This window comes from Calonectris borealis, chromosome W, assembly GCF_964195595.1.
Source record: "Calonectris borealis chromosome W, bCalBor7.hap1.2, whole genome shotgun sequence".
NCBI lineage: Eukaryota > Metazoa > Chordata > Aves > Procellariiformes > Procellariidae > Calonectris > Calonectris borealis.
The window spans coordinates 18,098,457-18,242,635 of NC_134351.1; positions in this window are offsets into that span (position 1 = coordinate 18,098,457).

Here is a 144,179-nt window from a genome sequence, read left to right on the forward strand (position 1 = left end):
AATTAAAGGAAGACATTTATAGTCTCCTGTTTACAGTGGACCCTGTAAATTCAGTGTTATCTCCATATTTTTCTAAAATGTTCATGTGCAAATGATTTTCACTCCAGTATCTTCATCATGCATGAATAAAATATATGCTTAGCTATCAAAAGATAATTAGGTGAGACATGTATGTTTTGTCATAATTAATATTCTGTCAATAGGCTAGATAAGAAAGCTCCAAGGGTTAATGCTTTCCTGCTCTGTATCTACCATTGCCAGTGAATTTCTCTAGCTCACTCAATTAATCCAGTCAGCACAATGGATCAGGTTAGAGATGTGTCTCAATAAACCACTCTCAAGTGCTGGGAGTAGGAGTACCTAATTAATCACCACTGTAGCTGCCTTACTGTGTATGGGATGAGGATTCAGTGTATTTAACCCGCACACACTCTTAAACAGATCTCCAGTAGTGATGTAAATTTTAACCCTTGTATGGAAGAAGCCACCCCATGTTTCTATAGATGGCAGACAAAATGTTTCTTATCAATAAACTAATCCACAGGCATTTATTCTTTCCCGCCCCAGGGGCCATTAACATCCTGCAGCATTTTATCTCCTCTAACGCCAAACTTCTGAAATTAAATTCACCATTAGAGTTCATCACAGTCCCCAGCTGTACCTGTTAGCTTTCCCCCTCCCACTTCCCCATCCATCCCCTCTCCCCTCATTCATGCTGCCCCTTGTTCTCAGGCCATTACTCCCTAGTGGAGGACTTTCGGCCTAGCCCTCACTTACTCTCACTCTGGCCAGACTCTCCTCCCCTTAGTTACAAGAGGCCTGTTGCACCAGTTGCACTGGTAGCTGTCAGCCTCTTTCTCTCCACTCTCCCACCTTAGCTTCTTTATTCCACAGGCATGCCCAGAAGCTAAACACACCTTTCCTGGCTCGCTCTTTCCACTCTCCTCCAGCTCTAGGCAGCACCTTGCTACCATAAGACAGACTTTTTACTCTACTTCTTCAACTTCTGAACTGCAGTTTAGCGTTATCTTCTGTATTGGGTTTGCATGTCAAGGTTTTGGTAGTGGGGGGGGCTACAGGGGTGGCTTCTGTGAGAAGATGCCAGAAGCTTCCCCTATGTCAGATAGAGCCAATGCCAGACGGCTCCAAGATGGACCCACCGCTGGCCAAGGCTGAGCCAATCAGCGACAGTGGTAGTGCCTCTGTGATAACATATTTAAGAAGGGGAAAAAAACCTGCTGCAGAACAGCAGCCAGGAGAGAGGAGTGAGAATATGTGAGAGAAACAACTCTGCAGACACCAAGGTCATTGAAGAAGGAGGGGGAGGAGGTGCTCCAGGCGCCAGAGCAGAGATTCCCCTGCAGCCTGTGGTGAAGACTATGGTGAGGCAGGCTGTCCCCCTGCAGCCCATGGAGGTTAACGGTGGAGCAGATATCCACCTGCAGCCCATGGAGGACCCCATGCCGGAGCAGGTGGATATGCCTGAAGGAGGCTGTGACCCCATGGAGAGTCCGTGCTGGAGCAAGTTCCTGGCAGGACCTGTGACCCCGTGGAGAGGAGCCCACGCTGGAGCAGGTTTTCTGGCAGGACCTGTGACCCCGTGGGGGACCCACGCTGGAGCAGTCTGTTCCTGAAGGACTGCACCCCATGGAAAGGACCCATGCTGGAGCAGTTCATGAAGAACTGCAGCCCCTGGGAAGGACTCACGTTGGAGAAGTTCATGGAGGACTGTCTCCCGTGGGAGGGACCCCATGCTGGAGCAGGGGAAGAGTGTGAGGAGGAAGGAGTGGCAGAGACAACGTGTGATGAACTGACCGCAAACCCCATTGCCCATCCCCCTGTGCCGCTCGGGGGGAGGAGGTAGAGAAATCGTGAGTGAAGTTGAGCCCGGGAAGAAGGGAGGGGTGGGGGGAAGGTGTTTTAAGATTTGGTTTTATTTCTCATTATCCTACTCTGATTTGATTGGCAATAAATTAAATTAATTTCCCCAAGTTGAGTCTGTTTTGCCCATGATGGTAATTGCTGAGTGATCTCCCTGTCCTTATCTCAACCCATGAGCTTTTTGTCTTATTTTCTCCACCTTATCCAGTTGAGGAGGGGGAGTGATAGAGCAGCTTGGTGGGCACCTGGCGTCCAGCCAGGGTCAATCCACCACATCTTCCTAACTGAAAACAATGATATATTCCCTATAAAAATAATTGTTCTGCTATGACTCTTTACCTTGTGAATATTTTGATCTTGACCTCTGCTTTGGTTCAGAATTCAATGAATTTGCACTGATCAGTTTTGCGTTATTTTAAGGTCCAGGCAGCAGCTGCCTAGCTCAGCCGAATTGGCAAGGTGATCTCTAGAGATACTAGTTTAGCCTGTCTGGAATAAACATTAGGAGTGATGTGGTGCTGAGCTCATGGTAAATTCCTGTCCATGTGCTTTCTGCTCTCCACTGACATTCAAGCCACAGCATGGAGAGTACAAGGGCATGAGAGAGTGTAAGGAAGACAGCAGAGCAAATGTTGTTTCTGCTGATGGCAGGGCTGGCCCCTGGCAGCCTGGAGGAGGAAGGCACCGTGAATACAATTAGTCTGTGGTAATGAGGAAACTGAGAATATGGTCCCTCAAGTATAAGCCATACACTAAGGCATAAAGAGGTGTAATAAGAAAGCACACACTTGTATCAGCATCTCCAACCTCATCTAAATGTGCACTGAGCCAGTCACAAGCAGGTCCATGAATTTACCACTGCTTGCAACATAGACAGTATCTTGGTTATTTTAACTCTGGTGTAAGGAGGCAATTCTTGTGGACTTCAGCGTGAGGAACTTCATGTGTTCAGGCCAGCCTGAATCTTTATCCTTTTTCTATGGCATAAAGCAAAATAGTATCCACTTTGAAAACACCTACACTTAGCAATAATATTTTTGAAGGTGGTTTTTTTTTTCATATATGTGGCTATCCTGCCACCTACTTCTGATGTGATGATGAACTGTATTAACTATGTGTTTGTCCTGGTTCTAGCTGGGACAGGGTTAACTTTCTTCCCAGTAGCTTGGGGGGTGTGCTGTGTTTTGGGTTCGGTGTGAAAGGAGCGTTGATGGCCCATTGATGCTTTGGCTGTTGCTGGGTGATGCTTGCACCGGGAGTGGGGAGCACAGCTGGGGTGGTGGACCCAGCTGGCCAATGGGGTATTCTATACCATGTGACATCATGCTCAGTTTAAAAACCAGGTGTGTGGGGGGGCTCGCCCTCCGTTCGTGACACGTGGTCGGCGGTCGGTGAGCGGTTGCGTTGTGCATTGCGTGTTTTGTGTATTCTGTTATTGTTGTTGTTCTCATTGTTATTATTACTGTTCTACTTAGTTTTATTTCAATTATTAAACTGTTTTTATCTCAACCCGGGAGCTTTCCTACTTGTGCCCTCCCGATTCTCTCCCCCATCCCACCGGAAGTGGGGGGTGATCGAGCGGCTGCGTGGCGTTTATTTTTGCTGGCTGGGGTTAAACCACGACAGTCCTTTTTGGCGCCCAACGTGGGGCACGAAGGGTTGAGATAACGACAGATTAATTAGAGCATATTAAGGAATTTATATCTGGTAACATATTAATTTGTTCTGCACCATGCTCTTGTTTTTACTGTACCTGTTAAAGATTGGAGTTGGGTTTTGTAGTCTGCTGTGCTCTGCCATGATTAATGATGTTTTGCCTGGGAGATTCGTTACTAAAACGCTGGCATTGGGGGTTATTTGGTATTTGGGATTCGTAATGAAGCCGTTTCTGCATTTCGGGTACCACCTCATGGAGACCATTAGCAATTATACCTTTTCCTCCGAGAGATTTTTTATGGAGGAAATAGAGAATGGCACTCTCGCTACCTTCCTCTATGGTGTCATCTCCTTTGTTACAATAACTTGCCAGTACCTTGAACATCCCTGGGTAGTTAAGATACATCTCTTGGTACTCCTTGGGAATATTGTTGCGGTTTTATCCAAGGTTAGTAAGCAATTTAAGAATGTCATCCAGAGATCTGCCCCAAGGCTGGATAGTTATGAGTGGCAGGGCGAGTGGGATAGCATGGGCAAATGCCTAGGGCGATGGGCACCCCCAGTGTTCTGGAACTTCACCCCTGAACAAGTGCAGAACCCTGAAAAATTAGTAGAATATTTGGAAGAAGTATGCTGTCACCCTGGCCATTCTAGGGAGACACAAATCACTGCAATGTGCTGGGGCCTGGCCCACGCCTACCGAGCCCTATTTAACACCACTAAGAACCCCCAAGGGGAAGGAAACGTCTCTGCAGCTGATGACAAAGCAACAGGCCCTGCGGCTACCCCACCCCCCACGGCAAGCACAGCGGCTACCTCACCCCCCAGGGCAGGCACGGCAGCTACTCCGCCCCCTGCGACAGAGAACCAACCCATGCCGGTATCAGTTGCCCCTATACAAAAAAGAAAATACACAAGAAAATCAGCTCGTCTAGTAAGGGATGAAGATGAACCAGGGCCGTCAGGAGAACAGGAGGAGGAGGAGGCAGAACCCGTAAATGAGATGGTGACCACCCGATCCCTATCCCTGGGTGAGCTGCGAGATATGCGAAAAGACTTCAGCCGTCGTCCAGGCGAGCACATTGTGACCTGGCTGCTCCGATGCTGGGATAACGGGGCCAGTAGCCTGGAATTAGAGGGTAGGGAAGCCAAGCAGCTGGGATCCCTTCCTAGGGAAGGGGGCATTGACAAAGCAATTGGACAAGGGGCACAAGTCCTCAGCCTCTGGAGGCGACTCCTGTCAGGTATGAAGGAAAGGTATCCCTTCAAGGAAGATGTTATATGCCACCCAGGCAAGTGGACCACCATGGAGAGAGGTATCCAGTACCTGAGAGAATTATCTGTGCTGGAAGTGATTTATGATGACCTGAAAAACGAGCAGTTATCCAAAGACCCAGATGAAGTCAAATGCACCCGACCCATGTGGCGGAAGTTTGTACGGAGCGCACCAGCGTCACATGCAAACTCATTGGCAATAATGACCTGGAGAGATGGAGAGGAGCAAACAGTGGATGAACTGGCTGGCCAACTCTGGCAATATGAAGAAAGTCTCTCTTCCTCCCTATGGGCCTGTGTCTCTGCTGTGGAGAAACTGTCTCGGGAGGTCCAGCAACTCAAAGAGGATATGTCCTGCTCCCCACCTGCACGGGCCAGTGTCTCAGCCATTAGGAGCAAGCGTCCCTCTGCTCAAGAGAGGAGACATTGTGGGTACACGCCCCGGGGCACCCTGTGGTTTTCCCTGCGTGACCACAGAGAGGACATGAGGAAGTGGGATGGAAAATCTACCTCGACCCTAGAGGCACGGGTACATGAGTTGCAAGGGAAAACAACCACAAAAGGGGGTTCTTCCAGGAAAACTGCTGCTCCAGTCTCCAGTGAGTTCCCCAGACAGAGTAGAAGGGCTGATTCCACTTCCGACCTTAACAAAGGGACTTCTGACTCATACTTACAAGAAGTGGATAGCGAATATGATGACCAGGACTAGAGGGGCCCTGCCTCCAGCCAGGAGGAGGAAAGGGAAGACCGGGTTTACTGGACTGTGTGGATTCGATGGCCTGGCACATCAGATCCACAAGAATATATGGCTCTCGTAGACACCGGTGCGCAGTGTACCCTGATGCCATCAGGCTATAAAGGGGCAGAACCCATTTGTATTTCTGGAGTGACAGGGGGATCCCAAGAGTTAACTGTGTTGGAGGCCGAAGTAAGTCTAACCGGGAATGAGTGGCAGAAGCACCCCATTGTGACTGGCCCAGAGGCTCCGTGCATCCTTGGCATAGACTACCTCAGGAGAGGGTATTTCAAGGACCCAAAAGGGTACCGGTGGGCTTTTGGTATAGCTGCCCTGGAGACAGAGGAAATTAAACAGCTGTCCACCTTGCCCGGTCTCTCAGAGGATCCTTCTGTTGTGGGGTTGTTGAAGGTCCAAGAACAACAGGTACCAATTGCTACCACAACAGTGCACCGGCGGCAATACCGCACCAACCGAGACTCCCTGATCCCTATCCATGAGCTGATTCGTCGACTGGAGAGCCAAGGAGTGATCAGCAAGACTCGCTCACCCTTCAACAGTCCCATATGGCCAGTGTGAAAGTCTAATGGAGAGTGGAGACTAACAGTAGACTATCATGGCCTGAACGAAGTCACGCCACCACTGAGTGATACCGTGCCGGACATGCTAGAACTTCAATACGAACTGGAGTCAAAGGCAGCCAAGTGGTACGCCACAATTGACATTGCTAATGCCTTCTTCTCCATCCCTTTGGCAGCAGAGTGCAGGCCACAGTTTGCTTTCACTTGGAGGGGCGTCCAGTACACCTGGAACCGACTGCCCCAGGGGTGGAAACACAGCCCTACCATTTGCCATGGACAGATCCACACCGCACTGGAACAGGGTGAGGCTCCGGAACACCTGCAATACATTGATGACATCATCGTGTGGGGCAACACAGCAGAAGAAGTTTTTGAGAAAGGGGAGAGAATAATTCAAATCCTTCTGAAGGCCGGTTTTGCCATAAAACAAAGTAAGGTCAAGGGACCTGCACAGGAGATCCAGTTTTTAGGAATAAAATGGCAAGACGGACGTCGTCAGATTCCAATGGATGTGATTAACAAAATAATAGCCATGTCCCCACCAACTAGCAAAAGGGAAACACAAGCTTTCTTAGGCGTTGTGGGCTTTTGGAGAATGCATATTCCAGATTACAGCCTGATTGTAAGCCCTCTCTATCAAGTGACCAGGAAGAAGAACGACTTCAGATGGGGCCCTGAGCAACAAAAAGCCTTTGAACAAATTAAACAGGAGATAGTTCATGCAGTAGCCCTTGGGCCAGTCCGGGCAGGACAAGATGTGAAGAATGTGCTCTACACCGCAGCCGGGGAGAATGGCCCTACCTGGAGCCTCTGGCAGAAAGCACCAGGGGAGACTCGAGGTCGACCCTTAGGGTTCTGGAGTCGGGGATACAGAGGATCCGAGGCCCGCTACACTCCAACTGAGAAGGAGATATTGGCAGCATATGAAGGGGTTCAAGCTGCTTCGGAAGTGGTTGGTACTGAAGCACAGCTCCTCCTGGCACCCCGACTGCCGGTGCTGGGCTGGATGTTCAAAGGGAGGGTCCCCTCTACACATCATGCAACCGATGCTACGTGGAGTAAGTGGGTCGCACTGATCACACAACGGGCCCGAATAGGAAACCCCAGTCGCCCAGGAATCTTGGAGGTGATCACGAACTGGCCAGAAGGCAAAGATTTTGGAATATCCCCAGAGGAGGAGGTTACACGTGCTGAAGAGGCCCCACTGTATAATAAACTACCAGAAAACGAGAAGCAATATGCCCTGTTCACTGATGGGTCTTGTAATCTTGTGGGGAAGCATCGGAGGTGGAAAGCTGCTGTATGGAGTCCTATACGCCAAGTTGCAGAAACTGCTGAAGGAGAAGGTGAATCGAGCCAGTTTGCAGAGGTGAAAGCCATCCAGCTGGCCTTGGACATTGCTGAACGAGAAAAATGGCCAGTACTCTATCTCTATACTGACTCATGGATGGTGGCAAATGCCCTGTGGGGGTGGTTGCAGCAGTGGAAGCAGAACAACTGGCAGCACAGAGGTAAACCCATCTGGGCTGCCGCATTGTGGCAAGATATTGCTGCCCGAGTAGAGAACCTGGTTGTAAAAGTACGTCACGTAGGTGCTCACGTACCCAAGAGTCGGGCCACTGAAGAACATCAAAACAACCAGCAGGTGGACCAGGCTGCTAAGATTGAAGTGGCCCAGGTGGATTTGGACTGGCAACATAAGGGTGAATTATTTATAGCTCGGTGGGCCCATGATGCCTCAGGCCATCAAGGAAGAGACGCAACATATAGATGGGCTCGTGATCGAGGGGTGGACTTAACCATGGACACTATTGCACAGGTTATCCATGAATGTGAAACGTGCGCTGCAATCAAACAAGCCAAGCGAGTAAAGCCTCTTTGGTATGGGGGACGATGGTTGAAATATAAATATGGGGAGGCCTGGCAGATTGATTATATCACACTCCCACGAACCCGGCACAGCAAACGCTATGTGCTCACCATGGTGGAAGCAACCACCGGCTGGCTAGAAACATACCCTGTGCCCCATGCCACTGCCCGGAACACCATCCTGGGCCTTGAAAAGCAAGTCCTATGGCGACATGGCACCCCAGAAAGAATTGAGTCAGACAACGGGACTCATTTCCAAAACACTCTCATAGACACCTGGGCCAAAGAGCATGGCATTGAGTGGGTCTATCACATCCCCTACCACGCACCAGCCTCCGGGAAAATCAAACGATACAATGGGCTGCTAAAGACAACACTGAGGGCAATGGGTGGTGGGACATTCAAGCATTGGGATACACATTTAGCAAAGGCCACCTGGTTAGTCAACACTAGGGGATCTGTCACTCGAGCTGGCCCTGCCCAATCCAAACCCTTACGTACTGTAGAGGGGGATAAAGTCCCTGTTGTGTATATGAGAAATATGCTGGGGAAGACAGTCTGGGTTACTCCTGCCTCTGGCAAGGGAAAACCCATCCGTGGGATTGCTTTTGCTCAGGGACCTGGGTGCACTTGGTGGGTGATGAGAAAGGATGGGGAAGTCCGGTGTGTACCTCAAGGGGATTTAATTTTGGGTGAAAATAGCCAATGAACTGAATTGTACGATGTTAGTTATTACATAGTACTGTATGTCATCACTTCTATGGTTACCATATGCCATATTAACAGTATTATAGTAAGAATCACCCAGATTAATGTAGGATGAACTCCGATGAAACTGAGCAAGGTGCAACAATGATAGAACCGGACGAGCGCCCAGAACTGGCCTCCGCATGCAAGAGCCCAACACCACTCACCATCTCTCCTGCCCTGCAAGACTGTTATGACAGGTGGATCCCGAAGTCATGGACTAAATGAACTCAACGGACGTTTTAGAGGGATGGCCCATGGACTAAGGGAATGATATCTCTGTGTGTGTATATATCAAAAGGCAGGGAAAAGTAGTGGTGACTAATTGGAATGTATGGGAAAATGTGAGACCTGGGCATGATGTAGATGGTATAGAATAAGGGGTGGATATTGTCCTGGTTCCAGCTGGGACAGAGTTAACTTTCTTCCCAGTAGCTTGGGGGGTGTGCTGTGTTTTGGGTTCGGTGTGAAAGGAGCGTTGATGGCCCATTGATGCTTTGGCTGTTGCTGGGTGATGCTTGCACCGGGAGTGGGGAGCACAGCTGGGGTGGTGGACCCAGCTGGCCAATGGGGTATTCTATACCATGTGACATCATGCTCAGTATAAAAACCAGGTGTGGGGGGGGCTCGCCCCCCGTTCGTGACACGTGGTCGGCGGTCGGTGAGCGGTTGCGTTGTGCATTGCCTGTTTTGTGTATTCTGTTATTGTTGTTGTTCTCATTGTTATTATTGCTGTTCTACTTAGTTTTATTTCAATTATTAAACTGTTTTTATCTCAACCCGGGAGCTTTCCTACTTGTGCCCTCCCGATTCTCTCCCCCATCCCACCGGGGCGGGTGGTGATCGAGCGGCTGCGTGGCGTTTATTTTTGCTGGCTGGGGTTAAACCACGACAGTGTTGTACTAACTCAGTGCTTATAATTTTGTGGCTGTCCAGATGGAAACACCTATGTGACAAAAAATACAAAATATTCATTTTCATGCAGGCCCTAATTTTTCAAACTAGATACAACAAAATTATATGATGTGACACTAATATTTTTGTGCCTCAGTTTCCCTCTTATTTGAGAATAAATATGTCATCATTTCACTTTAAAGTGATATTGAACAATTATTCATTAATGTCTGTGGACACTTCCTGCTAAAGTCTGATCATTGAAGAGAAATCTAAGAGGGAATTAGCCATCCTGTGTTCTGAAGTAGTTTGTTTTAATCTGTTTTCAGTGGAGCTGCGGTTATTATGGACTAGCTTTAGCCTTCCTGTGGTGTGAAACTGCTTGAGTAACTTTTTGCCAGTAGGGCTCGGAAAAAACAATTTTTTGCTTTGTGTGTTTTTCAGAGTAGAATTGAATGCATATGCGGGTAGCTCATTAAGCCTATTTTTTGTGTGATACTTTTTATAAAAAAATTCCATTTCATACAAAATGTCATTGCTAAACTGTGGTAAATTGAATGTGTCAATTAAAACAAAAAATGGTTTAATTCCTAACCTTCTTCAAGCACAAAAATGATCAACAAGCTGAAAAGCAAACCTACCTGTTGGCCCATTGTAAGGATGTCACCTCCATAAAACAATACTTGATTTTATTTTCCTTTTTTCAATGAGTAGTTACATTAATTACTTAACGTGATATAGAGGTATTTTTTTATCCAGTAGTCTGTAAAAATTCTCATTCTCTTGTACTTCAGTTTTTTATAATATCACCATGAGCCAGCAGTTCCTGTTTTAACGCCCATGTAGATTTCTCCAGAAAAAAAGTAATGCATGTTGTTCATTGAAGATCATGTTTATATATACATTACCTATTGCATGCATGCATACATGTGATGCTGTGTACAGAGCTCATGCCACATATTTTTCCATATGGATGATGTTAACTTTAATTAGTTTTCAGCAGGAGATCTCCTCCCAGTATTATTTCCCCCTAACACTCAACAGCCAGGACCAGAACCCGGGAGTAACATTTTCTTTGAATTATTGCCTACACTACAGACTTTGTTTATAGTTGGGACTCAAACCTTATTCGTTGTTTTTAACTGCATTGTTCATACGAGTTGAAATAATGTACACAATTTGCTGAACTGGATCCTGCTAGGAAAGACTGATCAAGCTTTCCTGCACATCGACACCTCAGCTTATACTCCCAATGATGATTCTTGTTTCCCAGAATAAAATCCTGATCATCCCTTTTCCTGATGACTTCGCATGCTTATAGTCCCTTCTTTCTTTGCTTCAGATGATCTGTTATTCATTCTTAACACCCAGCTGAGGTCATTCGGTTCCCATACGTTCTCTTTACCTTTGCACCAACAAATATAAGCAGGTTCTTGCATATTTTAGGAAAAAACCTCAATCACTGTTTCAGATCCCAATATTTTTCCTGTGGAATCTTCATGGCAGACAGGACAAGTTCATTTTTGTTGGTCTGTACATGGGTCTGACACTAATCTATAAATGAGTCTTAACTGGATAATCAGTTGGTATGTGACTGTAACATGGATTATTCTAAAATATATTTGAATCACTAGATTGCAGAAGTTTTACAAATCTCATTTTCACAGACTGTGTAGCGCTTTCCAGTTCATTAGCTAAATGCGAGTTTGAGAGGTTATCTGTCATCACCTCCACTGTACAGTGTCCAGTATCACTGGAGAATTCACTTACTTACTAATTCACTTAGATTAGACAGCATTTGAATTGTGGGTTTATCAGAGGGAGCAGGCCAAAACTGTGTTCCTTAGAGGCAAATACCTACAACTTGAACATAACTGATTTTCTGAAGATCGTTGTATGCTAAGGGATCATTATATCTTCTAATAAAAGATCAGCACCAGAAGAGCAAACAGAAAAGGCACTTTCTAACAGGGTAAGGTAAATTCCTTCCTTGCAATACTGTAAATCTCAAAACCCCATTGGAATTAATTACTCTAGATTTACACTACCCTTTTTTAGTCCTTTCCTAGTGCTAGATCCTATATCTATCCTAAAACCATTTTTCTTCCCTTCTACTCATCTTCCACTTTGAGTCCAACAACCAAAGAAGAAAGAGAAAACTTGTGTAAACTGTTCTATTATATTTCTTATCACCATAGGAAAGGAAGGGAAAATTTACCTATTTGAGCTAAATACTCCACTGATTTTTAATACTGAAAAATTGATGCCCTGTCATGGTTTAACCTGGCAGGCAGCCAAATACCATGCAGCCGCTCGCTCACTCTCCCCCCGCCACCAGTGGGACGGGGAGAGAATCGGAAGGGTAAGAGTGAGAAAAACTCATGGGTTGAGATAAAGACAGTTTAATAGAACAGAAAAGGGAAAATAATAATAATAATGATAGAATATACAAAATGAGTGATGCACAATGCAATTGCTCACCACCCGCGCTGACCGATAACCAAGTAGCGATTGGTACTTCCTGGATCACGCCTACCATTCATATACTGAGCATGACGTCACATGGTATGAAATACCCCGTTGGCCAGCTGGGCCAGCTGTCCTGGCTGTGCTCCCTCCCAGTCCCTTGTGCACCTGGCAGAGCATGGGAGCTGTCCTTGATTAGGAGGGCACTTAGCAACAACTGAAAACATCAGTGTGTTATCAACATTCTCCTCATAATAAATCCAAAACACAGCACTAGGAAGAAATTTAACTCTATCCCAGCCAAAACCAGGACATGCCCAAAGAAATGCTGGAGCATTATTATGTTCCAAATGGCAATGTTATCATAATGTAGCAAGGTGCTAGTCTAAAGACCAGAAAGATGTATGAGCATTTTCTTACTTGTGTAACTACTAATCACAACAGGAGAGTGGGTACAAGACTTTTAAATCTTTGATATATAATACAAAGCAAAATTGCCAAAGTCTCTTGAAAGCTCATATTTAGTTCAGTTGCAGTTTTGGGCAACCAGAGGTATATCTGCATTAGCAGTTCAGTGAATAGGAGGTGTTTTTTTTTTTCTGGTGCAAACACTGGATCTGTACTTGGTGTTGTGAGGTATCTACCTGAGCACTTCAAAGCAGTTTCCGTCTGCTGGACCCAAAGTCAAAGTCACTCACCCAGGACCCTCTTAGCATGTGCCACTTGTCACGCAGACACAGGTTTCTCCGGCAGCCACCTCTGTACCCATGAACACGCAGGGCCATCAACTTCATTGCTCATAAAGGTGTGATGTGGATATTTGATCCTACCACCAGAACAGCTGCAAATCAAACCCTGGTCCTTCACTTTGTGGGTACCTGTACATTACAGACTGGTACAGCACAATGTGACAGTTGGATACTAATCCTTCTCCTGTCTTAACAAAAGTGACTTCTATTGATTTCTGTCAATGATAAGAGAAATGCAAGAGAAAACCCCTGCTTTGACCATCTCTGACTGTGAGTTAAAGGATATCATAGGACAGCTTTATGGATATATTAACTGGCTATGAACAATGCAAATTTTTCCTTAGAGATATATGGGCATCAGTTTTCTTCTTTCTTTCCTTCCTTCCTAACACCAAGAATTTGGTTGTTGATATTAGATAACTGACATATTGGAGTCCCAACTACACATAGGAAACACACAATCATATTCTAACAAAAATCCTGTTTAGCCCACTGAAATATTACAGCTCAGTAATAAGAAAGGGAGCTTGGTTTTTTTATACTCTTTACAGCTGTTCCACATATAAACAAGAACTTCAGCGCATAAACAGAGACTAAGCGTAATAGAACAACAAATTAGATCCCTCAGAACTGATGACGTTTAGATTTCTTATTCATTTTTATTAGTGTTGCATATTGCATGTCTAATCCCTACTGAAACAACTATGTAAAGTGGCTAACAATACTGGCCTCAACTATTTATCTGGCACAAATAGTTCAACATATAGACCCCACAGAAAACCTTAATTTGCTAATAATTCTCAGTGAAAAGGGGAGGGATAGAGGAGAAGCAAGTCCAGCAATGACTTATTGAATTACAGCTGGAACAAAACTGTTTCATATTCAAGCAGCTAATTACAGTGAAAACAGTACATTTCAGTCTTTAAACTCTGATGTCTTGGTTTTCCAAATATTTATTTGTCCTGCACATGAGAGGCTTTATGAAGGAAAGTGTTCTAAAAGCTGGAGGAGACATTTGGGCTGAACAGTAGTTTACTTATAATTTACAGACTTGTAGTACTTAATATATAATGCAATAATCTACGCTGTGCCATTTGTCATTTGGACTAGGCCACAGATTATAGCTTAGGGCAGTGCATCTGTGCACAGATCAGGCAGGAAATGGCCTAAAATCTTGAACAGCTGAGCTTGATGTCTCAGTGTAGTTGCAAAATTCAACCTCTGCTCCAGAGGTCACCGCATGCTTCAGTCATGACAGCCCAAATTGTTAAGCATGTGACTAATATACATACAGAACACAGGCTGCCTGATGTATGCTGCAAGCTTGATGGCTGGTTAGTGGCTAGTCTTAATTTTATGTGACAATCCTATGTAGGAAGTGCCGGGTGGGTGACTAAATGGAACATATTGATGTCCCACTGGGTGTAGCCCCTGTTGTTTTGACAAATTCTCCTTAGCATTTATCAATCAGGCCTACAATGGGGAGTGTGCTGAATATCTAATTCAGACATGCTAGTCAGGACTAATAGAGCAAGATAGCATGTTATTCAATTTGTACTGTCACTGGGCAATTTACCTTCACAATTCACAAATGAAAAGAAAAATTTGTTGGACTTCAAACACTTACATGAGTTACAAGTAAAATTTTAATTAGCGTGTCATTACAGCAATAATTTATTGCTTCTTTCTAGTTGTCCTAGCATCCAGATTGCACTTTTCCTTTTTTTCCTTTAAGGAGAGATGTGCTTTAATATTTATGGGCCAGGTACTTAAAAATAAAAAAACCCACCCTGCAGCAATTGAAAAACTGCATAATAAGATACATATCAATACGCTTTATTTTACAAAGCCTAAAACAGATTTATATGTTTACCACTTAAAGGAACCTTTTGAGTTCTCCCCTTACCAAGTATTAATGGATTCAGTAAGCAACATCATAATTTAAAAGTCTGTTTACTTTAATCAACTTTTAAACTGTGATAACATTTTTAAGTGCAATTTTCAGCTGTTGCCAAAGGAAATATAAAGAAAGTGGGGGAAGAGAAGAAAGGAGATGTGTCTTCTAGAGAACAGTAAAGCAAAACCACATTTTTGTTACACCTAGGTAAACATTAGTAGTGAATTTTCAGCTGGCAGCCTCCATGTTATCAATCGAAGAAAGGCTAGTTTTGGTAAATAGTGGAGAGATTGATCCTTCAGTTGAAGTCAATGAAAAGACTGAATGGACTAGACTTTAAAGGTGTTTGGGAAGCTCGGAGCATCCTATATTGCCATTGAAGCTGAAAAGGGGCTGCTCAGCACTTTGCAGAGTTGGTTCCTGTGGCCTTTGGACATTATTGTATTTATCTGTATATATTGGTTCACATATGTATTTTTCTATATTGCAAACCACAACAGAACATAAAGATATCCAGTGCTTTAAAAGAACTAGAGGAGGAACTGCAAGCAATCTGTATGAAGCAGAGGGGAGCTCAGAGACGCCTTAATTCCCCCAGCCAAAAAGCAGCATAAACTAGCCAGTGTGACTGCCACGCTTTGTGTTCCAGGACACAGGGCAGCTCTTTGAAGGCCAGCTCACTGTCTCTGTGGCACATTACTCAGAAACGCGGGCATGCTCTCACGAGCTATCTAGTAGTACGTTCTCTAATAAACTGATGAATAAGCAATTAAAAGAAATGTGAGCAAACAGATCACCTTGGGTGATTTGTAGAGATGGCTGCACATGATAAGACACGCTTTCAGATTCTCAGAGAAGCAAAATTAATTTGGTTCCAGGAACATTTTTTTCATCAGTGAGAGTACATGATAAAAGGGATTTTCTTATTACTTATTGTTTTTATACAAACATTCCATGGAAATCAATATGAAAACAGAATATTGACCTGAAAATGGGCCTGCAAGATCAGGCCCACTGTTTGATATGTGGAAGTTTAAATATACCAGGAAATGTTCGTTTCTGCTGCTAAACATTATGGTATTTCATCACTTTCAACGCTCTGAAAGAAAACAGTGTGATTTCACAGAGAGCCCATAAAATTTAAGGGAAACTTTTGCTTTGAGTAATTTTTGTCAGTAACAATTCTTTTCCCCTGTGACTGGTCCTTTCAGAGTAACAGTATATTTTGGCCTCGGTTTTGGTCTCATTTAAATTGGTTCAAATGCAAAATTGCCCTATGGAGTCTGACTTTAAACCTATGTGGGAAACAGTGGAATTTGACCCACAGATACTACTCATGGGTCAAAATTCCCCTGCTCCAGGGTGACCAGTGTGGTGCAGAAGATGGCAGAGATATCAAACCATTGGCCATGGCTGCTTGAGCATGAGGCGACTCCTACCAGCACCAGCTGGAGTCCTGCAGCACCAACAAAGTGCCAGTAAAGACTTTGCAAAGCAGGGCAAAGCTTGGCTATTTTATTTCCTTACCCATAGTGTTCATTCTGCGCTAGGCTGAGAGGGAAACAGAGGCACATAGACCGTGAAGTGGCATATCGATACCATCAAATGATTCCTCTTAGCAGGGGGAACTCTGAAGGCCGCAAGGACCCACTAGAAAACTGTATAACAGTGGCCACAACATAAAATGGGGTGGCAGTTGCCACCAGTCTTGGATAACTCTTCCCTGATTGTGACTGGGAACACTACACTTCTAGGATTTTCTCCCATCTCTTGGCATATCCAGCTTGCTGATGACTGTTGTGGTTTAACCCGGCAGGCAGTTAAGCACCACACAGCTGCTCGCTCACTCCCCCCCTGCCCAGTGGGATGGGGGAGAGAATAGGAAGAGTAAAAATGAGAACACTTATGGGTTGAGATAAGAACAGTTTAATAACTGAAATAAAATATAAAGAAATAAACTGCTATAAGCAACTTATATGCAGATCTGGTAAAAAATGCAGGTAATTTTGGTCACTTTTTTCCTGTTTTTTCAAAATTCTACTTACCACTTAACTTGCAAAAAAGGAAAACGGTTTATATGCTTATAATCTTATTTTCTATTGTCTTTTCTCTATGTGTCCCTATTCCCATTCCCAGTGTGTCCCTTGTCCATAGAGTGCTCTGCTTCTCTGGACATTCACATCTCTCCCAAAGATTTACTGCTTTAGAAGGCTCACAGACACAACTCTTGCCAAGGTGATATTTATTATTATTAACTCTTTTAATATATTTCCTTTTATTTTTGTAGGGGAACACCAAGCCCTAATCTAAGCATTTAATCATATATTTAATCTTAAACATGTTCTCTCTTTCCTAAGTATGCATTTAGTTCTCATCTCATAATCCTAAGTTTGCAACATTTGCACAATACAAATATTTTTTGTTGTTCTTCATTTTCTTGAAGACCTGTCATTTAAATCTGCATACAGGTAGCTCACAATTTTCCCTGATAGTAGTTGAGAGGAGGTAGATTTTCTTTATCTAGGCTACCAAGCATCTGACAATTATTTCCAGTTCCCATATATAACCAGAGATCTCGCTGAAGGAGAGCTACTTTCTTTTGAAAGAATTCTTCCACTAAAAGGAATACTAAGTGCTCTGTTTAAGGGAGAGTAACACAGCTGAGAGCTCAAATACGCAAAATGCAGTACTGTGTTTGGATTCTGGTGTTGTACATTTGGAGAGATCGTATTCAGGGACATTCATCACAGAACAACCCACATCCATACTATTAAATCTCTTCCTCTACAGAAAAACATAGCTTAAACCTCACTGCCAGCTGGGGCTGGTGCCTGGACTATGCTACATTCTGCCCCTCTGCATTGTTTTGGAGAGGGCTAGTTGCCAAACAAGGCCAGGGACTTCTCCAATGATTTAAGTGTAAGAGATCATTTTCTAGCACTTGCAAACATTTCCTGGGACTGTTTAATTTACTAAAATAGCTACAGTCTTCCTCTCCTGGATACTTTATACTGTTCTGGCAGCATTCAAAACCAGAAGAAAACAGACACAAAACATTTTGCTTTGCCATGTAAGTCAAGATCAAAGATTTTGCTGAAGGTTATGAAGTCACTCAAAAGAAGTTATGGGCTAGAAGAAGGAAAGAACGAGTAAAATTCTATTGCCCATGTTATTCATGAAGGCAAAGTCAATCATTATGAATCTCTTTCTTGACTTAATACCTCTGAGTCTATGCAATGTTTCTTTTGTTGGATTCTATATTATATGAATAACATCCATCTTCAGCCAGCATTTCTTAAGAAACTTAGTCTAATCCCTTTAATGTCATACTGCAATAGCAATGTGAATGGTCATCTAGTTGTTTTAGAAGAAATTGTATTCAGCTTGCTAAATAAATTAAATCCATATCCAGAAATTGGGAAATTAGAAAAGATCAGTGTAGATTTTTCCTCATCATCGTTAGGGGTTCTTATACTCTACATTAGATTTTCATCTGAATTAACTACTATCCAAAGCAACCAAGCAATGTACTTGGTGCTACACATTGAGAACTTTCAGACTTGCTGTTTTTTTCAACTTGAGGTATATGTTACCAACATAGCAGGTTATGCATGCCACCCAGGTATCTTGCATTGAAGGACATCTGCGTGCTGCAAGTGTCTGTAAAATATAAGAATACAAAGGTCAAAATATGTAACTACACAGCAGACTTTTGGGGACATTTTTATGAGATATGTTGATGACAACATTAGGCAATCCCTCTTTTTTTTTCTATATAATTTTTTTATAGGAAAACCTTCATTTCAAACTGAAAGACATTATTACAAAATCAAACACCAAAACTCTTTGTGCTCTAACAGAATACACAGAAACAATGAGATATATAGAAATAATAATTTTTTAATCTCCATAAAAATATGCAGAAGTCTGCTATCATTTCACTAGGTTTTTACATGTTCTTGACAATTCTCTGTCTTTTTCTAGAAGTTTTGATTTAGCTTAACTACTAAGTGAGCTAAAAATGTGAAAGGATTCACCAAGACAAGGATCCATCAAACCAAGCAGAAATTACATTCAATTCAGTGGGCACTATGTAATGTCAAAAAGGCCCCACTCAAGTCAATGAAGAAACTATTGACTCACTTTTTCTCTCTCTTCTCTTGTATGTTTTTCCCTCTACCCAGATGAAAATGTTTACATTTTAGCTGCAGGTCAAATCTAACTCTGTAACAAACTGCTTTCTTTATGACTTCTCAATTTTTCCCTGTGACATCCTAACATCTCAACACATCTCAGACTAAAAGCATTTCTTTACACAGGGCTTACATCTTCAAATCTAAACATTTCTACTGCCAAAAAGCATCTGAAAAAAACACAATAAGCTGGAGAAATTGAGTTATTCTGACAATTCCTAAACTGACAAGTCTAGTCACTGAAAATAAAAAACAATTTTCTCCGTATTAAACTGAGGAGATATCCCCCAGTCTAGAAAGAAGAACTCAGACAAAACACTCCTGCACAGAACCATGTGGAAAAGAGCTATCAGCAACCTTACTCCTTATCTCCCATGTTACATGGTCATAGGAGCAGCTGCCTCACATACCTGCCTTTTAAAATCTGAAGAGAGTCATACAGGTAAAGGTCAGAATCACTCCAGATTCCCTAGGAACAGCCACCAAACCGATACCCACTTCACACAGCCCTGGCACTATCATCAGGTTAATTCACCAGCTATAAGTTTTTAGAAAAAAGACACATAATTACTTCCAAGACTGTAAAAACAAGACTCAAGCTGAACTCTCACTTCAAATATTGTGGAAAGAAAAATCCACCACGTGGCTGTGCTGCAGCAAGAAGGAAATGCTGTACTCTGTACATTGAGTAACCCACTTGCTGGACTGCTGGAGGAGCTCAGAAATTCTCATTGAGGTTCGGGGTGCATTTCTCCCTCCCCATCTGAGGCCTCACCAGGTCAGGGACCTCCTCATTGGTCTCCTTATGGTCATCCATAGCACCAGGAGAAGGAAGCTTGATGAGGGAGACCCAGTTAATGGTGGGGCCTATTTCCATCTTCATGTTCTGTGATGACTTCAGACTGCACAGTGTTTTCATGGTCTGCTTACACGTATCAGGGAGTGGTGGGTGCTCTCAGGGTTGGTCTGCTCAGTGTCCTCCTGCAGTTACCTGTTCTTATGTTTAACCCTTTGACCCTTTCCTCTTCCTTTTCTTTCTTTAGTCCTAACCACATAACTGCTCAGAGAGGGCTTATAGATACTGCTGCTGCTCTCCCTAGCAGAAGAACAAGTAAGCAGCAGCCAACAAGGGCAATAAGAACCTCCAATAAGAAAATACCACCAAGCATATATCTTGGTATTTACATAGAATGCTCTTCCAAAGACTTGTCTCAAGGACTTCCTGAGCCACTGGTAGTGTCTCTGTATTTAATAACCATTATTGATTTATTTTTTTATAAATTTGCCCAAGAGCTTCATGCCTTATTCAACTTTTAACATCCTTCCTCTCACCCCAGCATCATAACTCCTTGGCTCCATAAAGATGAAGGTGACATAAAGGCTTCAAAAGAGTAAATAAGGTGTGGGGGATTAAAAGCGCGTTCATATAACATGTTTTTTTACCTTTCTATATTTATCCCAACCCCACTCGAAGGTGTGCCTTATCATGCACTTTGGATTTTTATTTTTGATGGAAGAAGTTTTCATTTCTTTGTGGGGTTGCAACAACAATAACAAATTTTCTGTGGAAAACTTTGCACTTTAAAAACCACCACTCCCTTACAAGAGAAGAAGGAAAAGATGATGGAGGAAAAGAGATTCACAGCCTCTTTCATCTGCTTATCTTTTCAACAGAGAGGAGAGAAAAGGTTTCTGTTGATGCCAAGAGGGGAAGACCCCTTTCTAAACTCACTTTCAGGGGTTTCATTTAAGTACAACTTCCCCCAAATGCAAAAGATAAAGGGTTGGTTTCTTGCATGGGACTGAACATGGCCTTCCTTTCTTGGTATTTCTGGACTCTCATATTTTTTTCCTTCATTATTTGATGACTTTTCCCACTGAGTTTTCCTATGATGTGTGAAAATGGGGCTTCCTAGTACTAGTCCCCTATGATGCAAGGGCAGCATATCTCAGATAGCACACAATTTCCATGTACCACAATGGTGGAAGTCCCAGATGCCACATGATTTAGAGGTTTTCACCAACACTATGTGCTTTATGAAGGCACTTCTAGGCAAACCAAAGGTCATAAGAAACTAAACTGACATAATCAAAAAGAAAAAAAGAAGGAAGTGGATGTCAGGATAGATGTAGAAGTAAGAGGTTGCACTGGAAGATTTTGCATTTTAAAGTGGACTGAGTTATGCTGGGAGACTAGATAAGGTTCTAGTATAAGTCTTATTTTAATTAAATCAGTTGGCACATACTTACATCTAAGTAAAAAATCGAGTGATTGCTGTGAGTCTTTAGGGACTGGGAAGATGATAAGGAAGCTTTTTGCATTAGTCCATCCTTTATAACTATCTGAGATTTTTGACATAAGGTGTATTGTTGCTCACTGTGATCAAGAACATGTTTTTATCTGCAAAATATTTACTCATATACATGATCTGTCTGGTTCAGAGGTATTGCTGGGAATTATATGCATAAATGTGACATAATCAGTAGTCCATAATTAGAGAAGTAATATGGTAAAATGGAAACAAGGTGGGAAGCTATCAGCACAGTCCTTGTTTTTCATTGACTTCCCTGAGGACCTGGGTTAAAGCTTCTAGTATCAGTATTTGCATATTAATAAGCAGATTTCTGTACAATGTTTACATATATATATGTATATATTTACTTAGTGGGGAGGGGATTAGGCTGAAATCAGAATCTGACAGTTTCATTTCAGTCACTTTTGAAAGAAAGGATTCTCTTCCTAACTTCCTCTTCCTAACTCAGATAAGATTTTTGGAAATCCTTCAAAAATCTTTCTCAAATCTTTTATACTAGTGGGGGAAAATGACCAAAAAAACAAACAATTTCTGTAAAATGTTATCCAGAAAAGTATCAAATGCAAGACTGTCCTGGTTTCGGCTGGGATAGAGTTAAATTACTTCCTAGTGCTGTGTTTTGCATTTAATATGAGAAGAATGTTGATAACACACTGATGTTTTCAGTTGTTGCTATAGCCTGCTAGTCAAGGACATTCAGTTCAAGAAAAAAAAAAAAAAAAACAAACCAAAACAAGCATTGGGAGGGAGCACAGCCAGGACAGCTAGCTCAGCTGGCCAACGGGGTATTCCATACCATGTGACGTCATGCTCAGTATATGAATGATAGGCGTGATCGAGGAAGTAGCGATCACTACTTGGTTATCGGTCAGTGCGGGTGGTGAGCAATTGCATTGTGCATCACTCATTTTGTATATTCTATCATTATCATTATTATTTTCCCTTCTCTGTTCTATTAAACTGTCTTTATCTCAACCCATGAGTTTTTCTCACTCTTACCCTTCCAATTCTCTCCCCGTCCCACTGGGGGTGGGGGGGAGTGAGTAAGTGGCTGCGTGCTTATTGGCTGCCTGCCAGGTTAAATCATGACAGTCCTTTTTTTTTGGCGCCCAACGTGGAGCTCGAAGGGTTGAGATAACAACACATCTGACCCGAACGGGTTAAAACAAATTTGTTATAAGCATTCATTATATCAGTTTAGTAGTCACTGGTCACAATGTTGGTTTATTTGCTCTCAGAGTTGTTGGATCTGTTCTTGGAATTTTGGTCTGTAGCACCTTCCTGGCTGTCTATACTGCTGTTTATCAGTTTTTATGTGGGGTTTATCACCTCTGGGAAATGGATTAAGGTCATCGCCTTGCTATACTGTGTGACACTGGTTTATGTTATGATAAAATTATTGGTCACGAGCCTATACTCAGCACTGCCGTCATCCCTGTTCTTCGGGAGGTATCTTTTGGAAACTATTAATAATTACACTTTTTACCTCTTCACCTCGGAGGATGAATTTAGGGGGGAGACAGGATGGGACACATCCTCCCACTTATTCATCTTCTCTTCCATATCTCCAGAAACTCCTTTTTCTTCTATCCTCTTCATGAAGACGTCCACAATATTCCCTGAGAATTTTGAATAACCTTGGGATGTTCAAACAAGCATGTTCATAGTGCTATGTCTCCTGAATGTGGTTCAGGTCTTGTTTAGGGTTAAACAACTATTCAGGAATACTGTCCAGAGATCAAACCCAGCAACAAACATGGTGACTACTCAAACCCCCACGACAGTCACTTTAGCTACTACAACCCCCGCGACAACCACTGTGGCTACTCAAACCCCCATGACAGGCACTGTAGCTTCTCCAACCCCTGCGACAGGCACTGTGGCTACTCAAACCCCAGCAACAGTCACTGCAGTTACTCCAAACCTTGCGACAGGCACTGTGGCTACTCAAACCCCGGCGACAGACTCCACGGGTACTCCAACCCCCATGACAGGCACTGCAGCAACCCAAACCCCAGCAACAGGTACTACATCTGAACCAGAGGACCAACCCTTGCTGGTATACGTCGCCCCTGTACAGAGAAAGAAATCTTTGAGGCGGAAGTGAGGTCGTTTAGAAAGGGATGATGGAAAAGCAGGGCCATCACGAGGAGGGGAGGAGGAAGAGGAAGAACTCATAAACGAGACGGAAACCACCCGATCGCTATCCCTGAATGAGTTGCGATATATGCGGAAAGATTTCAGCCGTCGTCCAGGCGAGCATATTGTTACCTGGCTGCTCCGATGCTGGGATAATGGGGCCAGTAGCCTGGAATTAGAGGGTAGGGAAGCCAAGCAGCTGGGATCCCTTTCTAGAGAAGGGGGCATTGACAAAGCAGTTGGAAAAGGGACACAGGTCCTCAGCCTCTGGAGGCGACTGCTGTCAGGCATGAAGGAAAGGTATCCCTTCAAGGAAGATGTTATATATCACCTAGGCAAATGGACCACTATGGAGAGAGGTATCCAGTACCTGAGAGAATTAGGCGTGCTGGAGGTGGTTTATAGTGACCTGGACAATGACCAAACGCCCAAAGATCCAGATGAAGTCCAGTGCACGCAACCCATGTGGAGGAAGTTGGTACGGAGCGCACCAGCGTCGTATGCCAGTTCGTTGGCAGTACTGTGCTGGAAAGAGGAAGAAGCACCAATGGTGGATGACGTTGTTAGCAGACTCCGGGAATACGAAGAAACTGTCTCCTCCTCCCTTGTCTCAGCTGTGGAGAAAATGGCCCGGGAGGTATAGCAACTTGAAGAGGATATGGCCTATTCTCCACCTGTACGGACCAGTATCTCAGCCATTCGGAATCAGCGTTCTTCTGCTCAAGAGAGAGGATATAGAAAGTACACACCACGGGGCACCCTGTGGTTTTACCTGCGTGACCACGGAGAGGACATGAGGCAGTGGGATGGAAAACCTGCCTTGACCCTAGAGGCACGGGTACGTGAGTTGCAAGGAAAAACAATCACACAAGGGGGTTCTCGCAGGAAAAATGCTGCTCCAGTTTTCAGGAAAACCCTGTCTCACGACGGTCCAGTTTCCAGTGAACAGTTCCCCAGACAGAGTAGAAGGGCTGATCTTACTTTGGATTGTAATTGTAATGAAGGAATTCTTGACTCACGTTTGCAAGAAGTTAGAAACAGATATTATGACCAGAACTAGAGGGGCCCTGCCTCCGGCCAGGTGGAGGGAAGGGACAACCGGGTTTCCTGGACTGTGTGGATTCAATGGCCTGGCACATCAGAGCCACAGGAGTATAAGGCTCTCGTAGACACTGGTGCACAGCGTACCCTGATGCCATCACGCTATAAAGGGGCAGAACCCATTTGTATTTCTGCAGTGACAGGGGGATCCCAAGACTTAACTGTATTGGAGGCCGAAGTGAGCCTAACCGGGAACGAGTGGCAGAAGCACCCCATTGTGACTGGCCCAGAGGCTCCGTGCATCCTTGGCATAGACTACCTCAGGAGAGGGTATTTCAAGGACCCAAAAGGGTACCGGTGGGCTTTTGGTATAGCTGCCTTGGAAACGGAGGAAATTAAACAGCTCTTGACCTTGCCCAGTCTCTCAGAGGACCCTTCTGTTATGGGATTGCTGAGGGTTGAAGAACAGCAGGTACCAATCACTACCACAACAGTGCACTGGCGGCAATATCGCACCAACCGAGACTCCCTGCTTCCCATCCATAAGCTGATTCGTCGACAGGAGAGCCAAGGAGTGATCAGCAAGACTCGCTCACCCTTTCACAGTCCCATATGGCCAGTGCAAAAGTCCAATGAAGAGTGGTGACTAACAGTAGACTATCGTGGCCTGAACGAAGTCACGCCACCACTGAGTGCTGCTGCCGTGCCGGACATGCTAGAACTCCAATACGAACTGGAGTCAAAGGCAGTCAAATGGTATGCCACAAATGATATCGCTAATGCATTTTCTCAATCCCTTTTGCGGCAGAGTGCAGGCCACAGTTTGCTTTCACGTGGAGGGGCGTCCAGTACACCTGGAATCGACTGCCCCAGGGGTGGAAACACAGCCTTACGATTTGCCATGGACTGATCCACACCGCACTGGAACAGGGTGAGGCTCCAGAACACCTGCAATACATTGATGACATCATTGTATGGGGCAACACAGCAGAAGAAGTTTTTGAGAAAGGGAAGAAAAAAGTCCAAATCCTTCTGAAGGCCGGTTTTGCCATAAAACAAAGTAAGGTTAAGGGACCTGCACAGGAGATCCAGTTTTTAGGAATAAAATGGCAAGATGGACGTCATCAGATCCCAATGGATGAGATCAACAAAATAACAGCCATGTCCCCACCAACTAGCAAAAAGGAAACACAAGCTTTCTTAGGCGTTGTGGGCTTTTGGAGAATGCATATTCCAAATTACAGTCAGATCGTAAGCCCTCTCTATCACGTGACCAGGAAGAAGAACGACTTCAAATGGGGCCCTGAGCAACGACAAGGCTTTGAACAAATTAAACAGGAGATAGTTCATGCAGTAGCCCTTGGGCCAGTCCGGGCAGGACAAGATGTGAAGAATGTGCTCTACACCGCAGCCGGGGAGAATGGCCCTACCTGGAGCCTCTGGCAGAAAGCACCAGGGGAGACTCGAGGTCGACCCTTAGGGTTCTGGAGTCGGGGATACAGAGGATCCGAGGCCCGCTACACTCCAACTGAGAAAGAGATATTGGCAGCATAGGAAGGGGTTTGAGCTGCTTCGGAAGTGGTTGGTACTGAAGCACAGCTCCTCCTGGCACCCCGACTGCCGGTGCTGGGCTGGATGTTCAAAGGGAGGGTCCCCTCTACACATCATGCAACCGATGCTACGTGGAGTAAGTGGGTCGCACTGATCACACAATGGGCCCGAATAGGAAATCCCATTCACCCAGGAATCTTGGAAGTGATCGTGAACTGGCCAGAAGGCAAAGATTTTGGAATATCCCCAGAGGAGGTGACGCGTGCTGAAGAGGCCCCACTGTACAACAAACTACCAGAAAATGAGAAGCAATATGCCCTGTTCACTGATGGGTCCTGTTGTCTTGTGGGAAAGCATCGGAGGTGGAAAGCTGCTGTATGGATTCCAGTACGACAAGTCGCAGAAACTGCTGAAGGAGAAGGTGAATCGAGCCAGTTCGCAGAGGTGAAAGCCATCCAGCTGGCCTTGGATATTGCTGAATGAGAAAAATGGCCAGTACTTTTTCTCTATACTGACTCATGGGTGGTGGCAAATGCCCTGTGGGGGTGGTTGCAGCAGTGGAAGCAGAACAACTGGCAGCGCAGAGGTAAACCCATCTGGGCTGCCGCGTTGTGGCACAATATTGCTGCCCAGGTAGAGAACCTGGTTGTAAAAGTACGTCACGTAGATGCTCACGTACCCAAGAGTCGGGCCAATGAAGAACATCAAAACAACCAGTAGGTGGACCAGGCTGCTAAGATTGAAGTGGCCCAGGTGGATCTGGACTGGCTACATAAGGGTGAATTATTTATAGCTCGGTGGGCCCATGATGCCTCAGGCCATGAAGGAAGAGATGCAACATACAGATGGGCTCGTGATCGAGGGGTGGACTTGACCATGGACGCTATTGCACAGGTTATCCATGAATGTGAAACATGCGCTGCAATCAAGCAAGCCAAGCGAGTAAAGCCTCTTTGGTATGGAGGACGATGGTTGAAATATAAATATGGGGAGGCCTGGCAGATTGATTATATTACACTCCCACAGAGCCGATAAGGCAAGCGCTATGTGCTCACCATGGTGGAAGCAACCACCAGATGGCTGGAAGCATATCCCATGCCCCATGCCACCGCCCGGAACACCATCCTGGGCCTTGAAAAACAAGTCTTATGGCGACATGGCACCCCAGAAAGAATTGAGTCAGACAACAGGACTCATTTCCGAAACACCCTCCTAGACACCGGGGCCAAAGAGCATGGCATTGAGTGGGTATATCACATCCCCTACCATGCACCAGCCTCTGGGAAAATCGAACGATACAATGGACTGCTAAAGACTACGCTGAGAGCAATGGGTGGTGGGACATTCAAGCATTGGGATATACATTTAGCAAAGGCCACCTGGTTAGTCAACACTAGGGGGTCTGTTAATCGAGCTGGCCCTGCCCAATCAAGACTTTTACGTACTGTAGATGGAGATAAAGTCCCTGTCGTGCACATAAGAAATATGCTGGGGAAGACAGTCTGGGTTACTCCTGCCTCTGGCAAGGGAAAACCCATCCGTGGGATTGCTTTTGCTCAGGGATCTGGGTGCCCTTGGTGGGTAATGCGAAAGGATGGGGAAGTCCGGTGTGTACCTCAAGGGGATTTGATTTTGGGTGAAAATAGCCAATGAACTGAATTTTATGATGTCAGTTGTTATATGATATTGTATATCATTATTTCTATGGTTGCTATCCATGGTATAGCAGTAAAAATCACCCAGATTAATGAAGAATGAACTAACTCTGATGAAACCGAGCAAAGTGCAACGATGATAGAACCGGATGAGCGCAGCGATAATGGAACCAGAACTGGCTTCAGCATGCAACAATCCAACACCACACACCGTCTCTCCTGCCCTGAAAGACTGTTATGACAGATGGAGCTCTAAGTTGTGGACTAAATGAACTCAATGGACATTTTAGAGGGATGGTCCATAGACTAAGGGAATGATATCTGTGTGTGTGTATATATATATATATAAAAAAAGACAAGAAAGGTGGTGATGACTAGTTGGAATGTATTGGAAAATGTGAGACCTAGACATGACACAAATGGTATAGAATAAGGGGTGGATACTGTCCTGGTTTCGGCTGGGATAGGGTTAAATTTCTTCCTAGTGCTGTGTTTTGGATTTAGTATGAGGAGAATGTTGATAACACACTGATGTTTTCAGTTGTTGCTAAGTACCCTGCTAGTCAAGGACTTTCTGTTTAAGAAAATAAAAAAAACACCAAACCAAAACAAGCATTGGGAGGGAGCACAGCCAGGACATCTGGCCCAGCTGGCCAACGGGGTATTCCATACCATGTGACGTCATGTTCATTATATGAATGGTAGGCGTGTTCCAGGAAGTAGCGATCGCTACTTGGTTATCGGTCAGCGCAGGTGGTGAGCAATTGCATTGTGCATCACTCATTTTGTATATTCTATCATTATCATTATTATTTTCCCTTTTCTGTTCTATTAAACTGTCTTTATCTCAACCCACAAGTTTTTCTCACTCTTACCCTTCCAATTCTCTCCCCGTCCCACTGGGGGGGGGGCGGGGGGAGTGAGTAAGCAGCTGCGTGGTATTTGGCTGCCTGCCAGGTTAAGCCACGACAAAGATATAAACTGTTCACAGTTATGACAAGCTGTTTTAGCCACTCTGAGTGAAGATTTTATGAAGGCAGAAAATGAAAGGTCTTTCATGGTCAGGGTATTTCAGTACTGAGGGTGATATATCAGCAACTGATACCTATTTGCCATGCAGACTAGTGAGTAACTTTCCACTACTGCTCTTTCTCTGACTTGTGCTTTGTGGAAAAAGGAGAGGGAAGAGATATCAATGAATATTTATCCCAGTCGAACAAAGATGTGTTTATCTATTACTATGATGGAATCCACACACGCACCTTGAACACAGATAAGATTTTATAACTGTGATTTGACTCCATCAATGTTTGATGTAAAAGGCATTAGAATAGGTAAAATGTACATTTCACCATAGCACATTTTTTTTATTGATTTCATCTTCCATCATAAACTAATTTAGTCTTTAAATCAAGTTTAAAAAACAGCTTGATCTTCCTTCTGCCTGTTCCACTCTTATTGGAACTGTATTCATAGTGTGATTTCAGCTTGCATTTGCGGTCTCTGTATGCATCAAGCTTCCTCCTTTATGGCTTTTTCTGTGAGAGACAAATTATTATGCATTTGTGTGGAGAAGAATTAAGAGGTGGCCTAATGAGTACCAGCTGATTCAAGAACAGAAACAGGTGAAGGGAATTGTGAGCATGTGATCGTTGCCTGAAGGAAGATATAAGAGAGGCAATGGAGAGAGATGTGCAATGGAGAGACGTGGTAGGGCTGTCCTCTTATGATAAAGGCTGTGCATGTATGCTGGAACACGTTTGAAGCTATTTTAAATGATCATAAGGACATGCTTGGTGGCTTGTTAAAATGATGGGATTGGTACTTCCTTAAATGTTTGGTTAGATGAAATCTTGGAACAGTGACTGAAAGTAAAATAGATGATAACATAATTTTGAACTTCAGGACTGTCTCACTTGGGTAACTCAAGGTCAAAAGGCATCTTGCTTTCTCATTTGTAGCATTCATACAGATTTACTAAGTAGTACCAATATCTTGCAGGGCTGCATTTTTCAATAAAAACACAGTATTTGAAAAATTTGCAATTTACTTGCACTTTGATCATGTATTCAGGGGCTATATATGAATATATCCAAGGCCCAAATATTTTCAAGCTTACTCCTGTTGAGAAGTTGCTTGCTGTACAGTTTCTTTAAAACAAATGAACTACTACTAAAGAAAGGATAGCAATATCCAGTCCTTCATGGTTTGTAATTTTCAAACTATTAAATACATTTGCTTATTTTTCTCTCTTTACTTATCTGTTTGTTTCTTATTTGAAATATGTCTGGGCTGTCCACCTGGCCTTCTTTCAAAATGAAATGCATGGTTATATCTTTGATTTTAAAATTGTAGAGGACTTCTGGTTTTGTTTTGCCACTTTTGTATTAATAAAAATACTTTTTTGGTTTTATTTTTAAAGTGTAGCCTGTACATCTGCAGTGCAAATCTGAATGACAAAATAAAGGCAATTTTCTTCTAGTGCATGCCTTTTCCTCCAAAAAAAAAGAAATGCAACTCTTTACAAGATACAAGGCAAATGACACAAAAGTGAACTGGCACTGATATAAACTGGATAGGCTTACAACATAATTGAATTGTCTTGTGTGCCACATGATCACAAAGCAGGGCCATGTCTTGAGCACTCTGAATGTAGGGAGGCTGCCAGTCAATAAAAAGACCCTTTAAACTGGTTAAATGCATCATGAGTGTGTGCAGAACCCTCCTAGCTAACAGGTGGCTGAATAAAACTCAGCTGGTGTTGCACAGGGCTATAGCATTGACCTTCTTTAGCATAATTTCAGCCCTCTGAAAAAAAAATAATTGTTACTGTACTTGGTGTAGTAGAAACAATTTAAGGATGAATAATTTCTTTTAGTCCCTTGAGGCACCGGTGGCTCCCTCTCTGCTCTCTCTTTCTGTGTCTCTCAACTGAATTAACATAAAGACGACTGACAACAGCAAGCTGAAAAGTGTAGCTGGTGGGAGGATTAAGTATATCATTGAAAGGAATTATGTTGTAAATGACTGGGAGGGGTAGGGGCTTCTGTTCCTCGGTCCCATCTGGTCTTTAAAGAATACCTTGTTGTAATTACCTCCAGATGGCTTTGTGCTACACTCGGTCTGGACAGCCAGGTGCCACTGTATCCTGCTGGGTGTGATATTCATTGCTACATGCAGTGACAAAAATGGACTTTATTGCAACCTAATTTCTTCCAGGGTATTACACAAATATGAAATGAACATAGCTTATCAAACAAGAGCTTAGTGTGCCAGGAGCTGAAATTGTCACACCTAAGACAAGACTGCCTTGTTATTTCACTTTTAACAATTGTCTTGAAAGGTGGAATATTAACAATTTACAGTGTTTGTCTGCTAATAAATATATATTATATCATGTTAGCTATTTTTCCAGGAGCTGAAATGTTCAAAATACCCTAAAGCAATTGCTGGAAATGGTAGAGTAACAAAAGCCTGTTACAAAGTCAGTTTTACAACAAGATTTGCTGTAGGCTAAGTTTGGGTTCGATCCTGGAAGACTTTGGCACATAAAACTCTCCCTCCTCTGCCCCAGCCTCAGGCACGTGCTTCTGCCGCAGACACAAATTTTGCTGCTTCTTTTCTCTTTTTATTGATATTGCTGTATTTATTTTATGTAGTTCCAAAACTTCAAAAGTTACACCAGTCTTACATTTTCATATTTTCTCTCAAAAAGCAGTTGCTGAAGCTATTCTAAAAGAATCATTATTACTATTCTGCCATTTGCCAGAAAGGAAAAAAGAAAAACTTCAGGAAAAAATATAAACACAGAATTCAAAAACCTGACTTGCTCTGAAGCAACTAGCTGTATTTCCAAAAGCGGGGGGGGAAGCCAGGGGTTCCCACTGAAGTCTGATACCAAAATCCAGAGAAAATTTTAGGACTTTTAGAAGCCATGCATATTCAGTGGAAGCAAAAGTGCTTCACCACTTTTCTCTCTCCTTTCCTTCACTCTGTACCCAGGCAAATCCCCTAAGAGTTTATTTTCCCAGAATTATATTTGGTGAGGTGAGCTGAAATCGCATGAATGGGTAGGGGGAGAAATGCCACATAGAGTATACCCCTGCCCACCTTTCCTACTCCCCTGCCCTGCCACACACTTGCCCCCATCCTGCTTAGGAGCCTGGAGTTTCCTTGGAGCAGATTTTCATGGACACATGCAGAGAGCCTGGTGTTCGCTGCTGTCCTCTGAGCCAGCTTCTGGGAGTCACGCAGCTCTGTGGGCTGGGTGCTGTGCTGGAGCAAATGCGACTTCTATCTTGAACACTAAAATTTATTCTGGTATTTCTAAGTTAACTATAAACTAACTAACCTGGGGATTGCTAGCAGTAGGAGCTTAGAATGGGCAAGCCGCCAAGTATGTACACAGCTTCTCCAGCATGTTTTATACAGCTCATGCACAGTTCCCTTATTCCCCAGCTACATTGCCAGAGGCTGAGTGACCGAGGTGCTGGTCCACACACAGAAATGGCTATCCTAGCAATTCCTGGTCACCACAACCCTAAGAAGAGCACGTGGTTCTTTTCTGAGGTCTGAAAGGGAATGAAATGCTGATTTCCAGCTTCTTGCAGTCTTGAAGATGCCAAGATTCCCCAGCCTTTGCATACTTTCCACCATGTAGCATAGTCAAGGTGAGAGAAGATGTAACTGTGCTATTTTTCTACTGCTAGTTACAAACATGCTCAACAGATGTTAGTAACTCATGGAAAAGGAAAAGATGCTTTTTACATCTTCTAATCTACCTGTGAAAATGTGTAAGTAGACTCACAGCTGAGTTCCTAGCCTCCTTCATTACTATCATCATGTTGGTAATGTACTTCAGAGATAATAGCCCGGTTTACTTTTGTTCTAAGGCTCTGTCGTGGTTTAACCCTAGTCAGCAACTAAACACCACGCAGCCGCTTGCTCACCCCCCTCCTCCGGTAGGATGGGGGAGAGAATCGGGAGGGCACAAGAAGGAAAACTCATGGGTTGAGATAAAAACAGTTTAATAACTGAAATAAAACAAAGTAGAACAGTAATAATAATGAGAACAACAACAATATCAGACTATACAAAACAGTCAATGCACAATGAAACTGCTCACCACCCGTAGACCGACGCCCTGCACGTCGCGAGTGCAAGAGCCCTCGCGCCCAGTTTTTATACTGAGCATGATGTCACATGGTATGGAATACCCCATTGGCCAGCTGGGTCAACCGCCCTGGCTATGCTCCCCGCCCCCAGCTTCCCATGTACCTGGCAGAGCATGGGAGGCTGCAAAGTCCCCGGTGGAAGCACCACCCAGCAAGGACCAAAACATCAATGGGCCATCAACATTCCTCTCATACCAAACCCAAACCACAGAACTACCCCAGCTACTGGGAAGAAAGTTAACTCTGTCCCAGCCGGAGCCAGGACAGTATCCACCCCATATTCTATACCATCTACGTCATGCCCAGGTCTCACATTTTCCAATACATTCCAATTAATCATCAACACATTTCTTGTCTTTTGGTATATACACACAGATATCATTCCCTTAGTCCATGGGCCATCCCTCTAAAATGTCCATTGTGTTCATTTAGTCCATGACTTCGGGTTCCATCTGTCATAACACTCTTTCAGGGCAGGAGAGATGGTGTGTGGTGTTGGATTGTTGCATGCTGAAGCCAGTTCTGATTCCATTATTGCTGCGCTCATCCGGTTCTCTCATCGTTGCACTTTGCTTAGTTTCACGGAGTGAGTTCATTCTTCATTAATCTGAGTGATTCTTACTGCAATTCCATTGATATGACATATAGCAACCATAGAAGTGATGACATACAGAATTATAGAGCAGTTCACATCATACAATTCAGTTCATTGGCTATTTTCACCCAAAATCAAATCCCCTTGAGGTACACACCGGACCTCCCCATCCTTTCGCATTACCCACTAAGGGCACCCAGGTCCTTGAGCAAAAGCAATCCCACGAATGGGTTTCCCTTGCCAGAGGCAGGAGTAACCCAGACTGTCTTCCCCAGCATATTTTTTATGTGCACGACAGGGACTTTATCCCCCTCTACAGTACGTAAGGGTTTTGACTGGGCGGGGCCAGCTCGAGTGACAGATCCCCTGGTGTTGACTAACCAGGTGGCTTTTGCTAAATGTCTATCCCAATGCTTGAATGTCCCACCACCCATTGCCCTCAGTGTTGTCTTTAACAGCCCGTTGTATCGTTCGATTTTCCCAGAGGCTGGTGCATGGTAGGGGATGTGATAGACCCACTCAATGCCATGCTCTTTGGCCCAGGTGTCTATGAGGGTGTTTCGGAAATGAGTCCCGTTGTCTGACTCAATTCTTTCTGGGGTGCCATGTCGCCATAGGACTTGTTTTTCAAGGCCCAGGATGGTGTTCCTGGCGGTGGCATAGGGCACGGGATATGTTTCCAGCCATCCGGTGGTTGCTTCCACCATGCTGAGCACATAGCGCTTGCCTTGGCAGGTTTGTGGGAGTGTGATATAATCAATCTGCCAGGCCTCCCCATATTTATATTTCAACCATCGCCCTCCATACCAAAGAGGCTTTACTCGCTTGGCTTGTTTGATTGCAGCGCACGTTTCACATTCGTGGAAAACCTGTGCAATAGCGTCCATGGTCAAGTCCACCCCTCGATCACGAGCCCATCTGAATGTTGCATCTCTTCCTTGATGGCCTGAGGCGTCATGGGCCCACTGAGCTATAAATAATTCACCCTTATGTTGCCAGTCCAGATCCACCTGAGCTACTTGGATCTTAGCAGCCTGGTCCACCTGCTGGTTGTTTTGATGTTCTTCAGTGGCTCGACTCTTGGGTACGTGAGCATCTACGTGACGTACTTTTACAACCAGGTTCTCTACCCGGGCAGCAATATTGTGCCACAATGCGGCAGCCCAGATGGGTTTACCTCTGCGCTGCCAGTTGTTCTGCTTCCGCTGCTGCAACCACCCCCACAGGGCAGTATAGAGATACAGTACTGGCCATTTTTCTCGTTCAGCAATATCCAAGGCCAGCTGGATGGCTTTCACCTCTGCAAACTGACTCGACTCACCTTCTCCTTCAGCAGTTTCTGCGACTTGTCGTATAGGACTCCATACAGCAGCCTTCCTCCGATGCTTTCCCACAAGGCGACAGGACCCATCAGTGAACAGGGCATATTGCTTCTCATTTTCTGGTAGTTTGTTATACAGTGGGGCCTCTTCAGAACGTGTCACCTCCTCCTCTGGGGATATTCCGAAATCTTTGCCTTCTGGCCAGTTCGTGATCACTTCCAAGATTCCTGGGCGACTGGGGTTTCCTATTCGGGCCCGTTGTGTGATCAGGGCGACCCACTTACTCCATGTAGCATCGGTTGCCTGATGCGTAGAGGGGACCCTCCCTTTGAACATCCAGCCCAGCACCGGCAGTTGGGGTGCCAGGAGGAGCTGTGCTTCAGTACCAACCACTTCCGAAGCAGCTCGAACCCCTTCATATGCTGCCAATATCTCTTTCTCAGTTGGAGTGTAGCGGGCCTCGGATTCTCTGTATCCCCGATATTCTCCAAAAGCCCACAACGCCTAAGAAAGCTTGTGTTTCCTTTTTGCTAGTTGGTGGAGACATGGCTGTTATTTTGTTGATCACATCCATTGGGATCTGATGACATCCATCTTGCCTTTTTATTCCTAAAAACTGGATCTCCTGTGCAGTTCCCTTGACCTTACTTTGTTTTATGGCAAAACCGGCCTTCAGAAGGTTTTAAATTATTTTCTTCCCTTTCTCATAGAATCATAGAATCATTAAGGTTGGAAAAGACCTCTAAGATCGAGTCCAACTGTCAACCCAACACGACCATGCCCACTAAACCATGTCCCTAAGCGCCACATCTACACGTCTTTTAAATACTTCCAGGGTTGGTGACTCAACCACTTCCCTGGGCAGCCTGTTCCAAGGCCTGACCACTCTTTCAGTAAAGAAATTTTTCCTAATGTCCAATCTAAACCTCCCTTGGTGCAACTTGAGGCCATTTCCTCTCGTCCTATCGCTAGTTACTTGGGAGAAGAGACCAACACCCACCTCGCTACAACCTCCTTTCAGGTAGTTGTAGAGCGCAATGAGGTCTCCCCTCAGCCTCCTCTTCTCCAGGCTAAACAACTCCAGTTCCCTCAGCCGCTCCTCATAAGGCTTGTGCTCCAGGCCCTTCACCAGCTTCGCTGCCCTTCTCTGGACGCGCTCCAGCACCTCAATGTCCTTCTTGTAGTGAGGGGCCCAAAACGGAACACAGTATTCGAGGTGCGGCTTCACCAGTGCCGAGTACAGGGGCACGATCACTTCCCTAGTCCTGCTGGCCACACTATTTCTGATACAGGCCAGGATGCCGTTGGCCTTCTTGGCCACCTGGACACACTGCTGGCTCATGTTCAGCCGGCTGTCAATCAGCACCCCCAGGTCCTTTTCCTCTGGGCAGTTTTCCAGCCACTCTTCCCCAAGCCTGTAGCGTTGCCTGGGGTTGTTGCGGCCCAAGTGCAGGACCTGGCACTTGGCCTTCTTGAACCTCATACAATTGGCCTCAGCCCATCGATCCAGCCTGTCCAGGTCCCTCTGCAGAGCCTTCCTACCCTCGAGCAGATCAACACTCCCGCCCAGCTTGGTGTCATCTGCAAACTTACTGAGGGAGCACTCGATCCCCTCATCCAGATCATTGATAAAGATATTGAACAGGACCGGCCCCAGTACTGAGCCCTGGGGAACACCGCTCGTGACCGGCCGCCAACTGGATTTAACTCCGTTGACCACAACTCTCTGGGCTTGGCCGTCCAGCCAGTTTTTTACCCAGTGAAGAGTACACCTGTCTAAGCTGTGAGCCGCCAGCTTCTCTAGGAGAATGCTGTGGGAGACAGTGTCAAAGGCTTTACTGAAGTCCAGGTAGACCACATCCACAGCCTTTCCCTCATCCACCAGGCGGGTCAACTGGTCATAGAAGGAGATCAGGTTGGTCAAGCAGGACCTGCCTTCCAGGAACCCGTGCTGGCTGGGCCTGATCCCCTGGTTGTCCCGGACATGCCTTGTGAGCGCCCTCAAGACGAACCGCTCCATAATCTTCCCCGGCACTGAGGTCAGGCTGACAGGCCTGTAGTTCCCCGGATCCTCCTTCCGGCCCTTCTTGTAGATGGGTGTCACATTTGCAAGCCTCCAGTCGTCCGGGACCTCCCCTGTTAACCAGGACTGCTGGTAAATGATGGAGAGTGGCTTGGCAAGCTCCTCCACCAGCTCCCTCAGTACCCTCGGGTGGATCCCATCCGGCCCCATAGAATTGTGAGAGTCCAGGTGGTGTAGCAGGTTGTTAACTGCTTCCTCTTGGATTATGGGGGATTTATCCTGCTCTCCGTCCCTGTCTTCCAGCTCAGGGGGCTGAGTACCCTGAGGATAACTGGTCTGACTATTAAAGACTGAGGCAAAGAAGGCATTATGTACCTCAGCCTTATCCTTGTCCTTTGTCACTATGTTTCCCCCCGCATCCAATAAAGGGTGGAGATTCTCCTTGGCTCTATTTTTGTCATTAATATATTTGTAAAAACATTTTTTGTTGTCTCACACGACAGTGGCCAGGTTGAGTTCTAGCTGGGCTTTTGCCTTTCTAATTTCCTCTCTGCACGACCTAACGTGATCCCCGTACTCTTCTTGAGTTGCCAAAAACTTCTCAAAAACTTCTTTTCCTGTGTTGCCCCATACGATGATGTCATCAATGTATTGCAGGTGTTCTGGAGCCTCACCCTGTTCCAGTGCAGTGAGGATCAGTCCATGGCAAATGGTAGGGCTGTGTTTCCACCCCTGGGGCAGTCGGTTCCAGGTGTACTGGACGCCCCTCCACGTGAAAGCAAACTGTGGCCTGCACTCAGCCGCCAAAGGGATGGAGAAGAACGCATTAGCGATATCATTTGTGGCGTACCACTTGGCTGCCTTTGACTCCAGTTCGTATTGGAGTTCTAGCATGTCCGGCACGGCAGCACTCAGTGGTGGCGTGACTTCGTTCAGGCCACGGTAGTCTACTGTTAGTCTCCACTCTCCATTGGACTTTCGCACTGGCCATATGGGACTGTGAAAGGGTGAGCAAGTCTTGCTGATCACTCCTTGGCTCTCCAGTCAACGAATCAGCTCATGGATGGGAAGCAGGGAGTCTTGGTCGGTGCGATATTGCCACCGGTGCACTGTTGTGGTAGCGATTGGCACCTGTTATTTGAACCTCAGCAACCCCACAACAGAAGGGTCCTCCAAGAGACCAGGCAAGGTGGACAGGTGTTTAATTTCCTCCGTCTCCAGGGCAGCTATACCAAAAGCCCACTGGTACCCTTTTGGGTCCTTGAAATACCCTCTCCTGAGGTAGTCTATGCCAAGGATGCACGGAGCCTCTGGGCCAGTCACAATGGGGTGCTTCTGCCACTCATTCCCGGTTAGGCTCACTTCGGCCTCCAATACAGTTAACTCTTGGGATCCCCCTGTCACTCCAGAAATACAAATGGGTTCTGCCCCTTTATAGCTTGATGGCATCAGGGTACACTGTGCACCGGTGTCTACGAGAGCCTTATACTCCTGTGGGTCTGATGTGCCAGGCCATCGAATCCACACAGTCCAGTAAACCCGGTTGTCCCTTTCCTCCACCTGGCTGGAGGCAGGGCCCCTCTAGTTCTGGTCATTGTATTCACTACCCACTTCTTGTAAATGCGAATCACAAGTCCCTTTATTAAGGTTGGAAGTGGAATCAGCCCTTCTCTCTGTCTGGGGAACTGCTCGCTGGAGACTGGAGCAGCAGTTTTCCTGGAAGAACCCCCTTTTGTGGTTGTTTTTCCTTGCAACTCATGTACCCGTGCCTCTAGGGTCGAGGTAGATTTTCCATCCCACTGCCTCATGTCCTCTCTGTGGTCACGTAGGTAAAACCACAGGGTGCCCCGGGGTGTGTACCCACGATGTCTCCTCTCTTGAGCAGAGGGACGCTTACTCCTAATGGCTGAGACACTGGCCCGTGCAGGTGGGGAGCAGGACATATCCTCTTTGAGTTGCTGGACCTCCCAAGACAGTTTCTCCACAGCAGAGACACAGGCCCATAGGGAGGATGAGAGACTTTCTTCATATTGCCAGAGTTGGCCAGCCAATTCATCCACCGTTTGTTCCTCTCCATCTTTCCAGGTCATTATTGCCAATGAGTTTGCATGTGACGCTGGTGCGCTCCGTACAAATTTCCGCCACATGGGTCGGGTGCATTTGACTTCATCTGGGTCTTTGGATAACTGCTCGTTGTTCAGGTCATCATAAATCACTTCCAGCACGGCTAATTCCCTCAGGTACTGGATACCTCTCTCCATGGTGGTCCACATGCCTGGTTGGCATATAACATCTTCCTTGAAGGGATACCTTTCCTTCACGCCTGACAGCAGTCGCCTCCAGAGGCTGAGGGCTTGTGCCCCTTGTCCAATCGCTTTGTCAATGCCCCCTTCCCTAGAAAGGGATCCCAGCTGCTTGGCTTCCCTACCCTCTAATTCCAGGCTACTGGCCCCGTTATCCCAGCATCGGAGCAGCCAGGTCACAATGTGCTCGCCTGGACAACGGCTGAAATCTTTTCGCATATCTCGCAGCTCACCCAGGGATAGGGATCGGGTGGTCACCATCTCATTTATGGGTTCTGCCTCTTCCTCCTCCTGTTTTCCTGATGGCCCTGGTTCATTTTCATCCCTTACTAATCGAGCTGATTTTCTTTTGTACTTTTTTGTATAGGGGTGACTGATACAAGCACGGGTTGGTTCTCTGTCACAGGGGGCTGAGTAGCCGCCCTGCCTGTCATGGGGGTTGGGGTAGCTGCAGTGCCTGCCGTGGGGGGTGGAGTAGTCGCAGGGTCTGTTGTTTTGTCATCAGATCCAGAGACTTTTTCTTCCCCTTGAGGGTTCTGAATAGTGTTGAACAGGGCTTGGTATGCATGGGCCAGGCCCCAGCACATTGCAGTGATTTGTGTCTCCCTAGAATGGCTAGATTGACAGCATCCTTTTTCCAAATATTCTACTAATTTTTCAGGGTTCTGCACTTGTTCAGGGGTGAAGTTCCAGAACACTGGGGGTGCCCATCGCCCTAGGCATTTTCCCATGCTATCCCACTCGCCCTGCCACTCATAACTATCCAGCCTTGGGGTGGATCTCTGGATGATATTCTTAAATTGCTTATTAACCTTAGACAAAACCAAGAAATACCAATAGATGTATTTTAAGCACCCAGGGATGTTCAAGGTACTGGCAAGTTATTGTAACAAAGGAGACGACATCATAGAGGAAGGTAGTGAGGGTGCCATTCTCTATTTCCTCCATAAAAAACCTCTCAGAGGAAGAGGTATAATTGCTAATTGTCTCCATGAGGTGGTACCCGAAATACAGTAACGGCTTCATTACGAATCCCAAATACCAAATAAACCCCAATGCCAGCGTTTTAATAACAAATCTCCCAGGCAAAACATCACTAATCACTGCAGAGCACAGCAGACTGCAAAACCCAACACCAATCTTTAACAGGTACAGTAAAAACAAGAGCATGGTGCAGATCAGAGAAATTAATATCAAGAACAGATGATTCAATATTGTGACCAGCAACTGTTAACAGATATAGATTCCTTAATACGCTCTAGTTAATCTGTTGTTATCTCAACCCTTCGTGCCCCACATTGGGGGCCAAAAAGGCCTGTTGTGGTTTAACCCCAGCCAGCAACTAAACACCACGCAGCCGCTTGCTCACCCCCCTCCTCTAGTAGGATGGGCAGAGAATCGGGAGGGCACAAGTAGGAAAACTCCCGGGTTGAGATAAAAACAGTTTAATAATTGAAATAAAACAAAATAGAACAGTAATAACAACAATGATAACAACAACAATATCAGAATATACAAATCAGGCAATGCAAAATGAAACTGCTCACCACCCACCGACCAACGCCCCGAGCGCAAGAGTCCCCCCGCCCAGTTTTTATACTGAGCATGATGTCACATGGTATGGAATACCCCATTGGCCAGCTGGGTCAACCGCCCTGGCTATGCTCCCCGCCCCCAGCTTCCCATGTACCTGGCAGAGCATGGGAGGCTGCAAAGTCCCCGGTGGAAGCACCACCCAGCAAGGACCAAAACATCAATGGGCCATCAACATTCCTCTCATACCAAACCCAAACCACAGAACTACCCCAGCTACTGGGAAGTTAACTCTGTCCCAGCCAGAACCAGGACAGGCTCTTTTATTCTGTCCTGACAATGCAAATTTTAAGACTGAGATATTTTATGAGAAGGGAAAGGAGTCTTAGCATATAGAAAAATCAAACTTCCAAAAGGTAATGACGTTGTGGGTTTTTTTTTTTTAATTGCCCCCAATCGAAAAATATATCAAAATGTGACTAGCCCTACCTGAAATCACCAGCTACATTTTTTAACTTGGGAATTATCAGCAGATGATTACAGCCTCCCATTTTCATAATTCAGCCTTCTTTCTTTACAAGGAACCTTTGATTTTGGTATTCATTTGTTACTCAGACTTCAAATCAGTTATATAAAAATAGAATATCCCTGCAAGGTAAAATAGATTTTTCACCCATTCTCTCTGACTTGGGCAACATATTTTTATGGGATGTCTCTTATCAGCTCTTATTCATCCATTCCAGGAAGTTCAAATTCATCTAATAAAGCTTCAGTGTCATCTTCCATCACCATTACGAATACTTGCAAAGGAAATATAAGTGTTGTCCCAGAGACTTGGCAAAGTGCATTAGTCAATCAGATCCTTGGCTATGAAATATGAATATAATTTTGGCATTAGAGACAAGGTCAGACTTATGATGACTTAGTACTGTGTAGTGGCAAGTTTCTACATGTTGACCAAGACAGTAAGAGATGTTTTATCTCTTTCTCTCTCTCCCCTTCTCTCTTTGCTTCTCCTTCTCTGGTGTGTGTGTATACATATATATAACTCAGGGAGAAAATCTGAGACAGTAGATATCTATAATTATATGTATCTGTCCTGTTAAAATTAGCAAAATTATATTTTATGTGTGTTTTTCAAAAGCTAAACCATATCTGAGATACTTATCAAAGTCAGTTTATTTTTGTATGAGAAAGGGATACATACATATGCCTAACATTAATGAAAATGGTGTACGTATAAGTCAGACATGCTTGGGAAAATTAATTTTAGTCCATGTAAACTTCTCTACATGCATAATTTTCAATACATGAATACAAGTTAGCTACATAGAAATGAGGAAGATAGTTCTGGCTTTCAGTGTGAGTTATATTGTTATAATAATTGGAGTTACATTATTATACTAATCGGAAAAACTAAGTTCCCAGATCCTTCATTCTGACATTAATAAGACCTAACCAACAATAAGAATTATCTGAAGTGTACATATGAAATATATGGTCCAGTTTGGACTTAATTCTGGACCTTTGCTCTGTCAGTGATGCCAGCTACGTATTTCACGTGCCACCTATAAAAACAGTACCTTTGACAAGCCTCCATCAGACTGCTAACCTCTCATTACTCAGCTTCTTCCTCCAAACCTACTTCTGATGGCAAAGAAATTTGATGGATAACAGATGCTACATGTCCTGCTGCAGAACTTGTATGCAACAGAAGAAAAAACTCCCGCTCCGTTATTACTTTAACAAGTATATTGCCCTTCCACCTTGTCCACATTTGGGTTTTTTTTCAGACTGGGAAGATCTGGTAAAAGAACTGGCTTCTCCTCTATATGGAAGATGGCTAGCATTTGTTGGTATTAATGATAACTGAAGAAACTAAAGAAATAATAACTATAGAATTTTAATATGTATGACTTGATGACATCAGTTAATCTAACTTTTAAGCTTCACTTCAGTATTAGTCTTGAGAGATTAAGCATTTCTAAGCAATTTTTACAACCCATGATTAATGATTACCTTCTGAATGTAGAACATTAATACAGTCCCTCAGTAGGTATGTTCAGCCAAGAGACTGAATGTTTACAGGCAAAGCAGAATCACAGAACACAGGAGATGACATATTTATTGTTGAAAGCACTGTTTTGTCAATACCACTGAAGTGAAGCTGTGTCACATTGAACCATTTTTTTCAGGAAGATCTTGCGTGGTGAGCTTGCACGATTAGGCTTGTTTTGTTTTGTGGTGTTTCATATTTGAAAAAATAAAAATTCTTCTAAGAAGTGTTATATAGGCAGCAGTGACATTTTTTGTTGAGCATTTCTCAACCTTCTGGGTGTTCCAGTTAACAAGGTTATGGTCCTGGTTTAGGATGTACCATGTCAGGATGCATATTCAGAGTTAGTGTGGGTTTAGTGTTGCATGTTACCTTTCACTTTGCATGGAGGTTCTGCACATACTTGAGTAGGAACTACACAAGATAATAAATTGAACAAACTTACCGTAAACAAACAAACAAAACATTCTGTCACCCTTCTGCATTTTGGGCAAGACTGCAGTTCCTGAGACACCTCTCTGTTTCAGTGCTGGATGGAGAAATTGAAGCTGCTTAGATGAAAATACATGAGCATAGACATGAAAATGCAGAAGAGAAAGTGTGGAACACCCCAAACTATACATATACATAGCTAAGAACTATGACACAATTTATCTAGTACAAGGCACATGAGAGTGCAATGGCACAAACTTGTCTGGAAAATAGTATCTATAGTCTCTGAATTCACTGACATAGCGTGGAAGAAGCTGTACCACCTATCCCACTTTACTGAGTTATTTGGCTTCTGATAAACCTCTTTCTCTCTCTTATTTTGAAAGTTATAGGGTAAATCAATGTATTTACTGAAAAAAATTTTTTTAAAAAGGTCTGCTCTTACTTATTTCTCAGGTCAGTAATCTTGAGGCATGGTGTAGCATTGCACTGCAGTTTTAAAAGTGGCAGCAGAAATGGAAAAGCTCCTCTGACAAAACAGCATGGCCTTAATGAGAAAAATATGATGCATTTTCAAGCTGGTGAGTTGAGTGTAAATTTTCAGTATTTGCTCAGCTGAAAGCCTTATTGTTTCATAGCTGGAATTTACAGGTAATCAAAAATTACTACAACCTAGTGTTGGGGATCTTCAACTCAAATTTCACTCAATAAGATTTCAAACAGTCTTAAAGTCAAGCCAGACCTCAAACCATACTCTAAAAAGCCATGAATCCTCTTCTACACATGGACATATCTTTTTAATTATTATTAATCTATATCACTTGACTTTACGGTGATTTATGAACCTTTATGAGATGGAGCCTTGCAGCACAGCGTGGTCACCACGGGCAGAGTACGAGTCACAGCAGGGAACATGCAGGTGGTGTAAAGCTCTGCTGAGCCCTGCCTTGAAAACAGCAGGGTTCTGTATTTGTCAACGTTATGGTGCTTTAAATGGGGCAATATAGTTGTGGCATAGGGATGTTCTCGCCAATTCTCTGTTTGTAGACTACTCCCAAATTAGTAATAACCAGCCCTTGACTGGGGTAGTGAATATGGGAGCTGAGCTGAGATTGCGGTCTAAGACAGAAGGTAAGGATGTGAGCTGGAGGGGGTGGCGAGATGTGAAATAGGAAGTGTGCAAGTGTTGTGGTTTAACCCGGCAGGCAGCCAAACACCACACAGCCACTTGCTAACTCCCGACCCACAGTAGGAAGGGGGGGAGAATCAGAAAAAAAAAAGTAAAATTTGTGGATTGAGATAAAGAGAGTTTAATAGAACAGAAAAGGAAGAGAAAATTATAATAATAATAATGATAGAATATACAAAATGAGTGATGCACAATGTAATTGCTCACCACTCGCTGAACAATGCCCAAAACACCAATCGCTACTTCATGGACCACGCCTACCATTCATATACTGAGCATGATGTAATATGGTATGGAATACCCCGTTGGCCAGCTGGGCCATCTGTCCCAGCTATGCTCCCTCCCAGCTTCTTGTGTACTTGGCGAGGCCTGGGAAGCTGAAAAGTCCTTGACTAGGAGGGTACTTAGCAAAAACTGAAAACATCAGTGTGTTATCAACATTCTCCTCATACTAAATCCAAAACACAGCACTAGGAAGAAATTTAACTCTATCCCAGCCGAAACCAGGATAGTATCCACCCCTTATTCTATACCATTTACGTCATGCCCAGGTCTCACATTTTCCAATACATTCCAACTAGTCATCACCACCTTTCTTGTCTTTTGATATATACACACAGATATCATTCCCTTAGTCTATGGGCCATCCCTCTAAAATGTCCATTGAGTTCATTTAGTCCACGACTTTGGCCTCCATCTCTCATAACAGTCCTTCAGGGCAGGAGAGATGGTGTGTGGTGTTGGACTGTAGCATCCTGAAGCCAGTTCTGGTTCCATTATTGCTGCGCTTGTCAGGTTCTATCATGGTTGCACTTTGCTCGGTTTCATCGGAGTTAGTTCATTCTTCATTAATCTGGGTGATTTTTACTGCAATACTGTTGAGAGCAACAATAGAAGTGATGACATACAGTATTATATAGTAATTAACATCATAAAATTCAGTTCATTGGCTATTTTCACCCAAAAACAAAACCCCTTGAGGTACACACCGGACTTCCCCATCCTTTCGCATTACCCACCAAGGGCACCCAGGTCCTTGAGCAAAAGCAATTCCACGGATGGGTTTTCCCATGCCAGAGGCAGGAGTAACCCAGACTGTCTTCCCCAGCATATCTCTCATGTGCACGACAGGGACTTTATCCCCCTCTACAGTACGTAAGGGTTTGGATTGGGCAGGGCCAGCTCGAGTGACAGATCCCCTAGTGTTGACTAACCAGGTGGCATTTGCTAAATGTGTGTCCCAATGCTTGAATGTCCCACCACCCATTGCTCTCAGCATAGTCTTTAGCAGCCCATTGTATCGTTCAATTTTCCCAGAGGCTGGTGCATGATAGGGGATGTGATATACCCACTTTTCAGGGCCCAGGATGGTGTTCTGGGCAGTGGCATTGGGCACAGGGTATGTTTCCACCCATCCAGAGGTTACTTCCACAATGGTGAGCACATAGCGCTTGCCTTAGCAGGTTTGTGGGAGTGTGATATAATCAATCTGCCAGGCCTCCCCATATTTATATTTCAACCATCGTCCTCCATACCAAAGAGGCTTTACTCGCTTGGCTTGCTTGATTGCAGCGCATGTTTCACATTCATGGATAACCTGTGCAATAGCGTCCATGGTCAAGTCCACCCCTCGATCATGAGCCCATCTGTATGTTGCATCTCTTCCTTGATGGCCCGAGGCGTCATGGGCCCACTGAGCTATAAATAATTCACCCTTATGTTGCCAGTCCAGATCCACCTGAGCCACTCCAATTTTAGCAGCCTGATCCACCTGCTGGTTGTTTTGATGTTCTTCAGTGGCCCGACTCTTGGGCATGTGAGCATCTACGTGACGTACTTTTACAGTCAGGTTCTCTACCCGGGCAGCAATATCTTGCCACAACGCGGCAGCCCAGATGGATTTACCTCTGTGCTGCCAGTTGTTCTGCTTCCACTGCTGCAACCACCCCCACAGGGCATTTGCCACCATCCATGAGACAGTATAGAGATAAAGTACTGGCCATTTTTCTCATTTCAGGAGTGTCCAAGGCCAGCTGGATGGCTTTCACCTCTGCAAACTGGCTCCATTCACCTTCTCCTTCAGCAGATTTTGCGACTTGTCCTATAGGACTCCATACAATAGCTTTCTATCTCCGATGCTTTCCCACAAGGCGACAGGACCCATCAGTGAACAGGGCATATTGCTTCTTATTTTCTGGTAGTTTATTATACAGTGGGGACTCTTCAGCACGTGTCACCTCCTCCTCTGGGGATCTTCCAAAATCTTTGCCTTCTGCCCAGGTCGTGATCACCTCCAAGATTCCTGGGCGACTGGGGTTTCCTATTCGGGCCCGTTGTGTGATCAGCGCGACCCACTTACTCCACGTAGCATCGGTTGCATGATGTGTAGAGGGGACCCTCCCTTTGAACATCCAGCCCAGCACCGGCAGTCGGGGTGCCAGGAGGAGCTGTGCTTCAGTACCAACCACTTCCGAAGCAGCTCGAACCCCTTCATATGCTGCCAATATCTCCTTCTCAGTTGGAGTGTAGTGGGCCTCGGATCCTCTGTATCCCCGACTCCAGAACCCTAAGGGTCAACCTCGAGTCTCCCCTGGTGCTTTCTGCCAGAGGCTCCAGGTAGGGCCATTCTCCCCGGCTGCGGTGTAGAGCACATTCTTCACATCTTGTCCTGCTCGGACTGGCCCAAGGGCTACTGCCTGAACTATCTCCTGTTTAATTTGTTCAAAGCCTTGTCGTTGCTCAGGATTTGAAATCGTTCTTCTTCCTGGTCACTTGATAGAGGGGGCTTACAATCAGGCTGTAATCTGGAATATGCATTCTCCAAAAGCCCACAACGCCTAAGAAAGCTTGCGTTTCCTTTTTGCTAGTTGGTGGGGACATGGCTGTTATTTAGTTGATCACGTCCATTGGGATCTGATGACGTCCATCTTGCCATATTATTCCTAAAAACTGGATCTCCTGTGCAGGTCCCTTGGCCTTATTTTGTTTTATGGCAAAACCGGCCTTCAGAAGGATTTGGACTTTTTTCTTCCCTTTCTCAAAAACTGCTGTGTTGCCCCATACAATGATGTCATCAATGTATTGCAGGTGTTCTGGAGCCTCACCCTGTTCCAGTGCAGTGTGGATCAGTCCATGGCAAATGGTAGGGCTCTGCCGCCAAAGGGATTGAGAAGAACGCATTAGCGATATCATTTGTGGCGTACCACTTGACTGCCTTTGACTCCAGTTCATATTGGAGTTCTAGCATGTCCGGCACGGCAGCACTCAGTGGCGGCGTGACTTTGTTCAGGGCACGATAGTCTACTGTTAGTCTCCACTCTCCATTGGACTTTCGCACTGGCCACATGGGACTGTGAAAGGGTGAGCGAGTCTTACTGATCACTCCTTGGCTCTCCTGTCAACGAATCAGCTCATGGATGGGGATCAGGGAGTCTCGGTTGGTGCGATATTGCCGCCGGTGCACCGTTGTGGTAGCGATCGGCACCTGTTGTTCTTTGACCCTCAGCAACCCCACAATAGAAGGATCCTCCGAGAGACCAGGCAAGGTGGACAGCTGTTTAATTTCCTCCATCTCCAAGGCAGCTATACCAAAAGCCCACCGGTACCCTTTTGGGTCCTTAAAATACCCTCTCCTGAGGTAGTCTATGCCAAGGATGCACGGAGCCTCTGGGCCAGTCACAATGGGGTGCTTCTGCCACTCGTTCCCGGTCAGGCTCACTTCGGCCTCCAATACAGTTAACTCTTGGGATCCCCCTGTCACTCCAGAAATACAAATGGGTTCTGCCCCTTTATAGCTTGATAGCATCAGGGTACACTGTGCACCGGTGTCTACGAGAGCCTTATACTCCTGTGGGTCTGATGTGCCAGGCCATTGAATCCACACAGTCCAGGAAACCCGGTTGTCCCTTCCCTCCACCTGGCCGGAGGCAGGGCCCCTCTAGTTCTGGTCATAGTATTCGTTTCTCACTTCTTGCAAACGCAAGTCAAGAATTCCTTCATTACAATCCAAAGTAAGATCAGCCCTTCTACTCTGTCTGGGGAACTGTTCACTGGAAACTGGACCGTCGTGAGACAGGTTTTTTCTGAAAACTGGAGCAGCATTTTTCCTGGGAGAACCCCCTTGTGTGGTTGTTTTTCCTTGCAACTCACATAACCGTCCCTCTAGGGTTATCCTGGTTTTGGCTGGGATAGGGTTGAATTTCTTCCTAGTGCTGTGTTTTGGATTTAGTATGAGGAGAATGTTGATAACACACTGATGTTTTCAGTTTTTGCTAGGTACCCTCCTAGTCCAAGGACAGCTCCCATGCCTACTACTGAACTAGGTACACAGGATAGGAGGGAACATAATCAGGACAGCCAGCACAGCTGGCTAATGGGGTATTCCATACCATGTGACGTCATGCTCAGTATATGAATGGTAGGTGTGATGCAGGAAGTACCAATTTTGAGTGGCTGCAGTGCCTGTCGCAGGGGTTGGAGAAACTACGGTGACTGTTGCCGGGGTTTGAGTAGCCACAGGGAAAAAAACAAGAAAAGAGGGAGGGCAAACGGCAGTGCCTCGTCGGGGCGGGCGGAGCGGCGGGTCCCGGGGGTGGCTACAGACACGGTGGCTACTCAAACCAGGAACTAAAAGTTCCCTTTTCTGTTCTATTAAACTATCTTTATCTCAATCCACGAGTTTTTCTCACTCTTGCCCTTCCGATTCTCTCCCCGTCCCACTGGGGGGAGCGGGGGGAGTGAGTGAGCGGCTGCGTGGTATTTGGCTGCCTGCCAGGTTAAAACACGACAGTCCTTTTGGGCGCCCAACGTGGGGCTCGAAGGGTTGAGATAACGATAGATCTGACCAAAGTGTGTTAAGGAAAAATTGATATAAGCATTCGTTATATTGATTGGTCACAATGTTGATGTATTGGCTGTCAAAGTTGTGGGGCTGGCTCTCAATGTTGGGTCATGTAATACCTTGCTTGCAGTATATGTTCCCTTTTGTGCTGTTTATCATTATTCGGAACTGGGCCAAGATTGTCATTTTGCTGCTGTTTTATGAGGTCATAAAATCATTGGTCGCAAGTCTAATCTGGTATCTGTACTCGGCACTGCCATCATTTCTGTACCTCGGGAACCACCTCTTAGAAACTATTAGTAATTACACATTTTTCTCCTCGGAGGATGAATTTAAGGGGGACACAGGATGAGACACTTTCCCCCACTTGTGCATCTTCCCTTCCATATTGTCAGGAACTCCTTTTTCTTCTATCCTCTTCACAAAGATGTCCACAATATTCCCTGAGAATTTTGAATATCCTTGGGATGTTCAAACAAGCATGATCATATTGCTACTATGTCTCCTGAATGTGGTTCAGGCCTTGTTTAGGGTTAAACAACTATTCAGGAATACTGTCCAGAGATCAACCCTCAGGAACAAGAAAAGAGGGAGGGCAAACAGCGGTGCCTCGTCGGGGCGGGCGGAGCGGCGGGTCCCGGGGGCGGCTACAGACACGGTGGCTACTCAAAACACCACGACAGGCACTGCGGCTACTTCAACCCCCACGACAACCCCTGTGGCTACTCAAACCCCGGCAACAGTCACAGTAGCTTCTCCAACCCCTGCGACAGGCACTGCAGCCACTCAAACTCCGGCAACAGGCACTACAGTTACTCCAACCCCCATGAGAAGCACTGCAGCTACCCAAACCACAGCAACAGGCACTACAGTTACTCCAACCCCCACGACAAGCACTGCAGCTACCCAAACCTCAGCAACAGGCACTACAGCTGAACCAGAGGACCAACCCTTGCTGGTATCCGTTGCCCCTGTACAGAAGAGGAAATCTTGGAAGCGGAGATCAGGTCGTTTAGAAAGGGATGATGGAAGAGCAGGGCCATCACGAGGAGGGGAGGAGGAAGAGGAAGAACTCATAAACGAGACGGAAACCACCTGATCCCTATCCCTGAGTGAGCTGCGAGATATGCGGAAAGATTTCAGCCGTTGTCCAGGTGAGCATATTGTTACCTGGCTGCTCCGATGCTGGGATAATGGGGCCAGTAGCCTGGAATTAGAGGGGAAGGAAGCCAAACAGCTGGGATCCCTTGCTAGGGAAGGGGGCATTGACAAAGCAATTGGAAAAGGGACACAGGCCCTCAGGCTCCGGAGGTGATTGCTGTCAGGCGTGAAGGAAATTTATCCCTTCAAGGAAGATGTTATATGTCACCTAGGCAAATGGGCCACTATGGAGAGAGGTGTCCAGTACCTGAGAGAATTAGGCGTGCTGGAGGTAGTTTATAGTGACCTGGACCATGACCAAGCACCCAAAGATCCAGATGAAGTCCAGTGCACGCGACCCATGTGGCTGAAATTAGTACGGAGCGCACCAGGGTCATATGCCAGTTCGTTGGCAGTACTGTGCTGGAAAGAGGAAGAAGCACCAACGGTGGATGACGTGATTGGCAGACTCCGAGATTTCGAAGAAACTGTCTCCTCCTCCCTTGTCTCGGCTGTGGAGAAACTGTCCCGGGCGGTCCAGCAATTCAAAGATGATATGTCCTATTCTCCACCTGTACGGACCAGCATCTCAGCCATTCGGAGTCAGCGTTCTTCTGCTCAAGAGAGAGGATATAGAAAGTAAACAGCATGGGGCACCCTGTGGTTTTACCTGCATGACCATGGAGAGGACATGAGGCAGTGGGATGGAAAACCTACCTTGACCCTAGAGGCACGGGTACGTGAGTTGCAAGGCAAAACAATGACACAAGGGGGTTCTAACAGGAAAAATGCTGCTCCAGTTTTCAGGAAAAACCTGTCTCACGACGGTCCAGTTTCCAGTGAACAGTTCCCCAGACAGAGTAGAAGGGTTGATCTTACTTTGGATTGTAACGAAGGAATTCTTGACTCGCATTTGCAAGAAGTGAGAAACGGATACTATAATCAGAATTAGAGGGGCCCTGCCTCCGACCAGGTGGAGGAAAGGGACAACCGGGTTTACTGGACTGTGTGGATTCGATGGCCTGGCACATCAGAGCCACAGGAGTATAAGGCTCTCGTAGACACCGGTGCACAGTGTACCCTGATGCCATCAGGCTATGAAGGGGCAGAACCCATTTGTATTTCTGGAGTGACAGGGGGATCCCAAGAGTTAACTGTATTGGAGGCCGAAGTGAACCTAACCAGGAATGAGTGGCAGAAGCACCCCATTGTGACTGGCCCAGAGGCTCCGTGCATCCTTGGCAGAGACTACCTCAGGAGAGGATATTTCAAGGACCCAAAAGGGTACCGGTGGGCTTTTGGTATAGCTACCCTGGAGATGGAGGAAACTAAACATCTGTCCACCTTGCCTGGTCTCTCAGAGGACCCTTCTGTTGTGGGGTTGCTGAGGGTTGAAGAACAGCAGGTACCAATCGCTACCACAACAGTGCACCGGCGACAATATCGCACCAACCGAGACTCCCTAATCCTCATCCATGAGCTGATTCGTTGACTGGAGAGCCAAGGAGTGATCAGCAAGACTCGCTCACCCTTTCACAGTCCCATGTGGCCAGTGTGAAAGTCCAATGGAGAGTGGAGACTAACAGTAGACTACCGTGGCCTGAACGATGTCACGCCACCACTGAGTGCTGCTGCCGTGCCGGACATGCTAGAACTCCAATATGAACTGGAGTCAAAGGCAGCCAAGTGGTACGCCACAAATGATATCGCTAATGCGTTCTTCTCAATCCCTTTGGCAGCAGAGTGCAGACCATAGTTTGCTTTCACCTGGAGGGGCGTCCAGTACACCTGGAACCGACTGCCCCAGGGGTGGAAACACAGCCCTACCATTTGCCATGGACTGATCCACACCGCACTGGAACAGGGTGAAGCACCAGAACACCTGCAATACATTGATGACATAATCGTGTGGGGCAGCACAGCAGAGGAAGTTTTTGAGAAAGGGGAGAGAATAGTCCAAATCCTTCTGAAGGCTGGTTTTGCCGTAAAACAATGTAAGGTCAAGGGACCTGCACAGGAGATCCAGTTTTTAGGAATAATATGGCAAGATGGACGTCATCACATCCCAATGGATGTGATCAACAAAATAACAGCCATGTCCCCACCAACTAGCAAAAAGGAAACACAAGCTATCTTAAGCGTTGTGGGCTTTTGGAGAATGCATATTCCAGATTACAGCCTGATTGTAAGCCCCCTCTATCAAGTGACCAGGAAGAAGAACGATTTCAAATGGGGCCCTGAGCAACAAAAAGCCTTTGAACAAATTAAACAGGAGATAGTTCATGCAGTAGCCCTTGGGCCAGTCCGGGCAGGACAAGATGTGAAGAATGTGCTCTACACCGCAGCCGGGGAGAATGGCCCTACCTGGAGCCTCTGGCAGAAAGCACCAGGGGAGACTCGAGGTTGACCCTTAGGGTTCTGGAGTCGGGGATACAGAGGATCCGAGGCCCACTACACTCCAACTGAGAAGGAGATATTGGCAGCATATGAAGGGGTTCGAGCTGCTTCAGAAGTGGTTGGTACTGAAGCACAGCTCCTCCTGGCACCCCGACTGCCGGTGCTGGGCTGGATGTTCAAAGGGAGGGTCCCCTCTACACATCATGCAACTGATGCTACATGGAGTAAGTGGGTCGCACTGATCACACAACGGGCCCGAATAGGAAACCCCAGTCGCCCAGGAATCTTGGAGGTGATCACGACCTGGGCAGAAGGCAAAGATTTTGGAATATCCCCAGAGGAGGAGGTGACACGTGCTGAAGAGTCCCCACTGTATAATAAACTACCAGAAAATGAGAAGCAATATGCCCTGTTCACTGATGGGTCCTGTCGCCTTGTGGCAAAGCATCGGAGGTGGAAAGCTGCTGTATGGAGTCCTATACGCCAGGTCGCAGAGACTGCTGAAGGAGAAGGTGAGTCAAGTCAGTTTGCAGAGTTGAAAGCCATCCAGCTGGCCTTGGACATTGCTGAATGAGAAAAATGGCCAGTACTTTATCTCTTTATTGGCTCATGGATGGTGGCAAATGCCCTGTGGGGGTGGTTGCAGCAGTGGAAGCAGAACAACTGGCAGCGCAGAGGTAAACCCATCTGGGCTGCCGCATTGTGGCACAATATTGCTGCCCATGTAGAGAACCTGGTTGTAAAAGTACGCCACGTAGATGCTCACGTACCCAAGAGTCGGGCCCCTGAAGAACATCAAAACAACCAGCAGGTGGACCAGGCTGCTAAGATTGAAGTGGCTCAGGTGGATCTGGACTGGCAACATAAGGGTGAATTATTTATAGCTCAGTGGGCCCATGACGCCTCGGGCCATCAAGGAAGAGATGCAACATACAGATGGGCTTGTGATCGAGGGGTGGACTTGACCATGGATGCTATTGCACAGGTTATCCATGAATGCGAAACGTGCGCTGCAATCAAGCAATCCAAGCGAGTAAAGCCTCTTTGGTATGGAGGGCGATGGTTGAAATATAAATATGGGGAGGCCTGGCAGATTGATTATATCACACTCCCACAAACCCACCATGGCAAGTGCTATGTGCTCAGCATGGTGGAAGCAACCACAGGATGGCTGGAAACATATCCTGTGCTCCATGCCACCTCCCGGAACACCATCCTGGGCCTTGAAAAGCAAGTCCTATGGCAACATGGCACCCCAGAAAGAATTGAGTCATACAATGGGACTTATTTCCGAAACACCCTCCTAGACACCTGGGCCAAAGAACATGGCATTGAATGGGTATATCACATCCCCTCTCATGCACCAGCCTCTGGGAAAATCAAACGATACAATGGACTGCTAAAGACTACGCTGAGAGCAATGGGTGGTGGGACATTCAAGCATTGGGACACACATTTAGCAAAAGCCACCTGGTTAGTCAACACTAGGGGGTCTGTTAATCGAGCTTGCCCTGCCCAATCCAAACCCTTACGTACTGTAGAGGGGGATAAAGTCCCTGTCGTGCACATGAGAGATATGCTGGGGAAGACAGTCTGGGTTACTCCTGCCGCTGGCAAGGGAAAAACCATCCGTGGAATTGCTTTTGCACAAGGACCTGGGTGCCCTTGGTGGGTAATGCGAAAGGATGGGGAAGTCCGGTGTGTACCTCAAGGGGATTTGATTTTGGGTGAAAATAGCCAATGAACTGAATTTTATGATGTCAATTGTTATATGATATCGTATATCATTATTTCTATGGTTGCTATCCATTGTATAGCAGTAAAAATCACCCAGATTAATGAAGAATGAACTAACTCCGATGAAACCGATCAACGTGCAACGATGATAGAACCGGACGAGCGCAGCAGTACCGAAATGGGAACTGGCTTCAGGATGCAACAGCCCAACACCACACACCATCTCTCCTGCCCTGAAAGACTGTTATGACAGATGGAGCCCAAAGTCGTGGACTAAATGAACTCAATGGACTTTTTAGAGGGATAGTCCATGGACCAAGGGAATGATATCTGTGCGTCCATATATATATATGTATATATATAAAAAGAAAGATAGTGGTGATTAATTGAAATGTATCGAAAAATGTGAGACCTAAGCATAACGTAAATGGTATGGAATAAGGGGTGGATACTGTCCTGGTTTCGGCTGGGATAGGGTTAAATTTCTTCCTAGTGCTGTATTTTGGATTTAGTATGAGGAGAATGTTGATAACACACTGATGTTTTCAGTTGTTGCGAAGTACCCTCCTAGTCCAAGGACAGCTCCCGTGCCTACTACTGAGCTAGGTACACAAGATGGGAGGGAACATAATCAGGACAGCCAGCCCAGCTGGCTAATGGGGTATTCCATACCATGTGACGTCATGCTCAGTATATGAATGGTAGGTGTGATCCAGGAAGTACCGATCGCTACTTGGTTATCGGTCAGCGCGGGTGGTGAGCAATTGCATTGTGCATCACTCATTTTGTATATTCTATCATTATTATCATTATTTTCCCTTTTCTGTTCTATTAAACTGTCTTTATCTCAGCCCACGAGTTTTTCTCACTCTTACCCTTCCGATTCTCTCCCCGTCCCACTGGGGGGGCGGGGGGAGTGAGTGAGCGGCTGCATGGTATTTGGCTGCCTACCAGATTAAACCACGACAAGGGTCAAGGTGGGTTTTCCATCCCACTGCCTTTTGTCCTCTCCATGGTCACGCAGGTAAAACCACACGGTGCCCCGTTGTGTGTACCTTCTATATTCTCTCTTTTGAGCAGAGGAACTCTGAGTCCTAATGGCTGAGATACTGGTCCGTACAGTTGGAGAATAGGATATATCCTCTTCGAGTTGCTGGACCTCCCGGGACAGTTTCTCCTCAGCCGAGACAAGGGAGGAGGAGACACTGTCTTCGTATTCCTGGAGTCTGCCAACTGCATCATCTACCGTTGGTGCTTCTTCCTCTTTCCAGCACAGTACTGCCAACGAACTGGCATATGACGCTGGTGCGCTCCGTACTAATTTCAGCCACATGGGTCGCGTGCACTGGACTTCATCTGGATCTTTGGGCATTTGGTCGTTGTCCAGGTCACTATAAACCACCTCCGGCATGCCTAATTCTCTCAGGTACTGGATACCTCTCTCCATAGTGGTCCATTTGCCTAGGCAGTATATAACATCTTCCTTGAAGGGATACCTTTCCTTCACGCCTGACAGCAGTCGCCTCCAGAGCCTGAGGGCCTGTGTCCCTTTTCCAATTGCTTTGTCAATGCCCCCTTCCCTAGAAAGGGATCCCAGCTGTTTGGCTTCCCTACCCTCTAATTCCAGGCTACTGGCCCCGTTATCCCAGCATCGGAGCAGCCAGGTAACAGGTAAATCTTTCCGCATATCTCGCAGCTCACTCAGGGACAGGGATCGAGTGGCTTCCGTCTCATTTACGAGTTCTTCCTCTTCCTCCTCCCCTCCTTGTGATGGCCCTGCTTTTCCATCATCCCTTTCTAAACGACCTGACTTCCGCTTACAAGATTTCTTCTTCTGTACAGGGGGTACAGATACCGGCAAGGATTGGTCCTCTGGTTCAGCTGCAGTGCCCGTCGCGGGGGTTGGAGTAGCTGCAGTGCTCGTCGCGGGGATTGGAGTAGCTGCAGTGCCCATCGTTTTGTCATCAGATCCGGAGACTTTTTTTTCCCCTTGAGGGTTCTGAATAGTGTTGAACAGGGCTCAGTAGGCATGGGCCAGGCCCCAGCACATTGCAGTAATCTGGGTCTCTCTGGAATTGCCAGGGTGACAGCATATGTTTTCCAAATATTTTACTAGTTTTTCAGGATTCTGCGCTAGTTCAGGGGTGAAGCTCCAAAACATTGGAGGTGCCCACTGTCCTAGGCACTTGCCCATACTATCCCCCACACCCTGCCACTCATAACTATCCAGCCTCGGGGCAGATCCCTGGGTGGTATTCTTAAATAGTTGTTTAACCTTAATCAAGGCCTGAACCACATTCAGGAGACATAGCAATAGGAACATGCTGGTTTGAACATCCCAAGGATATTCAAAATCCTCAAGAGCTATTGTAATCAGCCTGGAGGAGAAGGGGAAGGTGAAGGAAGCTGTCTCCCCCGTAAATTGGCTCTCCAAGGAGAAGGGGTAAAAAGTGTAATTATTAATAGTTTCCAAAAGATAGCTCCCAAAGAACAGGGATGACAGCAGTGGTGAATACAGGCTCGTGACCAATAATTTTATCATACCGTAAGCTAGTGTCACACAGTGTAGCAAAGCGATGACCTTAATCCATTTCCCAGAGGTGATAAGCCCCACATAAAAACTGATAATCAGCAGTATAGACAGCCAGGAAGGTGCTACATACCAAAATTCCAAGAACAGATCCAACAACTCTGAGAGCAAATAAACCAACGTTGTGACCAGCGACTACTAAACTGATATAATGAATGCTTATAACAAATTTGTTTTAACCTGTTCGGGTCAGATGTGTCGTTCTCTCAACCCTTCGAGCCCCACGTTGGGCGCCAGAAAGGACTGTCGTGGTTTAACCTGGCAGGCAGCCAAATACCATGCAGCCGCTTGCTCATCCCCCCCCCCCCTGCAGTGGGACGGGGAGAGAATTGGAAGGGTAAGAGTGAGAAAAACTCATGGGTTGAGATAAAGACAGTTTAATTGAACAGAAAAGGGAAAATAACAATAACAATAACAATAACAATAACAATAGGAATAATAATAATAATAATGATAGAATATACAAAATGAGTGATACACAATGTAATTGCTCACCACCCGCGCTGACCGATAACCAAGTAGCGATTGCTACTTCCTGGAACACGCCTACCATTCATATACTGAGCATGACGTCATATGGTATGGAATACCCCGTTGGCCAGTTGGGCCAGCTGTCCCAGCTATGCTCCCTCCCAACACTTGTTTTGTTTTGGTCTTTTTTTTTTTTTTTTCCTTAAGCTGATAAGTCCTTGACTAGCAGGGTACTTAGCAACAACTGAAAACATCAGTCTGTTATCAACATTCTTTTTCTCATACCAAATCCAAAACACAGCACTAGGAAGAAATTTAACTCTATCCCAGCCGAAACCAGGACACTATCTCACCATGTACACTCTGATTAGTCCTTTAGGACATACACACCTCAGTCTCATAAGAATGTAAACTCCAATATGTGTGGACAAATATTCAGTTTAGGGCTTGAAGGTAGAGCAGACAAGGTATGGCTAAAATTATGTAAATTAATTTTCAGTAATTTATCCTCAAGTAATCCCGTTGAGGAATTTGTATGGACTTATGCAAGTGCAGAGCACAGACATAAACAAGATCTTGTAAATAAATGGCAGTTCCAATCTAGTTATGAAAATCATCAGGACATGTCTTCACTCAAAACCTCTTCTCATCAAATGATTGACCCTACAGTACTCTACCATTTTGATGATAAGAGGATATTATTCTCTGGCATTTCATTCTTCTTCTTCTCTAATTTTTTATTTTATTTCACCTCATACTTTATCCTCCAAATGCAAAACTAATAACTTGTCAGTCACATCTTACAGTGTAACAAAATTGCAAATTAAATTGGGAAGGGATGGCAAAGCATGTTGCCCATCTATTCTGTAATCAAGTATCTCTCTAGGTCTAATCAGTAAGAGGACAAGCCAGCTGAAATGCTTGTGCACATCTTTACATGTTATTCTCAGTGTCAGCTGAACCAAGCAAAAGATTGTGTGGAATTTCACTCCTCTGAGGCCTGCTGCAGTATGATTCTTTATTAAGGTACTCAGTAGCAAAAAGAAATTCTGCATGATTGTTCAAACATGCTCCTTAAAACATTATGAAATATCCTTTGCTTGACAATATCTTCTCAGAAAAATTTTAATGCACACTTTAGAAAATAGTCCAGTAATAATTTTGAATCAGACAATTGACTTAAGAGTCAAAAAAGTCATATCCCTGTCAAAGAGCAGTACAAATTATTGAAAATTTCTTATTCTGCTTCTCCTTGGATATTGATTCATTTCTATCTAACAGGAAAGAAAGAAAACTGCAATTACAGCAGTACTGTTCATGCTACTATACTTACAGGTCTATCTGGTTTTCCAGCATTAACCTCTATTGTTACAGGTTTCTAAACTCAGCAGTAGTCTGGCACCCATAAGCTCAGCTGTTCTTCAATGTCTGAATCCTAAAAAGGATTGTATATTTAAAACACTTTGGGCCATATTCTGTTCTTAATTATCCTGCTATAAATCTGGACTCATACCATAGTACCCAAGCACAATCTTTCCATTCCACTTTTTGATGTCTTCTAGGAATAATTCTGTTCAAAAATAATACACAAAATCAACTAGTCTCCTAATACAGATTTAGTAATCTGGAGATTTCAGAGAGAAAGTATTACAATGCCCCTTATTATAGTAAGGATTTGATTATGTTTAAACCTGATAGGGTGAACATATTGCACTTGAAAAATTTTTTGATCGTTATCATGTCTGTAAGTGCATCAGAGGAGTTTTTATAACTCTTAAAAAAATTGCTAGGCATTTTATACTGCATCATCATATAGAAGATAACTAAGTTCTCTAGATCAGCATTTCTTTATCTGCCAGATAGTTTGTTCAAATGGCAGTGAAGAGCTAGCTCTTGTGGAGAGGCACTGATGATGTATGAAGTGGATGTAGCTTTAGCAACATATGGTGCGGTTTCAGAGGGATGGGAGGAGGTGTATTTGGTTTCATTTTTCTAATTAGGAAATCATCTTTCAAAGTCTAGAAACCACCATTTTAGATAATGTTATAGTTCTAAGTCAGTCAGCCCAGAGAAAGTATTTTCAATATTAAGGGTGATAAATCTGAACTGACTGTTGAATCCCATATTCAGTTATTTGACTTTTTTTCTGTCCAGTATGAAAAGAAAATGTAAATCTTTACGTTTACCTAGTGCTACCTTAAAAAAAGAGGATCAAGGTACACCTATTTATTTCAATGTACTTTGAATCAGGATCTAAACCTGGAGGATGACACTTTAACAGTTATTTAATTTTGTTCTCATGAAATTGATGGTAAATAACTTCTTCCTAACTATGATTTAAGTGCACACAAAATTAATCTGACTTTGATGAAATTTTAACAGGTTCATTATTTAGCAGTTTTTAGTCCTTTGAAAGGGCAAGCAGTGGCAAAAAAATGAATATTCTGTCATACCATATCATCAGACACCATATTTTAGGTTTTCCTATCCTGCCTCTATTAAATACTAGAAATAATGAGAGCGCAATCCTAATAACAGGTTGGCTATTTTGAGGCTTTAAAAAATGGGTTTGTGTCTTATTTTTAGATTCTTTTCTGGAAAATTATCTTGGAAACTTTCTGAGGATTAGCCATGATTACAAAAAAACTAGAGGTAGGCCTGAAATAAAGAGCATATGTAAGAGTAATTAGCTTGGAAAAACCTGGGTGCACACTTCAGAAATGGCACCTCTGCTGAAAACAGTCCTACAATACATCATTGCACCACAAACTGAAAAAGAAAAGCAACTCTCAAATAACTTCCAAGAGCTAATGCAGCCAGATGTTTCAGTCTAATTTTGTTGAATTAAGGAAAGAAAAAGCAGACTTCATCACAGCCATTAAAAAAATCTATTGCCATAGAAATGAATCACAAGTGAGATTTGAAATATCGTCTATTTGCAAATTACATGTGTATTTTGCAAAGCATTTAAAGCATATTAAGTGACCTATAAGGACCTATTTTTCCTTCCTTTCTTCTCAGGTACAGCTCTGAAATTAGCATCAGAGGACTTGCTTGTTTTAAAGCAACACACATGATAACGCTTCTTTCACTAATATTAACCCCTCTGTGAAAAGGATTCAGTTAAGAGTGGGTTAACCACAGTTAGTGGGTTAAAGTGTACAGAGAACAGGTTAAAGTGTACTGAACCAAGTTTATTGAGAGAGACATGACAGTGCTGTGTCTTGTGGAGCACTGTGTTGTGGATGGATGTTGCTGTCTCTCTAGGTGATAGAGTTGGTGACAAAATGAGGTAGTGACCCACTCAGAGATGTCTAACATATGCTGGCACAGATGCTACCAGACATCTCCCACAGGGAAGGAGATAGGGAGTGATTATTGAATATTAGGGAAATTTGTACCAGAGAGAATTAAAGCTTCTTTCTTTTCCTGTTTTGGGGGAGGGGAGGAGAAAGGAGAGGGATCATGTCATCGCTCTGCTGTAGTGAAGAACAAAAGATAAGCAACTGAAGTTCAACTTAATGAGCTGCTCCTTCTTGATATATGTAAAGCCACATGTTTGAGCAACAGTAAATTAATGTGGAGATCTTTCATCTCTGGAGATAAGAGTTTAAATCTAGGTCAGATCCCTATGGTAGCATTTTGAGATGAAATATAAAAATGTCCATGCTATTTTTGCTTCTAGAAGAGAATAGAATAGTTCACTGCCACATTTTGCATTCTATTTTTTAAATTAGTTGATTTCAGCAGTTTTAAAATTCACGTACATGTTAAATGAGTATGCTATTAGCAAATTTGTTTGTTGGACATTTGCTTTCCTCTGTTGCTCCTATAAATGAGATGCATAAAGCAAGCTCAGCATAGAGATGCACAAACACAGACCACTAAAAGAACAAAGGAACAAAAGGCCAAATTTTGACAGGAGGAATGCCGATAGTTCAAACAGAACCAAATATACATATAAATAATGAATAAAAAATAGTAAGTATGAATTTTGTGATACGTTGCAGAGTTCATATACCAAGTTTCATACAATGCATGTCTGAATTTATTAGAGTGTGCCAGAATATAATGCAACTGTCTGTATCAAAAGTTTACATTGGTTCAAATTATTGACACCGGAAAAATGCCTGGGTAATAAAAATGCTGTTCTGTCTACTCAGGTACAAGTTTGACCAAACTTGTCAGAAGCAAATTTTGAAGTATTTCTTATTACTGATGTATCTTTCTTATTATGATATTTCCTAGTAATATGTCTGTGCATACAAATGAAGATTTTAGAAATACAATAATAAATTGAATATTTAGTTGAACCTTCCTTTCCCTTGTAGTTTGTGGCCTTTAGGAGATATGAAAGTAGTAAGAGGCAAGAGAATCCAGGCCTGAAGCTCTCCATCTGCCTGATGTACCCAGATGACAGATACATGCTCATGTACAGAGCTTTGCCGACAGTACTTTCCCCGTTCAGTTTTTGAAAACATCTTTCTTAATGGAGCAAGGGGTGATCAAGTCTCTTCAGTGAGATTTCATTTTAAGAGCTATAATTTCAAAACTGAACTTGAAGAAAGAGTTTGCCTACAGAAATTGTATCTACAAGTTGTACGTCAGGTTTTGGATTTCTAATCTGTATTCACAAATCCAGTTCCTACGTTGTAACAAGTGATCCTGATTTTACCAACAACAGCCACAGTACTGAGAACCACTTGGCAGGCAGGCAATGTTCTCAAAGAAAATAATTTTAAAAAGAGAAATTGTTACCAGAGGACCCAACTGAAGTATGTTAACGAGCTCACAAACTCAACTCCCATTATGCTTAATCTTTCACACCATGGTTTCTCTTCTGCATTCCTTTTTCAAGTGTTGATTGCCATGAAGACATATTTTTCTGAAGAGAAACTTCAGGATTGGGACCAACAGACATGTTTTTCTTATCCAATCCACGACCCTCATCTACATATCATGTTCTGTCTGTGTATGGTCTACAGGATTAGCTGCCTTTCCTGTTGTTTATAGTTCCTAAAACTAGATTTTTAAAGTTTTTTTTAAAGGGAGGAAAGTTGTGCCACCTTTTATCCCCCAAAATCTTTGTCTTGGTAGGGAACAAACTCTGGCATCAGATACATAAAAAACTGGCTGGACGGCCGAGCCCAGAGAGTTGTGGTGAACGGAGTTAAATCCAGTTGGCGGCCGGTCACGAGCGGTGTTCCCCAGGGCTCAGTACTGGGGCCGGTCCTGTTCAATATCTTTATCAACAATCTGGACGAGGGGATCGAGTGCTCCCTCAGTAAGTTTGCAGACGACACCAAGTTGGGTGGGAGTATTGATCTGCTCGAGGGTAGGAAGGCCCTGCAGAGGGACCTGGACAGGCTGGATCGATGGGCCGAGGCCAACTGTATGAGATTCAACAAGGCCAAGTGCCGGGTCCTGCACTTCAGCCACAACAACCCCAGGCAACGCTACAGGCTTGGGGAAGAGTGGCTGGAAAGCTGCCCGGAGGAAAAGGACCTGGGGGTGCTGGTTGACAGCCGGCTGAACATGAGCCGGCAGCGTGCTCAGGTGGCCAAGAAGGCCAACGGCATCCTGGCCTGTATCAGAAATAGTGTGGCCAGCAGGACTAGGGAGGTGATCGTGCCCCTGTACTCGGCACTGGTGAGGCCGCACCTCGAATACTGTGTTCCGTTTTGGGCCCCTCACTACAAGAAGGACATGGAGGTGCTGGAGCGTGTCCAGAGGAGGGCAACGAAGCTGGTGAAGGGCCTGGAGCACAAGCCTTATGAGGAGCGGCTGAGGGAACTGGGGTTGTTTAGCCTGGAGAAGAGGAGGCTGAGGGGAGACCTCATCGCGCTCTACAACTACCTGAAAGGAGGTTGTAGCGAGGTGGGTGTTGGTCTCTTCTGCCAAGTAACTAGCGATAGGACAAGAGGAAATGGCCTCAAGTTGCACCAAGGGAGGTTTAGATTGAACATTAGGAGAAATTTCTTTACTGAAAGAGTGGTCAGGCCTTGGAACAGGCTGCCCAGGGAAGTGGTGGAGTCACCATCCCTGGAGGTATTTAAAAGACGTGTAGATGAGGCCCTTAGGGACATGGTGTAGTGGGCATGGTGTGTTGGGTTGACGGTTGGACACGATGATCTTAGAGGTCTTTTCCAACCTCTATGATTCTATGATTCTATGATTCTACATAAGCACAATGTAAGCCTGTAAAAATTTATTTTAGGGCCTACTCATAAGACTACCCTATGTCTATGTGCATGCATGTCTCACAAGCATGGCAGCAATGAAAAAAATCTTTGGACAAACTAACAGATTTCCAACCTTTTTTTTTCTCTTTAGGAGTGTTACCTTCCATCCCAAGCGTTCTTCAAGTGCCCCAGGTGTAGCAGCCTGCACTGTGTGGCTGCTCTTATTCTGCATCTTTGCCCAAACTTTTTGATGGTGTCTCCAGTCAGCAAATAGATCACAGGCATAAAGACATTTCCAAAGCAAATTGTTTCAGAACAGAATTCAGACAAACTCTGGCCCTAACAGTATTTACATCCTTTCTGAAAGATTCTGAGGGAAAACAAGAAGATTTTTTTTAGGTTCTGTGCAAGATAAAGTGGATTTTAGTTAAACTTTCAATGCCATCTATTAGTTTCTGTGAAGATTATTGTCAATTATTAATATTCTCCTGGGGGTATTCATGATACTTCATAGAATCATAGAATCATTCAGGTTGGAAAAGACCCTTAAGATCATCGAGTCCAACCGTAAACCTAACACTGCCAAGTCCACCACTAAACCATGCCCCTAAGCACCACGTCTACATGTCTTTTAAATACCTCCAGGGATGGTGACTCAACCACTTCCCTGGGCAGCCTGTTCCAATGCTTGATAACCCTTTCGGTGAAGAAATTTTTCCTAATATCCAATCTAAACCTCCCCTGGCGCAACTTATAGTTATCAAAAAATAGTTTTGCTCTGAGAACCTTAAAAAATGAGGACTAGACTTTGTGTACCTTAGTTCAGCAATCTGGATGGATATATCATTTTTGCATGACTAAAGCAAGCAAGATTGGCTGCTTAATTATACATCAAAGTAGACAATATTTGAACAAAAGAGCTGGGGGTCTGTGTGAAGACAATGGCTAAAAATTAGAAGTACACATATTCATTTTTAAAAATGAGTCTTTCTACTTTGTTCTCCCTGGTTTTATTTATATCCTTCTAGGTTTAATAACATTTTCTTCAGAAGTAGGGAATAGAATAATGCAAGACTAATTCAAAGAAAGAGATACATTGAAGGGAGTATAAAAATGGATGTGAGAAAATATCATGTAGCTAAATCAGTGCCAGAAAATGATGCCATCTAAGGATTGAAAGCAACATAGTCAGCTACATAACAGTATGACTTTGATATAACCCTACAGGCAGTTCTATACCCGCAAGCAGTCAGCACTGAACACAGCCACGTTGCTGGCATTGAATCCATACAAAGGACTAGCCACAGGCCATGATGCCACTGCAGGAAGAAGAAAAGAAGCAATATAAGCAAGTGATAGTCAGAGATTTAAAGATCAGAAGCATCTGTGTAGATACATGAACAGACACTGTCCATAGCCACTAAAGGGCCTCTTTTGTGAAATAAAAGCTGTATAATTATAAAACAATTACAACCATGTTTGAAGAGATTTAACACAGTGGAGATGAATGAAAAAAATTTACTATTTTTGGAAAGTACCCTTGGTTAAAATCTGCAGGGTTTCACTGCAGGGTTTCACTGCTGCATGCTTAAGAATATTCAGTATCTCAAGTGATTCTGAATTAGAATAATTTCCAAAGAGCAAAATCATGTCCAGATAACTGATGAGAAGTTTTGGACCAAAACCATTGCATTGTCAAAGTCTGATCAGTTTTAATGGGAAGCAAAAGAATTAAGAGCTGTTAATTTCTGTTGGGCTTCCCACCTCTTTACAACCAGAATCTCTGACTTAGCATAACCTTCACTGATACTGGCCCTATTCACAACTTTCTCTTTCCCTTTTCTTTTGCTGTCCTGCTCAGCAGTAAAATCTCCATGGCAAGGATTGTCATTTACTCCAGGCCAGATTTATCAGGGAAGCTAATGGGGTTGTCATGTCCCCTTAAATCCCCATTAACACTTCCCCCTGTGATGCATATTACATGTCACAACAAGAGCATAACTGAGCAGGTCCATTTTCCTGCCATTGCCAGTCCACTGAGGCAAAATGCAATTTGTTTGTTTATTGGGGCAAGATAGAATGAAACTGTTCATTTTTGCTTGAGAGTAAACATATGTCTTTTATTTTCTATTTATTTCTAAAACCAATTATTGGGATGGGTTACCACCTCTATCCCAAGGTTGCGTTTAAAGGCACAGATGTGAAGAAAACACTCATATATTTGTTATTCCCTTTTGGAAGAAAGGCTGTGTAGCTTCCTAGTAATACATGCTGTAGTGCTTTGTGGTCTATGGCTGTAGCTAAGAAGCTATTACAAATGGAAACTATGAATGCTTTAGCTAAAGGATAAGGACTAAAGCCATGAATTCTCTGTTCTCTTGATGTCATCTCTGTCCAAATTAATCCAATATTTGTCTCAATAACAGCAATGAGCAGCTATGCTTCTAATACAGAGGGATGCATAAAACTAAAGGAAAACAAGGTTTAGGAAATTATTTTAATATTATACACTTCAAAATGTGCTTAAAAGTCTAGGGTTTTTTCTCCAATAATTCCTTAAAAGCCTTTTTTAAAAATATGTATTCTGAAAACTGTATTTTTCCTTTTGCACTTAAGGGGTGAATTTATGCATTTGGTTCTATACTTGAAAGGGTTTTTTATGATTATTTGAACTGTGAAAAGTGGTAGGTGGGAATCTATGTTCATATTTCCCAGTACCTTCTACAAATCTTATGAATTCTGTGTGTTCTGGCATATTACTTTATGAAAAGTAATTACTGGCTTGCCAGATGAGTCACACTTTGACAGCTACTTTGAAAGTGCGTTCTCTCCAATTTGGGTAAAGCAAAGGGACAAACAATGAATAACATGGGAACTGTACAAACAGCTATAGCAATTCAGCATCACAAGTCACTTGTGAAATCTGTAATATGTGAGGAGATTAGTAAGTGAATATAGGTACAATTCAGTATAAAAGGCAGCCTGAAGTTTTAAAGGTGACCTGCAAGGAATGTTGGGGTTCCCCTCCCCCCGAAACAAGTCTTGAGGTTATTTATTTATTTATTTTCCCCTTCTGTTTTTGACAATGCTGTTTTGACAATTTGATTTCTGTCTCTCTTATTACTCTTGAAGATATAAGGAATGTGAAGCCTGTTGCATATTTGTTTTCATTTTGTTGGAGGGAGAGGAGGATGCAGACTGGGTTTATCAGCAATTGAGTGGAAGATATTGTGAAAGAAGGGTGTTAAACATTTAATAAAGTCATCCTTTAAAAAATGTTTAATTTGACCAGACAAAGGCAGACAAAGAAGTTTGCCTGAAAACTCCCTACTTTTCTTCAGTTCATCTTTGGTCTTGAAATATTCTTCCCCAGCCTTGTCCACATAAAGCTTTTTCCTTGACGCTCCCCCTCAGACGTCGTCACCTCTGGCAGTTTAGTGGTGGGAGGTGGGCTGGAGCCACTGGAATTGACCCCCAGCGTCCTGCTGGTCTGCAGCTTGGCATGGGGGCAGTACTGATCAGAGCAAATTCAGCCAGTCTGATGGTATGGTTTTCATTCAATTTAGGGAGAAAAATTGTATGTTGACTCCTGGCATTTCCTAGTAAAACTCAAAAGTTTCTCTAGAATGGACAAGGAGAGTTTTTCTCATTTTATTATAGGATAGAGCAATAATGTCAGAAACACAGTCTTACATGCTACCAGTGTCCAAACTGTGGTCTGATACAGTTAGATAATGGCAAGGAGGCAACTGGAGCATGAACTATGAAAACACAGCCAAGAATCCTTGAGAATACTGGGAAGAAATGGTGATTTCTCATCACCGTTGCCTTCCCTTTCCTTACTCTATGTCATTCTATTTCATCCTTTCATCCTACCTAAATCTCACAGCTAGTGATAGGCAGAAGGTACTAAACATTTTATCTTTTTTAAGTGCAGCTCTGACCATGCATCTTCCTGCTTTCATCTGGCCAGCCTGAGGCTTTCATCTGCATGCTCTAGTGAAGCACACTGGACCCACTGTCAATTAGAAAATTGAATGAATTCTGTCATCCCCATAGACACACATTGTGTGCCACAGTTTAGCGCTTCCTCTGTGTGGATTCGTATCAGCTGAGGAACTGATTCTAGAGATACAGTAAGACACCAGTTCCTGAGTGTTTGTTTTTTAAATATTGGATTATGTTTCCATGTTCCTATTAATAGAGGCTGACATTTAGCTGACTACACACTGTGTCAGTTGCTTGAGATTCTTGGATGAGAATAAAATAAAACATCATGATTCATTTACTGAAGCTGTAGAAAAAAGTCTTGCAAGAAGTGAAAGATTTAATCTGGAATTTCTCTTCCTCTTTTGCAGGCAGCATGATAAAGGTAAACTATGATGTGCTTAGGTGAGGTAGATATGAGGGCAGTATAAACATACAGTTAGACAGTTGCAGTAATAGTATAGTAGATGAGGCAAACAGTAAGTGCAAATAAATAACACTAATTTGAAAATACATATATGGTTGAGTAACACACCACAACGTCTTTATCCAGTATATGAAATAAAAGGTTTCACATTTCCTGGGTTAAATCCTTCTATCTTTATTTTGATGAAGCTCTCTCTGAGGTCAGTGACTAGTTTAAGAGAAGAAAAACTCCAACGCAGAGTCTACTGTTTGCTTTGCAGAAGTTAAAAATTGATGTTCATGTGGTAGGTATTAGTCAATGTATAGTGGGCTGATTCTGATTTCAAGTGAACACAAATCAGAACTGACTGTCCTGAAGTCAGTGGAGCTACTGAGATGTGAAACTCGTGTTAAATCACAGTGAGACCTATGGATGCATTTTTAACCAGGCAGATTTCCTCTTTTTTATTTTGAAACATGGAAGAATAGACACTGAGAGCCACCTGGGAAATATTATTTGTATATTTGTAGGCACAGGAACTCATCAACACCTGTGCTTGGCAACGTGTTACAACAGTCCCTCCTACACATCTAGCCTGTGGCAACAATATATCTCCCAAATAATTCCGTGGCACAGAAGCAATGGCCAGATAGCTTTCCCAAAAGACAGTCTGGATGTTACATTCCTATTCTGGTGAACAGGAGAATTGAACACTGCAGAGGCCCGCTATTTCATGTCAGCTCCAGAAAAAGGTTCTGGACATATTTAAGTTACTAGAATTGTTGTATCCTTCTTTACAGATCTAGCCATTGTATTTTATGCATTTATGAAGAATTTCAGGCATTTATTAAAAAGAAATAGTCATTAATAAATTTGCACACAGCATATAGAAAGTATTTAGCACAAACAAAAGGTGTTAAAACAATCTTTAAAACAATGAGATTTACTGATAGTCAAGATGTTGCCTGTTCCTACAGAGCTTGATGTTGTCTCATTGCATTATTGCATTCTTTTTCTTCCAAAAGCTTGTCAGAAAATGCAAGACTGCTGCTCCTGCTGTTCCCAACCCATCATTCTACCAGAGGCTGGCAGGAGTCTCCCAGTCGCTAGCCCTTGTTCTCGTGGGGGACTTCAACTTTCCGGACGTCTGCTGGAAATACCACACAGCAGAGAAGAAAGAGTCGAGGAGGTTCCTGGAGTGTGTGGAGGATAACTTCCTGACGCAGCTGGTAAGCGAGCCCACTAGGGGAGATGCCTCGCTTGACCTGCTGTTCACGAACAGAGAAGGGCTGGTGGGAGATGTGGTGGTCGGAGGCCGGCTTGGGCTTAGCGACCATGAAATGGTAGAATTCTCGATACTTGGTGAAGTAAAGAGGGGGGCCAGCAAAACCGCTACCATGGACTTCCGGAGGGCGGACTTTGGCCTGCTCAGGACACTGGTCGAGAGGGTCCCTTGGGAGACAGTCCTGAAGGGCAAAGGGGTCCAGGAAGGCTGGACGTTCTTCAAGAAGGAAGTCTTAAAGGCGCAGGAGCGGGCTGTCCCCATGTGCCGCAAGAAGAACGGGCAGGGAAGGCGACCGGCCTGGCTGAACGGGGAGCTCTGGCTGGGACTCAGGGAAAAAAGGAGAGTTTATCACTTGTGGAAGAAGGGGCAGGCAACTCAGGAAGAGTACAGGGATCGCGTTAGGTCATGCAGAGAGGAAATTAGAAAGGCAAAAGCCCGGCTAGAACTCAACCTGGCCACTGTCGCGAGAGACAACAAAAAATGCTTTTATAAGTATCTCAATGAAAAAAGGAGAGCCAAGGAGAATCTCCATCCTCTATTGGATGCGGGGAGGAACGTTGCCACCAAGGACGAGGAAAAGGCTGAGGTACTCAACGCCTTCTTTGCCTCAGTCTTTAGTAGTGAGTGGTTATCCTCAGGGTACTCAGCCCCCTGATCTGGAAGACAAGGACAACGAGCAGGATAAACCCCCCATAATTCAAGAGGATGAAGTTAATGACCTGCTAGGCCACCTGGACGTTCACAAGTCTATGGGGCCGGATGGGATCCACCCGAGGGTACTGAGGGAGCTGGCGGAGGAGCTTGCCGAGCCACTCTCCATCATTTACCAGCAGGCCTGGTTAACAGGGGAGGTCCCGGACGACTGGAGGCTTGCCAATGTGACGCCCATCTACAAGAAGGGCCGGAAGGAGGATCCGGGGAACTACAGGCCTGTCAGCCTGACCTCGGTGCCGGGGAAGATCATGGAGCGGTTGGTTTTGAGGGTGCTCACGAGCCATGTCCGGGACAACCAGGGGATCAGGCCCAGCCAGCACGGGTTCATGGAAGGCAGGTCCTGCTTGACCAACCTGATCTCCTTCTATGACCAGGTGACCCGCCTAGTGGATGAGGGAAAGGCAGTGGATGTGGTCTACTTGGACTTCAGTAAGGCCTTTGACACTGTCTCCCACAGCATTCTCCTAGAGAAGCTGGCGGCTCACGGCCTAGACAGGTGTACTCTTCGCTGGGTAAAAAACTGGCTGGACGGCCGAGCCCAGAGAGTTGTGGTCAATGGAGTTAAATCCAGTTGGCGGCCGGTCACAAGCGGTGTTCCCCAGGGCTCAGTACTGGGGCCGGTCTTGTTCAATATCTTTATCAACGATCTGGACGAGGGGATCGAGTGCTCCCTCAGTAAGTTTGCAGACGACACCAAGTTGGGCGGGAGTGTTGATCTGCTGGAGGGTAGGAAGGCCCTGCAGAGGGACCTGGACAGGCTGGATCGATGGGCCGAGGCCAACTGTATGAGGTTCAACAAGGCCAAGTGCCGGGTCCTGCACTTCGGCCACAACAACCCCAGGCAACGCTACAGGCTTGGGGAAGAGTGGCTGGAAAGCTGCCCAGAGGAAAAGGACCTGGGGGTGCTGATTGACAGCCAGCTGAACATGAGCCGGCAGTGTGTCCAGGTGGCCAAGAAGGCCAACGGCATCCTGGCCTGTATCAGAAATAGTGTGGCCAGCAGGACTAGGGAGGTGATCGTGCCCCTGTACTCGGCACTGGTGAGGCCGCACCTCGAATACTGTGTTCAGTTTTGGGCCCCTCACTACAAGAAGGACATGGAGGTGCTGGAGCGTGTCCAGAGGAGGGCAACGAAGCTGGTGAAGGGCCTGGTGCACAAGCCTTATGAGGAGCGGCTGAGGGAACTGGGGTTGTTTAGCCTGGAGAAGAGGAGGCTGAGGGGAGACCTCATCGTGCTCTACAACTACCTGAAAGGAGGTTGTAGCGAGGTGGGTGTTGGTCTCTTCTGCCAAGTAACTAGCAATAGGACAAGAGGAAATGGCCTCAAGTTGCACCAAGGGAGGTTTAGATTGAACATTAGGAGAAATTTCTTTACTGAAAGAGTGGTCAGGCCTTGGAACAGGCTGCCCAGGGAAGTCACCATCCCTGGAGGTATTTAAAAGACGTGTAGATGAGGCCCTTAGGGACATGGTGTAGTGGGCATGGTGTGTTGGGTTGACGGTTGGACACGATGATCTTAGAGGTCTTTTCCAACCTCTATGATTCTATGATTCTATGATTTGCTGAGGAAGTGCTCTGACACCCCACTTGCCCCTCTGCATCTCAGAAGGACAGAATTGCATGGGAGTTGCAGGGATTTTTTGCTTAGTCCTCTGGATGACAGAGTGCTTGGTCCCACCTTACAAGCAGAAAACATGACACTGTCCTATCTGAAGGAGGAGGCAGAGTTTGGAGTGATAGAATTTGTCAAAGACAGAGCTAAAGGTCTTTTTTTGTGGTACAAAATCACAGCTAAAAAAAAAGGGTCAAGCCTGTAGGGTTCTGGGGGAGGATGAGTCCATGAGGACACACAAGCACAGGGCAGATGTTGGGCAATGTCCTGGCAGCTGTAGAATACTTCCAGCACATTACCGGTGCAAGACGACAACAATAACACAGCAAGAAATAAAAATGGGAAAAGGAGGAATTTGGAACTGTAAATCTGGAAATCAGGATAGCACTAGTCCCCCAAGAAGAAGGTTAATCAGGGAGTAAAGGGAGTGGTGGTAACCAGTCCCTTATTAGCTCTATATATTGAAGTGTGCACTAACATGTATGACTGGGAAGAAGTAATGACAGGGCAACCACTCCTCCTTTTGCCTTTCTTCCTTTCCTTCTTCCAGATCCTGGCAGCCTCCAGTCATGCACCTGTGTTGTGGTTTAACCCGGCAGGCAGCCAAACACCACACAGCCGCTCGCTCACTCCCTCCCGCCCCACAGTGGGATGGGGGAGAGAATCGGGAAAAAAAGTAAAATTCATGGATTGAGATAAAGACAGTTTAATAGAACAGAAAAGGAAGAGAAAATTATAATAATAACAACAATAATGATAGAATATACAAAATGAGTGATGCACAATGCAATTGCTCACCATTTAGTCCATGACTTCGGGTTCCATCTGTCATAACAGTCTTTCAGGGCAGGAGAGATGGTGTGTGGTGTTGGATTGTTGCATCCTGAAGCCAGGTCTGGTTCCATTATCGCTGCGTTCGTCCGGTTCTATCATTGTTGCACTTTGTTCGGTTTCACCAGAGTTCATTCTTCATTAATCTGAGTGATTCTTACTGCAATTCCATTGATATGACATATAGCAACCATAGAAGTGATGACACACAGTATTATATAGCAATTAACATCATACAATTCAGTTCATTGGCTATTTTCACCCAAAAACAAATCCCCTTGAGGTACACACCGGACTTGCCCATCCTTTTGCATTACCCACCAAGGGCACCCAGGTCCTTGAGCAAAAGCAATCCCACGAATGGGTTTTCCCTTGCCAGAGGCAGGAGTAACCCAGACTGTCTTTCCCAGCAAATTTCTTATGTGCACGACAGGGACTTTATCCCCCTCTACAGTACGTAAGGGTTTTGACTGGGCAGGGCCAACTCGATTGAAAGATCCCCTGGTGTTGACTAACCAGGTGGCTTTTCATGAATGTGTGTCCCAATGCTTGAATATCCAACCACCCATTGCCCTCAGTGTAGTCTTTAGCAGTCCATTGTATCGTTCGATTTTCCCAGAGGCTGGTGCATGATAGGGGATATGATATACCCACTCAATGCCATGCTCTTTGGCTCAGGTGTCCTGGTTCCGGCTGGGACACAGTTAACTTTCTTCCCAGTAGCTTGGGGGGTGTGCTGTGTTTTGGGTTTAGTGTGAAAGGAGCGTTGATGGCCCATTGATGCTTTGGCTGTTGCTGGGTGGTGCTTGCACTGGGGGGAGCACAGCCGGGGTGGTGGACCCAGCTGGCCAATGGGGTATTCTATACCATGTGACATCATGCTCAGTATAAAAACCAGGTGTGTGGGGGGGCTCGCCTCCTGTTCGTGACACGCGGTCAGCGGTCGGTGAGCAGTTGCATTGTGCATCGCCTGCTTTGTATATTCTGTTATTGTTGTTGTTCTCATTGTTATTATTACTGTTCTACTTTGTTTTATTTCAATTATTAAACTGTTTTTATCTCAACCCGGGAGCTTTCCTACTTGTGCCCTCCCGATTCTCTCCCCCATCCCACCGAGGGGGGGGTGAGCGAGTGGCTCTGTGGGGCTTAAAGGCTGGCTGGGGTTTTGGCACCCAACGTGGGGCAGCGAAGGGTTGAGATAACAACAGATTATTTAGAGCATATTAAGGAATTTATATCTGGTAACATACTAATTTGTTCTGCACCATGCTCTTGTTTTTACTGTACCTGTTAAAGATTGGAGTTGGGTTTTGTAGTCTGCTGTGCTCTGCCGTGATTAATGATGTTTTGCCTGGGAGATTTGTCACTAAAACGCTGGCATTGGGGGTTATTTGGTATTTGGGATTTGTAATGAAGCCGTTTCTGCATTTTGGGTACCACCTCATGGAGACCATTAGCAATTATACCTTTTCCTCTGAGAGATTTTTTATGGAGGAAATAGAGAATGGCACCCTCACTACCTTCCTCTATGATGTCGTCTCCTTTGTTGAAATAACTTGTCAGTACCTTGAACATCCCTGGGTAGTTAAGATACATCTGTTGGTGCTCCTTGGGAATATTGTTTCGGTTTTATCCAAGGTTAGTAAGCAATTTAAGAATGTCATCCAGAGATCTGCCCCAAGGCTGGATAGTTATGAGTGGCAGGGTGAGTGGGAGAGTATGGGCAAATGCCTAGGACGGTGGGCACCCCCAGTGTTTTGGAACTTCACCCCTGAACAAGTGCAGAATCCTGAAAAATTAGTAGAATATTTGGAAAAAGGATGCTGTCCCCCTGGCCATTCTAGGGAGACACAAATCACTGCAATGTGCTGGGGCCTGGCCCACGCCTACCAAGTCCTGTTTAACACCACTCAGAACTCCCAAGGGGAAGAAAAGGTTTCTGCAGGTGATGACAAAACAACAGGCCCTGTGGCTACCCCAACCCCCACGGCAGGCACGGCGGTTACTCCGCCCCCTGCAACGGGGAACCAACCCATGCTGGTATCAGTCGCCCCTATACAAAAAGGAAAATGCACAAGGAAATCAGCTCGTTTAGTAAGGGATGAAAGTGAACTAGGGCCATCAGGAGAACAGGAGGAGGAGGAGGCAGAACCCGTAAATGAGATGGTAACCACCCGATCCCTATCCCTGGGTGAGCTGCGAGATATGCGAAAAGACTTCAGCCGTCGTCCAGGCGAGCACATTGTCACCTGGCTGCTCCGATGCTGGGATAAGGGGGCCAGTAGCAACATCTGTATGTTGCATCTCTTCCTGATGGCCTGAGGTGTCATGGGCCCACTGAGCTATAAATAATTCACCCTTATGTTGCCAGTCCAGATCCACCTGGGCCACTTCAATCTTAGCAGCCTGATCCACCTGCTGGTTGTTTTTGTGTTCTTCAGGGGCCCGACTCTTGGGTACGTGAACATCTACGTGACGTACTTTTACAGCCAGGTTCTCTATCCGGGCAGCAATATCTTGCCATAATGCGGCAGCCCAGATGGGTTTACCTCTGCGCTGCCAGTTGTTCTGCTTCCACTGCTGCAACCACCCCCACAGGGCATTTGCCACCATCCGTGAGTCAGTATAGAGATAAAGTGCTGGCCATTTTTCTCGTTCATCAATGTCCAAGGCCAGCTGGATGGCTTTCACCTCTGCAAACTGACTCGATTCACCTTCTCCTTCAGCAGTTTCTGCAACTTGTCGTACAGGACTCCATACCGCAGCTTTCCACCTCCGATGCTTTCCCACAAGGCGACAGGACCCATCAGTGAACAGGGCATATTGCTTCTTGTTTTCTGGCAGTTTATTATACAATGGGGCCTCTTCAGCACGCGTCACCTCCTCCTCTGGGGATATTCCAAAATCTTTGCCTTCTGGCCAGTTCGTAATCACTTCCAAGATTCCTGGGCGACTGGGGTTTCCTATTCGGGCTCGTTGCGTGATCAGCGCGACCCACTTACTCCTAATGGCTGAGATACTGGTCCGTACAGGTGGGGAGTAGGACACATCCACTGTTTGTTCCTCTCCGTCTTTCCAGGTCAGTACTGCCAATGAGTTTGCATGCAACGCTGGTGCGCTCTGTACAAAATTCCGCCACATGGGTCGGGTGCATTTGACTTCATCTGGGTCTTTGGGCGTTTGGTCGTTGTCCAGGTCAGTATAAACCACCTCCAGCATGCCTAGTTCTCTCAGGTACTGGATACCTCTCTCCATGGTGGTCCACTTGCCTGGGTGGCATATAACATCTTCCTTGAAGGGATACCTTTCCTTCACGCCTGACAGGAGTCGCCTCCAGAGGCTGAGGACTTGTGTCCCTTGTCCAGTCGCTTTGTCAATGCCCCCTTCCCTAGCAAGGGATCCCAGCTGTTTGGCTTCCTTCTCCTGTAATTCCAGGCTACTGGCCCCCTTATCCCCGCATCGGAGCAGCCACGTGGCAATGTGCTCACCTGGATTGAAATCTTTCCGCATATCTCGCAGCTCCCTCTGGGATAGGGATCGGGTGGTTACCATCTAATTTATGGCTTCTGCCTCTTCCTCCTCCTGTTGTCGTGATGGCCCTGGTTCATATTCATCCCTTACTAAATGACCTGTTTTTCTTGTGTATTTCTTCTTGTGTATAGGGGCAACAGACACCGGCAGAGGGTGGTTCTCTGGTTCAGCGGCAGTGCCTATTGCCAGGGTTGGAATAGCTGTAGTGCCTGTTGCCGGGGTTTGAGTAGCCACAGTGCCTGTCGTAGGGGTTGGAGAAGCTACAGTCCCTGTCGCAGGGGTTTGAGTAGCCACAGTGCTTGTCATGGGGCTTGAAGTAGCTGCAGTGCCTGACGCCAGGGTTTGAGTAGCCACCGTGTCTCTTGCTGGGGTTGATCTCTGGACAGTATTCCTAAATAGTTGTTTAACCCTAAACAAGGCCTGAGCCACATTCAGGAGACATAGCAATATGAACATGCTTGTTTGAACATCCCAAGGATATTCAAAATTCTCAAGAACTGTTGTGGAGGGCTTCATGAAGAGGATAGAAGAAAAAGGAATTTCTGGAGATATGAAAGGGAAGATGAAGGAGTGGGGGAAAGCGTCCCACCCTGTCTCCCCCATAAATTCGTTCTCCGAGGACAAAAGAGAGTAATTATTAATAGTTTCTAAGAGGTGGTTCCTGAGGTACAGCAATGCTGAGTACAGATACCAGATTAGACTCATGACCAATGATTTTATCATATCATAAAACAGTTTTACACAGTGCAGCAAAATGATAACCTTGACCCAGCTCCAAGCAGTGATAAACAGCACACCAGGGGATATATACTGCAAGTAAGGTATTATATAACCCAACATTGAGAGCCAGCCCCACAACTCTGAGAGCCAATAAATCAACATTGTGACCAGCGACTATTAAACCAATATAATGAATGCTTATAACAAATTTTGCCTTAACACGCTTTGGTCAGATCTGTCATTATCCCAACCCTTCGTGCCCCATGTTGGGCACCAAACAAGGACTGTTGTGGTTTAACCCCGCAGGCAGCCAAACACCACACAGCCACTCGCTCACTCCCCCCCGCCCCACAGTGGGATGGGGGAGAGAATCGGGAAAAAAAGTAAAATTTGTGGATTGAGATAAAGACAGTTTAATAGAACAGAAAAGGAAGGGAAAATAATAATAATAATAACAACAACAATAATGATAGAATATAAAAAATGAGTGACGCACAATGCAATTGCTCACCACCTGCCGACTGATACCCAAGCAGCGATTGCTACTTCTCCTATTTATATACTGAGCATGACGTCTTATGGTAGAGAATACCCCATTGGACAGTTGGATTAGCTCTCCTGGCTATGCTCCCTCCTAGCTTCTTGTGCTCCTGGCAGAGCATGGGAAGCTGATAAGTCCTTGACTAGCAGGGTACTTAGCAACAACTAAAAACATCAGTGTGTTATCAACATTCTTCTCATACTAAATCCAAAACAGCACTAGGAAGAAATTTAACTCTATCCCAGCTGAAACCAGGACAACCTGTCAAGCTGCAAGTCTCAGAGGTGAGCTGCCTATAAATCCAGGTTGCTTGGGCTGAAAAAAAGCAAATGCAATTGTAAAACAATGTTTTTAAAAGTAATTAGCCATTTTTACCACCTGGGGTTTAAATAATAGTAGAGGTGTTTTATTTGAGACACATACTTGCAACATTTAGTATACCCAGCTTGAGGCTTACTATATTTGTTTTGGTTGGTTGTTGTCTAACGGGGGAAAGGAAGGCGCACCCGACTTACATAAAAGAGGGTCCCATTGGCAAGATACATCTGTTGCTGCTCCTGATATGAAGTCATGCTGCAACTGTTAGCCTACCCTCTTTTAAAATGATTGCCATATACTGTTGTTTTTTTTCTTAGAAGGGAGAATATTAATATATTTCAGAGAAGTGCTGTACATATTAACTTTATTCTGTCTTAATGGCTTGGAGTTACAATGCAAAATATTGCTCTACAAATATGGACTTCATAAAGATCATGTGAATATGGATACTGTGATAAGATTAAGGGTAGTTCTTCCTTCATACAAATTTGTGTTATATTTATCTCAGGACAGAATGTTCAGTCTCAGTGAAATATGATATATTTCCCAATAAAATGTTCTCACAGTGTGGGTCAGAGTTGGTGTAAATGGTAAAAGTTCTTTTGTGGGCCACTGGTTTCTGGGAACTGAGTATGTCACTGTCCTGGTTTCAGCTGGGATAGGGTTAAATTTCTTCCTAGTGCTGTGTTTTAGATTTAGTATGAGGAGAATGTTGATAACACACTGATGTTTTCAGTTGTTGCTAAGTACCCTCCTAGTCCAAGGACAGCTCCCGTGCCTACTGACTGAGCTAGGTACACAAGATGGGAGGGAACATAATCAGGACAGCCAGCCCAGCTGGCTAATGGGGTATTCCATACCATGTGACGTCATGCTCAGTATATGAATGGTAGGTGTGATCCAGGAAGTACCGATCGCTACTTGGTTATTGGTCAGCGCAGGTGGTGAGCAATTGCATTGTGCATCACTCATTTTGTATATTCTATCATTATTATTATTATTATTATTTTCCCTTTTCTGTTCTATTAAACTGTCTTTATCTCAACCCACAAGTTTTTCTCACTCTTGCCCTTCCGATTCTCTCTCCGTCCCACTGGGGGGGCGGGGGGAGTGAGTAAGCGGCTGCGTGGTATTTGGCTGCCTGCCAGGTTAAACCACGACAGTCCTTTTTGGCGCCCAACGTGGGGCTCGAAGGGTTGAGATAACGATAGATCTGACCAAAGTGTGTTAAGGCAAAATTGTTATAAGCATTCATTATATTGATTGGTCACAATGTTGATGTATTGGCTGTCAAAGTTGTGGGGCTGGCTCTCAATGTTGGGTCATGTAATACCTTGCTTGCAGTATATGTTCCCTTTTGTGCTGTTTATCATTATTCGGAACTGGGCCAAGATTATCATTTTGCTGCTGTTTTATGAGGTCATAAAATCATTGGTCGTAAGTCTAATCTGGTATCTGTATTCGGCACTGCCGTCATTTCTGTACCTCGGGAACCACCTCTTAGAAATTATTAGTAATTGCATTTTTTTCTCCTCAGAGAATGAATTTAAGGGGGAGACAGGATGGGACACTTTCTCCCACTTGTTCATCTTCCCTTCCATATTGTCAGAAACTCCTTTTTCTTCTATCCTCTTCACGAAGATGTCCACAATATTCCCTGAGAATTTTGAATATCCTTGGGATGTTCAAACAAGCATGATCATATTGCTACTATGTCTCCTGAATGTGGTTCAGGCCTTGTTTAGGGTTAAACAACTATTCAGGAATACTGTCCAGAGATCAACCCTCAGGAACAAGAAAAGAGGGAGGGCAAACGGCGGTGCCTCGTCGGGGCGGGCGGAGCGGTGGGTCCCGGGGGCGGCTACAGACACGGTGGCTACTTCAACCCCCACGACAACCCCTGTGGCTACTCAAACCCTGGCAACAGTCACCGTAGCTTCTCCAACCCCTGCGACAGGCACTGCAGCCACTCAAACCCCGGCAACAGTCACTACAGTTACTCCAAACCCCATGACAAGCACTGCAGCTACCCAAACCCCAGCAACAGGCACTACAGCTGAACCAGAGGACCAACCCTTGCTGGTATCCGTTGCCCCTGTACAGAAGAGGAAATCTTGGAAGCGGAGATCAGGTCGTTTAGAAAGGGATGATGGAAGAGCAGGGCCATCACGAGTAGAGGAGGAGGAAGAGGAAGAACTCATAAACGACACAGAAACCACCCGATCCCTATCCCTGAGTGAGCTGCGAGATATGCGGAAAGATTTCAGCCGTCGTCCAGGCGAGCATATTGTTACCTGGCTGCTCCGATGCTGGGATAATGGGGCCAGTAGCCTGGAATTAGAGGGGAAAGAAGCCAGACAGCTGGGATCCCTTCCGAAGGAAGGAGGCATTGACAAAGCAATTGGAAGAGGGACACAGGCCCTCAGCCTCTGGAGGCGACTGCTGTCAGGCGTGAAGGAAAGGTATCCCTTCAAGGAAGATGTTATATATCGCCCAAGCAAATGGACCACTATGGAGAGAGGTATCCAGTACCTGAGAGAATTAGGCATGCTGGAGGTAGTTTATAGTGACCTGGATGATGACCAAGCATCCAAAGATCCAGATGAAGTCCAGTGCATGCGACCCATGTGGCTGAAATTAGTACGGAGCGCACCAGCGTCATATGCCAGTTCGTTGGCAGTACTGTGCTGGAAAGAGGAAGAAGCACCAAGGGTAGATGACATGGTTAGCAAACTCCAGGAATATGAAGAAACTGTCTCCTCCTCCCTTGTCTCGGCTGTGGAGAAACTGGCCCGGGAGGTCTAGCAACTCAAAGAGGATATGTCCTATTCTCCACCTGTATGGACCAGTATCTCAGCCATTAGGAGTCAGCGTTCTCCTGCTCAAGAGGGAGGATATGGAAAGTACACACCATGGGGCACTCTGTGGTTTTACCTGCGTGACCACGGAGAGGACATGAGGCAGTGGGATGGAAAACCTACCTTGAACCTAGAGGCACGGGTATGTGAGTTGCAAGGAAAACCAATGACACAAGGGGGTTCTCCCAGGAAAAATGCTGCTCCAGTTTTCAGGAAAAACCTGTCTCACGATGGTCCAGTTTCCAGTGAACAGTTCCCCAGACAGAGTAGAAGGGCTGATCTTACTTTGGACTGTAACGAAGGAATTCTTAACTCGCATTTGCAAGAAGTGAGAAAGGAATACTGTGACCAGAAGTAGAGGGGCCCTGCCTCCGGCCAGGTGGAGGAAAGGGACAACCGGGTTTACTGGACTGTGTGGATTCGATGGCCTGGCACATCAGACCCACAGGAGTATAAGGCTCTCGTAGACACCGGTGCACAGTGTACCCTGATGCCATCACGCTATAAAGGGGCAGAACCCATTTGTATTTCTGGATTGACAGGGGGATCCCAAGAGTTAACTGTATTGGAGGCCGAAGTGAGTCTAACCGGGAATGAGTGGCAGAAGCACCCCATTGTGACTGGCCCAGAGGCTCCGTGCATCCTTGGCATAGACTACCTCAGGAGAGGGTATTTTAAGGACCCAAAAGGGTACCGGTGGGCTTTTGGTATAGCTGCCCTGGAGACGGAGGAAATTAAACAGCTGTCCACCTTGCCTGGTCTCTTGGAGGACCCTTCTGTTGTGGGGTTGCTGAAGGTTGAAGAACAGCAGGTACCAATTGCTATCACAACAGTGCACCGGCGACAATATCGCACCAACCGAGATTCCCTGATCCCCATCCATGGGCTGATTCGTCGACTGGAGAGCCAAGGAGTGATCAGCAAGACTCGCTCACCCTTTCACAGTCCCATATGGCCAGTGCGAAAGTCCAATGGAGAGCGGAGACTAACAGTAGACTACCATGGCCTGAACGAAGTCACGCCGCCGCTGAGTGCTGCCGTGCTGGACATGCTAGAACTCCAATATGAACTGGAGTCAAAGGCAGCCAAGTGGTACGCCACAAATGATATCGCTAATGCGTTCTTCTCAATCCCTTTGGCGGCAGAGTGCAGGCCACAGTTTGCTTTCACTTGGAGGGGCGTCCAGTACACCTGGAACCGACTGCCCCAGGGGTGGAAACACAGCCCTACCATTTGCCATGGACTGATCCACACCGCACTGGAACAGGGTGAGGCTCCAGAACACCTGCAATACATTGATGACATCATCATGTGGGGCAGCACAGCAGAAGAAGCTTTTGAGAAAGGGAAGAAAATAATTCAAATCCGTCTGAAGGACGGTTTTGCCATAAAACAAAGTAAGGCCAAGGGACCTGCACAGGAGATCCAGTTTTTAGGAATAAAATGGCAAGATGGATGTCGTCAGATCCCAATGGATGTGATCAACAAAATAACAGCCATGTCCCCACCAACTAGCAAAAAGGAAACACAAGCTTTCTTAGGCGTTGTGGGCTTTTGGAGAATGCATATTCCAGATTACAGCCTGATTGTAAGCCCCCTCTATCAAGTGACCAGGCAGAAGAATGATTTCAAATGGGGCCCTGAGCAACAACAAGCCTTTGAACAAATTAAACAGGAGATAGTTCAGGCAGTAGCCCTTGGGCCAGTCTGGGCAGGACAAGATGTAAAGAACGTGCTCTACACCGCAGCCGGGGAGAATGGCCCTACCTGGAGCCTCTGGCAGAAAGCACCAGGGGAGACTCGAGGTCGACCCTTAGGGTTCTGGAGTCGGGGAGACAGAGGATCCGAGGCCCGCTACACTCCAACTGAGAAGGAGATATCGGCAGCATATGAAGGGATTCGAGCTGCTTCGGAAGTGGTTGGTACTGAAGCACAGCTCCTCCTGGCACCCCGACTGCCGGTGCTGGGCTGGATGTTCAAAGGGAGGGTCCCCTCTACACATCATGCAACCGATGCTACGTGGAGTAAGTGGGTCGCACTGATCACACAACGGGCCCGAATAGGAAACCCCAGTCGCCCAGGAATCTTGGAAGTGATCACGAACTGGCCAGAAGGCAAAGATTTTGGAATATCCCCAGAGGAGGAGGTGACGCGTGCTGAAGAGGCCCCATTGTATAATAAACTGCCAGAAAACAAGAAGCAATATGCCCTGTTCACTGATGGGTCCTGTCGTCTTGTGGGAAAGCATCGGAGGTGAAAAGCTGCGGTATGGAGTCCTGTACGACAAGTTGCAGAAACTGCTGAAGGAGAAGGTGAATCGAGTCAGTTTGCAGAGGTGAAAGCCATCCAGCTGGCCTTGGACATTGCTGAACGAGAAAAATGGCCAGCACTTTATCTCTATACTGACTCATGGATGGTGGCAAATGCCCTGTGGGGGTGGTTGCAGCAGTGTAAGCAGAACAACTGGCAGCGCAGAGATAAACCCATCTGGGCTGCCGCATTGTGGCAAGATATTGCTGCCCGGGTAGAGAACCTGGTTGTAAAAGTACATAACGTAGATGCTCACGTACCCAAGAGTCAGGCCCCTGAAGAACATCAAAACAACCAGCAGGTGGACCAGGCTGCTAAGATTGAAGTGGCTCAGGTGGATCTGGACTGGCAACATAAGGGTGAATTATTTGTAGCTCGGTGGGCCCATGACGCCTCGGGCCATCAAGGAAGAGACGCAACATACAGATGGGCTCGTGATCGAGGGGTGGACTTGACCATGGACGCTATTGCACAGGTTATCCACGAATGTGAAACATGTGCTGCAATCAAGCAAGCCAAGCGAGTAAAGCCTCTTTGGTATGGGGGACGATGGTTGAAATATAAATATGGGGAGGCCTGGCAGATTGATTATATCACACTCCCACAAACCCGCCACGGCAAGCGCTATGTGCTCAGCATGGTGGAAGCAACCACCGGATGGCTAGAAACATACCCTGTGCCCCATGCCACCGCCCGGAACACCATCCTGGGCCTTGAAAATCAAGTGCTATGGCGACACGGCACCCCAGAAAGAATTGAGTCAGACTATGGGACTCATTTCCGAAACACCCTCATAGACACCTGGGCCAAGGAGCACGGCATTGAGTGGGTCTATCACATCCCCTACCATGCACCAGCCTCTGGGAAAATCAAACAATACAATGGACTGCTAAAGACTACGCTGAGAGCAATGGGTGGTGGGACATTCAAGCATTGGGACACACATTTAGCAAATGCCACCTGGTTAGTCAACACCAGGGGATCTGTTAATCGAGCTGGCCCTGCCCAATCAAAACCCTTACGTACTGTAGAGGGGGATAAAGTCCCTGTCGTGCACATAAGAAATATGCTGGGGAAGACAGTCTGGGTTACTCCTGCCTCTGGCAAGGGAAAACCCATTCGTGGGATTGCTTTTGCTCAAGGACCTGGGTGCCCTTGGTGGGTAATGCAAAAGGATGGGGAAGTCCGGTGTGTACCTCAAGGGGATTTGATTTTGGGTGAAAATAGCCAATGAACTGAATTTTATTATGTCAATTGTTATATGATATTGTATATCATTATTTTATGGTTGCTATCAATGGTATAGCAGTAAAAATCACCCAGATTAATGAAGAATGTACTAACTCCGATGAAACCGGAGTGCAATGATGATAGAACTGGACGAGTGCAGCAGTACCGAAATGAGAACTGGCTTCAGCCCAACACCACACACCATCTCTCCTGCCCTGAAAGACTGTTATGACAGATGGAGCCCAAAGTCGTGGACTAAATGAACTCAATGGACTTTTTAAAGAGATAGTCCATAGACTACGGGAATGATATCTGTGTGTTCATATATATATATGTATATATATAAAGAAGGATAGTGGTGATTAATTGAAATGTATCAAAAAATGTGAGACCTAAGCATAACGTAAATGGTATGGAATAAGGGGTGGATACTGTCCTTGTTTCGGCTGGAATAGGGTTAAATTTCTTCCTAGTGCTGTGTTTTGGATTTAGTATGAGGAGAATGTTGATAACACACTGATGTTTTCTTTTGTTGCTAAGTACCCTCCTAGTCCAAGGACAGCTCCCGTGCCTACTGACTGAGCTAGGTACACAAGATGGGAGGGAACATAATCAGGACAGCCAGCCCAGCTGGCTAATGGGGTATTCTATACCATGTGACGTCATGCTCAGTATATGAATGGTAGGCGTGATCCAGGAAGTACCTATCACTATTTGGTTATCGGTCAGCGCGGGTGGTGAGCAATTGCATTGTGCATCACTCATTTTGTATATTCTATCATTATTTATTATCATTATTCTCCCTTTTCTGTTCTATTAAACTGTCTTTATCTCAACCCATGAATTTTTCTCACTCTTGCCCTTCCAATTCTCTCCCCATCCCACTGGGGGGGGGCGGGGGGAGTGAGTGAGCGGCTGCGTGGTATTTGGCTGCCTGCCAGGTTAAACCACGACAGTCACCCTATGCTTTAGGGGCTTTGGGGGAGGGGGTTGAGTCTGGTAATCTTGGGCTAGATAAAACTGCTAGAGGAATTGGAACAGGTAGTGTAATTTTGCCTCTGTTCTCAAGTTGAGTTGTCTGAAGTGTCCTGAATTTCTTATGAAATATGCTTTATCTGTTGTGTCTATATAGTAGTTCTATTTGAGAGAACAAGGTTTATGTGTTGAAAAATGCCAAAGTGTGTCAGTGGTCAAATGTACATACTGTACAGCAAATACTGGAGTAATTTGTGCACCTGTATTTTTGGAAAATGTTTCTTTGTGAGTTACAGTAAAGTGCTTTCTAAAGCTTGGAATGTCTCATTTTTTATTGACTTAAGTATTCTTTCAGCTTGAAAATTTAAAATTTGAAGATTAGCTTTAGAAAGTGGCTTTGAGTAGGTATTTTTTAGTTTGTTATTATGAAAAAGAAAATATATCTGAGTGCTTGTTTTTCATTTAAGAGGATGGATCATTCTTTAATAAAAACATGAAAGCATGTAAAATACAAGAATTAGGCCTTATTATGACATAATTACACCCTTAAAATTATCATAAGGCAAAGCTATAGCATCTATGTGTACCTAGGTATAGTTACACTTAAGTATCTATTATGAGATAAATGTAAATCTGTTACATAGATTTGGCCAACATAAAAACGATTAAATTGGTAAAGGTGTAAACCTAATTAAAATGAAAGTGCCTCTGAACATATGAATAATTCTTGCAGAGGTAGAGTAATACATACATAATATTGCTTAAAGATGCAAGTCAATTAAGTCTGTAGTTTCTGTATGAATAAGTCATAATTTTGAACAGGTGTAATGTCTGTAGATAAACTTTCATATACAAATTAAGTTGCTCTTTATACATTTTTTTATATATAGCACATGCAGAAATGGATGTTTCTTTGCATAGTATGATCAATATCAGCATAAATTCAGTCAAATTTCACAGCATAAGCACTTGAAAATTAAGCAAATGTGACTACAATTTTTGAATTGCAAAATACATGACAGTATTGCAAGATCCTTCATACCAAGAAATATGACTAAGATATAAATTTTTAATCCTCTAAGATTATTTTTTCATCTTTTTTAAAAGAAAGAATAATAATATTCAGATGTAACACAGCATTCATGGGCAGAACAGTCTGTTTACTTCTATACTCTGACATTTGAAGCATGTAGAGATTTCAGCAGTGTGAAGGACAAACAAATTCACACAGGAAAATCTCTACTCCTCTGATCCAGCTGTATTTACATTGGTATTCTTGCATTTCTGCATGTTTAGATTTTCTTCCCCTGTGCAAGGATGACTTTTCTAATATTATGTTTTTAAATCTGACAAGGTCATACAAGCTAAAAAAAAAGAAAGGTCATCAAAAGGGGAAAAATAACAGAACTATGGTGAAATGGCTCTCTGTTGGCCTTTGTATCGATTCAGAGTGTGTCAAAAGGGTCTTTTGTCATGCCCCTACCACAGCATACTAATTTGCTAGATCAAGTCTGTCAGAATATCGACTGGAAGTAAAGAACTACACTGGCAGCTTTTGTGTTTCATACAGCAGGGAGCCTGTGTGTGAAACAGGATTATCAGGGGGTCATGAAGAGAGTCAAGGGATGTCCATCACTTCCCGTCTGGTAATGTAATGGGGTGGGTGCCTGGATGTGATTAAGATGTAGGACACAGGAGGCATAGCGGTGAACAAATCAGACACACACACATGCAAATCAGGTTGGCTACTGCTAACCACATATTTTTAATGAAAAATCCAGAGGCAGACTAGACAAATATCTAAACAGCTGCATTCAGATTAAATATCAAATAGCCTATTCAATGCCTGGTGTGTCTGTCTGTGCCTGCGTCCATGTGTGCATGTGTAGAAAATGTACAACACATACAAGAAAGGGTTTCTTATTCTTTGTTTTTTTTTATGCAATGTTCCAATCTACAAGTGTTTCTTCTACTTCTTTTTACTGTTGAAAATAGTATTGCTGGATGATTACAGCAAACATCCAGGGAATGTACAAAGATAAAAATGATGCTTCGTGCTATGGCTATGCATGTATGCCACATTCAGATAGGATGCTCATCACTCTGCTGTGGGCTTAACCTTGACTTAGATGCCACTGTCATTCTAATATGGCATGAGCAAAAAAATCTTTCTGGAAACTGAGGAAAAAAAAGTAGTATTTGTGTGATTGAACAATGTGTAGCTTGATAAGTGCTTCTTAAAATTGTGGCAGGGAACGTCTGGTTTCTGGAGATGCAGGTTGCATCTCTGTAGCTTATATAGCTCTGTAGCTGTGAGGAGCTTTCCAGCACACACTGACACGATTTACAATCCTTGTCATCTGTACAATCCATTTTTCCTTGGTATTGCTCCTAATCTTTAATTCTTTATTTCTGAAAATTTGGTGCTAAGATAACATAAGATGCCAAAATAACAATGGCTTTTACATGCGTGGCATCTGAGGGCCTGATCCAAACCCCATGGACTGGGGGAGGAGCCTGAACAGAGTTCAAGGGGTTTTGCACTAGACTCCAGATTCCTCAGTCCAGCAACAGTTATTTCAGTCACCCTATAAAAAGTTCAGTTTTTCTGAAATGAAAAATTGAAACTTGGAAATGACTAAATCTGTTTCTCATTCCCTTTCTACTATTTGCTACCAGGTATGACTAAAGGCAGTGTCAAGAGTCAATGAAAGAAACTGGTTCCATTAAGGATCCCGCTTTTTTTCCCCCTTTTTCCTTTTCCTTTCCCTTTCCCTTTCCCTTTTCCTTTTTCGAGCAGCGGGGAAAATTTACAATTGTTTACACAGAAGGTGTTGCTGTGGATGCATAGATAGCATTTTGTCCATTTTGAAGTCAAAAGCAAAGCCCTTGTTGGCTGTAATGTAAATAAAGTAGCACCCTGTTTTACATGCAACCACTGTATCTTCTCTAAAAATGGACTAATTATCTGAGTGCTGTACAACTGATATCCCATTCAGAGCCAAAGAGCTTTGTCAGAGATAGCCAAAGACAGCTCTTCCTGAAGTTGGATAATAAATAATGTCTCACAAATGGGTTTTGTGTGTGGGCATACCTAGAAATAATGATTTTATTTTAGTATTGCTTAATGGGGTTAAGCACTGATGGTCAGCTGCCAGGTAGCCACTGTGCACAGAGGAAAGGGAATTGCAGAAGTCCATACGAGGTGAGCTTTTATTTGTTTTCAATGTCTTTGTTCAACAACATCAATGCTCTGCAACTTTCATTGCAATGGGAGCTCATGGCAGGATGAAGTGATAGTTATTTATTAGAAAATAGCTTCTCTGTGCATATCTCAGGTTGAAGTAAGTGCTATCATAGTTATCATATGTGCGGAGTTTCAAGGGCAGAACTTGTCATAAAGCATGAATATATGAAAGGAAGAGGTGAGCCCTGGGAGCTGCTCTAACAGGAAAACCTGACTCATTTCTTTCAAGACATGCCATGCTTCTATGCTTTGCCACTGGAAACAACCTTAATTCCTGCCGAGCAACAATTTCCACTTACCTATTTCCTAGGACTTTTAAGTTTTAGTTCAGAGTCAGAGACCAGGCCTGAAGAAGGCAGAATGGTAAAGAGGACTATTCTTCTGAAAATGCAGTTCTGCCATCAGATCTTCTCAGGGAGCAAAACTCATGATCCTGAACTCTCCAAATGAACAGCAACCAGCAGAGGCTAAGGTGAGTATTGAAAAAGATACTAATTATTTTAAGAGAGGAGAGCTATAGAAAACATGTAAGACATTTGTTTATTTCTTGGGCCTCATGAGAAATGGCAATGTAATTATAATATGAGACATGCAAGTCAGTTGTGCAGTAGGAGATATTGCCCAGTATTTTGTTGCTTCAATGTGAGGTGTCCAAAGACGGAGATATGCATCACATGAAGAGGGGACCACAGAGTGCAAACCAATAGGGTTTCTGATCAGAATGACATAACCTACATGTCATTCTGTGGAAATGGTAGTATATGTGGAAATGGAAAATATTGGTACATACTACAGTGTGTGTCTGGGGAGGCAGAGCAATTCTTAGAAGTCTGAAGGCTTTCATCTTCTGAAGTTAGAGCAGATGTCAGGGTGGGAAAGGATCATGACACATCACTGACTGCCAAGAATGTGTAATGTGAAGGTCAGAATGTGACCTGATACAATTGCACGCTCAGTATTATTTCTTTCTGGCTCATCCAGTGAAATTTTAAATGTAACCCAAAAATATTTGAAAAGCAAAAGAAAGATGTCTTTTCACAAAATGAGAAAGCACAGTAGACAGTCATTGCCAAGTAGCTAACTCCAGTTTGCTGGCTGAACTCCAAAGCAAATAATTACATTCTGGCTACTTAAAAGTCCCCAGCACTTTTACATATATATGATATGTAACAATTTCCTATTGCTACATAGAGCTGTATGTTGTCAGACAATTGTTTTACTCAGTTCTAGAGGTTGCTTTACTTCTATGTGTGTTCATATATATATATATACACACACATATTTATATTTTAATGAGCACACATTTGAAGTAACCCTTGTTTATCCTTTACCTATTTCCCAAATGACTTAAGTTTCTGATAAGTGTCTGTAAAGTGCTTTGTTATATTTATTATATATTTTTCAGTCATTGCAGTACAAGATTCAAACTGTTTTGATGGTACCTGATAATTCTTCTTGTACCATTTTCACTGTTTTTGACACCATAATTACTTTCTGCATACTGGAAAAGTAGAACACTAGACGTGTTTTGGGTTTTTTTTCCACAATTTCTGAATGATGCATAAGGATCTGGTAAACTGATAGCAAGAAAGTTAAACTGCACGTTTTAGAGCAATTTCTGAAACAATACAAAGCGACTCCTGTGCCAAGGATTCCCTTCTGAGAAGGGAACAAAGAAGGACAGATTAGTCCATTAATCTGAATTGTAAAGTGTTAATAACGTGTAAATAGTTTTCTACTGCTGTAGCAATTTATTTGCACATTGTGTCAAGAATCTTTTATGGAAATGTGAAGTGCCCTACTCTTGAAAAGGACTAGAATATTTTTGGACAGTTGTTGCTGCCTCAAGAACAGCAACAGAGAGTTGCTGAGGACAGAGAAGTATTCAGAAGTCATAATTAAGTGCTCTGTATGTACCATAATTTGACGTCTCAGAAGATTTTAACTTGAAATAGATCAGTACATTCTGATTTTATTGAATTTTACAGCCCTTGACCTGTGACAAAATGATGAAAAAAAGGTCTTCATTTTCCTCTAGTTATGGTCAATGTTTTTTTAAGCTGACACTTAAAGTAAAGCATCTAAGTGTCTTCATTTAAGTATATTTAAGTACTGTAAGTAAAGCATCTAAGTATCTAAATAAAAAGTCTGTATTTTCATAGGGCTTTTGGTTCCCTTTAACTGTACTGGAAATTAGGTTCATTTACTCCAGCTTCCAAAACACATGGGAGTGTGGCACCAAGTCACAGAGCAGGGGTCTGGTTCTGGGTTTGGCTAGAAAACATGCCTTCCAGCAGGGACCCTGGCATGGATGGCCCTAGGCAGCACCATAGCTTCTCTCCCAGATTAGTCCCAAGAACATGGTATCAGAGAACAGGAGATGGCCATAGTGCTGTGCTTTAAATACATATATTCACATCCTGCCTGCTTGGAAGTATGACACAGAAGCCAATTTTTGAGACTTACACTCAGAGCATTAGACCTGACTGATCTGTGACGATTCAAAGACTGACATTTGGACCACATAATTATCACTGCAACTTTCTATTTTATATCAGCACACAGCAGTCTAAATGTAATAGAAGACCCTCAATTCAGAACAGGGACAGACTGGTACATTGTTAAGCAATCCATTACTGTATATGACATTATTGCTGCCGCGGTGCAAAAAGACTCAATAAAGCAAATATACTGGTAGGTGTGTAATAGGTAACGCAAAATGACTGTGGTTATATACATGTGTGTTTCAAAGGTAAGGTATACTTACAGCAGAGTATATAACCACAGTCATTTTGCATTACCTATAACACATGCCCTGTTCCTTTCCTTTCCTGTTACTTCAGTGTGTGACTTGCTTCTGATAGAGTTGGATTTAGGGTACTGAGGAAAGGGATACATATTTATGACTAGGTTCTCGGATCAGTCATATTTAGTACTAATAGTAGTAATGGTAGCTGTATCTGTAGAAATAGTAGTAGTACTATTAGGAGCTGTAGTGCTAGTATAACATGTTATATAGGTGAACCAGAACATAGGAATTGTGCAATCACAATATAAAACCACCTCTTGGTCCACTTATAGTCTAGGGCAGGAGATAGGGAGGCAATAAAATTAATTAATAACCTAGACCACTAGCCCAGCTCTGAGACTGAGCCTGTGATTTGGAGTTGCATACAGAAAAGTAATTTCAGACCCATTGTGCTGGGAGTCATGATGCTGAACTTCATAAAGCGTTTACCCTAGAGCAAAGAGTGCTCTACAAGCAACACATGGGGAGACGTTGCAGGGGGATACCGGTCTCAGAGGGGGATCTACAAGAGTGAATAAAGAGCAGTTGCTTAGAAGTAGCCAGAAAAGAAACTCTGTGAATGGGACTGTATCTTAAATCCCACTTCTCTCTGGGACTTATGACTGACTGACTATGAGATTCAAGTAAACCTCATTATCTATTTCATCTCCCTGGCTCAGGACTGCTGAGAACCATCTCAAGGCTGTAGGGAGATGTGTCTATTCCTTGTAGAGATTAGAGCCTACACCTACTTTGCAAAAAAAAAGGATCAAGGTTCATGTCACTCTCTTAAAAACTTGATGATTCTGTTTTTTAAGTAACCTACAGCTCAGAAAGTTATTCTGAGCCTGAACAAGTTCAAATTCACATCATCCACTTCCTGGTTTGAAGCCCTGAGGACACTGGAAGAATTAGTTAACCCTTATAAAATCCTTTGAAGAAGAAAAATACTCTCCAAGTGATGTGCTGAAGCACTGTTGGTGATATGGAACTACCCCAAAATACTATCTCCCTGTGACCCTTTGCAAACAGCTATCAGTAATCAAGAAGTACTCTTAGTGGCCTTCACAGATGCCAGTCCTTCAGTGATGTTGAATTCTTCCTGCATCACTGTTTCAACATTTTTTAATAATCAGCTCAATTTGCTTACCAGCATCTATATAACACCTACAAGTATACACACTTGCATACTGAATTATTTTCCATTTCTGTGTAATACACCTACCCATCTACCCACCTGTTTATCTATCCATCCATCCATCCATCCATCCATCCATCATTCATGCTTTGATATAGGTGGCATTACTCTAGTACTCAAGCACTTTACAGGCCAGCGGATTTCTCCTGCCAGTATCCAGAATAGGGAAGCACTCTTACCCGCATTTTGCGGTGTCACATAAGTCACATAAGTGACTGAAGAAGCAAGCAAACTGTCTTGTCTAAAACTTAATGGAAATCTATTGTAGAAATGAGTTTCTTCCACTAATTCAATATGTCTTTTCTCAAACTGGTGATAAAACTTTTCTTAGAATTCTTTTGTGGTCCTTGTGATCTTTTATTTCTTGTTTAAGCTAAGAACCCTTCAGCCCCACCATGGCTATTGCTGTCTGTTCACAGGCATCCTGAATCAATACATCTTCCTTGTCCTAAATCAGAAATTTAGAAAGAATTTCCCTGCAGGCATTTATTCCAGGACCATTCTGGTTTCTGTTTTTAAATATTCTACTGATGGCCATTTCAATTTCTGTTTCTGACTGCAAATGTCTGAATTCTTTAAACAATGTTTTTAATGAATGTCAGAATTCATTTCAACTAGTGGCATCACCTGATGCCGACTTTTATTTTTCTGCTCTTCCTTTTAACTCTGCTTCAAAACACTCTTCTTAATTAACATTGTAATCTTTTGCTCTGAGATGACTTGTATCTTCTTGAACCATCAAAATGAATTCTTCCTAAGATAATAGTGTTTTAGGTATCTTTCTATCTGTATGATTTTTATGTCAAGTCTGCTAGTTAATTAACACAATTTTTAAATCTGTCACCTCGAGTGTCCCCTCTCCCAATATTTTCAGTAAAGCTGGAATGGCTCTACCATTACACCCCAGACCTTCTGCATCTCACTGAAGCTTATAAGAGGAAAAGAGCTGTCAAATTACATTACTCCTGTATCCAAACTCTCACTTCACCTGCCTGGATGACCATAATAACTGCATCATAGAAGTAATCCTTCCACTTCTGGACTCCGACAACTGGGGAAGGCTTATTCACTTTCTGCTCAGGTGCAATCATTGTCATGTACGATAACAACTTAGAGATGAACTACAGCAGAATGAAACAAATGCTGAGAACATCAACTGAGACCCTTCTTCTTGTTCAGAGACTAGTATTTCTATTAAAATATTGAAAATATCAAGACATCTTTTATGGTAGAGTCTTCATTTATGGATCCAAATTTAGTCTTTACTAGACAGACAAGCTCTCATTTTCTCTTTCTCTTAGGACAATTTAACCTACACCCGAACAAATGCCACATTCCATGGAAGGAAATAAATATGGATCCAAGCTGGAAACAGTTGTTACTCTCGAGAAACAGATTTTCTCTGTTGAAAAATATTTAGATTAAACTCCATTAAAAAGTTATGGCCTATTTTTATTATTGATTTGGCCTGAAATTTCAAATCCAATTAGTTCAGGATTTTGGCACAAGGAATTGTTAGGTAGTTACATCTTTTGAATATGTCTTGGGAATATAACAGTTGGATTTATTAACAGCTTTATGATCACAGATAGAGAAGAGTCAGAAAAAAATATTTTGATTCTAACATTAGAAAATGAGAAAAGTTTCAGAATAATCTACCATTATGGGGGAAGCAGGATGCTGATATGATGTTTTTAAGTAAGTCAGGATTCAGCAGCAGCATTAAGAAATATTTTTCCTTTTTTGTATGCATTGTCCTCCTCACAAAGTCTGAATCATCCATAACATGAATTTTGAGATCAGAATTAGGCAAGCTGAATTCTTGTACAGTTTTAGGATTTAAGTTCTCAGTTTTTCAGCCCAGTTTAATAAGGTCAATTGAATTTCAAAATTTCTGTCAAGAAAAGCTGGTGTAAGCTGAGTAACAAAATATGCATGAATGAAAGGGGTAGTGTTTGCTAAAGGCACAAAAATGTAACCATGCAAGCAACAACAGTTACAGATAATAAAAGAAAAGACCACTTTTTCCACACGTCTTTATTTAAAAAAAAAAGTTAAAAAAATTCTATGTATAGGATAACAAAGAACAATAAACCTTTTTATGATACTTGTCTGTCTTTGCAAAGCTGTAGCATCAAGAAATACACTGAACAATGTGCCCCTTGATAGAGGGCCTTTTAAAGACAGAAAAACTGTAGTCCAAGAAATTTGGCCATAGCTTGATATTTTATAAAATCTACGTTTAGAACAACTTGGCACAGATATGTCCCAAGTAACTAATCTAAGACCTGCTAGCACAACCTGTGGCTAGCAGTGGTATACAAGCTCATGAAAACATATGAGTTTTGCTAATAAATACAGGATCTGGTCCAGTCAAAAGTAAAATCAAAGCATTAAACATCATGAATCAAAAGAAATAAGCCTCTCTAAAATAAGAAAGAGCACGCAAATTTGCAAAAGAAAAAAAGCAACGTTTTGAAAGAGAGTATAGAAGGCTAGCAGCCCTCCACTATAAGGAATATGATGTTTTATGTGACCTCTTCTTCCACTGAAGTATCAATAAATTGAAGGATTTACATGTTCCTATTTATTCACATGATTAAAATAAGTTATTGATCCAATTCATCATTCTATATTATGAACATTGTATCAAAAAAAATTTAAGTTCACAATGCTTCATCATTCAAAGTTTTTTATTTAAATGTTCTAAAGCTCTTGTAAAACCTAAACCACTGCTGGGCTTTGCAATTTCTAGACTATGATTTCTTAATGAGAGCACAACACACAAACTACACACACACACACACACTCTCTCATATATACCCACAGGTTTGGTTTGTTTTTTTTTCAGAAAATGGTAAAAATACGTATTTTAATCCATCAAAATTCAACCATCCTCAAGTGTAAGTGAACATCTGCTTTCATCTAAGAAACATTTTAAACTTCTTGACAATTACAAGAATTGTAATCCCTAGAGACTAACACTTTTCAGAGAAGATTCATATTATGGATGACTTTATGGTAGGAAACTGCGGTATGCTTTATGCAATTGTAAGTGAACACACAGCATAGTCATCTCCATAAGCTCATTGAAACTTCAGCATTTGACTCAGTAGAAAAAAATAGCTGGAACAGAGAATGAAAAATGCTACTAGAGTTTCTATAAAGTCTCTAGACAGATTATTAGCAGTATTTCCAAAAATCTCAAAGGGTAAAGGCAACTCATTTCTTTGTTTTTATGGATTTACAATTATAGCCCTTGTTTAATAGTGTTCTAAGTCAACTTTCCCAGTTACTAGAGGGAAAATAAGATCAACTTATTATTCAACTTACAAAAACCAAGAAAGTGTAAAATATTCTATCTAGCGTTTTAGCCATTCTAAAAACTGTATGTTTAAATATCTATCTATAGGTTTGATTCTGCTCTCACTTAGCTTATCACTTGAGTTATATTTTGTATTGTATTTTGAACTGAAAAAGGCTATAAGCACTAAGTCAGTTACTATGTCTTAGCTGTTAGAAGATGGGGTGTGGAAACCTCGCAAACCAACTAAAGTGGATTGAGAGTGCTTATGTTAGTGTACCTTGGTCAACTGCTTTGTTAAGCACAGTGCAAACTCCTAACGAAAGGAGAAGGCTTTTGCACACTGGATTTCATGACAAAGACTGTTAGCGAGCGACACAGATGAACACATCAGAAACACTTGGGACATGGGCTTATCTTGTGAGACACTGGAAACTCCCCTCAAGCTTTTTCTGTTACAGAAATGTTACAATTTTGTCCTGTAAAAAGATGAATTCCAAGACTTTTTTTACTGGATCACCATTCTCAGAAGACAAAATATGGCAGGTCTTGTGTCCTCCTATCCCGCAGAATTGCTAGAAAGAAGGCCTGTGGCCACACAAGTTTGGGGTGCACTAGGACAGATCCCAGAGTAAGGATGGCCAGAAACTCACACTTGCACATGCAGAAAAGATTGTCTCAAATGGTGTCGTATTGTGACTTTTTCCACTGCCAGGTGTGGGCTCACCCTTCTTCAGGGACCAGGACCATGACCAAGAACTGACCAAATGGTCAGCACACTCCTAGGAGCCAGGAGCTCCCTCTGCCTCTGTCAACATGCTCATGGAACCCTAACTTGTCTTTAATATTGCCTTCAAAATATACCTTTTCTCTGTCCTACAATATATGAGTTTAAACTGCAGTGAAGGTCTATTCCAATGTTACAAACTAAAAATACCTTAATATTAATTCACATGCTGTGAGACAGAACCTAAACTCAGCAGCACTGAATTAAAAGAATAGCATTGCTTCATTGGCCTAAATGTTCGTTAGCCAAAGATGGATTCAAACAATAACATAATTGTTTTTATTTTTATAAATTCCCATGAGACAAGAGCCTTAGTCATTGAGTTGCTGTGCTCCATTTCAAAGGTGTTCGGTACCTGCATTTCTCATTGAATTTAATGACAAGAGAGCTTGTTCAAATCCTACCAGTGTCTTATGTATCTTATGAATAGTGCCAGTATAAATAAGAATTACTGAATGCAGTTAAGTTCATTTCTTTAAAACATGCAGTAAATCAAGGCACCTATCTCCAGCAGGCAAGGAAATAAAAATTCTCTGGGACAAGTATATTGAAAATGTTGTGTGTGAAACTTGTTCATGCCTGTTTAAGTGCATCTTATTATCCTTAAAAGTAATGATTATCCTTGATAACAATGATTATCCTTGAGGTATATCTCCGTATGTATAAGTATATTGGCACGTGACCAAATCCAAATGAAATATGACAGTCGCACAAGGTACTACCCACCAGCTGAGTTGCTGTGATTCAGCTGTGTCGTGGTTTAACCCCAGCCAGCAAAAATAAACTCCACGCAGCCACTCGATCACCCCCCTCGGTGGGATGGGGGAGAGAATCGGGAGGGCACAAGTAGGAAAGCTCCCGGGTTGAGATAAAAACAGTTTAATAATTGAAATAAAACTAAGTAGAACAGTAATAATAACAATGAGAACAACAACAATAACAGAATACACAAAGCAGGCAATGCACAACGCAACTGCTCACCGACCGCCGACCGCGTGTCACGAACGGGGGGCGAGCCCCCCCACACACCTGGTTTTTATACTGATGTCACATGGTATAGAAATATGTGTATACATGTGTAATATATGTGTATACATGATGTCACATGGTATAGAAAACCCCATTGGCCAGCTCGGTCCACCACCCCGGCTGTGCTCCCCACTCCCGGTGCAAGCATCACCCAGCAACAGCCAAAGCATCAATGGGCCATCAACGCTCCTTTCACACCGAACCCAAAACACAGCACACCCCCCAAGCTACTGGGAAGAAAGTTAACCCTGTCCCAGCTGGAACCAGGACAATATCCACCCCTTATTCTATACCATCTACATCATGCCCAGGTCTCACATTTTCCCATACATTCCAATTAGTCACCGCTACTTTTCCCTGCCTTTTGATATATACACACAGAGATATCATTCCCTTAGTCCATGGGCCATCCCTCTAAAACGTCCGTTGAGTTCATTTAGTCCATGACTTCGGGTTCCACCTGTCATAACAGTCTTTCAGGGCAGGAGAGATGGTGAGTGGTGTTGGGCTCTTGCATGCGGAGGCCAGTTCTGGGCGCTTGTCCGGTTCTATCATTGTTGCACCTTGCTCAGTTTCATCGGAGTTCATCCTACATTAATCTGGGTGATTCTTACTGTAATACTGTTAATATGGCATATGGTAACCATAGAAGTGATGACATACAGTACTATGTAATAACTAACATCGTACAATTCAGTTCATTGGCTATTTTCACCCAAAATTAAATCCCCTTGAGGTACACACCGGACCTCCCCATCCTTTCTCATCACCCACCAAGTGCACCCAGGTCCCTGAGCGAAAGCAATCCCACGGATGGGTTTTCCCTTGCCAGAGGCAGGAGCAACCCAGACTGTCTTCCCCAGCATATTTCTCATATGCACGACAGGGACTTTATCCCCCTCTACAGTACGTAAGTGTTTGGATTGGGCAGGGCCAGCTCGAGTGACAGATCCCCTGGTGTTGACTAACCAGGTGGCCTTTGCTAAATGTGTATCCCAATGCTTGAATGTCCCACCACCCGTTGCCCTCAGTGTTGTCTTTAACAGCCCGTTGTATCGTTCAATTTTTCCGGGGGCTGGTGCATGGTAGGGGATGTGATATACCCACTCAATGCCATGATCTTTGGCCCAGGTGTCTAGGAGGGTGTTTCGGAAGTGAGTCCCGTTGTCTGACTCAATTCTTTCTGGGGTGCCGTGTCGCCATAGCACTTGATTTTCAAGGCCCAGGATGGTGTTCCGGGCGGTGGCATGGGGCACAGGATATGTTTCCAGCCATCCTGTGGTTACTTCTACCATGGTGAGCACATAGCGCTTGCCCTGTCGGGTTTGTGGGAGCGTGATATAATCAATCTGCCAAGCCTCCCCATATTTATACTTCAACCATCGTCCTCCATACCAAAGAGGCTTTACTCACTTGGCTTGCTTGATTGCAGCGCATGTTTCACATTCATGGATAACTTGTGCAATAGTGTCAATGGTCAAGTCCACCCCTCGATCACGAGCCCATCTATATGTTGCATCTCTCCCTTGGTGGCCTGAAGTGTCATGGGCCCACCGAGCTATAAATAATTCACCCTTATGTTGCCAGTCCAGATCTACCTGAGCTACTTCAATCTTGGCAGCCTGATCCACCTGCTGGTTGTTTTGGTGTTCTTCACTGGCCCGACTCCTGGGTACGTGAGCATCTACGTGACGTACTTTTACAGTCAGGTTCTCTACCCGGGCAGCAATATCTTGCCACAATGCGGCAGCCCAGATGGGTTTACCTCTGCGCTGCCAGTTGTTCTGCTTCCACTGCTGCAACCACCCCCACAGGGCATTTGCCACCATCCATGAGTCAGTATAGAGATAAAGTACTGGCCATTTTTCTTGTTCGGCAATGTCCAAGGCCAGCTGGATGGCTTTCACCTCTGCAAACTGACTCGATTCACCTTCTCCTTCAGCAGTTTCTGCAACTTGGCGTATAGGACTCCATACCGCAGCCTTCCATCTCCGATGCTTTCCCACAAGGCAACAGGACCCATCAGTGAACAGGGCATATTGCTTCTTGTTTTCTGGTAGTTTATTATACAGTGGGGACTCTTCAGCACACGTCACCTCCTCCTCTGGGGATATTCCAAAATCTTTGCCTTCTGGCCAGTTTGTGATCACCTCCAAGATTCCTGGGCGACTGGGGTTTCCTGTTCGGGCCCGTTGTGTGATCAGTGCGACCCACTTACTCCATGTAGCATCGGTTGCATGATGTGTAGAGGGGACCCTCCCTTTGAACATCCAGCCCAGCACCGGCAGTCGGGGTGCCAGGAGGAGCTGTGCTTCAGTACCAACCACTTCCAAAGCAGCTCGAACCCCTTCATATGCTGCCAATATCTCTTTCTCAGTTGGAGTGTAGCGGGCCTCGGATCCTCTGTATCCCCGACTCCAGAACCCTAAGGGTCGACCTCGAGTCTCCCCTGGTGCTTTCTGCCAGAGGCTCCAGGTAGGGCCATTCTCCCCGGCTGCGGTGTAGAGCACATTCTTCACATCTTGTCCTGCCCGGACTGGCCCAAGGGCTACTGCCTGAACTATCTCCTGTTTAATTTGTTCAAATGCTTGTCGTTGCTCAGGGCCCCATTTGAAGTCGTTCTTCTTCCTGGTCACGTGATAGAGAGGGCTTACGATCTGACTGTCATTTGGAATATGCATTCTCCAAAAACCCACAACGCCTAAGAAAGCTTGTGTTTCCTTTTTGTTAGTTGGTGGAGACATGGCTGTTATTCTATTGATCACATCCGTTGGGATCTGATGACGTCCATCTTGCCATTTTATTCCTAAAAACTGGATCTCCTGTGCAGGTCCCTTGACCTTACTTTGTTTTATTGCAAAGCCGGCCTTCAGAAGGATTTTGACTATTCTCCCCCCTTTCTCAAAAACTTCCTCTGCTGTGTTGCCCCACACGATGATGTCATCAATGTATTGCAGGTGTTCTGGTGCCTCACCCTGTTCCAGTGTGGTGTGGATCAGTCCATGGCAAATGGTAGGGCTGTGTTTCCACCCCTGGGGCAGTCGGTTCCAGGTGTACTGGACGCCCCTCCAAGTGAAAGCAAACTGTGGCCTGCACTCTGCTGCCAAAGGGATGGAGAAGTATGCATTAGCGATATCATTTGTGGCGTACCACTTGGCTGCCTTTGACTCCAGTTCGTATTGGAGTTCTAGCATGTCCGGCATGGCAGCACTCAGTGGCGGCGTGACTTCGTTCAGGCCACAGTAGTCTACTGTTAGTCTCCACTCTCCATTGGACTTTCGCACTGTCCATATGGGACTGTTGAAGGGTGAGCGAGTCTTGCTGATCACTCCTTGGCTCTCCAGTCGACGAATCAGCTCATGGATGGGGATCAGGGAGTCTCGGTTGGTGCGGTATTGCCGCCGGTGCACTGTTGTGGTAGCAATTGGTACCTGTTGTTCTTGGACCTTCAACAACCCCACAACAGAAGGATCCTCTGAGAGACCAGGCAAGGTGGACAGCTGTTTAATTTCCTCCGTCTCCAGGGCAGCTATACCAAAAGCCCACCGGTACCCTTTTGGGTCCTTGAAATACCCTCTCCTGAGGTAGTCTATGCCAAGGATGCACGGAGCCTCTGGGCCAGTCACAATGGGGTGCTTCTGCCACTCATTCCCAGTTAGACTCACTTCGGCCTCCAATACAGTTAACTCTTGGGATCCCCCTGTCACTCCAGAAATACAAATGGGTTCTGCCCCTTTATAGCCTGATGGCATCAGGGTACGCTGTGCACCGGTGTCTATGAGAACCTTATATTCTTGTGGATCTGATGTGCCAGGCCATCGAATCCACACAGTCCAGTAAACCCAGTTGTGCCTTTCCTCCACCTGGCTGGAGGCAGGGCCCCTCTAGTCCTGGTCATCATATTCGCTATCCACTTCTTGTAAGTATGAGTCAGAAGTCCCTTTGTTAAGGTCGGAAGTGGAATCAGCCCTTCTACTCTGTCTGGGGAACTCACTGGAGACTGGAGCAGCAGTTTTACTGGAAGAACCCCCTTTTGTGGTTGTTTTCCCTTGCAACTCATGTACCCGTGCCTCTAGGGTCGAGGTAGATTTTCCATCCCACTTCCTCATGTCCTCTCCGTGGTCACGCAGGTAAAACCACAGGGTGCCCCGGGGTGTGTACCCACGATGTCTCCTCTCTTGAGCAGAGGGACGCTTGCTCCTAATGGCTGAGACACTGGCCCGTGCAGGTGGGGAGCAGGACATAACCTCTTTGAGTTGCTGGACCTCCTGAGACAGTTTCTCCACAGCAGAGACACAGGCCCATAGGGAGGAAGAGGGACTTTCTTCGTATTGCTGGAGTTGGCCAGCCAATTCATCCACTGTTTGTTCCTCTCCATCTCTCCAGGTCATTATTGCCAATGAGTTTGCATGTGACGCTGGTGCGCTCCGTACAAACTTCCGCCACATGGGTCGGGTGCATTTGACTTCATCTGGGTCTTTGGATAACTGCTCATTGTTCAGGTTATCATAAATCACTTCCAGCACAGCTAATTCTCTCAGGTACTGGATACCTCTCTCCATGGTGGTCCACTTGCCTGGGTGGCATATAACATCTTCCTTGAAGGGATACCTTTCCTTCATACCTGACAGGAGTCACCTGCAGAGGCTGAGGACTTGTGCCCCTTGTCCAATTGCTTTGTCAATGCCCCCTTCCCTAGAAAGGGATCCCAGCTGCTTGGCTTCCCTACCCTCGAATTCCAGGCTACTGGCCCCCTTATCCCAGCATCGGAGCAGCCAGGTGACAATGTGCTCGCCTGGACGACGGCTGAAGTCTTTTCGCATATCTCGCAGCTCACCCAGAGATAGGGATCGGGTGGTCACCATCTCATTTATGGGTTCTGCCTCCTCCTCCTCCTGTTGTCGTGATGGCCCTGGTTCATCTTCATCCCTTACTAAATGAGCTGATTTTCTTGTGCATTTTCTTTTTTGTATAGGGGCAACTGATACCGGCATGGGTTGGTTCCCTGTTGCAGGGGGCAGAGTAGCTGCCGTGCCTGCCGTGGGGGGTGAGGGAGCTGCTGTGCTTGCCGTGGGGGGTGGGGTATCCACAGGGCCTGTTGCTTTGTCATCAGCTGCAGAGACGTTTCCTTCCCCTTGGGGGTTCTTAGTGGTGTTAAACAGGGCTCGGTAGGCGTGGGCCAGGCCCCAGCACATTGCAGTGATTTGCGTCTCCCTAGAATGGCCAGGGGGACAGCATACTTCTTCCAAATATTCTACTAATTTTTCAGGGTTCTGCACTTGTTCAGGGGTAAAGTTCCAGAATACTGGCGGTGCCCATCATCCTAGGCATTTGCCCATGCTATCCCACTCGCCCTGCCACTCATAACTATCCAGCCTTGGGGCAGATCTCTGGATGACATTCTTAAATTGCTTACTAACCTTGGATAAAACCACAACAATATTCCCAAGGAGTACCAATAGATGTATCTTAACTACCCAGGGATGTTCAAGGTACTGGCAAGTTATTTTAACAAAGGAGATGACATCATAGAGAAAGGTAGTGAGGGTGCCATTCTCTATTTCCTCCATAAAAAATCTCTCAGAGGAAAAGGTATAATTGCTAATGGTCTCCATGAGGTGGTACCCGAAATGCAGAAACGGCTTCATTACGAATCCCAAATACCAAATAACCCCCAATGCCAGCGTTTTAGTAACAAATCTCCCAGGCAAAACATCATTAATCACGGCAGAGCACAGCAGACTACAAAACCCAACTCCAATCTTTAACAGGTACAGCAAAAACAAGAGCATGGTGCAGAACAAATTAGTATGTTACCAGATATAAATTCCTTAATATGCTCTAATTAATCTGTTGTTATCTCAACCCTTCATGCCCCATGTTGGGCGCCAAAAAGGACTGTCGTGGTTTAACCCCAGCCAGCAAAAATAAACTCCACGCAGCCGCTCGATCACCCCCCCCTCGGTGGGATGGGGGAGAGAATCGGGAGGGCACAAGTAGGAAAGCTCCCGGGTTGAGATAAAAACAGTTTAATAATTGAAATAAAACTAAGTAGAACAGTAATAATAACAATGAGAACAACAACAATAACAGAATATACAAAGCAGACGATGCACAACGCAACTGCTCACCGACCGCCGACCGCGTGTCACGAACGGGGGGCGAGCCCCCCCACACACCTGTTTTTTATACTGAGCATGATGTCACATGGTATAGAATACCCCATTGGCCAGCTGGGTACACCACCCCGGCTGTGCTCCCCACTCCCGGTGCAAGCACCACCCAGCAACAGCCAAAGCATCAATGTGCCATCAACGCTCCTTTCACACTAAACCCAAAACACAGCACACCCCCCAAGCTACTGGGAAGAAAGTTAACCCTGTCCCAGCTGGAACCAGGACAAGCTGAGATAAAGATCCTTGTGAATGATGTTAGGACTTTGACATTTAAACACTTACCAAACAACTTTGGCAGTTTAGGATGCTACTTCCTCCAGCTTATTTGTCATCAATCTCCTCCAGGAATTACTCCACATCAGAGCTGCCAAAATGGAACCTGAGCACTTTAGTGCAATGTCTACCAGTTTGGTCCCGACAGTCAAAAGAAAAGTTAAACCAAGATAATGGGCTTTTCACTGAAGCACTTAAGAACTGTCCACACACTCTGTTTTAACTAAATAATCCCAAATTGTGGAGTAAGACATGTTAGCTGCTGGTTCCTTCGCTTATCTGAATTTTAAGCTAATGAATTTCATCTCACAGCTGGAATCGATAGGAAAATACATATAGTTAGGCAGCTGAGCTCAACTTAAAAGCTGTCTTTTAAGTCATTTGATTATATAAGATGGTGTTCTCACAGCCTGAGATAGACACAATTTTTTACCTTAACTGAAATCTAGAGACATTTTTTGCAAGCTAGCAACTTAAGATAATGATTCTGCACAAGCAGCGTGATGGATTTTCCAGGTCTGTCAGAATTCTTTCATTTTCTTCCTGCCTTCTTAGGTGTTAGCCATTATGTCATTTCAAACAATCCCCCTGGTGACATAGAGAATTATTCTGGTGGGTTTTGTGTCCTTCCACTGCCATATGTTCATAACAAATTGTTTTACATGGGCAATTGCATCTTACAAAGCAAGAAAATGTAAATGTACAAGAACATTTCTAAACCCCTATTTTTTTTACTTATTTCATGTGAACAAAAAATTCAGAAATTATTCTTCAAATCCCCTTTTCCACTTTGAGTGTGTCATGATAGCCTTATATTCTATCATTTATTTTTAAGATTAAATTTCTGCTAATCTCTAGAATTTTTTTCCCTTCAGTATGCACACAGATAACTCTCACTAAGGGAAAACTGCAAATGTCAGAATGAGAGAAATGTCTCTCTCCTCATATGTTTTCTCCAACATGAAATGCAGGAAATAGTTTACCATATTTTGCAAAGGTGTGATGCTGTGTACTGGGGATAGCTATTAATGAAAGACAGCTACAGTGCAGACTAAATGACTGAGACCAAGATAAGCATAAGCATAGATGACAGAGAAACGCAAGTAGACAGTCTTTGCAACTTGCTAGTCTTGACTATCAAGAGTTAGTTCTGTAAATAAAATTAGCCTAGTTCACTCTCTACATCATTGCAAAAACATGTGAAAGAGCTCCCAAATTTCATCTACGTGTGATGATTCACTTGGTCTCTGTCTGAACTACGGTTTCCTTCTCCACTGTCTTGCTGAGTCTCTCCACAGCTCAAGCAGCATCAGTAAGGTGGAAGATAAGGAAAGGTGTGCCTGCTGAGCTCCACATGAACACATGCCTGCATCCTCAGCAGGAATAAAGCAGGAGAAATTACAGCAAATTAAAAATTGCCTTAGAATAAGCCACCAAAATTAGCCAGAATTAGCCAAATGAGCAGCATGTTCCCCATAGCTGTAAAAGAACCTTGTACACCTATGGCTTCTTCTGAAGGAGTGTTCATCCTCCACACACAATTTGCAAACGGTGATAAACTTCCATTCACCATAACCAGGTTTCTGCCAAGTACTCCCCTTTCTTTCATTCCTGCCTTTAGCTCACCATTTTATTTAAATAGTCCATCATAGAAGTAATGTTTTTGAAAATAATGTTTACGATATTATTAGGTCATTTTTTCCTCCATTTCAAGAGTGGATTTTTTTTAAGACAGTAGATGTGTTTACTGCCACTAGAAGTCATATGAAATCTCTGGACTTTATTCTCCATAGTGTAACAACTGTTGTAGAACAAAAGAGCCTGTCCTGCTTACTTAACAAGTTTAATTTGAGATTATCTACTCTTTCTTTTTTTATACTCAATCAAGATCATTTCTTTATGTGGTGCTAATGATATCTTTGGAGCTGGCTGAAACTGAACTGTATTTGATTTTATCACTTGAAATGGCATGTCCAATAAACCAGAAATTTCATGATCTATGGATTGCAATCTAGATTTAATGTCCTCAGCCCACTTTTTGATTAGATAATGAAAACCACAGAGAGATGGGTTTAGCACTATTCTTTACTTCTCCATTTCACTCCATAAAAACCTTCCTATAATTCCATACTATACTATACTTCTATACTATAAAAACTTTCTATAAAAAATAGAAAGTACTATCCATCTATAAAAGGCTTGACTTTTCCTCACTAAGCCAATAGAATCACTAAGTTCTTTTGCAGGAACTATGTGCTGGTGTGATTGTCTACATAAAGGAGTGGCGATAATGTCTGCGTTTGTGAGGCACGTACTCCATCACACACTAATTTTCCAACCACAAGGGTGCCTCAGCACAGGCAGACTCAAGCTGCTCCTACAGCCAAGTTGCAGCATGCGCTGTGGTCCAGCTGGTAGCCTTAGGACCTCAAGATGCAAAGTAGCATACTCAGTAATACAGTGATTTACACAATCCTTACAGACGAGCCACAGTAGTGCTTTTTCTTGTTTTGTTTTTATATATATATATATTTATCTAGTGTTGCTCTTACACTAGGAAAAGCCATAAAATGCAAAGGTCTCATAGCATTGCTTATTGCTTACCTACCCTAATGTTACCTATACAGCATCTCAGACTCAACTTAACAGGAACCAGCTGTTTCGGAGCATAGTAATAACTTGGCCCTCAGTAGTTTCCTGTGGAGTGCTGAGCCATTGATGTACTCCCAATCAATTCCTACACAGTTACAGTTCAGTGAGCTATTTAAAGAAAAAGATGACTGTGTAAAGTGAGAGGGATATTCAAAGAGAAGAACAAATTGAGAAATAAAGAACAAAAAGCAAGGCAAAACCTGAAGTACTGGAGATAGACCTGGCACAGAGAAGGTGGGGGAAAAGAGGGAGAAAAAAAAAGCAAGCAAGACACAAAACATTGTGGTGGAAATCCTCAGATAAATGACAGAGAGATTCACATCAGCAGCATTATTTGATGTTTCTAATGCTTTTCATGTGGAAAAGCACTTAAATTCTTTAGTATTAGTTTTAATTTCTCTGCCTATGCACATGTGCAAAACTTAACACACCAGGATAAACCAAGTGGTCAGGAAAGCCATTGGAAGAAATATACAATAAGTTTCAGTGATTAAAATAATATAGCTAAACTTTCCAGTGAGGACTTCTGATATTACCTTAATGACTATATTATAAATGCAATGTGTTCTGGTGATTACTGAGCTTAAATATCTCAGTCAGTCAAAAAAAATAAGAAATGCAAGAGATTTTCAGATAGAATATTATTACAATCTCTGTTGATTGTTTCTATTTCAATATAACTATAACATGAGTTAACTTGTCCTTGGACTGTTTTTAAGCATATTTCTTAAGCATGCATTTTTAAATTATTTGCAGAATCAAAATATACTTTTCAAACTATATATTACTAGAATTATTTCCGTTCTCTTAATACCATTGCCATGGTTAATTAGAAAAGCAAACCAAGGCCAGGCTTTTTTTGTCAAAAATCAATGTCTGAAAATAAAAATATAATATGTTTTCAAAGAAAAAATTAAATAATTTTATTTTTTCCTCATGTAAGCTGAAATTTAGTTTCATTTATTAAGAATATTAATGGGATAAGCTTTCGCTCTTCTTTCTCTCCCTCCTGATATTAACGCTTACAACTATTTAACTTAATTAGCTGCAGCTTTACAAATCCAAGCAGTTTAGCAACTTCTCCTAACCAAACCAGTGAACAGCCACTTTCAGAAACTACTCTTACAGTTCACAGTGAAATTCTAACAACTCAGTGCCAAAATGTAATAACACATAATATATATTTTTGTTGCCACAAAGAGAAAAAGCATGAAGAGCTGAAGATGGAAAGAGAAAAAAAAATAATTGCAGAATTGCAGTTGAAATGAACATGTCTTAAATATCCATGGGTTTCTGAACTGTTTTTTTAAAATGTCCAAATGGTAACCCCCATAAGTCACAGCCTTTTCAAAACATTCAGGTTCTAGTTTGAAGAGGTTCTGACAGCAGTGCTAAAAGAATGGATGAGTTCAAGGCTCTTAATACTGCTGCTTATGGGAAAAAAGCATTCTCTTCCAGAAATCTGTAGTTTAACAGAACCCATTCTATATACGCTAAAATAGAGCCAAAGTTCAATTTAAAGTGCTGTTGCACACTTTACCAAAGCTCTTGACTTCAGATATTTTTTTCCTCAACTAGGCTTACAAATCCTGTATCTATTGATCTTCAGAACATGATACAAGACCATTTATTCTCTCAGCTTTTTGCTTTTGTGTGTGTCTGAACGAGGTGAGGAAAGAGGAAGGAAAAATTGTCTGGGGAAGTCACTGGTGTTTAAGACAGACGACTTGTACAAAAAACATTCAGCTGAAACTGCTGGAGAAAGACAGATAGGCAGAATGTAATTAGTCAAATGCTATTAGCAAGACTACCATAAAATGGGCTAATTTTTTCTCATTTACACTGGTTTATAGCAAGTACATAATAACAATATTGCCTATATTTGGAGGGAAGAAACAAATTTCCATTCCTGATTGCAGCTGGGATTTTAAGTCTTCAGTTTCCATAGTCGGTTTGAATTGCTGCTCATGAAGTGAAATGCTTGTAATACATTTGGAAAAATATTAACCATTGCAAATTGATCGCCCCAGTATCTTGCAAATATAGTTAGACATAGCAGCATGACTAAAGCATTCAGTATTAGTATCAATTAGGATTTCTTTGCTTAAGTCAACTCCTCTGAAACCTCTAGAGAATATTCTTTATCTAATATGTAGGGCTTCCTCATAATCATGATCCTGAATTTTAATTATCTTTAAAATAAGAGATTAATAGCACAAAATTACTTCAAGAATACTGGAGGCATATGGTATAAAATCAAGCACCAAATTTCTGACAGGCCCTTGCCTTGAACGAGACTACTGTTTGAAAGGGCCACAGACTTCTATATTGTGTTCAGTTATGTCAAATAATGATTTAAACATTTGCTGCTTTTATATCTGCTATGAAAATAGAATTAAAAATGAAATACTGATAAATATGCTAAATATATAAAATTTATTTGAGTATGTTCTGATGTGTTGTCAGAGAATATTCAATCTGATGCAAAGACTGAAGAAGAAATATTTTATTGTCTTAAATTACAATAACATTTTCACTTCTTGTCATTTGACTCTGGTTGTCTCTTGAGGTTCTTCCTGGAGGCTGTGACTCATGATTCAAAATAAAATCAAGCTTCCTATAGAGTACTTGTTTCAAAAAACCTGCTTCCTTGTGATCCTATGGTTTTCAGAAGATAACATGAGTTGTCACACATGGAATTTCACAGGCTTAAACTGCATTTTAAAAATATGCAGATGTATATTGCATGTACTTGGCCTTTTGGGGGTCAGTAACAGGGTATATCAGTAGTTGAAATTTAATTGTTTCAAGGCAGCACCATCTATTGAGAAAGCTGTGTTTCTTTAAAGCATATAAACAATTAAGTAAGAAAAAGAGAAGCAATGTTAATTAGTAGCGTTGTAGTTCTTTCATTGACATCATAAATTACTCCTTTGAATGTTTTGATGTTGTTTTGACATAGAAATCTTACTACACATTGACACATTTTTCTATTTGCAGTTGCTTTGTGTAGTCTGTGTGTGCCAAATCATGGTAAAAGGTTGACATTATAAAAGCTAAAATTTTGTATCTTCTCTTGCTCCTACCTATCCATATCCATTAGGGCCTGATCCTGCAGATGCTTACAAATAAGAATAATTCTGTGTTATTCTTTGAGTATGTCTCATATATGTAAATTTAAGTGACTGGGGATTGAAACCTGAGCTTGTATTAATGAAAAAATTAACTTCCAATTTTTGAGGCCTGGAATCTTCCAAATTCTGTAAATGAATTATGATTCATTTGTCGTATAAATTAGCTTTGTAACTGAAAACATTTTTACACAAGAAATTAATTCTCTTACATACATATTGTATGTAACAACACCATATTTCTGAATTGCTGAAGGCAGCATGATAATTTGGCAAAGTCTTGGTATTCAGTTTCCTTGAAATACTAAAACTTTGGGTGCAGATTTACCAGGGAGCTAACTGGACTGTAGCCCCCTTGATCATTTTGTACATATTCCCAAAAAAACTGATACATTCATGGCTACACATCACCTGTTTAAAGCAGTACTGCATTAGTCCCTGATACTTCACTATTTATGGTGGAGTAGAGTGGTATTTGTAGTACCATGGTTTTCCAGCAGTTCCTCAGAATATCAGATTTTCAAAACAAGTATCATGGAGTCACACAAACTTTTCCTGGAAAGAACCTCTGGAGATCCTACCTCCCATGTGGAGCAGGACTACTGTCAATGGCAGTTCAGGTTAGTCATGGTTTTCTCTAGCTGAATCTTGTAAAAACTTCCAGATAGAGACTCCACAATCTCCCTAGGTAAACTTCTTAGTGAAAAAGCCAACGTTGCCCTTTGTTCTTGCTATTTGCCACTACAAGAAGAGCTTGGTTCTGTCATTGGGAACCTTTTGGGTAGCAGTAAAAAGCTATTAGCTTTCCCCTCAGCCTTCTCTTCACCAGATTAAGCAAGCCCAGCTGCCTAAAACCCTCACCCCACAGGCCCTTAGCCATTTTGGGAGCCTTCCGCTGGATTCCCTCCATTTCCCAAAACACTTCTTGAACTGGGAGGCCCAAAAGTGGACACAGTATTCCAGGTGTGGCCTCATCGGTGCTGAACAGAGGAGAACACCTTCCTTCAGTCTGCTAGCTACACTCCTCCTAATACAGTCCAGTGTGCAGTTTTCCTTATCCATGCAATTTGCAAGTGATTACAGTACAAATCCTTCTTGTTCTATTGGAGCTGCAGATGGGGGTTCAAAGAAATATCTAACAACTTCTCTTGAATCCATACTGTAGGCCTACTTTAAATGAATCAATTGAATAACCCACCCTAGGAAAAGTATGAAAGATAGTGATTGAGGTTTATTTATAATTTGTGTTAAAATAATAGACTTACAAAGCTTAAGTCCAGGGGGACTAATAGATCATTTGGACTGATCTCCTGTATATCAGAGGCTAATAATTTTCACTCAGTGATATAACTCTGGCCACTATCACAGAAGTCTCCTTGTTAACAGGGTTGCTTCCTTGCAACTGGATGATGAGGAAGGGTAAAAAAAAAGCTGCGCTTACACCCAGGAAGAGAAGAGCTGCTGGGAAAAGAAAAAGAAGAAAAGCAGGGTTGATCACTGGGGAAGTGAAGAGGGGCCTTGCAGGCAGACAGTAAAAACTCCTGCTGAGAGGAACGTGGAGACATTCCTTTTCTGGCTCTTACTTTGAGGAAAGAGGATCCAGCCTACCTCAAAGACAGGATAGAGAGACCCATAAGGTCAGAAAGCTGAAAAACAGAAACTGTGAGTGAGAAGCTCAGCTGACTGCTGGAGAACAGAAAAGGAGTAATTATCCCTGTTCGCTGTGATACTAGGTACGAGCCTAAAATTTTTTATTCAGCTGAAGCATAAATTCTAATTATAATGAACAATTGCTTATACCACTGAAAAAGAAATGAAGGAACTGTGTGTTATTTCATGAAAAATGCAGCAAGAAAACAGGGTCAAAAATCAAGGAGAAATTCTATAGATAAGTAAAAAGAGATATGGAGTATTTCTAGAAATAACACCTGTTTCCTCGTTCTTACTAGAATAGTCTTATTTTGTTTCCAGAAATAGGTACCTTTTATCATTGCCTTGTGGTAGAATGCCCTTGGGAAAAGGCCAATTGTAGAACTATAAAGTGTCAGGACTCATAGGGAAAACTCATTTAAACTGGACTCAGGTGAATTTCTAATAAAAGCTTGTTACCTAGCTTATAAGTATAACTTTACATTCCTCTGAACTGAAACACCACTTGGTGCAAAAGACAGAAAACCACATAGGATGGACCAACAGAGGTGACAAAGTAAATGTCAGCTGTCTCTTTTTCCAAAGCCACTTTGTGAAATAACTTTACATCATTTTCTTAAATGACTAAATTTAATATAAACACTTTTTTCCCTATTTCAGGTATGTGGTACATAACAACCTATAGCTGATTTGTGATATTATTAGTTGCTTGAGACCAAATCTCATAATAGCTAGGAGCTGCACTGAGTATCTAAGATGCACTTACAGTCAGCACATTTTACAAACAATAAACTACACTAAAAGGTCAAATTTGTGATCTTTTAATAAATTTCGGTTTTGTTAGAACAATTGTATTTTGTTCTTAAAATATTCCTTCTTTCCATGGTCTAAGTATAAACATATTTGCTAGAGCATGTATCTGTCTGTTTATTTACAGATACACACAGCTTTAGGTGTGAAATCATAAAATAACTAGATGCATTTATTGACTTATCTTTTTCATGCAGGGACTAATCAGTCTGGCTTTTCTAAGAGACTCACAACCAGTCCTGGTACTGCTTTGATTTTCACTGGTGCACAGCTACCTTGAAAAAGTGATCTCGATGTAATATGACAGGTATGAAAGCATGAAGGAAAAGGTTCCAATAGTGATTTCCTGAAATTTTAAAGTTTAAAAGAGAGAAAGAGAGAGACAGCTCTATGATTCAATACTGACAGAGGCTGGATGTTGTATCCTGTGACTGTACAGCTACATGTGAAAGTGGCTAATGACCAGTGTTGGATTGCTGGTTGAGTGTTGTCCCCTGTTAATGAAATGATATACTGAAAACAAATAAAATCACTTTGACTTAGAAAACAATAGTTATGGACATTGAAAGACGTGGTGAACCTTCCAAGTGTTTTGAACTGAAGAAAAACAACTTAGTGATCAAAAGAATTAATATGTGTCATGGGATCCCTTAAAGACTATACTGGAGGATTGTGCACTCCAAACTCAATGAGATCACAAATATTTGAATGCTGTTATCACTCAAAGAAGAATCAGTAAAGAAATGCAGGTATTCACTCCATTCACTTGTGTATAAATTATGATTGACAATCTGCATATCTAAATGAACTATAAGGTTCAGAGTCTAAGGTTTGTATGGTTTTATGTATGTATGGTTTTATGTCTAAAACCCACTTCTTTTATGTAGGTAAGCAGAGAGAAGGAGAGAAGAGTAGGGAGGCAGATGAACCCTCTAGGTTTTGCATAAGCAAATGAAATGTGATTTTCTTCTCCTTCTGCCACCTGTGTTTGTCTCAAGATGGTAAGTGGGTCATCTGTTTCAGGTTGTAAGTAAATAGTTCAGCACATCTTTTTATTGGTGTTAAGAGTGAATTTAAGGCAACAGACTGAAAGGGTGATCTATTTCTTTGTTAAAATGATCGGCAAAAAATGAGATTTCCAAAGTTCTCTGGACTGTGGATTCAGATGATGGACTGTGTCTCTATTTAACTGTACATAATGACTTGAAAGATGATAATGACTGATAGCTGATAATGGCATCAGAAAGTCTGTTCTGGTGGTCACAATCAGCCAGGAAATCTTTCTTGCATGAATCATGCTAACGAGGATAAACTTGAATGCTTATGGTTTCCATGTTTAGTGGTGTCAGATTAAACAACCAAACAATCCCCCCCCCAAACACTTTTGTCATGTGTGTAAATGTATCACAGGTCTGTTTTTAGAGCTCTGTCTCTAAAGCACTGATTTGTAGGTTTTCAAAACTTTGAAAAATTCTTCCTGATAAATGCTAAAATGATATGTCAAACCAAACATTTAAAAAATATATTAGCATATGCACTAAATGCTGTTTTAGACCTGTTTCAGGCAAGAATGCATCAACTATATTATCTATGTCTTGAAGTAATAAAAGATACTTTTATCCTTCTCATTGTCACTATGGTATGTTGCTTCAAGAACTGCCTCTAAAATTATGCATGTCCTGAACAGCTTCAGAAGATTCCCGATTTCTTTGAACCAACTTGAAAAATTAAGAAATCAATGTCTATCCCTTTCTCTAGCTATGAAATTTTCTCTTTTATTCCCTAATTAATAAAAAAATTATCGAAGAAATACTAACCCATCTCTTCCATTAATTCACTTGAGAGACTAACATTTCAGAGACAATCAAAAAGACCAGTAGCTAGGCAATTTTTCAGGGCTTATGAGTTATGATATGAAGTGAAATCAGCAAAATTCCACAAAATTTGAAATTTGGAAACATAGGCAAATAGCAATTATGATCCAAAAAGTTTTCCTAGCCCTGATCAGCTCAGTGTCAGTGGCAGCAATGCTTTAACATCCCAGATCCCAGAAATGCTGGATTCTTAGTCTGAACTGGACTACGAGTAACATTGCTTGAGAACCATGCTTGAGATTTGGAAAAAAATCAGTGAACCCATGATGAGGGCAGAGCGTCAGTGAATCTCCTTTATTTAATTAACCATTGCACAGGGAAATTTCTGATAACCTTTACATTTATATCTTTACAATGAACAATATTCTTGGCCTCAAGTATATAAACCTGTAGACCTGCAAAATCAAACCATAACACAGCAGTATGTTTTATGTATAGCAAAGCTATTTTTGGCCAAGCATCCACTTTAAAACTTTTCTCCATTTTTTATTTTTCTCCTTCTCAATCTCTGCATAGTTGCATTCATGACAACTAATTCACTTGACATTACAGATGGAGACAAACAAAAATAGTCATATTAACATTCTATTATTTCCCCGAAATATTTCTGAGAGGATCACAATAACGTACATCAATACATATACAAAATACATGATTGTGTGGGATGCTAGAAAGGTTTTCGTGGCATGAGTATGTACTGACCTACATAATTCATGAACAGTGAAGAATAGGACCATTATATGCAGCAAAATGAAGACAGCGTTGAATACTACCAAACTTCATAATGTGTCTGTATCAAGCTTAACTTTTCAGAGAATCAAATAGATTTTATTCAAAACTTAGAAAGTACAAGGTCAACCAGATTATTAAAATGAATATACAGTAAACAAATAGATTCATGCCCTGTACTGAAATTCATACAGAACTTCATTGGGTTAAGTGGTAGGTCCAGCTGTGTGAAAAATGTCAGCGTTTGGCTCCTTGCCACAAGTCATTTTAGAAACATCTCTATTATTTTTCCAAAGGCTGCCAAGGGCAGTTCACAATACAGTGCCAAATGATCCACCTTTTCCACTTCATGTTGTGCACCAGATGTTGATATTTTTACAGACACTAAGTGCCCTTTATTCCATAAGGATATAGTTTCACAGTAATGTGGCCCTTAGTGATCTTTCCTGTTGTGCATCTGTTTACTCCAGATAATGTCTAAAGAATTGAACTTTCTAATTAACTTCTCAGATAACAAATTTCTGTATTTTGATGGCTGCAACTGAAGAGTCTTCCTGTATTAAGGCATTAGAAACATATTGGTAAAAAGCCTAAGTTGATTACTGTGTTTAAAAGAACATGGTCCGGCTATATTTCTGAAGATAGTTTGGGGATCAACCATGACAATTCAGTTGTCACCCCAAAGTGTTTGTCTGCCAACAGGTATGGTCTCAGTCAGCAGCAAATAATAAATTATATTAAATTAGATTGTTTAGAGGTTTCAATCATGCATCATTTTAATGTACAGATTATTGTAACAGGTATATATGTATAGTGACAGTCATATGCTAAACTGAAGAATGTTGAATTGACACCACAGATAGGGGGGAGTTTTACACTTTGTTTAAAAAGAGAGTTGTTTACTAACTGGTTAAGTGCAATAGTAGTGGGGGGGGAGAGAGAGCTACATAAATATGGAAAGGAAAGAACCTTTATGCTAATTAAAAACCAATCTCCTAATAAAAGAGTGAATTTAGAGGGAGATTCAGAAAGAAAGATTAAACAGGCCTTAGATCTCCTAGAAAACCTGAAAAAAGAGTTTGGCTGTAAGAGCATCTTTGGCTAGGATGCTCTTCTAAGACACTTTGCTAAGACAGGAGCGCCACGCAAAGGTTGTTGCCAGGCTTGTAAGAAAGAAAACAGCAAGTCAGCTGACTGATGGAAAAAGGGACCTTCTGATCTAATCTTTGTGTAAATTATGTACAATTCCCCTTTACCTTCACTTATGTCTTTTATAAAAAAAAATTAACTTTGTCATTCTGAATATGACAAATGAATAGTTTTATGTGCTCAGCTTTTGTTAAGTTAACTGGAATTCAAGGTAACTGAGTAACAGTTACCAGCAAGCATTCCTTGACTTAAGCGCAGCAAATTCAGGTGCTGGGACACCTGAGACACCATAACAAGTGCCCTAGCTCCTCTGCCTATCATCCACTCTAAGAGAGTGCGTGCTTCTTTGAGGTGCATGGGCCAAGCGTAGGGAAAGCGGTACCAGAGTTAATAGACAAAAGGCAGAAATGTCTTGAAATGACTGTTGATGAAATTAAAGGCTCTCTGACGTGCAGTAAGATATTGGGGTACATGACTGAACTACAAGAGCCACAGGAAGAATGCCATAGTAACAGTACTTGTGAAATTTTTTCCCCACTATTTCTAAGCAAAGCATGTTTTGTTTTACTAATAATCGGATCAAGGTTGATTTAAAAGCTTCAGAAATCAATCGAGGGTTTTCCCCTGACTCTAGTGCACTTAAAATCCATATCATCAAAAGTGATAAAATGTATGCAGCAAAGTTAGAGAGATACTATCTTCACAGGCAAGACCTGAAGGAGCAAAAATGTTATTTAATCTAATGTTCTACCATTCAATGATCCAGAGTTAAACTGTGTTTGATGGAAGTATACCTAGTGGAAAGTCACATCTTCTGGATCTGAAAACATCAAAACAGAGGTTTTGCCATGACAAGTAGTGAAGCGAAGGCAATAATTTCCACTTCTAATTTGTCTAAATTAACATTCATCTACTAGGCAGTTCTCGAAGTGTTCTGATAAGATCAGCAATTCTTCATCAGCAATGTCAAAATAATCTTTAAGAAATAAGCATTTATTTTAGAAATATGGATCTTAGTTCACAGACACATGAACACGGTATATACTTCAGATCTCTGGAAATAGGAGTTCCCAGCTTGTAAATATACTACACTTATTAGCTTAAGCAAAATTACAGTTAAGTATGGTCTATGGGTGCAAATAAAATGTTCAGATATGAGCAGATATCCACCTGCAGCCCATGGAGGACCCCATGCTGGAGCAGGTGGATATGCCTGAAGGAGGCTGTGACCCCATGGAGAGTCCGCGCTGGAGCAAGTTCCTGGCAGGACCTGTGACCCCGTGGAGAGGAGCCCACGCTGGAGCAGGTTTTCTGGCAGGACCTGTGGCCCTGTGGGGGACCCACGCTGGAGCAGTCTGTTCCTGAAGGACTGCACCCCATGGAAAGGACCCATGCTGGAGCAGTTCATGAAGAACTGCAGCCCCTGGGAAGGACTCACGTTGGAGAAGTTCATGGAGGACTGTCTCCCGTGGGAGGGACCCCATGCTGGAGCAGGGGAAGAGTGTGAGGAGGAAGGAGTGGCAGAGACAACGTGTGATGAACAGACCGCAAACCCCATTGCCCATCCCCCTGTGCCGCTCGGGGGGAGGAGGTAGAGAAAATCAGGAGTGAAGTTGAGCCTGGGAAGAAGGGAGGGGTGGGGGGAAGGTGTTTTAAGATTTGGTTTTATTTCTCATTATCCTACTCTGATTTGATTGGCAATAAATTAAATTAATTTCCCCAAGTCGAGTGACGGTAATTGGTGAGTGATCTCCCTGTCCTTATCTTGACCCACGAGCCTTTCATTACATTTTCTCTCCCCTGTCCAGCTGAGGAGGGGGAGTGATAGAGCAGCTTGGTGGGCACCTGGCATCCAGCCAAGGTTAACCCACCACAATTGATGAATTAATGATTGATTGTGCTAATTCATAGAAATCTTTTTATTCACAGTAGACTGCACTGTCTTGCCAGGAACAGCAAAGCAGAAGTCTAAAAAGAAGAAATTCAGGCAGGTACTTCATGTAGGATTCCTGGAATACCCCTGGATGTCTTTGTGGGGTTTCTTTTGGGGCAGGTGCTAGAACTGTAAAATCACCGAAACTTTCTGGCTAGAAGGGACCTTGGGAGGACATCTGGTCCTGCCTAAGGCGGGGTCAATACTGAATTTAGACCAGGTTGTTTAGGGCTTTGTCTAGTCTGGTCTTGGAAACTCCAAGGATGGAGGTTCCCCAGCCACTCTGGAGATCTTGTTCCAACATGTAAGATGGCACGGGATGAACATAATCCTCCATGGAGGGATTCCACTGGAAATACAAATTCATTCATTCGGACATAATTTGCTGGCTCTAGGAAATCCTCCTCTCCAGGAAATTAAGACCAGTAGCTTGCACTGCTATGGTTCTCCATAACAATGATACTAAATTCTGCAGGGATGATGAGCTCCATCACTAGAAATATACTGATTTTCTCTGATAATTCTCCATCAGGACTACAGGAGAAGAGAAATATGTTTTTTGCTTTCCATATAGGATTTTTTTTCCATACAGGTAGTAGTATATATTTGCAAGATTATAGTTACACAACCTAAATAGTTTTTCTCCCTCCCCCCAAGTATATATGATCTCAGAATTTACTCAGAATGGATCAGCTGTTCTGTCTGAAATGTGTGTGTGTAGGATAAAAAGGTAAGAATGCCACAGACTGAGTTTGAATAGATGTTATCCTCCGTGCCTGACCATCCAGATGATATTGGTGACCTGAGTTTTTATTTTGTTACAGACAGAACACAATTCAGCTGGAGATTACCTTGACTGGAGACAAAGTAAAAAATTAAGTATCTGTTTCTCCAATCCTGATTCATTCCACATAACACTAGGAATTAACTGAGCAGTTGGACTGAATAACCTACACATCCTGATCTCCATCTATAGCCAATGGAGAGATGTGAACACCACTAGAAAATGATTCCGATTTATGTAGGCTTAAAAAAGACCTTCGGAAGGTAAGGGTGATTATTGTTCAAAACTAAGGACCCCTGTTAAGTGTGATGAATGAACGTTGCATTTGAATCAGTTTGTCCCTTTTGCCATCAAGTCAAAAGTTGTCTTCTGTGATGCACCAGCAGTGATGTGAGCTGATAATGCATCATTATTCAGGAGAAAACTGCTTTTTGCAATGGAAGATGTAACTTTTCAAGGAAATCAGCCTGTAAGCTCAGGCTACAATTTCCTCAACACTATGTACTCAGACAAAAATGCAGCTGGCTGGTTTACTGGAACAAAATGTTTGGCATCAGTTCAGTAAATAAACATTCCAATTTTGTTTGAGCTGATCCAAACCAAAATATTTGTTTTGATTTTGTTCATGGAGAAAATTGTCAAAATTGAGTTTGATCTGCAATAGAAATCAAACAAAAATGATCAATTTATTTAGGCACCTGATTCAGCAAGCCTTCAGCCTGGTTCTTGGAGCACTGTTCAGTTTTCAGTTCTGTTGTAATTCTTCATCATTGTTATAAATAAGACCTGAGGCTCTACCTAGAAAATCTGAGGTTGTGTACACAGAAAAACAAGACTATGCCCAGCAGCCATATATGACCATGTGCCTGCTTCATCCACAGTACGGCTATGTGCCAGAAATAGCAACTGGCTGTAGTTATCCAGAGGAGTGTTTCCCTCAAAGACCATCCTTTCTCTGCTGTATTTCTCTGCCTCCTTTACAACATAGCTTCCAACCTGCACAGCAGAAGCAGGGGTTTAAAGGCAGCAGCTCTATTTCACTTAAAACCATCTTTTTTTTTTCCCCAGAACACGGACATGTAGAATATACGTCAGAAGTCTTTTGCAATAAGCACTTGGTATATGATCATATACATTTGAAACTTAAGATCATTACAGATCTCAGCATCAGAACATCACCTCCCATATCAAGACAAAAAGGTTCCTTCTTTGACATGTCATTGACAAAATAAGCATAAGCAGTGTGCATGTGTTTTTTGAAGAGCCACACATCCATTACTCTCCCAGAAAATAAATTAAAATCCAGCTAAACAAAACATTATAGTGAGTAGCCAGTTTGCTCACTGAAGAAAGGTGAAGATATTATTAAACTGGTAAATAGAACAGAATAGAACAGAATTGTTTATTCTATTGGTATCACTGTTGTTGACATTTGTTTAATATTATGGGAAATCTCAGGAACATATTTAAACAACAATAAGGCAGAAATTCTCAAGGAAAAAAAATCCATATATGTCCTAAAATCTGGTACCTTCCCTGGCAGATAAACCAGTAAAATAAAAAATGTTTTTACACATTCCATTTTGCAGCAGTTGTGAATCTGTTCCTCTCTGATTTTGTGTCCTTAATGACCAAAATGATGCAAATTAATTTCTTATTCCTTTCTACAGCTAGAGAAGTGTTAAGTAGTAGTCTTTATTTTTCTAATAAATATAGAAATTTCTCATGTTGAAATAGGCATTTAAAAGAGGAATACTCTGGATTCAACTGGAATAAAAAATAAATCTCTCACACTTTGCAATATAAAAAAGGAAAAGGGATCTTGTATTAGAAGCCTCAACCTAGTAAAATCCCTTTCTATAACTATGATGCACTGCTGGTTTTCTGTATTTTCCTGAAAATAGAAACTTTATGTTTAATTGATTTATTTGTAATGACTCTGGCTCAGAGAAGAGACCCTTTGAAGCTGATTGATTACTGCAACAAGCTTAAGATTTCATACCACAACAAACCTTTTTGTACTAATAAACATTGGGACAATAAAGCTCTGAGGCACGGTGTTTCCCTTCACATTAAAGTGAGGATTTGCAACATAAGTATGTGAGGGACATAGTTTATGTGCTCCCAAGAAGCAGACATAATGAACTATTTCTTTTAATGGCAGATTATCCCTGTTTCTATTTCCTGGAGTGAAGACCTCTCAAATTGATGTATCTGTCCTCTGAGGTTTTCAGAGAGGCATTATGGCATTTTAAAATATTAATATGAGAGTACATTTAGCTGAAAGTAGCTAGTCTGGTAGTCTCTTGTGGCTGCCATACAGGTCACCAGAGACCTCCTGTCTCTCAAGGCAAATGATTTACTCTAAGTGTATCATTAAGATATACTTTTTTGGAACTTATGATAGTGCTTTCTTACAAAGTTATACCTTTTCTATAAAAATTTAAGCATTTCTATGCTATTTTCTCCCTTCACTCACTGTTCCTTAAAAACCCGGTCAGTGTCACAAGCAAATTGAAAGTGCCACCCCCTGTGCTGCAGTAGTGGGTCTCTGTTGAACACTGATTAGCTGGGACTGGATGTCACATCTTGTTATAACTTTACATAGCTGAAAAATTTCCTAGGAGATTTGAAAAGAATGGAAATTATTACTCCAATGGAAAAAGAAAGAAAGAAAGAAAGAAAGAAAGAAAGAAAGAAAGAAAGAAAGAAAGAAAGAAAGAAAAAGAAAGAAGGAAGATAAACTCAAATCAATAAATGTCTAGATGCAAGAAATGGAAAAATATTAATCAAAAGCATAGATACCAACAGATCAGCTCAAGAAGTTTCCTATTATGGAAAACCTAATAGTTAATACATGGTAATGTTTGTTTCACATTTTCTTCTGGATGACAGACCAAGGGTGAGTTTATGACCTTCAGAACTTCTAGTGGAGTGTCATTGGCTCAGCTTAGTGTTATTAAAAAAGTCAAGAAAGTAGACAGATCTCATTTCTATCTGCTGAAATTGTATTGGATTTGGCACTTTCACATTCATGTATAAACATGCACACACATTGTCTATTGCCTTTTCACAAGTGGCAAAGAGCCTGTCATTCTTCTCACAGATCCATTCTTTAGACGTCATGGAGATAGTTAAGGAGATGAAGTCTTCACAAGAAGCTTGTTTTCTGGAGTCCAGACCCATTGCCAGCTAAAATCAGTGTTCAACTTCACCAGTGCAGGATCATAACCTGGAAGATTAGAGGAGCTAACTTAAATACTGGTCTTTGTTTTCTGTCTTGAATTATTTAAGCCTAAACAGATCTAAACCAAAGTAGCACTGTAATATATTAGCTGAAGTGAAGTCTTTCTATATTTATAGCACTACATTTGAAGCATACCTGGCAGATTTCACCTCCATTTCATTAGTCCATTTTGGTTTAGTCATGTACAGAAGGAAAGAAATAGAGAGTTTATACTTGAATTTGAGCAAGAAACTGAAGCCTCAGAGAGAATGTAGTGAGTTCAGTGGTACAGCATAGTACTTGCACATACAATGCATCTCCAAGAAAACCATCAAAACATCAATTAAATAATTTTAAAAAAACCTTCCATTTCTAGCATAGTTTAAAACCGTGTTCATAATCTGGGACAGACCCTAAAATGTTGAGAAAGAGCACAGTCCCCTTAGCTTCAAATGAATCATAGAATCATAGAATCATAGAATCATTTAGGTTGGAAAAGACCCTTAAGATCATCGAGTCCAACCGTAAACCTAACACTGCCAAGTCCACCACTAAACCATGCCCCTAAGCGCCACGTCTACATGTCTTTTAAATACCTCCAGGGATGGTGACTCAACCACTTCCCTGGGCAGCCTGTTCCAATGCTTGACAACCCTTTCGGCGAAGAAATTTTTCCTAATATCCAATCTAAACCTCCCCTGGTGCAACTTGAGATAGAATCATAGAATCATTTAGGTTGGAAAAGACCCTTAAGATCATCGAGTCCAACCATAAACCTATGGTTTATGTCAGCTGATGTTTTGGTCCCAGGTATGTGTGTCATGCTTTTACTGCCCATTTCTTTAAGTGCTAGTATCATCTCCAGCATGTGCAGTGGAGAGCAGCAGATGGGCCTGTGTTAAAGACAGAAGACCCTGGGGTGTCTGCATGCAGGAGAAATGCATCCATGTGACTTCATAGCAAGGCATTAGATAGCTGCCACCTGCTCCTTCGTACCACCACAAGGGTTAGCAATCTGCTGCAGAAGATGGTGGAGAGGCAAATGGGGAATAGTTACAGTCAGCCATCCTAGATGATGCATTCCCTTTCCAAAGCTGTGGGATTTTAGATAGCTGTACAGTTAATGCCAAGTCAACATTAACTTCAAATCCCTTGAACCGCACTGGGGGAGCTCGTGATGGGCACAGCTGTGGCCGCATGCCCGCCAGCGTTTTGGTACCGGAGGCAGAGTTGGCATGGCGCAATCAGCCCGAGTCTCGCAAAGGGGCAGCATGTGGAGCCATGTGCTGGTTTCCCTTTGGTTCTTCCCAGTGTAAAACCCACCTGTGCTTGGCTTCATGTGCTTTCTCATCTGTACATAAGGCAGACTATGTGGCCTTTCATATCTGTAGAGGGAAACTGAATAAATTTTTAGAACTGCCTGTTTTGAGATCTAAAACAAGGTCAATGCTAATTTTTTAAGTTAATTTACAGTAAATTATTTCCTGTTTTCAGTTACAGGTATCATCTTTACATTTATATGTGTAAACAATGAGATGCAATTTACACACTTAAAATAATTGACCAAGGAATTATTTTTCTTAATACTTTTAGCTATTAATTCTGATATGGTGTCAAAATACTTATGAAAAATCTTGTCCGCAAACTGAAGAGAAAAATGAATGAGAGATTAAAAATAGACTTTTATCCCAAAATTCTAAATTTCTGAGATTTTCAGTTTTTTAGAAAAATTGGATGGTCTTTTTTACTTTTAGTTTTACATTATTCTGACCCTTCTAGCTTTTCAAGAAACAAAGACTTTCAATTTTCTCAGTGACAAAACATATTAAAGAAATAAAAAACACTTCAAAAAAATAGCAGGGAAAAAAAGAGAAAGACAAGGAAAATAAAAGGTGCTATTCATATAGTCAAATTTTTCACAAAAGTGATCAGATAAAGCAAAAATAATTAACTCTCTAAACTTACACAAAATTATTTGTCAGCTTTCTAATTTTTTAGTAATTCCATTGACACAAAAATATTTCATATGGCTAAATAATATTTCAGACAAGTGTGTTTTATAATGGTCTTTAGAGGAACAGTAAGAGACAGAGTATTTAATTTCTAGATTGTTTTATACTTAATTTCATTTGCCTAGACACATCTGTATTTCTCTGTTAATTCAAACGGTTGGAATAGACCAGCAAGGACTGTAAGTGTAATAGAAAGTCCTGAACAATATAGACAGCCCTACCCTTTCATTTACCCTTGTTCGGTTGTTTCTCAGAAACATTTCTGAGAAGGATATTATTAAAAATTTCTTAACTAGCTAAGTATAATTCCATTTTCTATAGCTAGAGAATCCACATCATCAAAAGTGTAAAGGCTGCTGCATACTCTTGTGATTCTTTTCTTCCAGTTTTCATGTATATATTTTCTCCTAGTTTTTTTCGATTACGGAAAGAAATGGTCTGTTCCAAATTTGGCTAATGGCATATATATATGTTTTATATAAAAGTATATAAAACCTGATGGTGTTGTTACTGCACAGCACATCACAAAGAGGTTCCGGTAGCAAACATTACAAATCATTTTATCTTTCTCTATTTCCTCTATGTCAATCACGAATACAAATAACCATGTTTAATTCCACATTTAAATTGTGGAAGGAAGAGGATATCTTAAGCAGTCTCCTTAAATATGATATGGGAAAAAGTAACAGTGACAGCTCCTGCAATAAGTGTGAGTGCTCCACTTACAGAACAGAAAATACAGGGATCTTGTCAACTGTAGCATGTGGGACAGCAACATCGGAGCGCATCCAGCCTCTTGGTATAGTGAGGAAGCACTTGTATCTTCTCCTGCCCATCAAGTGTTTAGAGTACATACTAAGTGATATTGAAGGGATTTTTATCAGCAATCAGTTCAAATAAGTTAAGCACTTTACTTTACTAAAAACTAATCTTAAATGCATCTTTAAATTTAACTTTAGCCAGAAGGTTGAACGCTATCTTTTAAAAAAAAGTAAATACAACAAGAGCAATGAGAATTAAAGGGATTCTTAAAACTTTTTTGTTGTTTATTCTCCTCATATTCCCTAAATACCAGCAATAAAAGTAGTTATGTCTGAGGATAGTAGTCTTTTCTTTAGGACCATATTTGATATTCAAGAAGCAAAAGCAAACAAATAATTTTTTATTCACTTATAATGGAAACTGTGCCCATGTACATATCAAAACCATTTGGTCTTCATTAAATCCTTATCAGTGGCTATCGTTTATCAAAGGAATGGAAGTGTTCAATATCTTCAAACATCTACTCCTTCAACATCAGTCCTATCTTGCATCTGCCCATGCAGGTCTGCTACTAGTTTAGTCCATAAATGATGGTGCTGTTGTAGGACAGGGGGCTTGTGTCATTCCTCAGGTAGAGCAGCCAGCTTATTCTGGGCTTGCAGGGAGCTCTGCATGTCCACCTAAGAGCTACACCTGGTCCTTAGATGAGATCAGTCAAGTCTTTATTTATAGGCTTGGAGTTTTATAATGGAAATATTGTATGTTTGAAAAGTCATCTTTAGTTCAATCATACGTTACTGGTTAGTGCTCCCTCAGTAAAAGAATAAATCCCTCTATTGGAAGAATAAGTGTGTAAAGCTTCAGAGCTTTTAATATTCAAGAGGTCAGGGTCAGGGCTGGATTAATCAACTAATTTCAGTGATCTTAAACTAATATAACCAGTATAAAACATCTGTTTGTGCTCTTTGATAGTCAATAGGGAGACTCAAGCATCCAAAGGGCAATCTATCCCATGTATCTTTGACACTGATGTTATGAAAGATGAACCTCTGTCCAGGCATACTGATTTCTACGGTGACTATAGAAGAAAGCTGGAGAGCCAGCTTAGGCCAACTTGCAGCAACTAAAGTTAGGTGGGATGAAGCTCAGTCTTGGTTATCATAATGATGTCTTTTGACTTTAAACCTCTGCTTATGGATTTTTGCCAGTATGTTTCAGTTGCCAGTTTTACCTTCCTTAGAGAAAATCCCTGCAGAATATAGGTCAAGACTCCATGTTGAAGTGAGACTCCCATTAACTTCAACAGAGAAGAATATGACTGTATATGTTTTACTGGTGTAAGAATCAACAGCTGAATTTTTTAAACTAAGTATTTAAACTTCCTTTAAGGATAAGGAGATACTAAATACATGGCCTATGAGACACATGTACATATTTCCAAAGTTGTCCTGGTTCTGGAAATTAATTTTTCAAGCCTTGAGTCTATCATTTCAAATATATCAAACAAAATCCGCTCTAAATTTAGTTGTGGTCAGTGCAATTGCTCTTATTTTGCACCAAAACATGACAGAGAATCAGTTAATCTCACTGTTATATGCCTGCATATTCTCACATTGTGCAAAATGGAATTTCCCAGTACAGCTACTTACAGTTTGTTCTTACTTATAACATAAGCACTTTTATCATTATATATTTAAGATTAATTTTTAATATTATGAGATAAATTAATATTATGAGATAAATTTGTGATATGGGTGTACTGAATATAGGATCCGTTGCACTTATGCACTTGACATATCTTTTCTGTGCAAATTGTCTAAGAGGGACATAAGTAATTTTTAATAAATGTGGGGAAAAGGTCTGAGGTGAAATGAGGTTGGTGGTTGGGGCTCAGATTCTAATAAGATAAATTAAGGCTACTCACTCAGCTAATACTCGGTGCAGTTGTCAGCAGTCTTGGTTTTAAAAAGAAAAGAAGATCGAAGAAAAGATTTAAAGATGAATGAGCCAGTAGCAGTAGACAGTGATTCTGTAGGGTCAAAGTTGAGGAGCGATGAGAAGAGTATTAAGAAATCTAGCAGTTTAGAATTGAGATATATTCTCACAGGCATTAATTACATCTTCAGAAGGTATAAATTGGGATTCAAAAGGGCTACTTTTTCTGGACATTAGCAGAGAATCTGGCCTGATCCTTGAACCTAACTCTGGACTTTCAAGTTTCCAGTAAGTTTCCAAGTTTCTGTGGACAACAATTATCCCATACAGTCCTGTAATCCATTCTTATGCAGACTTCCACATCACTTCAGGGAGTTACATACATGAAAGGACCATAGAACTGGGCCTTTCATTTTCAGATAGCATATTTGATAAATTATGCTGCTGAATCCATAGTGTCCGTTCTCTACAGTGATGTTTATAGAGTAGCTGGTATAACATACATAGAGCACTGTAAATAGGTCAGGTTTTATTGTTTATTTTAACAAATGGATAGGGTTGCATTAGCATTGGGGAAAATGTATAAATATTGATTTGAAAACCTGGCGTGCACAATAAAAGAGCAACCCTTGTAACCCTTTTAGAGAAACCCAGCCATAAATAAAGTTCATCTCCATTTTTTCACCAAAACAATTAATACATAATTCATCCTGAAAATATTATCATCCCTATTGTTACCCATAGCAACTGAAGTATCCTAACACTGCTAACACTATTCTGTGAAGATTATATTTATTTGTATATCTGAAGAAGGGATGTAATGGTATATACTACAACAACATTTTATTTGTGATGGAATCTATAAGGGTAACTTTTAATAGCTCTGCATGGGCTGAGTGCTAAAGGATGCAGCTGACAAATGTTTGTATTATTATGACCACGGTGAAAACAAAATCAATAAATGCATTTTTGGAACTAAGGAAACAGTTACGTATTGTCTTAGGTCATGTCTTGTTCATTTACTTTATATCTTCCTGTATGCAGAAAGCTCTGTCCAAGAATATTAATGATATACAGCTGTATATAATTAAAGCCTTTTTTTGTTAAGTAAACTTTAAGTAGGATATTAGCTGGTTGACTACAGCACATTTATATTCACAATGAACAAAACTATCCAAAAGTTTAGGAGATTCATCTCATTTTGGATGGACACCAGACATTATCTAAGCCTTCTGCTCTGGGAATTGGGTTTGAAATCTCACAAGTAAGGCTTCTAGTTATATTACCAGTCCTGTCCTGCTCTAGCAGGACTGAATGCAAGTAAAAGATAGCTGACACCTCATTATACACTGTGGAAAAAGAGGAAAAAAGAGTACAGGGAATTTTTTTCAAAGCCACCCTCCAGCCATGAATAGCAAATTGTTTAGATGGGTCTCAGGTACCTGACATATCACAGCCCAAGGGAGAATGACAAAGTGAAGAACAGCAACCACATTTAGTAAATCTTCAGGGCCACCAACTAGCTACTACATATGGATGGCAGCATGTGTTGGTTGGAAGACAGGAAGCCAACAGAGAGATACCAAAAGATAAACATTAGATACAAATAGGGCTAAAAGCAAAACTTTGTAATGATTGGATGCCCTAGCATCATTTGACATAAATTGACATTTTGGGTGATAAAATTTTTAAAATAGTAAATTGTGATGCAAAAAGTGCTATTAAAGTTTGAAAAGGAAAAGTTTCTTCACTGAAAGGCTGTTTTGTTTTAATGAAAGATATTTGGGAAATAGTTCTTTAACAAACCCTTTTTGGCTTTGTTGAACAAAGGCTTCAGTACATGACTGCATTTTATCTTCTGGTTATTTTATAACTAAAAGTTCAGATTCAGACCAAGTAAATCAGAATTTGCTTTTCAGCTATCACAAAACAGATGAGAACATTTGCTACTCGGTAAACCTTGAAATGTCAAACTGAGTATAATAGGAGGTTTTCTATCTCTGTATTCACCAAACTAAAAAACTGTATGCTCTGTTTTAATGGATCCTTGTAGTACTTTCATACCATACACAGAAACAGAAGGACATGTCAAAAGGACATATGATTCCCTTGAGAAAAGCTTTACATTTAATAAAACAAGTACCATTTTGACATTTTTAGGGTGAGGAGATGTTAGCACACTTTTATGCAAGCACATATTGAAAATCTCACATTCTGGATAGTTGACTAAAGAAGAAGTGACAATTAAGTGTGTTAACAACAGAATGTGATAAAGTTACAGCTTTAGATTAAATCTCTTAAAATTTTAGCATAACAGCATGATTGAAGTGTTGAAATATTGACAGAGAAATGTACATTAATTTTGGAACTGAATCATGACTATAGCCTTTTCAGCTTATACCTTGAGAAAATATCCTTAATAATAGTAAATATTAAAAAATGTAGTTGGACTGCAACCCCTTTCATATGTTTAGAAATATAAACATTAGATTTGGCTTGATTTTATGGAGATCTACAAATCTAAAGATTGAAGAAGAATTGAACAAGAATATTGTTTGTATTATATTTGAAATATAGTTCTTTCAAGTCTAGGGTAACAAAAACTTTTCAGTGACACATGGGATTTTATTTTAAATTAGTTTGTTTATTCTTATCTCTAATACTTGAACTTGAGTGGTTTGTAGTGTAAAAACAAATAGTGCAATTTCCAGCATAGGTATCCCATATCCTAAGTAATGATAAAGAGAAATCCTGAAAGTTCTACTCTTATTCATTTTTTGAGCTATTTTTGAACAGAACACTGAACAGAATATGTAAACTAAATACATTTGTACCTAAGACCCAATCCAAGTTATGGAGCTAGCTATTCATGCTTTTGAAAATCACCTCTGGGGTGGGATGAGGTTACTTGCTTTTAGCCTATGAGGAAATGAATAATAAATAAAAATCTTTCTGAAACATGGGATAGTTTCTTTCTATGCATAAACAAAGGCTGAAGAATTTAACCCAAGATTACTTTCAGAGAGGAATGAAATTAATTAAGAGGGAACTGAAAATAGATATAAAAAAAATTGTGTTTCAGTCTTAAATATTGTTTAAAATTCCTATAAAAACCTTGACAAAATTGAATATCTGATTCAAGATGAATGAATTTCAAGAGTTTGAAAGATTCATTTTATCAGAAGTATCTAAAGAAGACTCCTCCTAGACATGAGAGCTTTTCTCAGAGAGATACCTGAACTCTCACCACATCGTTGGCTTCTTGTTTTTGGAAGAGTTCCTGTGGTCATATTTCCAAAGGAGAGCTATATAAGTAAAATACAATACCATCCTTTTCATCACCAGATGGTCTTTCCTCTAAAAAGTACTCTGTTCATTACCAGTACAATTCTCCCTCTCTTTTTTAATTAATTTAAAAAAATGTTTCTACCTTCCATTAAAACAATATAATTCTCCCTGAGGTGCTGTACTTACAGTCTCCTGACCTGCGCTGCCTAAGTGGTGATATGAGAGACAAATACCTTTAAAAACAGTATTCTTTCCCTACCAGTACAGGAGTTATCTTTGAGATCCTTCTGCACCCTCACATCTAGAGCTCCCTCATATCTAGAGCAGTTCAGTAACTTCACGTTCTCTGTCCTTGTTGTGGTGGTATAGGGGGAACTTCAGTGCTCCAGAAGAGCCCAGTTCAGGCAGTCTGATGGCCTAGACAAAGTATGAAACATGCTCTCCACCAAAGCTTTAATTGTATAGTCGTGCACCACAATTTCATCTTTTCTTGAAGCAGTGACTGGATAGTCCCCTTCTCCTTGAGAAAGGCACAGAAGTATAATTCCTCTGTCCCCATTACAGAAACCGTCACTGGATTTCCCTCTAGGAGAAATTTCACAGTACTGCATTTGCCTTCCCATAAACAGTTTATTTCTTTAGTACCTTAATTTTTAGGAAGAAACCAGATATTCAGAATTGCTTTTTGTTCCTCGCAGGGCTGCCATACTGAACACGTATTTCCAAAATGTCCTGCAAGTCATTATTGCTTCGTCTTCTGTCTTTGAATTATATGCACAGTTTGTAACAGAAAAAAAAATTATCCTCTCCCTTTTTTGATAACAGAGAGATTAAGTTAAAATTCAGCCTAGAAGCAAAAGGATAAAATTGAGAAAACATATAATTAAAACGAAGAGATATTCTCAAGATACAAGGTCTGTCAGATATGAAAAAACTCTATCTAGTGATGTGATGGAATGTTTTGAATAATTTAAAACTGATCTTGAAGGAACGTTGGAAGATTATACCATGGAGAATGATACAAAGAGATAGCTAAATGACATTATAGGTCTTCCCATCTCAAATTTCTCTTTGTTTAATTGGCCAATTCTTATTCAGACATTTCTGTGAGAGTTTTGCATGATTAAGGTCAAAATTTAGCCCCGTATTTCATCCTGGTCATTCACAATGACAACATGATACCGTTAAATGTTATAAAGGCAGTTTCTATGAACCCATTGTGATGGACATGATGCAAAAAAAAAAAAAAAAAACAACTTAACCTGTAAGTTTAAATTAAAACCTAAACTGAAAGCTAGCTGGAAATTTTCAGAAGAAAATATGTCTGATCCAGCACATGGCAGAGTCAGAACTAAATGTGAATACTGTAATAACTGTGTATCAAATTATTATTAGATGCCAGCTCTTCAGGTGCAATGGAATCTCATGATTTGACTTAAATTGTTGAGATTTTTACAAGCAAAGGAAATTTCTTTTTTGTGTGTGTGTGTGCAGTTCTTGGATTGCAATCAGTAATAACAGCTATTTTTAATGTGACTGTATTTATCTATGTCAATATGTATGGGATTTTTGTCAGTAATCTAGCTTCTCCAAAACAGGAAATAGAAATAAACTAACAAAAAAAAATCCTGAATCTACAATGGTTAAAAATATCACATTAAACCATCAAACATTAAGGAATATTAATCTAGTTGCTTTAGGGTTCCAGTTCAGTCCCATTTTTTTTAACAGAGGGCAGAAGACATATTTAAATACTAAGCTAGAAGACACATTTAAATACTAAGCTTCTTCCTCAAAACATGTCTTGAATTGGCTTTTAAGCAACAGATGGTTCCAGTACCATTTGAAATCTGTGTTATCTAATGCCCAGATCCCCTATATAAGGACAACTAATACAGATTTACGTTATTATTCATATAAAATTCTTATATATGTACTATGTCTATAATATAGATATCACATAAAAGGATGCATGTACTTTTAGAGGTAGATTCTATTTTTAATATTTTTAATCTCTGAACAGTTTCTGAATTTTCACTGACTGCTTGCTTTCATAATTGAAAAGTTCCTAAAGATTTAGCCTGTCACCTTCAGTCTTCCTTTTTGAAGCATTACCATCATAACTTAACATTTCCTCAATGATTTTCTCTAGCAAGAGCCTATGTGCATGTGAAATCAAGTATGTCAAAGCAGGTTTCCATAGGATAAATTTCAGTTGTTTTCAGCTTCTCAAAAAAGATGCTCATACAAACTTTGCTTTTACTAATGCATTTCAGTAATGAAAACAGAGATATGGCCATAAAGATCTTTTATATGTTTCACAAAACATAAACTAGAGGATTGAGTACTATTTCCTTCATCTACTGGGAATAGACAGAAGAGAGTAGTGGGTGCAATGACTACATACTGATTTAGAAAACAACATTAATAGCTTGCATGCATAAAAGTTTGCATAAATAAACAAATAAGTAGCAAAAGAGTGGATGGCAGAAGCTGGAAGACAAGGAAGTTATTGCTGCCTTAGGGAAGACTTGGATGAATACATTAATTCAGTCCTGTTTCAGTCAAAGTCAGTGGGAGTTTCACCATTGACTTTCAGACTGATTTCCAAATTATCCTGCTGCCTAAAAAAATAAATTAAGAAAATGGAAATGGGTTAATGAGACAAATACAAATCAATAAATTTAAAAGGTAATTCAGAAGTTTAGCATAAACCATTTTAATTTCATCTGAAACTCTAATGATGTTAGAGTATACATCCAAGCAGAAAAAACATTTTCACATTTTACTGCAAGCCCTCACATTGCAAGGAGTGCAACACAGACACCGTTCCCTTATGGATTCCTGATGCTTTGCTGTACTCCACTGAAAGCATCTTAGATTGGGTTTCCTAAATCATGACTATTCCATGTAGGAGTCAGTATGCCACAAGGCCTCACTTCATATTCTAAAACATAATTTAAAATGATCATAAACTAAAAATGGATAGTATATACTTGAAAGTGTTGAGAAACAGTAGTAAAAAAGTATTACCTGAAGGGTCTTGTGGATATGTAGTGTGTTAATCATATGATGGGGAAGAACCTTCCCAGCTGTTCCTGTTTCACAATGTGAATATTGAATAATCTGACTCTTCTTTGTTTGGGTCATGACATTTGAATAAACAATAGGTCATTTGAGATCTGTTGTGTCATCAACTAATTACTATATTTATGTTTGTCAATAGCAAAGCCACAGTAGTATTTTAAATTCCATTCACTGTACTTTATCTTAATGCTTACTGTTACTTTTCCTCCACATTTTTTCCCTTCATGAAAATTAACCCACAACATATCTTTCTGGAAAGAAAATAAACAGCTCCCTTGCCAAGCCTTTCACTATACTGCTTCTTTCCATCATGAATTGTGATCTAACAGTAGCCTAGTAAAAAGCCAGGGCCTTTGAAGTAGTTACATCCTGTTATGATGCACTTTGCCTTATGCATTTTAAATGGAAAATGCAGAGTGGATTACATTTGTGTTAAAAACACAGCATACTAAATGAACAGCAATGAAAGTGGGCTATAATAACAAGCACTGCAACCACTTTAAACATGTAAAAGGTTATTGCTTGCAGGTTAATGATAATTGTACCAAAATACATGTTTTTATAACAATTAAGAGGTCAATATAAATACTAGTGAGATTCATACAGGTGCCGTGGGAAATACTTACCTGATTTAAATTCCTTGATTAAAAACAAAACAAAGAAAATATTCAAAAGAATCCTCTAAATTAGCAGCCTTCTACTCATCCCTGCAAGTGCTCTAGGGCTTGAAGTCGCTTCTAACTCAGCTTCCATCAAACTTGAAAATAATTTAATGTGCTTTTCCCTTCTGTTTAAATGAAGAGTTAAACTCGACTTCTGTGTTGGTACTAAGTATAAGGTTTTCTATGCCTAGTAGGAGGCACTATTACACAGCACTATTACGTATAGAAATATTTTGGGTTGGTTTGTTCCCTTATCTTTTAAAATATAAAATACATTGTTTTATCATAATACCTTGAGATACCAATAATCACTGCAGAATAAGAAATATATCACCAAACTACTTTATGTTTCAAGTCTACTGTAAGCAAAAGATGTATCAAATCTAACTTTGTGCATCAGTATGCTTTAAATACTTACATAATTATTGCACCTACTAAATTTGCTAACAATACAGTACAGTAAAATTGTTTCCATAGACTTGAGTTAGGACCTCATCAGAACACAGTCCTTCTATGTACTTGTGCTAAAACAGATAAAATATCATGCTATCGGACCCCAAAACCTAAATATGCATTTTAAAATTTCAGATATTGATTATGATTTGCACAAGAACAGCACACAGATTGTTTCACTTTTTACAGCTCTGCTTAAATGCAGAAAGGTGCCATTCTATTAACTCATGATGTTTTCATATCTTTCAGTCTTTAGTGTCATTATATTTCTAGCTTGCTTGCTCTTAGAAGCTTATCTGACACCTCTCTCTTGATTTTAGCTGAAAAAAGATGTATTGTGGAATGTAGCATCATATTATTGAAGGGGAAGTGCAGCAAAGGGCAAAGAATTAGGTAAAAAAAACATTAAGTGTGGGGTCTATTTCTGCCTATTGCATGGATTTATTGCCAAATTCAAGGTGGCAGACATTTGCAAAACTATAGCCATAGGTTTTATTTTCATTTGTATTCCTGAAATTTTTTCTTTCCTCAGTACAGACATCTCAGTTCTGCTTTTATTTACCCATTAAATAATGCATTCCAAACTTTTTTCATAAAGTTTTCATATGTTTGCAGTTTACTTATATTTCATCCTCACTCTTTTGCTAGTCAATAATAATAATATTAACTATTACATAATCTCAGAAGACATCTTCAACATCATGGTTTTTATCTTTCTCTACATTTTCTACTTTTTTCAATATTTCCTAGTAACATATCATGCAATGGTGATGGAAATCATTCTCTATGGAGTTGACTGAGTGCATACTTTAAAAAAATTGCATAATTCCAATGATTTATATCAGGCCACCGTAATCAGATCAGATTGCAACATCTGCAGTAAAAGTGCAATGAAGTCAGCTGTAAGATCTTTCCCTTGGCCTTCATGGGCTTTTGGATCAGAATTGCCTAGTCCTATTATCTCCTTCCATAGCATTTACAGTACAACACTGCACTGACATTGGTATATGGAGGGAAAAAAACTCACCTATCTTCTGAAAAGTTTGAATCCAGTTCTACACCAAGAAATTGAAATTTGCCCTTTTTTCTGCTTCTTCTTATCATATTACATTGCAAACTTATAAATGATTTAATGCCCTTGTATACTGATGTTTTTGACCATTTCTCCTCAGGGTTCCTTTATTCACAAATGTTTGTATCAATACTTCTAATATTTAATCATAAAATTTCTTATCTACTTACTGATTAATATATTGGCCTGCTCTGTACAATCCTTGATATTTGCATGTTTAAACATAGCTACACCTTCAAATATGGTCCGGTTTTAACCTGTGCATTTGCATTTATACGATTCTACACTTTCTGATGTTTTAAGAATAAGCTAAACCTGTCTTCCTAGTATACATTATAGTTATGCTGGCATCATAGTTAAGTCTTTATTTCATCATCACCTAATAGCATCACCTAATGGTAATAACACTTACTGAAAATAATGTGTCTTTGTCTCAGATGCCAGTCTTTAACAACTAATTTTAAAGAGTAATACTCAGTGGAGACTCTAGTTCACAGTTTGAATGAATAGCACACACTTTTATAATAGATTAATACAGTATAAATCGTTGTAAGCCAGAATCAATGCACTTTAGAATTTAACTGAGATTTTAATTTTTCATAAGATCTTTGAAAGTGATTTCAAGCAAATCATTAAGCATAATCATTCTGAATAGATGAATCACATTTTAATTGTGATTATCAACAGCAGAGAGATCTGAACAACAAAAGTTTATTCTTTTATATAGTCGAATCTTTATAATAGGATCTTAGCTTACAAAAAGTCACACTGATTTCTGACTTTGAACCAGAGAAGATAATGAGCTGAGTTTGACTAATAACCTGAGAAAAGACTCTTCTCCTCATACCCTCCTGTTCTGTCTCCAAAGAAGATTCAGAATATGCCTGAAGAAATAGAGCTGGACTTGGAAACCATCAGAGAGTATTCCAAAATTGTCACTGATAGCCTCGATAATATGAATTAGAGAAGGATGACACCTTGCCGGTCAATGACATCTCCTGAACAGTGATCCCCTTTCACCTGAAAACTGCAAATATTCACCCAGGAAACACTAAGTGTATTCTTTATTATTTGCATTGTAAGTCTAAACACATCAGTCCTTCTTATTTTAAAGACACTTGGAAGCCCACACAGAGTAGTACAATAATATTTCTTGGCCTCTGCTCACACTCGATACATGACTCCCACTGCAGTTTTCAATTTTCCTCAGGTTCTGAAAGACTTGAAAACCAGGTGGGTCGCAATATTTTGTGCATCATCAGTGAAAGGATGTGATTGCAGTTGCTTACATATCAGAATTTTTCAAACCAAAGCCTTTAAGAATCAGTGACTTGCCTCTGCAGCATTTCACCAGTGAAGTATTTTTGAAGAGAAATAAGAAATTCATTCTGAGACCAAACACAACTTGCTGTAACCAGATAAGATCTCAAAGGCAGGTTATTAATCCTTCATAATGAAAGACAGTGTGATCCTTCTATAATGGAGCTTCTATTCTGAACTATTGAAATACAAATATAAACAGTTCACAAATGCATTACACCCATTAAAGATTTATAGGCTCAACCAGATCTGTCACCATAATATCCATATATCTGAAGAGAAACTAAAGCAAACCTTCATAGTTTAAAGTTTGCATATCTGATACGTCTGATGCATGGTTTGCTTTGTCTGTAATTGAGTTAGACCCTATTGCTTATATCCAGAGAAAGAGAGAGATTTTTGCATCCACTTTGAGTTGTGCTGCTTCAGTAAAGCTCTCCAGAGGTGTTGCAAAGCTGCAAAACAGAGGTCTTATCTGTTTGTTCATTGGTTTGGGTTGACAGTGCCCTACGTGAGGTGCTCAGTGCCAAATAACACAGCTAATATATGACTTCCAACAGAAAGCGTTAGAAAGACAGGCATGAAGAGGAAAGGATTTTCAAACCTGTGCAAGGAAAGGGACATTCTTCATTTTTTAAGATGTATATGAACTATAAGTGAATGTGAAAATTGATATTGAACATTTTCTGAATTAGTTAAAAAGATGGGTAAATACTGAATGTTTTTTATTCCTGTCACCATAAGTACAAGCTTAATTATAGTTATAACTGGCATTGGTAACACGGAGGGTATAAAAACCCAAAGAACCAATCCTGCCTCTTGATTATTTTATAAAGATGCTTTGAACAAGAAATAGGATGTACCACTTGGCCCTCTAGTTCTTCATTAGCCTCTGGCAATAGTTTTCTGTAGAGGTTTGCTGGACTAAGAGTCTCCTCTCAAGGCTGTTTTCTTCTACCTCCATTATCTGGAACCAGAAAATGAAACTTAACCTTACTTCTGAAGTACTTCAGCATTCAGCTAAGCTATTCAGGGAGAACACCATGACATAGGATTTAAAAACAAATGAATAAATTCTTGGGGCTCAGTCACATGTTCTTGGTGCCTGCATTTCTCAGCTTGGTTCAAACAGCAAAAAATGCAGATCTGGATCCTTACATTTTACAGATGAATATTTGTAAAGCATTAGACACACGCTGTTTACTTACATATCACAATAAATATAGGAAAGCTTTACACTGAAAGTAAATTCAAATACAGGGCCTTAAATAATCAAATGTTTTAAATCACTTTGATTAATCACTAGAATATATTAAAAGATATGGTTTGAGCATATTTTGCACAGAAAATGTCTTTTAGTCAAACTCTAGTTTCTCTTTCTATCTGGTCCATGTGTAATTCATGAACCTTTAAACATTATGGGATTATAGATAGCTAAGCTGACATTTTTACTTTCACTTAGCAGCCTGAATAATTGGTATGCTCCAAGCATTTTAAATACTAAAGTAATCATTGCTTTGAATTCATCTTGTGATGTCATAGCAGCTGACGATTGACATAATAAATTTCAAGAATATGAAAGCTTGAAAATAATGTTAGAAATATTTCTTATTTGTAATACATAACAATTAAATTATCTATAACTATCAGTATATTCTGATATTATCTTTAATGAAATGCTCTTTAAATGTATGACGTACTGTTATTGGTTTTCTACTTCTGGGCAAGAATTGAATTCTTTAAATTTTGTAGTGTGTTTTCCTCAAAGTCAGAAAGAAATGTATAGACAAAAATATCAAATCTATTTAATATCTTGAATAAAAGTGGAAGTTCAGTGATGAAAATTAAAAAATTGACTTTCAGTGTAGGAAACTGCAGGAACTGTGTCATCTTCTCCTGCTCAGGAGTTGCTCTGGAAGCCAGTCACAGCCAAGTAACAAACCACTACAGCTTGCATCAACTATAATTTAACATAGGAGATAGCTGTAAACTACATCAAACCCCAGCTGGCAACTGATTTCCTAGGAGAGGCTGGGGGACCTGTAGCCCCCTGACAACCAGTGCATGGTGCAGATCCTGGTCCCACAGTTCAGAAATGTCCACTCGGCCATGCAGCCTTCCTTGAAGACTTAGGTCAGATCCATCCCAAGCTACGCAATTTCTGGAATAAAAGCCCATGATTTGGAGCACTGCAAATCAGTTATTTCCTCTGGTTAGTGTGATTTGAACAGATTGAATATCTATATGGGAAGGAGAAGACAACCATCAAAACAATATATAATTTTTGAAGAGCAAAAATTGAATATTGCCCTTGGTGCTTCCTAAATAAAGTGGGAAATGCTGTTGTCAGTTAGAAGGACATCAGCAGGACAGGAATTATGGCAAAGGTAATTTTTTGGCTTGATGAAATAACCCTTCAAGATCTGATATTTTTATTTATATCCCATACATAGGTACACATTTCAGTATAAAGCTAGTGACTACAGAGATGAGCACAGGGACGGTTTATGTAACGTTGCATTTCTAAGGCACCTATCCTTATTATTTCATCTTCATTATCTCCTTTAATAATAATAAGAGAATAAATGTTGTATTTACCACTGTGCTTGCCAAGACGCACAACCTTGCAATACTTCCACAATCACCACCATGTAGATGATAGTATGTATGATCTTTGGGAACATCTGCAATCCAGTTTCTTTACCCAGAGATTATGCTGCCCTCCATAGATGTCGTGGTTTAACCTGGCAGGCAGCCAAATACCACGCAGCCGCTCACTCACTCCCCCCGCCCCCCCAGTGGGACGGGGAGAGAATCGGAAGGGTAAGAGTGAGAGAAACTCGTGGGTTGAGATAAAGACAGTTTAATAGAACAGAAAAGGGAGAATAATGATAATAAATAATGATAGAATATACAAAATGAGTGATGCACAATGCAATTGCTCACCACCCGCGCTGACCGATAACCAAGTAGCGATCGGTACTTCCTGTATCACGCCTACCCTTCATATACTGAGCATGACGTCACATGGTATGGAATACCCCATTGGCCAGCTGGGCTGGCTGTCCTGATTACGTTCCCTCCCATCTTGTGTACCTAGCTCAGTCAGTAGGCACGGGAGCTGTCCTTGGACTAGGAGGGCACTTAGCAACAACTGAAAACATCAGTGTGTTATCAACATTCTCCTCATACTAAATCCAAAACACAGCACTAGGAAGAAATTTAACCCTATCCCAGCCGAAACTAGGACAGTATCCACCCCTTATTCCATACCATTTACGTTATGCTTAGGTCTCACATTTTTCGATACCTTTCAATTAATCACCACTATCTTTTTTATATATATACATATATAATACATATACATACATATATACATATAATACATATACATACATATATATACATAAATATATATAAATGTCCATTGAGTTCTTTTAGTCCACAACTTTGGGCTCCATCTGTCATAACAGTCTTTCAGGGCCAGAAGGATGGTGTGTGGTGTTGGGCTGTTGCATCCTGAAGCCAGTTCTCATTTCGGTACTGCTGCACTCGTTCAGTTCTATCATTGTTGCACTTTGCTCGGTTTCGTTGGTGTTAGTTCATTCTTCATTAATCTGGGTAATTTTCACTGCTATACCATTGATAGCAACCATAGAAATAATGATATACAATATCATATAACAATTGACATCATAAAATTCAGTTCATTGGCTATTTTCACCCAAAATCAAATCCCCTTGAGGTACACACCGGACTTGCCCATCCTTTCGCATCACCCACCAAGGGCACCCGGGTCCTTGAGCAAAAGCAATCCCACGGATGGGTTTTCCCTTGCCAGAGGCAGGAGTAACCCAGACTGTCTTCCCCAGCATATTTCTTATGTGCACGACAGGGACTTTATCTCCATCTACAGTACGTAAAAGTCTTGATTGGGCAGGGCCAGCTAAAGTGACAGATCCCCTAGTGTTGACTAACCAGGTGGCTTTTGCTAAATGTGTATCCCAATGCTTGAATGTCCCACCACCCATTGCCCTCAGTGTTGTCTTTAGCAGCCCGTTGTATCGTTCGATTTTCCCGGAGGCTGGTGCATGGTAGGGGATGTGATAGACCCACTCAACGCCGTGCTCTTTGGCCCAGGTGTCTATGAGGGTGTTTCGGAAATGAGTCCCATTGTCTGACTCAATTCTTTCTGGGGTGCCATGTCGCCATAGGACTTGCTTTTCAAGGCCCAGGATGGTGTTCCGGGCAGCGACATGAGGCACAGGGTATGTTTCTAGCCAGCCGGTGGTTGCTTCCACCATGGTGAGCACATAGCGCTTGCCATGCCGGGTTTGTGGGAGTGTGATATAATCAATCTGCCAGGCCTCCCCATATTTGTATTTCAACCATCGTCCCCCATACCAAAGAGGCTTTACTCGCTTGGCTTGCTTGATTGCAGCGCACGTTTCACATTCATGGATAACCTGTGCAATAGCGTCCATGGTTAAGTCCACCCCTCGATCACGAGCCCATCTATATGTTGCATCTCTTCCTTGATGGCCTGAGGTGTCATGGGCCCACCGAGCTATAAATAATTCACCCTTATGTTGCCAGTCCAGATCCACCTGAGCCACTTCAATCTTAGCAGCCTGGTCCACCTGCAGGTTGTTTTGATGTTCTTCAGTGGCCCGACTCTTGGGTACATGAGCATCTACATGACGTACTTTTACAACCAGGTTCTCTACTCGGGTAGCAATATCTTGCCACAATGCGGCAGCCCAGATGGGTTTATCTCTGCGCTGCCAGTTGTTCTGCTTCCACTGCTGCAACCACCCCCACAGGGCATTTGCCACCATCCATGAGTCAGTATAGAGATAAAGTGCTGGCCATTTTTCTCATTCAGCAATGTCCAAGGCCAGCTGGATGGCTTTTACCTCTGCAAACTGGCTCGATTCACCTTCTCCTTCAGCAGTTTCTGCAACTTGGCGTATAGGACTCCACACAGCAGCTTTCCACCTCCGATGCTTTCCCACAAGGCGACAGGACCCATCAGTGAACAGGGCACATTGCTTCTCGTTTTCTGGTAGTTTATTATACAGTGGGGCTTCTTCAGCACGTGTCACCTCCTCCTCTGGGGATATTCCAAAATCTTTGCCTTCTGGCCAGTTCGTGATCACTTCCAAGATTCCTGGGCGACTGGGGTTTCCTATTCGGGCCCGTTGTGTGATCAGTGCGACCCACTTACTCCACGTAGCATCGGTTGCATGATGTGTAGAGGGGACCCTCCCTTTGAACATCCAGCCCAGCACCGGCAGTCGGGGTGCCAGGAGGAGCTGTGCTTCAGTACCAACCACTTCCGAAGCAGCTCGAATCCCTTCATATGCTGCCAATATCTCCTTCTCAGTTGGAGTGTAGCGGGCCTCGGATCCTCTGTATCCCCGACTCCAGAACCCTAAGGGTCGACCTCGAGTCTCCCCTGGTGCTTTCTGCCAGAGGCTCCAGGTAGGGCCATTCTCCCCGGCTGCGGTGTAGAGCACATTCTTCACATCTTGTCCTGCCCGGACTGGCCCAAGGGCTACTGCATGAACTATCTCCTGTTTAATTTGTTCAAAGGCTTGTTGTTGCTCAGGGCCCCATCTGAAGTCGTTCTTCTTCCTGGTCACTTGATAGAGAGGGCTTACAATCAGGCTGTAATCTAGAATATGCATTCTCCAAAAGCCCACAACGCCTGAGAAAGCTTGTGTTTCCCTTTTGCTAGTTGGTGGGGACATGGCTGTTATTTTGTTGATCACATCCATTGGGATCTGACGACGTCCATCTTGCCATTTTATTCCTAAAAACTGGATCTCCTGTGCAGGTCCCTTGGCCTTACTTTGTTTTATGTCAAAACCGTCCTTCAGAAGGATTTGAATTATTCTCTCCCCTTTCTCAAAAACTTCTTCTGCTGTGTTGCCCCACATGATGATGTCATCAATGTATTGCAGGTGTTCTGGAGCCTCACCCTGTTCCAGTGCAGTGTGGATTAGTCCATGGTAAATGGTAGGGCTGTGTTTCCACCCCTGGGGCAGTCGGTTCCAGGTGTACTGGACGCCCCTCCAAGTGAAAGCAAACTGTGGCCTGCACTCTGCTGCCAAAGGGATGGAGAAGAAGGCATTAGCAATGTCAATGGTGGCGTACCACTTGGCTGCCTTTGACTCCAGTTCGTATTGAAGTTCTAGCATGTCCGGCACGGCAGCACTCAGTGGCGGCGTGACTTCGTTCAGGCCACGGTAGTCTACTGTTAGTCTCCACTCTCCATTAGACTTTCGCACTGGCCATATGGGACTGTTAAAGGGTGAGTGAGTCTTGCTGATCACTCCTTGGCTCTCCAGTCGACGAATCAGCTCATGGATAGGGATCAGAGAATCTCGGTTGGTGCGGTATTGTCGCCGATGCACTGTTGTGGTAGCGATTGGTACCTGTTGTTCTTCAACCCTCAACAACCCCACAACAGAAGAGTCCTCCGAGACACCGGGCAAGGTGGACAGCTGTTTAATTTCCTCCGTCTCCAGGACAGCTATACCAAAAGCCCACCGATACCCTTTTGGGTCCTTAAAATACCCTCTCCTGAGGTAGTCTATGCCAAGGATGCACAGAGCCTCTGGGCCAGTCACAATGGGGTGCTTCTGCCACTCGTTCCCGGTTAGGCTCACTTCGGCCTCCAATACAGTTAACTCTTGGGATACCCCTGTCACTCCAGAAATACAAATGGGTTCTGCCCCTTTATAGCCTGATGGCATCAGGGTACACTGTGCACCAGTGTCTACGAGAGCCTTATACTCCTGTGGGTCTGATGTGCCAGGCCATCGAATCCACACAGTCCAGGAAACCCGGTTGTCCCTTTCCTCCACCTGGCCGGAGGCAGGGCCCCTCTAGTTCTGGTCATAATATCTGTTTCTCACTTCTTGCAAACGTAAGTCAAGAATTCCTTCGTTACAGTCCAAAGTAAGATCAGCCCTTCTACTCTGTCTGGGGAACTGTTCACTGGAAACTGGACCGTCGTGAGACAGGGTTTTCCTGAAAACTGGAGCAGCATTTTTCCTGAGAGAACCCCCTTGTGTGATTGTTTTTCCTTGCAACTCACGTACACGTGCCTCTAGGGTCAAGGTAGGTTTTCCATCGCACTGCCTCATGTCCTCTCCGTGGTCACGCAGGTAAAACCACAGGGTGCCCCGGGGTGTGTACTTTCGATATCCTCTCTCTTGAGCAGAAAAACGCTGACTCCTAATGGCTGAGATACTGGTCCGTACAGGTGGAGAATAGGACCTATCGTCTTTGAGTTGCTGGACCTCTTGGGACAGTTTCTCTACAGCCGAGACAAGGGAGGAGGAGATAGTTTCTTCGAAATCCCGAAGTCTGCTAACTAAGACATCCACCGTTGGTGCTTCTTCCTCTGCCCAGGACAATACTGCCAATGAACTGGCATACGATGCTGGTGCGCTCCGTACCAACTTCCGCCACATGGGTCGCGTGCACTGGACGTCATCTGGATCTTTGGGCGTTTGGTTGTCGTTCAGGTCACTATAAACCACCTCCAGCACGCCTAATTCTCTCAGGTACTGGATACCTCTCTCCATAGTGGTCCATTTGCCTAGGTGATATATAACATCTTCCTTGAAGGGATACCTTTCCTTCACGCCTGACAGCAGTCGCCTCCAGAGGCTGAGGACCTGTGTCCCTTTTCCAATTGCTTTGTCAATGCCTCCTTCCCTAGCAAGGGATCCCAGCTGTTTGGCTTCCTTCCCCTCCAATTCCGGGCTACTGGCCCCATTATCCCAGCATCGGAGCAGCCAGGTAACAATATGCTCGCCTGGACGACGACTGAAATCTTTCCGCATATCTCGCAGCTCACTCAGGGATAGGGATCGGGTGGTTTCTGT